At 44.6% G+C, this 126,798-nt stretch overlaps 3 protein-coding genes across 5 annotated transcripts; 1 reads left to right on the top strand and 2 right to left on the bottom strand.

The window, feature by feature from the left end:
• Nucleotides 1-11,931: 11,931 nt before the first annotated feature.
• LOC133777020 (uncharacterized) lies at nt 11,932-23,346 on the bottom strand. The gene is given in 2 exon segments (XM_062216413.1): nt 11,932-18,363; nt 18,853-23,346. A coding segment is annotated over 1 exon segment (2,601 nt). The 5' UTR covers nt 17,847-18,363; nt 18,853-23,346; the 3' UTR covers nt 11,932-15,245.
• Nucleotides 23,347-24,161: 815 nt separating this feature from the next.
• Nucleotides 24,162-105,444, top strand: TOPBP1 (DNA topoisomerase II binding protein 1). The gene is made up of 28 exons (XM_062216399.1): nt 24,162-24,268; nt 24,810-24,900; nt 28,765-28,899; nt 31,012-31,155; nt 31,871-32,052; nt 32,820-33,016; nt 35,057-35,236; nt 35,820-35,989; nt 39,405-39,568; nt 39,713-39,960; nt 49,137-49,525; nt 50,512-50,684; nt 55,174-55,382; nt 57,896-58,182; nt 66,721-66,894; nt 66,980-67,095; nt 73,159-73,282; nt 73,824-73,970; nt 74,086-74,188; nt 75,654-75,846; nt 78,186-78,406; nt 81,177-81,343; nt 81,553-81,664; nt 85,105-85,268; nt 87,838-87,975; nt 89,580-89,669; nt 89,826-89,990; nt 104,730-105,444. Exons 2-28 carry the CDS (start codon nt 24,817-24,819, stop codon nt 104,865-104,867), a joined length of 4,614 nt encoding a protein of 1,537 aa, XP_062072383.1. The 5' UTR covers nt 24,162-24,268; nt 24,810-24,816; the 3' UTR covers nt 104,868-105,444.
• A 4,059-nt stretch (nt 105,445-109,503) lies between these two features.
• CDV3 (CDV3 homolog) lies at nt 109,504-126,188 on the bottom strand. Of its 3 annotated transcripts, XM_062216377.1 has the most exons (6): nt 126,061-126,184; nt 125,926-125,952; nt 125,388-125,464; nt 115,574-115,719; nt 112,739-112,898; nt 109,504-111,737 (listed from the first exon to the last, which is right to left on the bottom strand). In XM_062216377.1, the coding sequence occupies exons 1-6, from the start codon at nt 126,145-126,147 to the stop codon at nt 111,587-111,589; spliced, it is 648 nt and encodes a 215-aa protein (XP_062072361.1). In that variant the 5' UTR covers nt 126,148-126,184; the 3' UTR covers nt 109,504-111,586. The 3 variants fall into 3 exon arrangements, with proteins under 3 accessions (XP_062072361.1, XP_062072352.1, XP_062072372.1); XM_062216368.1 differs by having other exon boundaries at nt 125,926-126,188; XM_062216388.1 differs by having other exon boundaries at nt 109,504-111,321; nt 125,926-126,185.
• Between the last annotated feature and the right edge of the window lie 610 nt (nt 126,189-126,798).

The following is a 126,798-nucleotide window of genomic DNA, read 5'->3' as shown; positions in this document are numbered from 1 at the left end:
ATCCCATGATTGGTGGTTACCCACACAATACGGACGGGATCCCATGATTGGTGGTTACCCACACAATACGGATGGGATCCCATGATTGATGGTTACCCACACAAAGGGACTGGATTCCGTGATTGATGGTTACCCACACAAAGGGACTGGATTCCATGATTGATGGTTACCCACACAAAGGGACTGGATCCCGTGATTGACGGTAAACCACACAATACGGACGGGATCTCATGATTGATGGTTACCCACACAAAAGGACTGGATCCCGTGATTGACGGTTACCCACACAATACGGACGGGATCCCGTGATTGGTGGTTACCCACACAATACGGACGGGATCCCATGATTGGTGGTTACCCACACAATATGGACGGGATCCCATGATTGATGGTTACCCACACAATATGGACGGGATCCCATGATTGATGGTTACCCACACAAAGGGACTGGATCCCGTGATTGACGGTTACCCACACAATACGGACGGGATCCCATGATTGGTGGTTACCCACACAATACGGACGGGATCCCATGATTGGTGGTTACCCACACAATACGGACGGGATCCCATGATTGATGGTTACCCACACAAAGGGACTGGATTCCGTGATTGATGGTTACCCACACAAAGGGACTGGATTCCATGATTGATGGTTACCCACACAATACGGATGGGATCCCGTGATTGACGGTAAACCACACAATATGGACTGGATTCCGTGATTGAGGATAAACCACACAATACGGACGGGATCCCATGATTGATGGTTACCCACACAAAGGGACTGGATTCCGTGATTGATGGTTACCCACACAATAGGGACTGGATTCCGTGATTGACGGTAAACCACACAATACGGACGGGATCCCATGACTGATGGTTACCCACACAAAGGGACTGGATTCCGTGATTGATGGTTACCCACACAAAGGGACTGGATTCCATGATTGATGGTTACCCACACAAAGGGACTGGATTCTGTGATTGACGGTAAACCACACAATACGGACGGGATCCCATGATTGATGGTTACCCACACAAAGGGACTGGATCCCGTGATTGACGGTTACCCACACAATACGGACGGGATCCCATGATTGGTGGTTACCCACACAATACGGACGGGATCCCATGATTGGTGGTTACCCACACAATACGGATGGGATCCCATGATTGATGGTTACCCACACAAAGGGACTGGATTCCGTGATTGATGGTTACCCACACAAAGGGACTGGATTCCATGATTGATGGTTACCCACACAAAGGGACTGGATCCCGTGATTGACGGTAAACCACACAATACGGACGGGATCCCATGATTGATGGTTACCCACACAAAGGGACTGGATCCCGTGATTGACGGTTACCCACACAATACGGACGGGATCCCGTGATTGGTGGTTACCCACACAATACGGACGGGATCCCATGATTGGTGGTTACCCACACAATATGGACGGGATCCCATGATTGATGGTTACCCACACAATAGGGACGGGATCCCATGATTGATGGTTACCCACACAAAGGGACTGGATCCCGTGATTGACGGTTACCCACACAATACGGACGGGATCCCATGATTGGTGGTTACCCACACAATACGGACGGGATCCCATGATTGGTGGTTACCCACACAATACGGACGGGATCCCATGATTGATGGTTACCCACACAAAGGGACTGGATTCCGTGATTGATGGTTACCCACACAAAGGGACTGGATTCCATGATTGATGGTTACCCACACAAAGGGACTGGATTCCGTGATTGACGGTAAACCACACAATACGGACGGGATCCCATGATTGATGGTTACCCACACAAAGGGACTGGATCCCGTGATTGACGGTTACCCACACAATACGGACGGGATCCCATGATTGGTGGTTACCCACACAATACGGACGGGATCCCATGATTGGTGGTTACCCACACAATACGGATGGGATCCCATGATTGATGGTTACCCACACAATACGGACGGGATCCCATGATTGACGGTTACCCACACAAAGGGACTGGATCCCATGATTGATGGTTACCCACACAATAGGGACTGGATCCCATGATTGATGGTTACCCACACAATACAGACGGGATCCCATGATTGATGGTTACCCACACAATACGGACGGGATCCCATGATTGGTGGTTACCCACACAATAGGGACGGGATTCCATGATTGATGGTTACCCACACAATAGGGACGGGATCCTATGATTGATGGTTACCCACACAATAGGGACGGGATCCCATGATTGATGGTTACCCACACAAAGGGACTGGATTCCATGATTGACGGTTACCCACACAATAGGGACGGGATCCCATGATTGATGGTTACCCACACAAAGGGACTGGATCCCATGATTGATGGTTACCCACACAATATGGACGGGATCCCATGATTGATGGTTACCCACACAATATGGACGGGATCCCATGATTGATGGTTACCCACACAATATGGACGGGATCCCATGATTGATGGTTACCCACACAATATGGACGGGATCCCATGATTGATGGTTACCCACACAAAGGGACTGGATTCCATGATTGATGGTTACCCACACAAAGGGACTGGATTCCATGATTGATGGTTACCCACACAATAGGGACTGGATCCCATGATTGACAGTTACCCACACAAAGGGACTGGATTCCATGATTGACAGTTACCCACACAATAGGGACTGGATTCCATGATTGATGGTTACCCACACAAAGGGACTGGATCCCATGATTGGTGGTTACCCACACAATACGGACGGGATCCCATGATTGACGGTTACCCACACAAAGGGACTGGATTCCATGATTGATGGTTACCCACACAATAGGGACTGGATTCCATGATTGACAGTTACCCACACAAAGAGACTGGATTCCATGATTGATGGTTACCCACACAATAGGGACTGGATTCCATGATTGACAGTTACCCACACAATAGGGACTGGATTCCATGATTGACAGTTACCCACACAATGCAACCACACACACAAAAGGAATGATCCAGGCTTTCTCTAACATTTGCCTGTGCTGGAAAAAGGAGAATCACTAAAGCATCAACTGGTTTTTCAGGAAAGAGCAATAATCAGATAAAAAGCATCTGAAGTATGCTCTTAAGCGAGTGAAAATCTGACTTCAGCATTGCTGGCAGATGGCAACATTTTAGGGATCACTGCCCCCACAAAGCTCTCATTCTCAATGCCTTGCAACTCTGCTGGCAGCCACCTTCCTGAGCAGGCGGCTAATCCCTGCTGGTATGGGGATGGTCATCAGGACCGCTCCACAAGCACGAAGCTTGGCACGTGCAGGGGCCCAGCCTCATCACAGAACTTGTCCTAACCTTCTGCTTGTTACCTGCTAAGTTACATGGGCTCGCTGAGAGCTGTCTGACGATTGCTCTTTTAGGAACTGCTGACTGGTCAGGTTTCCAGTTCTAAGCTAAAGGAAGTCACGTTATATCATCGGTATCAATCTAATCAATACTTAATTTGCATACTGATTGATAGGAGTAAAATCTGAATTATCCCAAGCACTGGTTAATTTCAATTAAAAAAATTTTTTTTAAGATTTATTCATTTAGGAGCTGATAATATGGCGTAGCAGGTAAAGCCACCACCTGCAGTGCCGGCATCCCATATGGGCACTGGTTCAAGTCCTGGCTGCTTCACTTCTGATTCAGCTCTCTGCTATGGCCTGGGAAAGCTGTAGAAGATGGCCCAAGTCCCTGGACCCCTGCACCCCATGTGGGAAGACCAGAGGAACTCCTGGCTCCTGGCTTCAGATCAGCACAGCTCCAGATGTTGTGGCCAACTGGGGAGAGAACCAGCAGATGGAAGACCCCAGCCCTCATATGCCTCTCCTTCTCTCTCTGTGTAACTTTGCCTTTCAAACAAATAAATCTTTTTAAAAAATATTTATTCATTTATTTTAAAGGCAGAGTTACAGAGAGAGAGAGAGGGGGGGGCAGAGAGATCTTCCATCCACTGGTTTACTCCTCAAATGGTCGCAATGGCCAGAGCTGGATTGATCTGAAGCGAGGAGCCAGGAGCTTCTTCTAGGTCTCCCACTTGAGTGCAGGGGCCCAAGGACTTGGGCCATCTTCCACTGCTTTCCCAGGCCATTAGCAGGGAGCTAGATGGGAAGTGGAGAACCTGGGACTGGAACCAGCACCTATATGGGATGCTGGTGCAGCAGGCAGCAGCTTTGCCTGCTATGCCACAGCACCCACCCCTCATTTTACATCTCACAATTAAACCAGCTTATTTGCTTTTTAGGTTCTCTCCCTATCATTATATCACAAGATACTAATTATTTATTTTAAAGGTATTTTACTTATTTGAAGGTCAGAGTGACAGAGAGGGAGAGACAGAGATCTTCCATTTGCAAAGATCTTCTACTCCCCAATAGCTGCAATGGCCAGGATTGTGCCAGGCTGGAGCCAGGATCCAGTAATTCAGGGTCTCCCATGTGGGCAGCGGGGATCCAAGTTCTTGGGCCATGATCCATTGCTTTCCCAGGCATATTAGCAGGGAGCTGGGGTCAGAAACAGAGCAGCCTGGACTTGAATACACTCTGATATGGAAGGCTGGCATTGCAGGTGGTGGCTTAACCCACTGCATCACAATGCCGGCCCTGGTCAGGTTATAAAAAAAGTATCAAGTTGGAAAACTTAAAGCTAGGAATTAAAAAAGAAGATGAGTTTTGGTCATCAGCGAGCGTGGGAATTGTACATGTTAATATCAAATGTGGCCGGCGCCACAGCTCACTTGGCTAATCCTCCGCCTACGGCGCTGGCACCCCGGGTTCTAGTCCCGGTCAGGGTGCCAGTTCTGTCCCGGTTGCTCCTCTTCCAGTCCAGCTCTCTGCTGTGGCCCGGGAGGGTAGTGGAGGATGGCCCAAGTGCTTGGGCTCTGCACCCGTGTAGGAGACCAGGAGGAAGCACCTGGCTCCTGGCTTCGGATCGGCACAGCGCCAGCTGTAGCGGCCATTTGGGGAGTGAGCCAACGGAAGGAAGACCTTTCTCTCTGTCTCTCTCTCTAACTCTGCCTGTCAAAAATGAAAAATAAAAAAAAAAATCAAATGTGAATAACTTTTGGATTATCCATTTGCCTCTTTATGTGGATAACCAAATAACTACTACAACTGGCTTTGTGGTGTTGCCAGGCACTCAGACACACACGGCACCCAGACAGCCAACAAACTCACAAATATTTCTCTTTGTGTGTGTTGATTCACTGGAGTCAGAGGCAGTAGCTAGCTCCTGTTTTATAAAGCTTGGTTCCCCCAAAAGCAGAACCTGAGGCAAAAACATCCTTGCAGACAGTTTATTTTGTAATATGGTCTGGGAGCAAGAGAACAGGACACAGAAGGTAAAACAGGGAAGAGGCAGAGCCAATACAAGGTGTGTTACTGATTTGGCCACACCTGTGAGCTCCGGGTATTTGATCTTACAGGACCTTCCGAGGAAACCTGCAATCTGAATCTCAGAAGTGTCCACCCTGGGGTCAAGAGAGGGAAACATTTATCCATCTGTTTCTCCATCCCAATGGTCAGGCATATCGCACTTGGGAGGTTATTCCCCTCAATTTCCAGAGATTGTGTATCTGTAAGTACAGGGCAGAATCCATGCTGTGTGACATCAGAGAAGTCCTGAGGCTAGAAACTAGCGGTACATGGCCACTCATGATCCTATATAAGACAGTCAAATTGCCCCTGCATGAAGCAGATCAAAGTCTCCAGGAACTGGCACTACAGAAGTAGCCTGAGCAAGTGGTAAGCCTGAAAAAATTTTGAAGTAATGCATGAAAGTTGCCCAGTATAAGTAAATAAAGTTGTAGAATTTGAAACAAGGAGTCACTTTCAGGCAGGTTTCAGGAGAGACTCTGGTGGGAAACGCCATGCGTCTGCTCCGGAACCTGCTCCCAGCTTCACGGTGCTACCTGGAGCAGACAGCAGCTGCCTTTGCAGTGACCCTGCCACCGGAAGTGCAGCCGTTCTTGTCAGTACAAACTGTCAGCACCTGAGAGCAAGGCAGACAGCCCACTGTTCTGAGACTGTGGTTTGATGTATGGTGGGATTTTAAAGACAAAGTATCCTGGATTCAACAAATACAAAATCATGCATAGCTTAAAATAACTAGGAGCAAATTAAAAAAAAAAAAAAGAAAAGAATTTAAAAGCTATTGACTAGGGCCAGCGCCGTGGCTCACTTGGTTAATCCTCTGCCTGTGGCGCCAGGTTCTAGTCCCGGTTGCTCCTCTTCCAGTCCAGCTCTCTGCTGTGGCCCGGGAAGGCAGAGGAGGATGGCCCAAGTGCTTGGGTCCCTGTACCCGCATGGGAGACCAGGAAGAAGTACCTGGCTCCTGGCTTCGGATCGGTGTAGCTCTGGCCGGGGCGGCCATTTGTGGGGTGAACCAATGGAAGGAAGACCTTTTTTTTTTCTCTCTCTCTCTCTCTCTCTCAGTCTAACTCTATCTGTACAAAAAACAAACAAAAAAAGCTATTGAGTAGAGGCCAGCGCTGTGGCATACACACCTACAGTGCTGGCATCCCATGTGGGCGCCAGTTCAAGTCCCGGCTGCTCCATTTCTGATCCAGCTGGGAAAGCAGAAGAAGCTGGCCCATGTCCTTGGGCCCCTACACCAGCATGAGAGCTGGAAGAAGCTCCTGGCTTCGGATCGGCTCAGCTCTGGCAGTTGCAGCCATCTGGGGAGTGAACCAGCGGATGAAAGACCTCTCTCTCTCTCTCTCTCTCTCTCTCTCTCCCTCTCCCTCTCCCTCTCTGCCACTGCCTCTCTGTAGCTCTGACTTTCAAATAAATAAATAATTTTTTTAAAGAAAGCTATTGAGTAATCATTATTGTTGATAAAGTACAACTGAGAGTCTCCTGGGCAAACCATTCTAAGTCTTAAAAGCAAAAAGACTTCCTGGGGTTTGGCTTAAAATGACCCATGGATATCATATTTACGTGCATAGCTCACACAAAAGGTGTACACTTAAACAATGTTTTCTATAGCAAAGTGAGAATGTCTCTTAATAAGGAAAAGAAAGAAATCCCCAGGGTCTGGAAGGAATCCCCCAGTTCACTACCAGCATAAACTAAAAGGGTCAACACAGAGGTGTCCACACTCAACACAATATGGCCACTAGACTCACCATCAAGCAGTCAGAAAATGCCCATCGTCGGGCTAGTATGTACAACATCATCATTTATAAGTGTCACTATCTTTAAAACGTTAACCTGAGTTTTTAAAAAAGTTCATTCTTCCCATCAATCATGTTCACCATTAAAGCTGTCATGATAACCTCTTAAAGGCCACCATGGTCTTTGATAACAGAGATCAGGAGGGATCCAACAGTAGGAGCAAAAGGATAAGAGGAGTACGCTCCTGGTGATGTTCAGCTCTATTGGGACCCCTGGGGACCTCCAAGTACTTCCACAGCAAAGGCAGTGACACATCACCAACAGCTGTTGGAAGGGACCTCCAGGGCCAAGTCCTATTTGCAGAGATCCCTGGAGATTTGACTGTGCCCAGAAGCCAAGGACTCCCACATGGGAATAAAGGGGTTTGGGGCTTTCATTGCAGGCTCCGGTGACACAACAGAAAAGCACCCAGGAGACCCAGAGGTTTCTCACAGTGGAAGGGAAGCCTATAAAATTTCCTTCTGGATACTGGAGCAACATTCTCCATCCTCCAGTCTAGCTTCGGCCCCCTCTTGTTTCATATGTCAACTGTAAAGGGTGTCTCAGGTGCCCACCACATCAGATATTTCACCCAACCTCTGAGCTGTATCTGGAATTATCTAATATTTACTCACTCCTTTTTGATAATAGCAGAGAGCCCAGCACATTTGCTAGGTAGAAACCTCCTGGCCCAGATGAAGCCCACAGTTCTTAGAGGACCAGGGAAGACCTGATGCCTCCTTCTAACACACAGACATAAATCTCAAAGTTTGGAGTGTCCAGGGAAAAGCTGTTTGGGATGTAACTGCTCAGCCTGTCCAGGTTCATCTTAAAAGACCCGCCCTTTTCCCATCAGAGGCAGCATCCATTAAAGCCTCAGACTCGGAAAGGGCTAAGAGCCATAGTAGACAACCTCGAGGTGCAGGAACTTCCAAAGCAGTCGTGCCTGCAGTATTCCAGCTGTAGGGATTCAGAAGCCAAATGGAGGTTGGAGACGACCACAGGACCTCCACCCTGATGAGGCAGTGGTGCCCACACATCCCGTCGTTCCTAAACCCAACACCTTGCTGTCTTCCTTACTGCTAGTCCATCTGACACCTAGACTCTGCCTTGTGCGAAGACAAAACACCTTTTCCAGACGATTTCTCTTTGCACAATCATGCAGGAGGCCTAGGCCAACTTACTCTCCATCTCTCCAACTCTCTATCTAGGCCCTCCTGACTTTGGCTTGCCTGATCTGTGAAGGGTGTGTGCTCACCCCTCTCCTTTGTGTCAAATTCAGGAAGTGTGTGTGTGTGTGTGCACGCACGTGTGTGTGAGAGTGAGAGAGAGTGAGAGAGAGAGAGAGACATTGCGTCTGCTTAGCAGCCCAGCCGCAACACCTGGTCTCAGTTGGCCCTCCCTACTGCAGGACCAGGCGTCTCACTTCCTCTACCTCCTTAGTCACCATTTTGGATTTGGATCTGAAGTGTCACTGTACCTTTAACTAAGGTACTGGTAGCAGCTATTTTCATTGGATCAACTCCTGGACCAGCTGCACAGGCACAGGAGGAAATCAATCAATTGGCTTGTATGTTGGAAAAGACAGCTAAGGCCACTGTTACTGCCTAATTGTATCTCCCATCCAAGTACTGACCAGGCCCAACCCTGCTTAGCTTCCGAGATCAGATGAGATCGGGCACGTTCAGGGTGGTATGGCCGTAGACTGCCTAATTGTATCTCAATTATGAACTGAGCCAAATTTGAGAAAGGATCTTACAAAATCACACTGCCATTGATTACATATTACTAAAAAACCAAATCAGATGTAGGCAACTGCCAGGAACGTGTTTTTTAAAAAATATTTTATTTATTTGAAGGACAGTTACAGAGAGAAGTAGAGATAGAGAGAGGTCTTCCATCTGCTGGTTCACTCCCCAGATGGCCTCAACGGCCAGAGCTGCGCCAATCCGAACCCAGGAGCCAGGAGCTTCTTTCGGGTCTCCCTCGTGGGTGCAGAGACCCAAGGACTTGGGCCATCTTCTACGGCTTTCCCAGGTCAAAGCAGAGAGCTGGATCGGAAGAGGAGCAGCTGGGACTAGAACTGGCGCCCATATGGCCAGGGCTTTAACCCGCTGCAGCAACAGCGCCAGCCCCCAGGAATGTGTTGTTTTAAATTAACTGATAACTCAAACTGGTTCAAAGGAAGATTGATAAATTGCATGAGGAAGTGAATAAAATGTGTATGTCAACAGGAAATGTCTTTGGTAAAACTTCTTTAAAAACTAGAAGTGGGGGCCGGCACCACGGCGCACTAGGTTAATCCTTTGCCTGCAGCGCAGGCATGCCATATGGGCACCAGTTCTAGTCTTGGTTGCTCCTCTTCCAGTCCAGCTCTCTGCTGTGGCCTGGGGAAGCAGTAGAAGATAGCTCAAGTCCTTGGGCCCCTGCACCCACATGGGAGACCAGGATGAAACTCCTGGCTCCTGGCTTCGGATCGGCGCAGTTTCGGCCGCTGCGGCCATTTGGAGACTGAACCAACGGAAGACCTCTCTGTCTCTCTCTCACTGTCTGTAACTCTACCTGTCAAATAAATAAATAAAAAATCTTAATTAAAAAAAAAAAAAAAACAAAAAACTGGAAGTGGCACGGGGCCAGCGCAGAGGCACACTAAGTTAATCCTCTGCCTGCGGCGCTGGCATCCTATGTGGGAGCCAGCTCTAGTCCAGTTGCTCCTCTTCCAGTCCAGCTCTCTGCTATGGCCTGGGAGAGCACTGGGGGATGGCCCAAGTGCTTGGACCCCTGCACACATGTGGGAGACTTGGGAGGAGGTACCTGGCTCCTGGCTTCAGATCGGTGCAGCTCTGGCCGTTGAGGCCATTTGGGGAGTGAACCAACAGAATGAAGACCTTTCTCTATGTCTGTCTCTCTGTCTGTGAGTCTACCTGTCAAATAACTAAATAAAAATCTAAAAAAAAAAAAAAACTGGAAGTGACTCTGGGCTATTGTTCTTCCTAGGACCAGTATGTGCCATCTTTCTCATACTCTTTAGGGCCATGCATTCCAAACTGTCTTATGCTCTGTGTTGTCCAGGAGTAAACTAGAAGCCGTCAAACTCCAGGCAGACTCCAGATGCCACCACTGAGGAAATCCTCCTTCCTCCAGGGCCCCTTAGAGCGACCCTCAGAAGAATGCCCTGCTGCCAGCCATCAACAATGCCCCCTTTCAGTATGAAGCAGCCACAACAGTTGTTGCCCCATATCCCTAACAGCAGTTAGCATCCATTCTTCTTGGGGTGTGTGTGAGGAGTCAGATGGGCTAATAGGCAGTTGGTCAGGTCACCGTTGGAATGAGAAAAGGGGAAGTCTCTTTAAGAGTGGCCTTTAGACAGGGTTGCCCCCACCCTGTTAAGCATTATTCGGTTCCTCCTCTGAATGGTGCTTAAAAGGCCTCACCGTGACAAGTTTTCCAGGCAGCTCCTCCCTTGGAGCACCCCCAACACTACTGCTGCAGGAGGTTTCTTTAAAAATGCTAAGTCACGAGGTGAAAGCTTTAGGTTAAGAGGCAGGACCAGCTAGAAGAGAAATGTCTACACGTGAGCCAGAAGAGAGTGACCTACAGAAAGTGCCCACCAGACTGAAAGGGAAGATCAGGTCCTGTCTGGAGGTGGGGAGAAGACTGAGAAGAATGGAGAGGAGGAGGAAGGGTTTGTTTCATCCCAGGAGGGCTTAGCACTCTTGTCTTTCTGACCCTTTGCTCAGACGGTGGGAATGGACGTTGAAAGGACAGAAACACAGGATAGGCAGAAAAAGGCAGTAAGATGGTGACTCAGAAATGCTTGGAGGACAATGAGGGGACAAAGAATTGTAGCTAAGACCAGCAAGCCTTCACGGCGCTGCCATGGAAATGTACTAACTCCAGAGCAGAGTCTGGGCCCTGGGTGGACATCTTGGGCTCAGCTGAGAGCTGAAGACCTGCAGGGCTTAACAACCTAGGAAGAGCAGAGGCTGCAGGAGGCCTGGCCGTGATCTGTGCTGCTGCTGAGGCAGCAGGGGATCCAGGAAGAGCGAAAGTCCTCTCCCCCAGAGCTAGTCAGCTTGTCATTGCCAAAACACCAAGACGAATCATTTTTAAACCACTGTGTTGGAGGTTCAAGTCCAAGATCACTCGTTTGGCACCTGATGAGGGTGCTGGAAGGCAATGGGGCAGGGCGTGTGAAGAAAGGTTCAGACAGGGATGCAGGAAGCTGAGGGCGCCTGGCCAAGCTCAGGCTCCACCCCTGGAACACGTCCACTGCTGACAGCGAGAGAATCAGAGGGTCACACAGCAGTAATAACACGCTGGCTCACATGTCACTTCTGTCCACAGCCTACAGGCCTAAATCTTACACAGGCCTATCCCAATCGGAGCTGGAGGACAAGAGTATCTCTCAGAGCTAGGAAAAGAGGTGAACAGGGCAGAGTGAGCACAAGAAGTCTCTACCACACATGGCAGAGACTTACCCTACTGTACACAATGATTATATGGTTTGAAAATTTGAATCTCCCAAATTTAGCATTATCTCTCTGAATCCAAAATCCACCTCACCCACTCAGTCATCTTTTCTTTCCTAAATTTATCGCAGAACTGGTCTGGACTTCTTTGTTCCTAACCCAACCTCCCACTGCTACTGTAAGACTCCTTAAGCAGGCGTCCCACAAACCGGACCCCAGAAACACAGACTCCACTCCAATCGATGCAAAGGCAAGAGGAAAGTTTATTTCATTTGCAAATAGGCCGTCTCAGTAGCACCCTCTAGTGAGGTGCAGAGAGAGAGAACGGCCCCGAACATCAGCTTTACTGGATATTTAAAGCTCAAAACCACAGCATTAGCATATCTAGTCGTGTTAAAGTTCTATTGGATATGTTAATGGTTACTGGGTAAGGGTTTGGGATGGGGGTAGCGCGGGCAGTTTCTTCTTATCAGCTTAAGCAAGCAGGGCGGGGGTGGCAGTAAGACCTTGGTATGTCATAACAGGATATGGGTTGGGGAAATTCTGTTCTCCCCTGTTCTCTAAAGATATCACATATTTTGCAAGCTTAGCCAACTCATACAGAAGCAAGAAAAATGCGGTTAGCCTTGAGTCCTGTTAATCCCAGTTCCTCCATTTTGTCTCAACTTCGTTTTTTCATTCCCTCCTCTTGTTTTTGGCCAATTTTAATCTTAAAATTTTAGGGGACACTCGTAGTTTTATAACCTGTCTCTGTCGAATCTTCTGTCTTTAGGCTCTGGTACTGTTGGGTTAAAATTAGGGCTTGAGTAAAGGACAATCTATCTCGGATGAATTGCAGGAGCCTGTTGAGAATGCAGGGCCCAAAAGTCAGGATTATCAGAAGTATGATTAAGGGGCCTGCAATAGTGGAGAGTAAAGTAGTCAGCCACGGGGACTTGTTGTACCATCCTTCAAACCATCCTTGGGCTGCGTCCCGTTCCCTTCTCCTCTGGTTGAGCCTTTCCTCTAGTTTTCTCATGGTGTCCTTAACTACTCCTTAATGGTCAACGTAAAAGCAGCACTCTTCCCCTAAAGCTGCACACAAGCCCCCTTCCTTCATGAACAACAGGTCTAAGCCTCTCCTATTTTGTAGAGCCACCTCCCAGCGATGCCGAGTCAGGGTAGGGTCTAGGTGGTCTTCTATTTCTCCAGGGGGGTGGTATCTCACCTTAGGGAGCACCCGAACCGCGACACAGAAATCGTTGGTCTGGCTTAGAACATGGGTTGATACACAAGGGGTGAGTCCCTGAGCACATGCCCACCACAACCCGTCAGGCAGTACTAAGTATTGGTTTGGGCCGAGTTTGGTTCCATTTGTTGTGGCACAAAGGTGCCGATGGGAATTAGGTGGGTTTCCTACACAAGCACCAGTGCCGTTTCCTGAGACCTCGGACAAGGTTAAGGTGGGTTTAAGGAGGCACTTTTGAGGAGGGTTATGGGAGCTGGACCAGTTATAGGTGGCATTCGTGGCAAACCCTTCATAATAAGGGGGGCTGGTGGCCATGCATAACCAGCAAGACTTAGTTAAATTGGGGTTGGTACTGTTTAGAGCGTGGAACGCCCCTGACACTAGGTCAAATATTTTATTAAAATTAGGCCACCCCGGTCTTTCCATATCGGCTCTATCGGCTCATTTTCTTGAGGTGCCCCGGTAGGGGAAGCCATAACTGGTAACTTGGCTACTGGTCTAAAAACTGGCTGTAGTCTCTGGTTTGGACCTACGCTGACTGGGCTTGCCGGTTTGGCTTGAAGTTTTATGGTGAACCAGAGTCCGAAATCATACCCACTAACAGTACCTCAATCCCCAGGTCCTGCCCTTTAGCCATTCAGTGACCGTGTCCTGAGCACGACCCTTGGTCATAAAGGTGATATTAAGGGGGTTGCATTTACCTTTTTCCTTACACTCTCCACTGTTACTGGGCGTACAGGACTCCCGTTTGTTTAGGGTGTAGTTGCGGTGTACTGTAATCCAATCCCAACTGGAAGAGGGCTTCCAATACGCAGCCCCCGTGGTTTCACATCCCCAGGCTTTACAGTACAGGGATTCCGGCCCACCACACTGGACCCTAAGCCGCGGGGTCCTACCATCCTTAGGGCACACATAGAACTCCGTTTGCCGTAGGTTGCATCGCCTGTGAGCATCTCGGCACCCCCTCGGGAACCCCCAATTCTGTGGCAACGGTCCGGGGTCCAACCCTCTATTTTGATTTCCTGATCCCCCTTTCCCTTCTCATACTCTCAAAATCGGGGATGTCCCAGGTGTCTAACCCAACAGCTAGTTGGCATACATCAGGGTGCAGGGAAGGCCACCAGGAGCCAAGCGGGGCTAAGGTGCTCGTGCTCCATGCCTCCACCCCTGTGGCTGATAGTACCCGCCATGTCAGGTTCTGAGGCATGTGTGGGTTGTGAGCCAAATTACAAGGTAACAGGGTCACGCACAGTAAGGCTAGACAGATTTTAAGAGTCTTATCTTGAGGGGGTTTTGAGTGCGTTGCAGTCTCCATTGCGCCGCCGGCTCGTCGGCAGGGCTGTCGGTCCCTTGACTCTGTTCGGTTACCGCCTTCTTGACATGCGACACGTGAATCCAAGTGGCGATCCCGTCCACCTTTATCGCCGTTGGTGTGGTCAGCAGTACCGTGTAAGGTCCTTTCCAGCGCGGCTCAAGAGTCCTGGTCTGGTGCCTGCGGACGTAGACGGCGTCCCCAATCTGGAACGAGTGTGGGAGCACGGGGCACTTGGACCGATATGCGGCAGCCAGCTGCTTCCCTATGTGCTTGTGAACCAGCTGCAAGGCACGGAAGCGAGTCTGCAAGGTAGGGGATGTTGCAAAAGAGTCAATACTGGGTCCTAACAAATCTGCCGCAGGTGGGGGGCCTCCATACAATATTTCATAAGGTGTTAGTCCATATACAGAAGGTGTGTTACGGGCCCTAAACAAAGCCATTGGCAGCAATTCGACCCAGTCTCTAGTGCCAGTCTCCACTATTAATTTAGTCAAGGTCTCTTTAATTGTCCTGTTCATACGTTCTACCTGGCCTGAGCTCTGGGGTCTGTACGCACAATGCAATTTCCAATCAATCCCCAGCACCTTGGCCACCAACTGACTTACCCGGGAGACGAAGGCGGGCCCGTTGTCCGACCCCAATACCTTAGGTAGGCCGAACCGGGGGAAGATTTCTTCTAATAGCTTCTTAACCACGACTTGTGCCGTCTCTTTCTTCACTGGGAATGCTTCAGGCCAACCGGAAAAGGTGTCTATGAACACTAGAAGGTACTTGATTCCATATTTGCTTGGGCGGACCTCGGTGAAGTCTATTTTCCAATTGACTCCAGGCCTAGCTCCCCGTATCCGCACTCCTTCAGGTATTTTAGAACATCTGGGATTTACCTTGGCGCATGGGATGCAGGCCTCTATAGTTTGTTTTACCACTGTATCCAGTCCCAATAAAAAATGAGAAGTCTCCTCCCTGTCCAGCAAGGCTTTTAGTTTCTTATATCCCAAATGTGTCCATCTATGTAGATCCTGCACTAGCCTCCTAGTTTCTCTTCTGGGTAACACAGTCTTGTCCTGTATTTTCCAACTCTAATTTTTTCGTCATATGTTCCCCCTAGCTTTTGTATGGCAGCCACATCCTGTTCTGTATAAGTCCATCCCTGTTCCTGGCTAGGGGAATCCTGAGCGTCGATGGTCAACACGCTACTACTTAGGGCACTGGTCCTGGCCACCTCATCCGCCATCCGGTTACCCTGTGCCACTGGGTCCTCTCCTTTCTGGTGGCCTGGGCAATGCATGATGCTCACCTTCTTTGGCAGGAAGAGGGCCTGTAGGAGGTCTAGGATCTCCTGCTTATTTTTGATTTCTCTGCCTCCTGAAGTCAGCAATCCCCTTCTTTTATATATTTCACCATGCACATGTGCAGTGGCAAAGGCGTACCGACTGTCCGTATAAATGTTCACCCTCTTCCCTTTTGTCTGTTTTAGGGCCTGAGTTAGCGCTACCAACTCAGCTTTCTGTGCTGAAGTGCCTGGTGGCAAGGCTGAAGCCCAGACAACGGCCTTCCCGTCGACTACCGCCGCCCCCGCTCTCCTCTCACCTTGATGGAGGAAGCTGCTGCCGTCCGTATACCAAGTGTGTTCCGCATCCGGCAGGGGCTGGTCTGTTAAGTCCTCGCGGGTCCCATGGACCTCGGCCAACACCCTAAAGCTTGCCAAGTCATGATGTAGGGCCTCATCAAATAGTGTGGGCGAATTCTTAAATCCTTGAGGAAGTCTTGTCCAAGTCAATTGTCCTGAAAATCCAGTCTCCGGGTCCTTCCACTCGAAGGCAAACAAGGGTTGGCTCTGGGGGCTCAACCTCAGACAAAAGAAAGCATCTTTCAAATCTAACACCGTATACCAAGTGCACGATGGGGGCAAGGTACTTAGCAAGTTGTACGGATTTGGCACTGTCGGGTGAATATCTTCAACCCGACGATTCACCTCGCGTAAGTCCTGCACGGGTCGGAAGTCATTGGTGCCTGGTTTCCGTACCGGCAGTAAGGGTGTGTTCCAGGGGGATTGGCAAGGCTTTAATATTCCCAAGTCCAACAGTCTCTTAATGTGGGGCCGAATCCCATCTTTTGCTTCCTTGGTCATAGGGTACTGCCGTACAGATATTGGTTCAGCCGTGGGCTTTACATTTACTATTATGGGTGGCTGCTGAGTTGCTAATCCTATTCCTCCAGTCTCTGCCCAGGAACCCGGAAATTTTTCTAGCCACTCAGGTGCTAGCGGGGCCTCTATTCCCTTTCTGTTGTATAGACGATGTTCATCTTCCAATTGAAGAGTCAATACTTGTAGAGGACGTCCCCTAGGGTCTGCTACTGAGGCCCCCTCCTTCTGGAAGTGGATCTGGGCTCCCACTTTGGATAGTAGGTCTCTTCCTAGTAAGGGGTATGGACAATCTGGTACTAGGAGAAACGAGTGGGTGACCCGGCCGGTGGCTAGGTCTACCTGGCGTTCTGTGGTCCATCAGTACATCTTTCCTCCAGTCGCTCCCTGGACAAATGAGGTTTTTGAGCTAAGGGGGCCAATATTTTTGTTTAAGACAGAGTGCTGAGCTCCGGTGTCCACCAGGAACGTGACCGGCCTGCCTCCCACTCTAAGGGTTACCCGGGGCTCAGGGGGAGGCTCCTGGCCCTGACCCCCCTAGTCATCGTCCTCTTACAGGTGAAGGACTGGAATGTCTGTCTCCTTCTTTCTTCTGGTGGCATTTTTGTTTGGACAGTCCCTGGCCCAGTGTCCTTTCTCCTTGCAGTACACACACTGGTCTCGTCCAATCCGTGGTCTGTTATTGTCTCCCGGGTATTTCCCTGTCTGACCTCTACCATAACCTGACCTATCTTGTCTATTTGATTTGCTTACTGCGGTGACCAAGATTTTAGCTAATTCCTTACTTTTCTTTTTATCTCTCTGATCCTGTTCCTTACGCATTCTTTCCTCTTTTTCCTCCTTAGTTTCTCTCTTATTAAAAATCCTCTCTGCTTCTTTCAGGAGGTCCTGTAATGTATAGCCCTGTAGGCCCTCCAGCCTTTGCAGCCACGTTCGGATGTCTGGGGCCGATTGGCCGATGAAAGACATTATTACATCCGACTGTCGGTCAGGGGCCTGGGGGTCAAACGGGGTGTACATCCGGTATCCCTCCATTAACCTCTCCAGAAACCCCGCCGGGGTTTCTTCATTACCCTGGGTTATGGCACGTACCTTAGCCAAATTGGTGGGGCGTCTCCCTGCCCCTCTGAGACCTGTCAGGAGAATCTGGCGATAGAGACGAAGTCGTTCCCTACCGGCTGCCGTACTGAAATCCCAATCTGGTCTGGTCAACGGGAATGCTGCGTCAATCTCGTTTGGCAGTTGGGTGGGTTGACCGTTGTCCCCCGGAACATTTTTCCGAGCCTCCGTGAGAACTCGTTGTCTCTCCTCTGTGGTCAGGAGAGCCTGCAGAAGCTGCTGGCAGTCATCCCAAGTTGGTTGGTGAGTTAAAAGAATAGATTCAATTAATCCTGTCAAAGCCTGTGGGCCTTGGGAAAAAGGCGGGTTATGGGTTTTCCAATTGTACAAGTCTGAGGCTGAGAACGGCCAGTATTGCATCTGATCCCCCACTGAGCGAAGTGGAAAGCCTGAGCCTCCCACTGGCCATCCTCACTCCCCCCCCCCCCCCATGCAAACGCAGCCTGGCACTCATGGGTGTCGAACGAACCGGGGGATCTTCCTCTCCCTCTCTCTGCGTGGAATCTGGGGAGGGTGCCAGGGGTTCTCTCGGGAGGGGTGCGTAAGGCGGTGGGGTGTCAAGAAGCAAAAGATCCTCCTGTCCACCCGAAAGGACAGGGGTTTTCTTAGGTTTAAAAGAATCTAACTCCTCCAAGGGGTAAAGATTCGAGGTGGGGCTGGCTAAGGGAGGTTTCTCCTGGTCCGCCGGCGTTGGCAACAGGGGTATTGAGGACGGAGGCTGGGCGGGTTTGGGACTCGACTCTGTCCGAATTCTGCCAGTGAAAAGGAAAGGTTTCACCCATTTTGGGGGGTTCTGCGCCAGGTCCTCCCACACGAAGATATAGGGCACCTGGTCCGGGTGCCCCTCTTTTCCTTCTTTGCAGACCTGGCTCTTCACCTGCGAGATAACAGAAGAGTCAAAAGTTCCATCCCGTGGCCACCCGACATTGAAGGCTGGCCAGTCGGAGGTACAGAAGACTGTCCAATTTTTCTTCCGCACCTCCACAGACAAATTCTGGGCCCACTCTCGGACCTCCTTCCAGTGATCTAATGTGAGACTCAAAGGTGTGGTTAGTCCCTGTCCCATATTAAGGATAAAAGGCAGGTAAATTGTGACACAAAAGACAATCACAAGACACTGCGCGCAACAACAAAACGAGACAAAAATGAAACCAAAATTTCCGATGGGGTCGGCTGCCTGGGTAGCCTTTCCCGGGGAAGGAGGGAGACAGTCCTTCCCTACTTCCCAGTGCACCACTGGAGCGTCCTCCAGGGCTGAGCCAGGGGTCTCGGACACGTCTGTCCCTTCCTACTACTGGCTCTCTACTCTTTCGGCGCCCGTACAATCATTAGAACACAAAAAATATATAGAACAGAAAAGACTTACCTCCGATTGGGAGATGGAGGGTGGATCTAGGGTTTCAAATCCTGGACGAGCCCCCAAGAAATGTAAGACTCCTTAAGCAGGCGTCCCACAAACCGGACCCCAGAAACACAGACTCCACTCCAATCGATGCAAAGGCAAGAGGAAAGTTTATTTCATTTGCAAATGGGCCGTCTCAGTAGCACCCTCTAGTGAGGTGCAGAGAGAGAGAACGGCCCCGAACATCAGCTTTACTGGATATTTAAAGCTCAAAACCACAGCATTAGCATATCTAGTCGTGTTAAAGTTCTATTGGATATGTTAATGGTTACTGGGTAAGGGTTTGGGATGGGGGTAGCGCGGGCAGTTTCTTCTTATCAGCTTAAGCAAGCAGGGCGGGGGTGGCAGTAAGACCTTGGTATGTCATAACAGGATATGGGTTGGGGAAATTCCGTTCTCCCCTGTTCTCTAAAGATATCACATATTTTGCAAGCTTAGCCAACTCATACAGAAGCAAGAAAAATGCGGTTAGCCTTGAGTCCTGTTAATCCCAGTTCCTCCATTTTGTCTCAACTTCGTCTTTTCACTACCTTCTGTACAAACCCTTTCCAGAGTGCTTCCATGAGGTTACTCACACTGTGGAAAATGAATTTCTCTACCCTTGCTTTCCTCGACTGCCTGGCCTGGACCCCTGATGCTCTCATGGCCACCACCCCCACCCTTTGGAGGCCTGTGCTTCTGCAGCCTCTGTGTAACCCATCATGGTTCAAACAAGATTATCTCCCCAAACTCATGCAGATGTTTAAACCCTTAAGTCTTATGCTAAGAGCTAATGGATTAATGCTAATGATTGTTGGGTTAAGGGTGGAGGCTTGATTTAACTGGGGTACCCGGCAGGTGGGCCCAGTGGGAGGTGCTTCAGTCACCAGGCAGGCACCAGCACTTGGAAGGTAGCTCTCTGGAAGCAAAGTGACTTTGTTTCCCATCTCTCTGCTTCCTGGCTCACCAGCTCTTTCTCCCTCAGCACACATTCTTCCATCCACCATCCCTGTCAGACGCCAGACCAATGGTGAGATAGGCAGGCAGATAGGATAAAACTGATTAGATTTGTGAGCTGGAAGACCATGCCTTCACCATGCCCTATGTGTGATCTCATGCCCCTACCTGACCCCACCTGCCAATCAGGCCACGTAACCACTCCCCTTTGGAAGTGGATAAAAGGCCTGGAACTTGTGGGCCTGTCCCCTTTTTGCCATTATTGCTGTTTGTTGCCCTTGCTGCCCGTGCCTTCAGGACATGTGGCTTTCAGGCCACCTGCTCTCTGCCTTTGCTTCGCTACCCGGGATAAGCTGCTTGTGGCTGCTCAAACTCTCTGCCTGGTATGTATCCCAACTTAATTTCTAGACTTTTCTTTCTCCCTTAGAGAGAGCCCTCATTCTATGTATTTCTCACACCTTAAAACTTACCATGCTGCCTGGTCTATTTGAGCCAGTATTCAGAATTCTTCTCTGAATACGTGGCAGGAGCCCACACAGCTTATTAATTTCAGAAATATTAATAAACAAAAGTTTCAATGGGACTATGAACCCCCAAACTATAAGCCAAAGTAAACCTTCTTTCCTACATGGCTCTTCTCAGGTATTCTAGCTAATGAAAAGCTGGCTCATAAACAGCAAGCCCCAACACTTGTAGGAACCTGCAAATTCAATGTTCAGAGGTTCCAATGCTCAAAGGCTGATGAAAATGAAACCAATCAGCTTCATCCTTCCGCTGACGCAGGACAAAGCCCCTGACAACTTCCTGACCTCTGTTTCACAAACCACAACCCATACATCAGCAGATCCTACCGACTCCAGCCTCAGCATCACATGCAGAACCCAACCACTGCTCATGACCTCCACCAGTACTAGCTCTGCCCAGCCAACACTGTCTCCCGCCTAGCTTCTAACAGCTTCCACTCTTGCTTTCCTGTCACTGCTCATGACCTCCACCAGCACTAGCTCTGCCCAGCCAACACCGTCTCCCGCCTAGCTTCTAACAGCTTCCATCTTTGCTTTCCTGTGTGGTCTGCTCTCACTCCGAAGCCAGAACGGTCCTTCAAGAACGTAAGTCAAATTGTGTGTTTCCTCTGCTTAGAATCCCCAAATGGCTTTGAATTTCACTCACAATAAAAGCCCAAAGTCCTTAAGACATATAATAATTTTAAAAAAGAAAAAAGGCCACCCAGGATTGGTCCATTATTACTTTTCTCATCCCTCACCCCCTGCTCGCTCTGCTCCAGGTGTACTGGCTTCATGACTGCTCCTGAAAGATACCAAGCGCCTTCCTGCCTTGGAAGTTTGGGCTTCTCTCTGCCTGAAACACTCCCTCCCCACTTTCCCATATGTAGTGGCTCATTCCCACCCCCTTCACCCTATCAGTTCCTCACATGGATAGTGTATTGTGGGAAGAACAAATGCCATGCCCTGGCATTCCAGGCTCCTCTTCCCTGTTCTGTTTTCCAAAGTACTTTTTGTTCCCAACATTAACTAAAAAAATTCACTCATTTATTGCCCAAACTTCCCCATTCAGTATGTAAATTCCATTAGAACAGAGATTTATTTATTTTTGCTCTATTTGGCATATCACTGAATTTTCAGTACCCAGTTTCCGGGATACTTTAGTCACACCAGTGACCAGAACAGGATACCTCTGTTTAGGAAGGAACACAGGGGCCACCGGACCACAGCCAGTTCACAGTAAAGCACCACCTGAGCAGGAGGCGGGAGACACAGGAAGAGGGTTTTTTTTTTTTAAAGATTTATTTTATTTATTTGAAGGCAGTTACAGAGAGGTAGAGACAGAGAGAGAGGACTTCCATCTGCTGGTGCACACCCCAGCTGGCCACAATGGCTGGAGCTGCACCGATCCGTAGCCAGGAGCCAGGAGTTTCTTCCAGGTCTCCCACGTGGGTGCAGGGGCCCAAGGACTTGGGCCATCTTCTACTGCTTTCCCAGGCCACAGCAGAGAGCTGGATCAGAAGAGGAGCAGCCAGGACTAGAACCGGTGCCCATATGGGATGCTGGCGCTTCAGGCCAGGGCTTTAACCTGCTGCACCACAGCGCCGGCCCCAGGAAGAGATTGCTTGGGTTCCCAAGACACGCAGAAAACCATCCTAGGTGTAGAGTAATGGCAGCCAGAATGGAGGGTTTTGGGTCGCTCTCGACTCTATCTTACGTAAGCTCTGGTCCCTAAGCTCTGATTTTTAACTCCACTAACTCTGTGGGTGCTTTAGGACAAATTAACCACAATGAGTCTTGTTTTTTAAATCTGTAAAAGAAAGGTGATGTCCATTTCTTTTTACAGGAGATACCATGAAAATTAAGTGAGATATGGAAACAAGGAGCTAGTAAATATAAATTGTGACTGTATAAGAAAACAAACTTGACTTGGGCCTATTAGCAACTGACAGTCATACATATTCATTGTAATGCGGTTAGTCACACAAATGGCAAAAGTGACAGGCTGGTTATAGTTTTAAGTCTTACTGTCTTGAAAGAGGGGATTAACAATTTTTTGGTACTTACAAGTGGTAGTTATCTTATACACATTACTCCATTTTATCTTAATAGAAAGTTACATGAGGAAAATACAACAATAATCATTTTAAAGTCATATGGCCACATGCCTTCGTGGTGTAGTGGGTAAGGCTGCCACCGGCGTCACTGGAATCCCATGTGAGCACCAGTTCCTGTCCCGGCTGCTCCACTTCCGATCCAGCTACCTGCTGACAAACTAGGAAGGCAGCAGAGGATGCCCAAGTGCTTGGGCCTTGCCACCCATGTAGGAGACCCAGATGAAACTACTGGCTCCAGGCTTCAGCCTGGTCCAGTTCTAGCCACTGTGGCCATTTGAGGAGTGAACCAGTGAATGGAAGATCTCTTTCTCCCTTCAAATAAATAAATAAACCTTAAAAAATATAAAAGTCATAAATGATGTTTACAAAGTCTAAATAACTTGCATGGTCATGTAGTTAAAAATTACAAAGCCATCTCCAAAACCCAAAGCAATTCTCTTTTTTAAAAAGATTTACTTATTTGAAAAGCAGAGTTAGAGGCAGAGAGAGGTCTTCCATCTGCTGGTTCACTCCCCAAATGGTCGCAGCTATACCAATCTGAAGCCAGGAGCCAGGGGCTTCCTCCAGGTCCCCCACGCGGGTGCAGGGGCCCAAGCACTTGGGCCATCCTCCACTGCCTTCCCAAGTCATAGCAGAGAGCTGGACTGGAAGTGGAGCGGCCCGGACTAGAATCAGCACCCAAATGAGATGCCAGCACTGCGGATGGCAGCTTTACCTACTATGCCACAGCGCCAGCCCTTCTCTCAGACTTTCAAAATCAGCCTTGGGGCTGGTGCTGCGGCGCAGGCATCCATATGGGCACCGGTTCACATCCCAGTAGTTCCTCTTCCGATCCAGCTCTCGGCCACTGCCCCGCCGGCAGGGGATCTCGGCCACTGCCCCGCCGGTCGGGGGTCCCGGCCACCGGGGGTCTCTCGGCCACTGCCCCGCCGGCAGGGGATCTCGGCCACTGCCCCACCGGTCGGGGGTCCCGGCCACCGGGGGTCTCTCGGCCACTGCCCCGCCGGCCGGGGGTCCCGGCCACAGCCCAGACGGCCGGGGGTCCCGGCCACAGCCCAGACGGCCGGGGGTCCCGGCCACAGCCCAGACGGCCGGGGGTCCCGGCCACAGCCCAGACGGTCGGGGGTCCCGGCCACAGCCCCGCCGGCCGGGGGTCTCGGCCACTGCCCCGCCGGCCGGGGGTCCCGGCCACAGCACCGCCGGCCGGGGACCAGCGCTACCTCAAGACGCCGTGCGAACCGGCAGACGCGGGAGCCGGCCCAGAGCCCCGCGCGTCCGCCGCGGCCTCACTCCGCCACTGACCTGCCGTGGGGCCCGGACTCGCCACTCGGCCCCTCCTAGCTTCTGCCCTGACCTGTGCAGCGCAGGTGCCAGTGTCTGCTTCGTGACAACGCGCGGCCTCGCCCCTCAACTTCTGCCGACGAAGTCTTCTCCGGCTGTACCGCTCGACGCGCAGGCTCCCCGCCACCTGGCGCTCCGGGTGGGCGGCCCCAGACCCCCACCGCCCGCCCCGAGGCCCCGCACCAGCGCGCCAGCGCACGCCTCCTCCCGGGGACCGCCCGCCACGCTCCCGACGCCCCGCCCCCAGCCGCGGCCGCGACGACGTCACTTCCTCCGGAAGCGGGCGTGCGTTCGCGCGCTTGGCGCGAAAGTCGGTTCCCAGTCGCGGCGACTTCCGGGTTCTCCTGCGTTGGCTGCGGACTGGCGGCGCCGCCGTGGGGGGCGGTGGGCGGCGTTCGCCGGGCTGGCGCCCGACCCCTGCCACAGCCCCGCGGGCCGCGCGCCCCCCCACTCTCTGCCCCAAGACTCCCAGGCTCCATCTGGGTGAGTGAGGGGCGGACTGAGCGCCCTGGTCCCTGGCGATCCCGAACGGGGGTCGCGAAAGCTGCCGCGGCCCTCGGCGCCCACACTGCCCGCGCTGGTAACCGGCCCTCGGGCCGGCGGCCGGGCCCTTGACGCCGGAGAGGCCGCGTCCTCGGGGTTCGAGAGCCAGGCCTGCCCTGGCGCCTGGGATCTGGCGCGGCCTTGCTGGCGGACTTCGTGATTTGTTTCAAGTCCGTTTGCCGAGGGCCCGCAGCCGCAGCTCGGCTCTGTTTGTCCTTGTAAACCGAGCGCGGCTGAGGGCCTGAAGCGGACGGTGCTCGGAGCCCGGTACCGAGAGCCTGTCCGCTCAGAGGCGTTGATGCGCTGGCGATCTGTGAGGCCTGGAGGTGTCGTCTCTGATTCCGTCCTGTTCCGGGGTTTCACACAAACGTCCGGACGAGGCCAGAATGCGACCTCACGCGTTCTTGTCAGCGCAGAAAACTACAAGCGTTTAGCCTCATACGTAATGTGACTTTGTTCTTGCTCGTTGTTCCTTTGACAGTTCAAAAATGTCCAGAAATGACAAAGAACCGTTTTTTGTGAAGTTTTTAAAGTCTTCAGACAATTCTGAATGTTTTTCTAAAGCTCTTGAGGTAAGAATAGTTGAAAACGTCTTGTTTGCTGTGAATTCATTTTGATTTGGTGGGATTTATGTCTTAGAAATAGATAATTTTATTTTTAGTGTAATTTGTATGCCCTCCCTTAGTGTCGCTGTCTCCTTGTCACATGTTTTTAAATTGTGTATCGTGTATTTTGGGAGGCTTGAAATCTGTTACAACATTTTTCTTAAATATGACTCACTTGTAGTTCTTAGAAATTAAGTTGTTTTGTCTGCTAAACAGTGGTCGTTTGTATGTTGAAAACATTCGAGCCACAATGTACTGGCCACACTTCAATATTTTGGGGTTAGTAGGTAAAAATTGTTTCGTTAGGTGCTGTATGATATGGGATGGTAGGAGTGATATGGAACCTTGTCACAGAACCGGCAGCATAAGCCTGGCCTGGGAGTTTGCTAGAAGTGCAGAATTTGGGGCTTCAACTCAGACTTAGCCAGTAGAATTTGCATTCTTAACAAGATCCCCACTGCACGTTAAAGTTTGAGAAGTAATTGTAGCAGCTTTTTCCTTAAGTTTCATTCATTTAGCAAGTATTTGTTCAGTGTCCTTGATCCAGTGCTTGGATTTTAGATAAATCCGTAATCAGAGCAAACAATTATTTCTTCTATCTTAGAGCCTGCATTCTAGCATGAGGAAATAAATATTATGTAGTGTATATATATATATATTTTTTTTTTTTTTAAAAAAGATGTTTTTTTGAAAGTCTGTTTTACACAGAAAGAGGAGAGGTAGAGGAAGAAGTCTTCCATTCTTTGGTTCACTCCCCAAATGTCCACAACAGCTAGAGATGGGCCATTCCGGAGCCAGGAGCTGGGAGCTTCTTCCAGGTCTCCCATGCTGGTGCAGGGACCCAAGGACTTGGGCCATCTTCTACTGCTTTCCCAGTCTGTAGCAGAGCTGGATTGGAAGTGGAGCAGCCAGGATGCACTCAAATCGGATGCTGGTGCTATAGGTGGCGGCTTTACCCACTATGCCACAGTGCCGGCCCCCTAGTATATGTTTAAAAGTGTTAAGTGCTGGGGGGGGGGGGGGGGGAGCAAAACTGGTTAAGAGATTCCAGAAGATGTTTGTTGGTGGAGAAAGAAAAGGGAAGATTATTATTTTGAATAGGGTCTCATAAGGGCAATCTTTATGGAAAGAAGGTAGTTGAGTAAACTTGAAGGAGGTAGGAGGGTTGGCCATGTGAGTATCTGAGGAAGAAAGTTTCAGGCAGAAATAACAAACTGGGAGTTTTAATTGGAAGACTAACATGATCTCATTTATCGTTTGGAAGGGTCATTCTAACATGAGGACTTCAGAATTTGTTCAGAAAATATTTGAGTGATTACTAGGTGTCAGGAAATGGTGCTAAACAAGATGAAGCTTTCATTGTTATGGGTAGAGAAAGTATATATGTGAGGGTCTTTAAAACATTCATGGGAAACTCACATTATGAAAAAACTAAGCATATAAAAATGTTTTTGCAACAAAGTACACTTTTATATTTTATTTTTTATTACCATTTTTAAACAGAATATGCCTGGGCCCTTGCATTTTTTAAAAAATTTATTTTCATTCTATCTGAAAGGCAGAGAGAGCTCTTCCATCTGCTGGTTCACTCCCCAAATACCTGCAACTGCCTGAGCTGGACCAGTTAAAAACCAGGAGCCCAGAAGCCAAACTAGGTCTCCAGCATGGGTGGCAGCAACACAAGTATTTGAGCCATCATTTGGCGCCTCTGAGTACACATTGCAGGAAGGTGAATGGGAAACAGAGTAGCTGAGACTTGAACCAGACACTGATCCGGAATGTGGCTGTCCCAGGTGGTACTTAACCACTGCACCACATGTCTGCCTCTGTGGTTATGTTTTAATTGCATTTTTCCACAAACTTTTTTAAGTCCACTTATATATGCATTATATGTGTGTGTGTGAGCGTGTGAGATCGATGTTGCTTTTCTTCTTGACATGGTGTAAGTGGATAGAGGAAGGATATTTTAGAAAGCATGATCTATCTGGCCTCAGAATCAGCCCTTAAGGCATTCGGATCTGGCTAAAAAGTCCATGAGAGTATTTTACGCATGGAAAGCCAAGTCACTCTGGGAAAAAAAAAAAAAAGAAGACCTAAATGAAAGAAGATCTCTGCGAGTGAGATCCCAGTGGAAAGAATGGGGCCATCAAAGAAGGAGGTACCCTTCTCTGAAGGGAGGAGAGAACTTCCACTTTGACTATGACCCTGTAGGAATAAGATCGAAGTCGGCGAACTCTAAAGGCTTCCATAGCCTTGGCAACTCATGACTAGAGCCTAGGGAGATTACTGATGCCATAAACAAGAGTGTCAAATTGTTAAATCAGCAACAGGAGTCACTGTGTACTTACGTCTCATGTGGAATCTGTCCTTAATGTGTTGTCCAATGTGAAGTAATGCTATAACTAGTACTGAAACAGTATTTTTACACTTTGTGTTTCTGTGTGGGTGCAAACTGATGAAATCTTTACTTAATATATATATACTAAATCGATCTTCTGTATATAAAGATAATTGAAAATGAAAAAAATCTTGATTTAAATTGGAAATTGCATAGAAAATTAATCACTTTTTTAAAAATCTCATGTAGGATCTCTGTCCTTAATATGCTGTACATTGTGATTTAATGCTATAACTAGTACTCCAATAGTATTTTTCACTTTGTGTTGCTATGTGAGGGCAAACTGTTGAAATCTTTACTTAATATATACTAAACTAAAAAAAAAAAAAAAAAAAAAAGCGTGATCTGAGGAAGTGTTGTGTAAGTAAATCTGAAGTGGGGGTGAAGACCTGGGAGAACAGTATTCCCTACTATGGGAACAAGAAGAGCAAGCCTTCTAAGTGAAGTCATGCTTAGCTTGTTCCAGGCTTAGCAAGAAAGAAGTTACTGTAGTGAAGCAAGCAACGAAGAGGTAGGAGGAAAGGACAAGGAGCCAGATTTTATGGTCTTATAGGCGGTAGTGAGAAATGTGGATTTTATTTGGAATATAACAGGAAGCCATTAAAGAACTCTGAGCGTACTTACATGACCATGGTATTTTTAAAAAATTAATAGTTGCTGTGTACAGACTCATAGAATGGCAGATGCCCTAAACAGCACTCTGGCCTCAGAATCAGCTCTTAAGGCATTCGGATCTGGCTAAAAAGCCCATGAGAGTTTCTGAGGCACGGAAAGCCAAGACACTGTGGCAAAAATGACGTAAATCAAAGATCTCTGTGAGTGAGATCCTAGTGGAAAGAACGGGCCATCAAAGAAGGAGGAGAGAACTTCCACTTTGAGTATGGCCTTGTCTAAATAAAATCAGAGTTGGTAAACTCAAGAGGCTTCCATAACCTTGGCAGCTCATGACAAGAGCCTCGGGTGATTACTGATGTCATAAATAAGAGTGTCAATTGTTAAACTAACAACGGGAGTCACTGTGCACCTGCTCCCCATGTAGGATTTCTGTCCTTAATGTGTTGTACTGTGTGAATTAACGGTAAAACTACTACTCAAACAGTATGTAAAACTGCAACTCAAACAGTACTCTATACTTTGTGTGTCTGTGTGGGTGCAGTCTGTTGAAATCTTTACTTAGTATATACTAAGTTGATCTTCTGTATATAAAGATAATTGAAAATGAAAAGAAAAATAGTTGCTGTGTAGAGAATAGATTTAGGGCAAGGAAAGAGGGAGACCCCTTGAGAGGCTTCTGTATAGATCTAAGTGAGAGAGGATGGTAGCTTTCAATAGAGAAAAGGCTGGATTTGGGGTGAATGTTGAAGAGAGTTAAGAAGACTTAAATACAAAGAAATAATTTTAGGTATGTTCTTACTTTGTTTTTTTTCTTTCAGTCAATGAAAGAATTTCAATCAGAAGAGTATCTTCAGGTTATTACAGAGGAAGAGGCGTTGAAGATAAAAGAGAATGACAGATCACTTTATATCTGTGACCCTTTCAGTGGTGTTGTCTTTGATCACCTTAAAAAGGTTTGTTAACTTACAGGTGTTCTTAGTCTGTTTTTTGGTATACTTTTGCTTCAGGGGATATAAATTTACTGATCATTAAGTATTATGCAAATTATAAATACATTGGGATTCTTTTGGTTTAGGGAGAACAGAATAAAATTTTTTAAAGATAATATATTACAGTAGGATTTTATTGTATGTAGTTTCTGTATTTTAGGAGGTTATCTCTACTTTGTGTAAGTGAACCTGTAGTAATGAAGTATTTTAGTGATGGAGTTGACCGTACTTACATTCAGTTTGATTGCAGGATATTTCAGAGAGAAATAATAAGGGGAAGACCTCAACATAGTGCTTGGTAACTTAAGTCTTTCCTGTTGTACATGGAGCTTTAGTGTCTGTGTCTTTGATAGGGTCTGAGAAATTGTATCCTAGAAGGAAACATTTTGGAGATCAGTATTGTTGATATACCAGTAAGCCATCTTATTATTTCTTTTTGTTGATTCCAGAGTCTACTGACTCATTTTTTCTTTTTTTTTTTTTTTTTTCTCTTTTTTTGGACAGGCAGAGTTAGACAGTGAGAGAGAGAGAGAGACAGAAAGGTCTTCCTTCCATTGGTTCACCCCCCAAATGGCCGCTACGGCAACACGTCGATCCAAAGCCAGAAGCCAGGTGCTTCTCCTGGTTTCCCATGCGGGTGCAGGGCCCAAGCACTTGGGCCATCCTCCACTGCACTCCTGGGCCACAGCAGAGAGCTGGCCTGGAAGAGGGGCAACCAGGATAGAATCCGGCGCCCCAACTGGGACTAGAACCCCGAGTCCCAGCGCCGCAGGCAGAGGATTAGCCTAGTGAGCCGTGGCGCCAGCCTCATTTTTTCTTGATATCTGGAAAAGAGAGAAGCATTGAAATAAAAGTAAACAGGCTTTAATTTCATGCAGGTTACAAAGAAGTGATTCTTGGTGTAAGAAGAAGAAAACATAGAAGTAAAGGTAGATGCAGTATCTGTAAAGTCTGCATCTTCCTTGCCAAGGTTATTGGTGATCTTGACTTCTCCTGGAAATACAAATGCTTGCCAGAATTTATAGCATCTAAAAAGTCATTGTCTTCTAGCTGATCAAAAAAATAGTGATAATCTTTATCACTATCTTTATTTAAATAAAATAATATCAATATTTAAATAAGTCATGCAGTGGTAACTGGCAGCTGTAGGCTTTTTAGTCTGACTTAAGTATGTTGATGTTGAGCATCACCTTTTGTAACTATCAATGAAAGTAAGAAGTCATATTTTTGAGTTCAACCTGCAATATCTTAGAAGTCCCTATAGGTCTTTCTTGGAAAAACATTGAGGTGCAGTATTTAAAACTCAGACGTGGAAATTGCCTCTGATTTTTGGTGATGTGATGGATGTTTTGGGGGGTGGTTACTTTTGTAGGGTCTTTTTTTTTTTTTTTAAGATTTATTTATTTATTTGGAAAGTTACAGAGAGAAAGGGAGAAACCAAGAGAGAGAGCATCCATCTGCTCGTTCACTCCCCAGATAGCCACAACAGCCAGCTCTGGGCTAAGCTGAAGCCAGGAGCTTCATCCAGGTCTCCCATGTTTGTGGCAGAGGCCGAAACACTTGGGCCATCTTCCACTGCTTTTTCCAGGACATTAGCAGGGTGCTGGATCACAAGTGGAGCAGCTGGTACACCAACCAGTGCCCAGATGGGATGCCAGTGTCACAGGCAGTAGTGTTCCCCACTACACCACAACTCTGGCTCCAACGTTAGGGTCTTCTGCTTTCAAACTGTTTTCATTGGTGGGGTGCTCTGTACATGAGAGTATTTCCTGATTGATGTAGCGTAAGATACTTCATAAAGATTACATTGATTTCGGAGATGAAAGTTTTGATGACAGTTTTGAGGAGTTCTAGGAGCTTATTTGATAGTGTAAATTGTTTCGTTTGCTTTTGGGTGTGCATGTGTAATGTACAGTGTGCCTGAGAAATTATAATAATTGTTACTTAGAATAATTGTTTCATTTTTCTGCAGTACTCATCAACTCAGTAAAGAATTGGTAAACAGTACAAAGTGTAATTTTGTAAGACTGCTGGTCTTTTCCTTGCTAGTTTTCCAAAATGCTTTCTTTTTTGTAGCTTGGCTGCAGAATTGTTGGTCCTCAAGTGGTCATATTTTGTATGCAACATCAGCGATGTGTCCCAAGGGCTGAACATCCAGTTTATAATATGGTTATGTCTGATGTAACTATATCTTGTACAAGCCTGGAAAAAGATAAAAGGGTAGGTGTTAGGAATATCATGATCTGTTTATTACCATACTTAATTTTTCAGTGTAGAAGATACTTTGATTAAGATACTTAATTTTCATATTTTTAAGAGTTCAACATACAACAGTACAGTATACCTTTTTTCTTAATAAATTGTATATAGAATTCATATTATTAAGAATTTTTATGTTTCACTTCAAAACTGTTTTCCCTCCACAGTTAATAAATCACATTTTCCCGCATTAGATGGATTGCCCTAAAAAATTCTTAGAGCTGTATAAATATATTGATACATAATTTGTATTTTAAAAATATCTATATTCTTAAACTATAAAAAATTGAGCACCCATAATCTGAAATCTGAAATACCCCAAAATCCCCAATTTTATTTTAGTTACAAGACACCACAAGTAGAAAATTCCACACTTCACCTCATTTAACAAGTCACAGTTAAAACACAGGTGCACTAAAATTATTGTTTAAAATTACCTTCAGGCTGTGTGTATGAGGTGTATATGAAACACCCATCCCCAAGATGTCTCATTTTATATATGCAAATATTTCAAAATCTGAAACCAGAAGCACTTCTATACTCATTCTGTATATGTATAGTGTATATGAATATAATCCTTATTATAGAAACAACATAGTTTAATAAACTCAAATAGTTGAGTAAATACAAGAAAGTAATTTATATTTATCTTACTATTTTCTTTTTGGGGCTGCAGGATGAAGTTCATAAATATGCACAAATGATGGGCGGACGAGTATTCAGAGACCTTAATATATCAGTAACTCATCTTATTGCAGGAGAAGTTGGCAGCAAGAAATATTTAGTTGCTGCAAACCTAAAGAAACCTATTTTGCTTCCCTCTTGGATAGAAACACTTTGGGAGAAGTCACAAGAGAAGTAAGAGATCTTTTCTAGATTTGAAAAATGGTACATACTCTGGGTTTTCATAGGGGAAGCTTTGTTATATCCCCTTTGGATTAGTTATTCAGAGAGAAAATTGGGGCTTATTGAATGAAAACAGAAGAGCAGAATCTATAAGCTCTTATTATCAAGGTGTAAATTGACAGGTTGAATGGAGTATAGGTTTAGCATTAGGTACAAGGTAAGAAATCTTTTGATAATAAAGTTAGTTTTCACTACTAAATGCTCCTAAAATAATTGAGAAAATCCGTTTGGCAGTTCTGTAGCTCTTTTGTTGCATTATCTTTAAACACCATTCCTGGATGTTAAGATGGAGAATAAATAACCATTTTGGCAGTGCATACCCCTTAAGAAGGGTATATGTAAAACTGAATATGAACATATGTAAGCTATCAGCTGAGATGTGATCATTTAATAAATGTTAATTGAGCACATTTTGTGCACCTGGCCCATGTGTTTGATACAAATGTTGAAAAATATACTGCTTTGACCAACAAAGGCGTAATGTTAATGAAATACATATTTTTTCCCTTGAAACAGTTTTTATTTGAGGTTGATTCTGAAACAATATATTAGAGACATGGTATTGAGCTGAGTGTCAATTCTTTTTTGTAAATGATCCTAAAAAATGAGGAAAAGCATTAGTGGTATTGCTGTTGATTGTCATTACTCTGTAAATTTAAAATTATCTGGCATACTTCATATGATCATTTGTATTCCTTTCTACCATTTGTTTTTCCCAGTAAAATAGCTAGATATACTGATGTAAACATGGAAGAATTCAAGTGTCCTATTTTTCTTGGTTGCATAATCTGTGTGACTGGCTTGTGTGGCTTAGACAGGAAGACAGTTCAACAACTGACTGTTAAGCATGGAGGCCAGTACATGGGACAATTGAAAATGAATGAATGTACACACCTCATTGTTCAAGAACCAAAAGGTAAAACTGTGTTTCACAAATGGACAGATGGCAAGCTTTTCTCTAGTATGTAACATTTAAAAATCTTTATTGCTTCTGACATATTCTTAACCTAGTTTAATGTTTTTTTCCCCTAAAATCTTGAAAAGATAGTTTGGGTACAATTTGAGAAAAGATTATATAACCATCTTAGTGTTTATCCAGGTCATTGAATAAATACTAATAAAACTCAAAGTTTTAAACCTCGTATGATATTTTGTTCAAAAGAAAGAAGAACCACTTCTACAGTTGTCAGGTACTTAAAAGAAGTTTGGGTGAATGACAAGGAAACTGAGCGGTCAAGCCAAATGACACTTCTTTCTAATGACTAAAAAACTGACTTTACTTTTAATTGAGTGAGTCAACTTGACTGAATGAACTAGAAGTTTTTTTGTTTTTTACTGTGCATGTTTATGGGCTACAATGTGAGAATTTGGTACATGTGCAATATATAATCCAATCAAGGTAGCTAACATTTCCATCTTAGACATTGATTCTTTGTGTTGGGAGCCTTCAAAATTATCTTAGACATTGATTCTTTGTGTTGGGAGCCTTCAAAATTATTGCAGTCACCCCACCGCTATAGACTAGAACTACTCTTGCTTCTGTCTGCGTTGTGATGCCTGTCTGTTCTCCCTCACTCCCTGCCCTTCAGAGCCTCCACTGACCTCTGTTCTACTCTCTTGTTAGAAAATCAGTGTCTTTAGCATCTACGTGTACATGTCTTTCTGTCCTGGCTTATTTTACTTAGCATAATGTCTTCCAGTTCCATCTGTGTTGCTACAATTGACTAGAAGTTTAAGTTGAAGATACACTTGCAGAACATGGGGCAATAAAAGAAAAAAATTACTCCAAATATGAATTCTTTAAACTTTTCGCATTCTATAATCTTTGTATCTTTTTAGCAGAATATTTTTTACCAGTACTCATTTTTTAAGTTTTATTTATTTTTTGGAATTTAGAGTTACATAGTGAGGGCAAGACAGAGAGAGAGAGAAGTCTTCCATCAGCTGGTTTACACCCCAGATGGCTACAACTGCCAGCACTGGGCCAGGCAGGATCCAGGAACTTCATCCAGGTCTCTCACATGGATGGCAGGAGCCCAAGCAATTGGACCACCTTCCATTGCTTTTCCCTGGCAATTGGAGTTGGATTGGAAGTGGGGCAGCTGGGACGTGAACCAGCCCATATGGGATGTCTATGTCACAGGCTGTGGCTTTTACCCACTGTGCCACAATGCCAGCCTTTTACCAGTACTCTTAAAAGTACATACAGGGTGCAGTGCTGTGGCATAGTAGGTTGACTCCGCCTGCGGTGCTGTCATCCCAGATAGGTGCCGATTTGAGTCCCAGCTGCTCCATTTCTGATGCGGCTCCCTGTGAATTGGAAAGCAGTAGAAGATGGCCCAAGTGCTTGGGCCCCCCCCCCCTTTTTTTTTTTTTTGACAGGCAGAGTGGACAGTGAGAGAGAGAGAGACAGAGAGAAAGGTCTTCCTTTGCAGTTGGTTCACCCTCCAATGGCTGCCGCGGTTGGCGCGCTGTGACCGGCGCACCGCACTGATCCGATGGCAGGAGCCAGGTGCTTCTCCTAGTCTCCCATGGGGTGCAGGGCCCAAGCACTTGGGCCATCCTCCACTGCACTCCCTGGCCACAGCAGAGAGCTGGCCTGGAAGAGGGGCAACCGGGACAGGATCCGGTGCCCCGACCAGGACTAGAACCCGGTGTGCCGGTGCCGCAAGGCGGAGGATTAGCCTAGTGAGCTGCGGCGCCGGCAAATAAATATATAAAAATGTTTAAAAAAAAAAGATAAACTCATACAGCTGTGTATTTAACACATAGAAAGTACAATTAGATTAGATAATAACCTAAAATGTTACTTTTTATTACACTATGTAGTATGCTTTTTAAAAGTAAGGGTGGTTGATGTTGTTTCAGGTAGGTTTATTAAGTAACCTATAATTTGGATCTTTATGTAATACAGATTTTAATGGTTTGCATTTCTCTGTCTTAATGAACATGATAGGTCAAAAATACGAATGTGCTAAGAGATGGAATGTACACTGTGTGTCCACACAATGGTTTTTTGACAGTATTGAGAAAGGGTTTTGTCAGGATGAATCTATGTACAAGATGGAACCTAAACCAGAAGCAAAAACTGTACCTGATACTTCAACTCCTACTGGCCAGACCAGCACAATGGATAGTAAGTCTCATTGAGGTTAAAAATTAATTCTATATGATTGTATAAAACATTAGTTCAGAATTGTTTCTGGCATTTATTTTTAGAATGAATGATTGCATTCTTTCATCCCATGAAGTACTGTAAGAGATAATCGAATTAAGAACACTAATGGATAGAGACTTAAAGATTACTTTTTTAAAACTTTACTGGCATGCTCATATTGATGCATTGTCTTTATTAATTCACAGCAGCTGTTATAGATCATTGGTGTTTGTATAGAAATTAAAATAATTTCTATTTTGGAGTTGCTGTATTACCAAAATATTATAAAGTTTTTTTTCACATGTAAGTGTCTTGGACTGTGATAGCAACTTCAGGTTTTTTATGGGAATAAGCCACTATTAAGAAAATGTCTTTTATATATTTGCCTTTACCACCATGAGCCTATTTTCAGTTTTCTTTTCATACTTGGCCACCAGGATTTCAGTAAAAACCTGAATTTCATTTTGGAAATTATTTATAGCCTTTTGCAGGAAAAGTTAATCCATAAGAAAATGTGTGATTCCAATTATTTTATCTCCAAAAACTTTTTCTTTACATGTAGATCGCACTCTTTCAGATGTCAGCCATATTTCCAACATAAACTCAAGTTGCATAAATGAATCAATATATAATTCAATTTTCAATAGCAAGTTGGAGCCTACCCTTGAAAATCTAGAAAGTCTGGACATCAGTGCATTTCACGCACCAGAAGACTTATTAGATGGTTGTCGGGTATGTCTTTATTGTATAATTAATGCAGTAAGTGGTAACATTTGGTAGTGCTTCCCAGCCTGACTCTGAAGACCTCCTCAGGGGCACTTGTTCCTTTTGTATGTAAACCTTTCACACAAGCCTAGAAGCTGTGCTCAGTAAATGTGGCTGTGCCTTGGGTTGAGAGCCATTCAGCCTGGGATGTGCCATTCTGCCTGTTGGCCTTCAAAGTTCATCACAGTTTTCAGCCCTTCTCTGAATCTTGCAATTATATTCATCTTGCTATCTACTTTTTTCTAAAAGATGTGTTTATTTATTTGAAGTCAGAGTTAGAGCTGCTGTGATCCCCAGATGGCCCCAACAGCCAGGGTTGGGCAAGACCAAAGCCAGGTGCCCGTAGCTTCTTCTGGGTCTCCCATGTGGGAAGCAGGGGCCCAAGCACTTGGACTATCTTCCACTGCCTTTCCCAGGCCATTAGAAGAGAGCTGAACCAGAAGTGGAGCATCCGGGACGTGAACCAGTGCCCATATGGCATGCCAGTAATTGCAAGCAGAGGCTTTACCCATTAGGCCTCAATACCAGCCCCTCTACTCTGAGAGTATTTAGTTTCTAATGAGTTTTCAGTTATGATTTATTGTTTACAGTGTATTAGACATTGTGCTAATTATTTCAGAAAGTTCATGGAAAATGGAATTAAAGGGTAAGTTAATTTGGTGCAAAATGTGAAATCTATGCCTTTGAAGGGGCTTTAAAAATTGATGAAAAATTTATATTATATGAAAAAACTAATGTATTGATTGCAGTGTTTGCACCAAAATAAACTTTTTTTTTAATTGTTTTCTGTAAACTTTTTGAAAACTTCATATAATGTTAATTTATGTGATCTTACTTAATTCCTGTGAACAGTTCTAAAATGGATATTATGACACCAGGAGTTAGAGAATTAAAATTCTTGTTCAGAGTCACATAGACATTAAGTGGAGGAGTCACACAGACAGACATTAAGAGGCTGTAATCCACCCCAAATCTGTCTTCCTAACTATTAGAGCTACTACTTTGGTTAGTATCTCTTGGGTTATTTAATTTTTATAACAAGTTCTTATTATTTTTTCTTTGAGAGAGAGAAGCAGAGAGCTTCCATCTGTTGGTTCTCTCCCCAAATGCCTGCAGTGGCCAGGGTTGGGCGGGGCTCAGGTTCAGAGCCAGGAACCCAGTCTAGATCTCCCATGGGAGTGGCAAGGACTCAACTCCTTGAGCCATCATGTGCTGGTTCCCAGAGGCTGCGTTCGCCAGAAGCTGGAATCAGCAGTCAGGACTTGAACCCAGGCATTCCAGTAGAAACTGCAGGCATCAAAGAAGTGTCTTACTATTAGGCCAAATGCCCACCCAGTGGGTTACTTAACTTTTTAGTGTAATAACTGTCTTAAAAAAGTTCTTGATGGAAACTTGGAATGTTGTGCTTTTTCAGAGCTCTTAGACCTGGATACTAAATATATTTGTATTTGTACAATAATTAAGGTTTGCATTAACAAAAATGTAACCCTATTTTGTTATGGAAAATTGGATGATGTTAACCTTACCCTTTTGTACTTCCAAAACTTGCCAACTTATTGTTGGACTAGAATGTATTTCGTGTAACCTTTTATCCTAGACTGCAAATTCTAGATAATGGCTTGTAATTATTTTTACATGTAAAAATTGTGAAGAGGCTGGCATTGTGGCATAGAAGGTAAAGCTACTACCTGCAATGCTGGTATCCTATATGGGCACTGATGCGCAAGTCCCCCTGCAGCCAGCTTCCCGCTAATGGCTGGGAGTAAGCAGCAAAAGATGGCCCAAGTGTGTGGGCCTGTGCCACCCACATGGGAGACTTGGATGAGACTTTTGGCTCCTGGCTTCGGCCTGGCTCAGCCCTGGCTATTGCAGCCTTCTGAGGAATGAACCCGGTGGATGGAAGATCTCTTCTTCTCTGTAACTTTCAAATTAAACAAATTAATCTTTTGTTTAAAATGATTCCTAATTTTTGAAAAGCATATTCTAGTAGTGGAAGTGATTTGTTTTGGGATATGAAGATAGTTAAGAACAGATATGTTATTCTCCAATTTTTATTTTATTTTTTTATTTTATTTTTTATTTTTTGACAGGCAGAGTGGACAGTGAGAGAGAGAGACAGAAAGAAAGGTCTTCCTTTTTGCCGTTGGTTCACCCTCCAATGGCCGCCGCAGTAGGTGCGCTACGACCGGCGCACCGCGCTGATCCAATGGCAGGAGCCAGGTGCTTATCCTGGTCTCCCATGGGGTGCAGGGCCCAAGGACTTGGGCCATCCTCCACTGCACTCCCTGGCCACAGCAGAGAGCTGGCCTGGAAGAGGGGCAACTGGGACAGGATCAGTGCCCCGACCGGGACTAGAATCCGGTGTGCCGGTGCCGCAAGGTGGAGGATTAGCCTATTGAGCCGCGGCGCCAGCCATATTCTCCAATTTTTAAAATATACTTTATGTGCTGGCGCTGTGGCATAGCAGGTAAAGCTGCTGCCTGTAGTGCCAGCATCCAATATAGGCACTGGTTTTGAGTCCTGGATACTCTACTTCTGATCCAGCTCTGCCATGGCCTGGGAAAGCAGTAGAAGATGGCCCAAGTCCTTGGGCCTCTTCATCCATATGGGAGACCTGGAAGGCCTGGCTCTGGCTTTGGATCGGCCCAGCTCCGGCCACTGCAGCCATTTGGGGAGGGACCCAGCAGGTGGAAAAACCTCTCTCTGTGTGTGACTCTGCCTTTCAAATAAATCTTTAAAGTACATATATTATATATAGAGATGAAAATAGAAATGAAATAGAAAATAGATGAAAATATTTCTTGATTAAATTGGTTTAAATGTATACATTCTAATGGTTAAAAGTAAAATAAATTATTTTGTGCATATATACTCAAAGTGTTAATATTCAGCTCTTTGACTTGTTTTTTGTTTTTTTAAAAAGCTTTATGGGTAAGAACATTGATTTTGAGAGCGTAAGGAAATGCCCTTGGTCATGTGGCATTCATTGATCACTGAAAACCAGGTTTTTTGAATTCAGACAATTAAACAGTTTATCTCTACAATTACTGTGAGATTTACAAGTGATAAGACCTTCACAATTTAGGAAGCTACCTGCGTTTTTTAAATTGCTATGCACAAATGTCCTAAAAATGTTGAATTCTGGCTTTTATTTCATTTAAACTTCAAAATACTTAAGAGAGAATCTGTTTGCAAAGATTATAGGATTGTAAAGAAAACCTGAAGTTTCAGAATACATTCACTTGTTAATATATCAGAGTGTCTAGTTGTCTTATTTGTGAGCAGTGGATATAGATATGTATATATGTTTTTATGAGTTTGTTTCTACTGAGAAAAATGAAGCATCTTAAACACACGGAAGTAAACATTTGTGTTCTTTCAGATTTATCTCTGCGGTTTCAGTGGCAGAAAGCTGGATAAACTGAGAAGGCTTATTAACAGTGGAGGAGGAGTTCGTTTTAACCAGCTTAACGAAGATGTAACTCATGTAATCGTGGGAGATTATGATGATGAACTGAAGCACTTTTGGAATAAATCAGCCCACAGGTGTTATCAGTTTTTAATTAAAAAGTTTCTGTGTAATGATTTCTTGGAAAATTGCATGTCCTTGCACCTGTGGTGGCTGTATGACAGTGGGATGACGGGCTTTAGAACTCAAACTGATGGGCAATCATGTGCTGTTTTTTGTAGGCCTCATGTTGTGAGAGCAAACTGGTTACTAGAGTGTTTTAATAAAGGTTACATGCTTCCTGAAGAGCCATATATCCATGCTAACTACCAGCCAGTGGAAATCCCAATTTCAGATCAACTTGAAAGCAAAATAACTCTTTTAAAAAAGAATGGCAGCTTCTCTAAGAAAGACTTGGCCACTAATGAAAACCACAAGCAAGCTGATGAGGATCTGCTCTCTCAGTATGTGAATAATCATGCCACAGCAGGTGAGAGGTGATTGGTTAGTGTCTGCAGTAAGACAGATTTTGGTACATGTATGATTTATGCTGTTTTCTGGGTCTTAAGTTTAATCTTTTCTGATCTTGAAGTTTTATGTTTGTGACTTTATTTCTCTGAGTAGGAACAGCCATTGGGCTCTGAATTCTTTAGCCTTCTTTCCTCTTTTCAATTAATCAGTTCCACTTTGACCTTTTACATATACAGGCCTTGGCTGGTTTGTGTGTGAATTTATATTGCCACTTAAACATTGTGACATGTGCCTGTTGTAGGGTTATTGTGGTTTTTAATGCATTCACTGTTGCACTTTACTGGTACCTCAGTATGTAGTCTTGTGTGGTAAGATAAGTTACCAATCAAGAATTATGAAATCTTTTTCTAAATGTATTTTTGTTACAAAAAATAGAACATTTCTATTATGCCAAAAGCCTCCCATGAATCCCTGATTTTGTATTTATCTATAAATGATACATACTTTTTAAATTTCTTGTGTATTTTAGCCTACATAAATGATAACATAGTAGCACTTTTCTGCTACTCTCTGCACCCAGCTTGAAAGATATTCATCTAATTCGATTAACTGGTTATGAATATATCATACTGACATGTGAAGAGAACAAAATTTTATCCTTTTTCTTGCCATTGGACATTTCTGTCATGGCCCTTTTTTGCCATTACAAACAGTATTGCTGTCACTGTTCTTGTGTCTGTCTTCTTGTGTATATGAACAAGAATTCTCCTAGTGTATAAACCCAAGAATGTCATAGTTGGTTCATAGGGATCTATCTTCTTCAGCTTCCTTAAATAAGGCTAATTACTTCCTGAAGTGTTTGGCCTGGTTTACACTTAAGCAACAATGACTGAATGTTCCTTTTGTTCCACATCTTTCAATCATAAGGTATTGTAAGGCTTAAATTTTTGCCTACCTAGACGGGAAGGAAAGTAGGTTCTCCTTGTGGTCTTTTTTTTTTTCCAACTTTTATTTATATGCAGGGAGCACATTTCATGTATTTCATATATACAGTTTTGTGGTTTTTTTTTTTAAGATTTATGTATTTATTTGAAAGTCAGTTACAGAGAAAAGGAGAGGCAGAGAGAGAGAGGGGTCGAGAGAGAGAGGTCTTCCGTCTGCTGGTTCACTCCCCAATTGGCTGCAATGGCCGGAGCTGCGCCAATCCGAAGCCAGGAGCCAGGAGCTTCTTCCAGGTCTTCCACATGGGTGCAGGGGCCCAAGAACTTGGGCCATCTTCCACTGTTCTCCCAGGCCATAGCAGAGAGCTTGATTGGAAGTGGAGCAGCCAGGTCTCGAACTGGCACCCATATGGGATGCTGGCGCTTCAGGCCTGGGCGTTAACTCGCTGTGCCATAGTGCCAGCCCCTCATATATCCAGTTTTAAGAGCATAATATTGGCCAGCGCCGTGGCTCACTTGGCTAATCCTCTGCCTGCAGCGCCGGCACCCTGGGTTCTAGTCCCGGTTGGAGTGCCGAATACTAGTTCCGGTTACTCCTCTTCCAGTCCAGCTCTCTCCTGTGGCCCAGGAAGGCAGTGGAGGATGGCCCAAGTGCTTGGGTCCCTGCGCCTGCATGGGAGACCAGGAGGAAGCACCTGGCTCCTGGCTTCGGATTGGCGCAGTGCTGGCCATAGCGGCCATTAGGGGAGTGAACAAATATAGGATACCATATAGTTTTTTTTTTTGTTTTTTTGTTTTTTGTTTTTTTTTTTGACAGGCAGAGTGGATAGTGAGAGAGAGAGACAGAGAGAAAGGTCTTCCTTTGCCGTTGGTTCACCCTCCAATGGCCACTGCGGCCAGCGCATCACGCTGATCCGAAGCCAGGAGCCAGGTGCTTCTCCTGGTCTCCCATGGGGTGCAGGGCCCAAGGACTTGGGCCATCCTCCACTGCCTTCCCGGGCCATAGCAGAGAGCTGGCCTGGAAGAGGGGCAACCGGGATAGAATCCGGTGCCCCGACCGGGACTAGAACCCGGTGTGCCGGCACCGCAAGGTGGAGGATTAGCCTGTTAAGCCACGGCACCGGCCAATAGTTTTATCTTTTTAAGTATCTTTGAGGACAGTGTAATGATTATATTCATCCTGAACATTCTGTATTAGATTTATTTCTAATTTCTTGTGTGCTATTTTCTATTTCATTTTTCTTATTGATACTGCTGTTTAAAAATACATTTTCAACTGCTGATAGAGATGAGTAAGATGGAAATTTTGAATATGATTCTCAAATTTAACTTTCCTGTAGATTGCTTTGGATAATACAGAACTTTCATAGCTCATTCTAAGATTTTTATAGTTTTAGCTCTTATGTTTAGTTCTTTGATCTGGGTGTTGTTTATTAAGTACTTTTTTTCTTTTAAAGATTTTTTTTTTTTTAAGAATTATTTATTTGAGAGGCAGAGTTAGAGAAAGACAGAGAGAGAGATCTTCCATCTACTGGTTCACTCCCCAGATAGCCACCGTGGCCAGGGCTGGACCAAGCTAAAGCCAGGAGCTAGGAGCTTCTTCCCACATGGGTGGCTGGGGCCCAAACATTTAGGCTGTCATTCACTGCTTTTCCTGGGCCTTTAGAGGGGAGCTGGATTGGAAGTGGGGCAGCCGAGACATGAACCGGTACCAGTATGAGATGCCAGCATCACAGGTGGCAGCTTTACCTGCTATACTGCCATGGCACTGGTCCCTTTCCTGCACTTAGTGGTAAATTATATTAATGGGTTTGTCGCCAGCACCGCGGCTCAATAGGCTAATCCTCCACCTTGCGGTGCCGGCACACCAGGTTCTAGTCCCGGTCAGGGTGCCAGATTCTGTCCTGGTTACCCTTCTTCCAGGCCAGCTCTCTGCTGTGGCCTGGGAGTGCAGTGGAGGATGGCCCAAGCCTTGGGCCCTGCACCCCATGGGAGACCAGGAGAAGCACCTGACTCCTGGCTTCGGATCAGCGCGATGCGCCGGCCGCAGTGGCCATTGGAGGGTGAAGCAATGGCAAAAAGGAAGACCTTTCTCTCTGTCTCTCTCTCTCTCTCTCACTATCCACTCTGCCTGTCAAAAAAAAAAAAAAAAAAGAGGTTTGTCAAATAGATTTGTCAAATCAACTTTTAATTATTCTAGATATATTACTCTTTTGTAAATTAGTGCATTTGATTTGTTTATTCTGTATCTGAAATTTTCTTTAACCAGTCTTAGAATAGTCTGGGGGCTGGTGCTGTGGGGCAGCTGGTTAAGCTGCCAGGTACAACATTGGCATCCCACATGGGGATGGTCTAAATCCTGTCTTCTCCACTTCTTTTTTTTTTTATTTTTTGTTTTTTATATTTGAGAGAGAAAGGTCTTCCTTCCATTGGCTCACCCCTTACATGGCCGCCACGACCGGCGCACTGCGCCGATCCAAAGCCAGGAGCCAGGTGCCAGGTGCCCTCCCCTGGTCTCCCATGCAGGTGCAGGGGCCCAGGCACCTGGGCCATCTTCCACTGCTCTCCTGGGCCACAGCAGAGAACTGGACTGGAAGAGGAGCAACTGGAACTAGAACCTGGCACCTATATGAGATGCCAGTGCCGCAGGCAGAGGATTAACCAAGTGAGCCTTGGCGCCGACCCAGCTTCTCCACTTCTGATCCAGCTCCCTGCTAATGTGCCTGGGAAACAACAGAAGATGGCCCAAGTGCATGGGACCCTGCACTCATGTAAAAGACCTGGAAGAAGCTCCTGGCTTTGGCTTAGCCCAGCCCTTCTTCAAGTTTGTGTAATATTGGAATTCTTTTGGTAGTTGAATGTAAACTGAAACTATCTGTTAAACTAATTGATCCTCTTACTCCGTAGTGGGAAGATTTTGCAGTACTGATCAATTTAAAGGATCTGTGACTACTTAATTTCCTTTTTTAAAAAAAGAAAAAGATTTATTTATTTGAAAGCTGGAGTTACAGGGGCAGAGGCAGAGAGAGAGGTCTTCCATCCGCTGGTTCATTCCCCAGATGTCTAGAATGGCCAGAGCTGGGCCAATCTGAAGCCAGGAACCTGGAGTTTTTTCTGGGTCTCCCACATGGGTTCAGGGGCCCAAGGACTTGGGCCATCTTCTGCTGCCTTCCCAGACATTTTAGCAAGTAGCTGGATCAAAAGTGGAGCAGCCGAGACTCTAACCATTGCCCATACGGGATGTTGGCACTTCACCTGCTATGCCATAGTGCCGGCCCCTGCTTAACTTTCTGTATCTTTTGGAATAAGCTTTGGTTAGCTATGTGTTGTAAGAAGTTTGAAAACCAATTTTCTTATTTCTTTTAGCAAACCAGCCTTTGATTATTTTGCTTTTAGTTCATTATCCTTTTCCTTTTTTCCATTATCTTAAGTTGTATGACTTGCTTGTTGATTTGTGGTCTTTTTATCTCTAAGTATTTGTAGCTATAGATTTCCTTGCTAGTACTAAGTTAATTAATTGCATTTCATAGGATCTTATATATGTGGATTATTTTTTTTAAAAGATCTATTTGTATATTTGAAAGTGTTAGAGAGAGAGAGAGAAAGTGCGAGTATGTTTCCACCCACTGGTTCATTCTCCAGTGGCCACAATGGCAAGTGCTGGGCCAGGCCAAAGCCAGGAGCCTAGTACTCCATTCAGTCTCATACATGGGTTCAGGGGCCCACCTGCTGTTGCTTTCCCAGGCCATTATCAGAGAGCTGTATTAGAGCTGAAGTAGCCAGGACTGCCACTAATATGCGATGCTGGCCTCGCAGGCAACAGCTTAACCCACTGTGCCACAATGCCAGCACCATAGTAGATTTTTTATTTATTTATTTATTTATTTAAGATTTATTTTGTTTAGAGTGGGAGAGGAAGAAATCTTCCATCTGCTGGTTTACTCCTCCAAGTGGCTTCCAGGGTTAACTTTTGCTTTCAAGGGTAAGACAATAAGTATTTTAGAATTTGCCAGCACACCCTGTGTCTGTCACATGCAGTAGTCCCCCTTTATCTGTTGGGAATGTGTTCTGAGACTCCCAGTGGATGCCTGAAACTGTGGACAGTACCAGACCATATGTACACTACATGCCTGTGATAAAGCTTAATGTACAAATTAGACACATTAAGTAATTAACAAGAATAAGTAGTAATAGGAGAATTCTAATAGTACCCTGTAATAGAAGTTGTGTAAGGTCTCTCCCTTAGAATATCTTACTGTACTGTACTCCCCCTTTTTCCTCTTGTAATGATGTGAGATTGCCCATGACTACTTGACAGATGAAGTTGGTGAATGAGTAAGCACTCATCATGCACTCTGGCTATAATTTTTACAGTTTGAGGTGCAGCAGCAAAAATAGCATGCATTTCCCCAGGTCAGCAGGAAGCAGCTATAGAAGATAGAGCATCGCCCCTTCTCCCCTCCTGGACTTTTGGGCCAATGTAATCCCACACAACACCTGCTTTATAAAAAACAAAAGAGGGGAATATTAGTAAAATGGTGCCGTCTTATCTGGTGCCATCTATGCCCCAGATGCCATCTTAGGCCCTGCCCCATTGTCATGTTGCAAAGTAGGCTTTGATCCTAAACCTCATGGTCCAACCACTGGTGTCAGCCCCACCTCCACCCTAATGGGATTCTCTACTCCTTCCTTACCCCCCCCCCCCAGCCAAAGGGATATTAGGACCCATTCCCAGACATGTGTTCTTTTTCCTTCTTCTCCCCTTCCTTCCAGTCTGTCAGGTTTCCCCCACCAATAAACGCTTTCCCTTAACAACAACAAAAGCATGCATTTCTTTTTCTTTCATTCCTTTTTTTTTTTTTTTAAGATTTTTATTTCTTTATTTGATAGGTAGAGTTACAGACAGTGAGAGACACACAGAGAGAAAGGTCTTCCTTCTGTTGGTTCACTCCCCAAGTGGCTGCTACGGCCGAGCTGCGCCAATCCGAAGCCAGGAGCCAGGTGCTTCTTCCTGGTCTCCATGCGGGTGCAGGGTCCAAGAACCTGGGCCATCCTCCACTGCCCTCCCAGGCCACAGCAGAGAGCTGGACTGGAAGAGGAGCGACCGGGACTAGAACCGATGCTCATATAGGATGCCAGTGCCGCAGGCGGAGGATTAACCTAGTGCGCCACCGCGCCGGCCCCTCATTCCATTTTCATAGAGGATTAATTCTGCATAATCTTAGCAACCTCAGTTTACCATTTTTTTCTTTTCCTGTTAGATTGAGAACTTTTTCACTTAAGGAAAAACATTGTACAGCTTTTCTTTAGCATGTCCAAATTGCCAGTACAACCACCGTTGTCAGGTAAGGTGAGGGTTGCTTGCGCACAGCAGTCGCTGTTCTGGTTGCTGAGTCTGGGGCTGAGCATGCTTGGCCAGGGGCGCTTAGTGTCCTGGCAGCACCTGACTTCATCGCTGCACAGCAGTGTGCATTTACGATTCATGAATTCTCCACGTCTGGACTTTTTCCCGTTAGTAGTTTTAGACTGCTGTTGACCACCGGTAACTGACACTGTAGAGGGCAAAACTGAGTAAGTTTTGTTTTATTTTGAGAGCCATTTAAAAAATTCAAGAACCATGAATCCCCAGGCAGTACAAAAATAGGTATTGGCCCAGTTTGATCCTTAGACAAAATCATTTTCCAACCCAGCTGCAAAATATTTCCAGTGTAGCACTACTGAAGTTTTCAAAACAGCAGATTTTTGCTACTTGTACTTTTTAGCCTTGACTCGACAGTGTTTATTGTATATTAGGGGCTGTACATTTTAACTAATAATATAATACACAGGCAGAAGGACACAGAGAGATCTCCCACCACTGGTTAACTTCTCAAATGCCTGCAACAGCCAGGCCTGGGCCAGGCCATAGCCAGAAGTCAGGAACTTCATATGGGTCTTAGGATTCAACTACTTGAACCATTACCTGCCACCTCCCAGAGTGTTCATTATGGTGTGGGACTGAAAGCCAGCACTGTAATGTGGAATGCTGATATCCCAAGTGGCATCTTTTTTTAAAAAAAGATTTATTTATTTATTTGAAAGTTAGAGTTACACAGAGAGATAAAGAGAGACAGAGAGGAGTCTTGCATCCACTGATTCACTCCCCAGTTGGCCGCAACAGCTGGAACTGTGCTGATCTGAAGCCAGGAGCTTCTTCTAGGTCTCCCACACAGATGCAGGGGCCCAAGGACTTGGGCCATCTTCTACTGCTTTTCCAGGCCATAGCAGAAAGCTGGATCAGAAGAGGAACAGCCGGGACTCGAACTGGTGCCTATATGGGATGCCAGCACTGCAGGTGGCAGCTTTACCCGCTACACCACAGCACCAGCCCCCCCAAGTGGCATCTTAAAAACCAAATGTTTACTACATTATACAGCTGTATTTTTCTTCTACTCATCTATTAGCCAACTCTATCCTAAAACGAAATAGTTGAGACTCTTTGCTTGGGTCCTTAATCAGTTGTTCTCTTAGAGAATCTATAAGGAAGCTAAGTGCTCTGATTTCTCTTTTTTTGTTGTTACTTATATTTTTTTATATTTATTTAATTTATTTTAAGGGCAGAGTTATAGAGAGGGAGAGAGAGAGAGGGAAAGAGAGGTCTTCCATCCATTGATTTACTCCCTAAATGGCTGCAACAGCCAGGGCTGGGCCAGGCCGAAGCCAGGAGCCAGGAGCTTCTTCTGGGTCTTTCATGTGGGTACAGGGGCCCACAGACGTGGGTCATCTTCTGTTGCTTTCTCGAGCACGTAAGGGAGGTGGATCAGAAGTGGAACAGTTGGCACTCCAGTTGGCACCCACATGGGATGCCGGCACTGCAGGCGGCAGCTTAACCTGCTACACCTTAGCGCCAGCCCCAGTAGCTGCAATTTCAACATGAAATATTTTAGGAATTTTTGAAGTAGAAGTAACTATAATTGTATTGTTTTCATATATAACCACTTCCATGTTAAGGGCTTGACAGTTATAGTACTTAGGCCTGTTAATTTTTTCCCCTTAATATTTTCTCAATTTTGTTTTGAATTATCTAAAACAATTTGGAACTAAGGCTTGTTGGGACATCATAATTTTCAACTAACTCAGGTTATTAGGGAATAACATGATAGGTGTTGTCCTTCCTGCTGGAAGGTGGTAATGGAGTCAGCCCTAGACTTATGATTTGACCTAAGAGTTTTTTACTTTATGATGGTGTGGAAGCAGTATGCATTTAATAGAAACAGTATTTTGAAATTTGATCTGGTCCTGGGCAAGCAACGTGCAGTGTGATATTCTCCCTGCTGGGCGGCAGCAGTGAGCCACATGGTCACATTGCTAAGCATCCAGTGCTGTGCAGTGTACTGTGCTGCTGAGCTAGGACGTTCAGTAGTCAGGTATCTTAAATGTGCTTGTGACTTGAAACGTTTTCAACTTATGATAGTGTCAGCCCTTAAGAGAAACTGAGGCACAAATCAATTAAAAACAAAAGAGGTTATCTGGGCTTATTTAGATCTGTGGCCCAGGAAAACACAAAACTGAGGCAGTCCTGTGTTTGTGCTCCAAGGCCTTAAAGATGTCAAACAAGTTTTAAAGGCAAAGACTGCCAGTGGAGAGCAGGATAATACCAGTTGGTGCCAGCAGTTTGATTGGTAGAGGCAGGATAACATACTATCTTGTAATTAAAGGGTTGGATGACTATGGGTTGTACAGTTCTCCATAAGGGAGAGGAGAAAGGAACGAGAATAAAGAAATCCCTGGGAAAGTGAAGGCCAAGGGGAGAGCCAACCCTGATGGCTGTCCATGGGAAGGAAACGTCGTCCCACTTTATGCAACCTGTACTCGGCATGTTACCACAGGATGTGGAGAGTTTGGGGCCTGGTGGGGCCACAGGTTTTATGCTGTGAGTGTGCACAGGGTTAGAAACTCTGATGTCTGTGTGGCTGCTGTCAGGTCTTGTATCCTTCTGGACTAATGTTTTGGGGGCACCTTAGTCTGTTGTCTCTTGAGTTACTGGTTTTAGCAGTGAATTTACCAGGATGTAACCTCATCTAAACTGAGGAGTAGCTGTACTGATATTTCTTGATAGCCCTGTAGATGGGATGGATTTCATCCCTTCTTTGTATACATTTCCATCTTAGTTTTGTAGCGTGGCCCAGATTCTCAGATTGCTACATTAGTGTTCTTGTGAGGAAATAAGTTTGAAGATAGATTATGTTAGAAAACATTTCTTGTTTTCTTCCAGTTGAGGATGAGAAGGCCGAAGCTGGGAAGTCTGAAATTGAGCCCTGTAATGATTCTACCCGTGTCGAGCCCTGTAATGATTCTACTACCCGTGTCGAGCCCTGTAATGATTCTACGCACATTTCTCTACAAGAAGAAAACCAGTCTTCTGCCAGTCATTGCTGCCCTGACGTTTCTGCAGTTGCTGAAGAAGGCTTGTTTAGCCGAAAGAGCTTCCTTGTTTTGGGTTTTAGCAGAGAAAATGAATCCAACATTGCAAAGATCATAAGAGATAATGCTGGAAAAATCATAACTCTTCCAAGCAGAACTGTTGCTGATTATGCGGTGGTTCCTCTGCTGGGGTGTGAAGTAGAAGCAACTGTTGGAGAAGTTGTTACAAATACGTGGCTGGTAAGAAAATACTACAGCATTGAAGCTTACCTAAATGCCAAGAGTTGATATTTATTATGCAGTTCAAGTAGGTAAATTGGCATTTGGATTTGAACACTGTCTAGGTTTTGCTTCTAGCAAGGGAAATTCTCAAAAAAGTTTAAGCTACTTGGGCCTAATCCTGTTAGAGTAGCAGTTACTATTTCCCAGGGGACACAGTAACATTTCTTCTTAGGAGGTCACGCAGACCTTACCCCGTTTGTCTCCTGTTTTCTCAGAGCTAGAGTGTGAGAGTTTTATAGTATCCCTCCTTGTTAGCTCATCACTAGTAATTTCACCGTTAATTTTTCTTTTTTAATTATCTTTTTTTTTTTTTTTTTTGACAGGCAGAGTGGACAGTGAGAGAGAGAGAGAAAGGTCTTCCTTTTTGCTGTTGGTTCATCCTCCAATGGCCGCCGCGACTGGCGCGCTGTGGCCGGCGGACCGCGCTAATCCAAAGGCAGGAGCCAGGTGCTTCTCCTGGTCTCCCATGCGGGTGCAGGGCCCAAGGACCTGGGCCATCCTCCACTGCACTCCCGGGCCACAGCAGAGAGCTGGCCTGGAAGAGGGATAACCGGGACAGAATCCGGCACCCCGACCGGGACTAGAACCCGGTGTGCCGGCGCCACAAGGGGGAGGATTAGCCTATTGAGCCACGGCGCTGGCCTCTTTTTTAATTTTCTAAGAAGAGAAAAAACTTCCAAACTAATGACATTGGAACAAATGAAATTTAAAGCAGCTTTTAGTAACTCTAAGATAAATCTTACTGATTTTTAATATCCTAATGCAATGAATTGATACATTTATATTTATTTAAATATTACAATTTGAAATATATTGATAATGAAAATACACAAAGTTATATTAAGACTTACTTTCATGGAAACTGATTCAGCTGTTGTAACTGAAGTACTGTTAATCACTGGTTGTTTATTTCAAGGTGGCTTTTTCATGTTTGTTTTTAAAAGGTGGTCTGTATAGACTGTCAGACCTTAGTTGAGCCAAAGTCAAATCCTCTCTTCACACCAGTCCCGGTAATGCCAGGAGCGACTCCTTTAGTGGATTGTGTTCTTTCCTTTAGCCAGTGTGTTGGAGCTGAAAAAGATTCTCTGACATTTTTAGCAAATCTCCTTGGAGCAAGGTAGGTAGTATTTTTAGTGCACCTGTTTTCTTGGTGTGCCTTTTTATTTGTTTTGACTTACTGGAGAACATTCGAATTAGAATTTGGCTTGGTCTCTTTAATATAGTAATGGGTGGTATGTGGTATGTCTTGTAATGGCACAAGGTGACAGATGGGGAGGGTGCTGCTAGATGGAGGCCTTGCAGATGCCTACAGGCATTGATGCCTAATTGCCTTAGCTACCAGAAGAGGGAAATTTAATGGTATTACATGGGCCATTTTTGAATAGTGCTTTTCTAAGCATCAGTACCTTTCTGTATACCATATGTATGATTTATTTTTATTTTTATTTCTTTTCAGTATAAATTCATTGCTTCTCTGGGTTTTGGCCAAAAATGCAAATGTTAAATGGGAATAATAAATACTTCGGGAGAAAGAAAATTAATTTAAAAGTTAAAATCTCTGTTAGTCCAACACCTAATTGAATGTTAATGGTGGCTGCTGAAAAAAATAAAATTATATCAGTAAATGTAAATGAGTCAAACTCTTACATTAAAAAGCCAGTACATTTTGATTAGATCATAAAGCAAGAGCTGACTGCTTTTAAGCAAAAGATGAATCTAATACAAAGTGAATGTTAGGGCATTTGTTGGGGGAAGGGGGGGATGGACAAAGTGAATGTAAACAGAAAGAGGTTGCAGTTTCACTCTCAGAAGCTTGAACTCAAATTGAAAGGCATTAAACAAAAACAGCAGCGCTGTAAATAAGAGTGCTGTTCACACTGAAGGTACGTATCAAATGTATTCTCATTCACAAAACAAAATCTACGAGAGATGGAAGGAGAAATTAATGCAAAACTATTACCAGGACATTTAAGTTCCATCTCCTACTTCATAACAGGTCAGATAGACAGAAAACAAGGAAGACAGGCCAGCATTGCGGCACAGCGAGTTAAATCACTGTTTGAGGGGCCAGCGTGCCGTATTGGAGTGCTGATTTGAGTCCCAGCTGCTCCACTTCTGATCTGGGTTCCTGCTCGTGTATCTGGGAAGGTCATAGGAGATGACACTAGTACTTGGACCCCTCCACCATGTGGGAGATCAGGATGGAATTCCTGGCTCTTGGCTTTGGACTTGCTCAGCCCTGGGAGTGAATCAGTGGATAATAGATCTCTCTGTCTCTTTACTCTATTGTTCAGCCTTACAGACCAACAAGAAAAAATATAGACTCGAATAGCATTAACTAGATATTCACCCTGAAACACTGAACATAACATACCTCTTTTTTTTTTTTTTTAAGATTTACTTACTTATTTGAAAGGCAGAGTTACAGACAGGCAGAGAGAGAGAGAGAGAGAGGTCTTCCATCTGCTGGTTCACTCCGCAGATGGCTACAACGGCCAGAGCTGTGCCGATCCGAAGCCAGAAACCAGGAGCTTCCTCAGGGTCTCCCACGCAGTTGCAGGGGCCATCTTCCACTGCTTTCCCATTCTATAGCAGAGAGCTGGATCAGAAGTGGAGCAGCCAGGTCTTGAACTGGTGCCCATATGCGATGCCGGCAAGTGTAAAGAATATAGACCACATTCTCTTATCACAGTGCAGAAGAAATAGAAATGAATAGAAAATTAAATGACCCTTTCAGAAATTTTCAGAATATTTTTGCTGACTCCTGGTTCAATGAAGAAATTAAAACTGTTTATAAACTTAGAAATTTAGTTACCAACCCAATAGTAAATAGTCCCAGTGCCTGGCTTGTAACCTTAAAATACTATTTCCCACCAAAAGAAACTAAAGCTTGAAGACAGATAGTTGATGCCAGCTCTAGAGGAGAAAATATACCCGTGAGTCTGAAACATTTTGTCAACCCAGACAGCAAGGACATTATCAAAGACTCCTTGGAAGTGTTGTGTCAAAAGTACCTGTACTGGCCAAAGAGGAAAATTTGAGTGTCACGAAGATAGTAACTGCTTTACAGATTGAATTCATCCATTCTATTTTCTCTCTTTCTCTCTCTTCTTTGTTTTTTAAAGATTCATTTTATATATTTGACAGAGTTCCAGAGAAGGAGGGAGGGAAAGAGAGAGAATCTTCCATCCACTGGTTCACTCCCCAAATGACCACAACAGCCAGGTCTGGGCCAGGCTGAACTCAAGAGCCAGGATCCCCATCTAGGTCTCTCACATGGGTGGTAGTGGCCCAGGTACTTGGGCCATTCTGCTGCTCTCCCAGGCACGTTAGCAGAGAGCTGGACCATAAGTGGAGCAGCTGGGACTGAAACCAGTGCTCATACAGGATGCCAGCATTGCAGGCAGTGCCTTAACGAGTTGCACTACAGTGCTGGCCCCTACTTTTCAGTTTCTTACGTTCTATCCCATTGATCCATTTGTTACTAATTTTGATGTAAAATAAAAGGACACTAAAAAGTTCATGGAAAGTGGAGGTAAAGAATAAGTTTATTTGGTGCAGTCTTTTTTTTTAAATCATGCATATGAGGGTTCTTCTAAAAGTTCATGGAAAATGTGTGTTATGGAAAAACAAAATCTCTTAGCTTTGTTGCATGGATTTCAGTTTTTTGTGTGTTGTAAAATAGACAAATACTGATTAATTTTCCCATGAATTTTTGGAAGTACCCTTATATGGTTCCAACTTTATTTAATACTATGGCAAACACATCAACAGTATTTAAGTTATGACTTTGTAATTGTACCAAACTAAAGTTTGAGGATCTTTGGAAGATCCCAGGGAGCCAACCCTTTATTTTGAAAGCTGGGAAAGAGAAGGATCAAGTATCTGTCCCACCTTTGCTTATACAGTCTGCATTAGGAAAACATGACAGTGGGTAAGGCAGAGTCCCCTTTACACGTGTATTCCAGCAAGTAAGGAAGGAAGGAGAGGATTGCGACCTCTAAAGGATGGAAGAATCTAGGCAGTGAATGTCAAGAACTTCTATAGCAATGTACTGTACTAAAAGTTGGTGAATGTGGGCTCACGTGTTCAACATTGCGATGGTAGTAGTGGAGAACTAGCCAGTGGGCAGGTAGCACAAATGAGTTGAGCATGGATATGCTGACAAAGAAACGATTCATGTCTGGCCGGCGCCACGGCTTAACAGGCTAATCCTCCGCCTTGCGGTGCCGGCACACCGGGTTCTAGTCCCGGTTGGGGTGCTGGATTCTATCCCGGTTGCCCCTCTTCCAGGCCAGCTCTCTGCTATGGCCCAGGAAGGCAGTGGAGGATGGCCCAAGCCCTTGGGCCCTGCACCTGCATGGGAGACCAGGAGAAGCACCTGGCTCCTGGCTTCGGATCAGCACGATGTGCTGGCCGCAGCAGCCATTAGAGGGTGAACCAACGGCAAAAAGGAAGACCCTTCCCTCTCTATCCACTCTGCCTGTCAAAAAAAAAAAAAAAAGAAAGAAAAGAAAAGAAATTATTCATGTCCTGGATGGGATGGTAGGAGATTTCATTGCACCACTCAAAATTTTGCAAATTGTTTATTTCTGAAATTTCCATTTAATATTTTCAGACTGTGGTTGTTCACAGGTAACTGAAACCACAGAGAGCTGCGGGCAAAGGAGGACTGCTATACCAACACAACCATTTCAGGGAGGCCAATAAGCAAACTAATGCTAAAACTCAGATGAAAAGATTGGCAAACAGGAAAGCCGTGAAGATTCCCAAATAGAACAGTTGGGGCTAGCCCTAAAAATTATTTAAATGTTTTGTAAAATCCCACTAAATAAAGTAGGGTTATAAGAGCAAGAATTTCAATGTATGAATAACAAATCTAGCAATAGATATAAATTCAACCAGTAACGTTGTTCATGACAAAACTAACACTTCAGATTATTGAGGAAGAGATCTTATTCTGTAAAGCTGGAGTCCTATTTCATATCCAAATAAACACCAAGTGGATGAATGGGGTAAATGTAGAAAATGGATCTTAACAAATTGAAAACTAGAACATGAAACCTAGAAGCTACAAAAGACTGAATTCTGTGTATCTCTCAAGCCATGGACCTTGGCTTTTTGCCCACATTCCATGTTTAATATGTAGTGATCTTGAGTAAGTCACTTAATTTCTATTTATTTTTCCCATGTCTGTAAAATATTTATGGTTCACAAATATTGAAAGGATCAGATAATATATGTGAAAAAGCTTTGAAAAGTTGTAGTATCGATACCACTTTGCTCCTTTTGGAAGGAAAGAACAGGTGAGTGGGTAATAACTAATTAAGGAGGCAATTTTTCTGTCATTTGAAAGCCCAATTTCATTTGCTTATTTTTGTAAAATGTTTAATTGTTATAACAGTACTTAAGAGTAAGCACTATAAAATAATTAATTTAGGATAGGATAAAGCAATTTTTAATCAGTGTATATTTTCTTATGCTTATATGAACTCTAACCACGCTGTTGTATTAGAAACTTTTTTCTTTTTGCTGACTTACTGTGTATTTGACCTGTTGTGTATTTGACTTGTTGTATCTTGCTTTTCTTTAAATACACATTTTAGTGTTCAAGAGTTCTTTGTTCGCAAAGCCAATGCAAAGAAAGGCATGTTTGCAAGTACACATCTTGTATTAAAAGAGCCAGGTGGTTCTAAATATGAAGCTGCAAAGAAGTGGAACATACCCGCAGTCTCCATAGCTTGGCTGTTGGAATCCGCTAGAACAGGAGAGAAAGCAGATGAAAACTGTTTTCTTATTGAAACTTCACTGAAAGGTTAATACTTTCATTTCAATTCACTCCCTTATATATATTTTAACAACTTGATGTTTTCTGAGATATGAATGTGCCAAAGTTTATTTGTTGATTTTTCCTCTTCACGTTGGATTCGGTGAGCCACTGCTGGGTGTTTGCTATTTGGTGACAAAATGAATGTGTGCTCATGGCAGAAATGCTTAATCTGTATTGTGATGCTACCTGTAGGCACACCCTGAAAACTAGAGGGTGTCAGACAGTGTAAGAGCATTGTAGTGAACTTGGTTCCCATTAACTGTTGATTCCACACACCAATGTGATGCTTCTTTTCATCTTGGGACTTTTGCCCTTTTCCTCTAGACCACCTCATGCCTGCCTGCTCTTCCTTTACTTTTTAATCTCCCTACTGAAATATAAGCTTCAGCCGGTGCCACGGCTCAGTAGGCTAATCTTCCACCTGCAGCGCCTGCACCCTGGGTTCTAGTCCCGGTCGGGGTGCCAGATTCTGCCCCGGTTGCTCCTCTTCCAGGCCAGCTCTCTGCTATGGCCCGGGAGTGGAGGATGACCCAAGTGCTTGGGCCCTGCACCTGCATGGGAGACCAGGAAAAGCACCTGCCTCCTGGCTTCAGATCAGTGCAGTGCGATGGTCGCAGCGGCCATTGGAGGGTGAACCAACGGAAAAGGAAGACCTTTCTCTCTGTATCTCTCTTTCACTGTCCACTCTGCCTGTCAAAAAAAAAAAAAAAAAAGCTTCAAGGCAGGAAACATGCATGTATTTTAAAAGCTGTTATTTCCAGTGTCTGGCGGTGTGCTTGGCATGGAATAACCATCCAAGTGTTTTGTTCAATGTTGAAAAACTAGAAGGGGAGGGGAAGACACAGTAGTCCAGAGATGATGGCATTCTGGGCAAACTTCAGAGCTTCAGAGCCATTACTTACCCAGACAGATGGAAAATTTATGATAGAGGCAAAGGTGATGTTTAGGTCATATTAAAGTGTCATTAAGGACTTTGTAAGAACTTGACTATGGTTAATTATGAGTACATGTTATTGGGATTTTCTTTTTATTCTGGCATTGACTAACAGGATGTTTTTGCTGTATTTTTTGTCAAATAGCTTGTTTAAAACCATTTTAAGATATAACAAGATGAAAACAAAATCATTTCATTAATCAGTTCAGTTAATATGCTTATCTCATTCCACATATATTTTTTTAAAGATTTATTTTATTCAAAAGACGGAGTTACAGAGAAAGAGGGAGAGACAGATACTGAGAAATCTTTCATCTGCTGGTTCACTCCCCAAATGGCCGCAATAGCCAGAGCTGGGCCGATCAAGAGCCTGGAGCCAGGAGCTTCTTCTGGCCCAAGCACTTGAGCCATCCTCTGCTGCTTTCCCAGGCCATTAACAGGGAGCTGGATTGGAAGTGGAGCATCCGGGACTTGAACTAGCACCTATATGGGATGCCACTACCAAAGGGGGAGGCTTAATCTGCTCCACAGTGCCAGCCCCTCAACATATATTTTGTCTTATTTTTTTTTTAAGAAAGCTTTTATTTAATGAATATAAATTTCATAGGCACAGCTTTAGGAATATAGTGTTTCTTCCCCTCCCACTCCCATCCCACCTCCTACTCCCTCTCCCATCCCATTCTTCATTAAGATTGATTTTTAATTAATTTTATATACAGACGACCAGCTTTATACTAAGAAAGATTTCAACAATATGCACACACGCAAACACACATTTTCAATGAACTTTTAGAAGAACCCTCGTATGCATGATTTAAAAACAAAATGTGCACCAAATAAACTTACTCTTTTTTTTTTTTTTTTTGACAGGCAGAGTGAATAGTGAGAGAGAGACAGAGAGAAAGGTCTTCCTTTTTGCCATTGCTTCACCCTCCAATGGCCGCTGCGGCTGGCGCGTTGTGCTGATTTGAAGCCAGGAGCCAGGTGCTTCTCCTGGTCTCCCATGTGGGTGCAGGGCCCAAGCACTTGGGCCATCCTCCACTGCCTTCCTGGGCCATAGCAGAGAGCTGGCCTGGAAGAGGGGCAACCGGGATAGAATCTGGCACCCCAACCGGGACTAGAACCTGGTGTGCCGGCACCGCAAGGGGGAGGATTAGCCTGTTAAGCCACGGCACCGGCCAAATAAACTTACTCTTTACTTCCATTTTCCGTGAACTTTTTAGTGTCCTGGATTTGATTTTTAGCTCCAGCTCTTGACTCCAGCTTCTGCTAACAGACACTAGGAAGCAGCAGTGAGGGCTCAAGTGACTGTGCTCGTGCCATTCACCTGGGGGACCTGGATCCAGCCATTGCAGGCATCTGGGGAGTGAAATGAATGGGAGCTCTCAGTCTGTCTGTCTTTGTCTCCCTGTGCCTCTCAAATATAAATAAATCAATAAGTAAAAACATTCAGATACAAACTGGTCTATCCCCAGAATACATGCCTTGCATCTAATGAAAATGGAAGTAATAAAAAGTGGATATCCACAGCTCATATGTGCTCCTTTTCATTTTAAATCTCTAGAACAAAGTTCAGAAACGGAAATAACAAATGGAGTGAATGTAAATCCTGATACTGCAGTGCATGCTGATGCACACCCGGAAGCCCACAGAAAAAAAGCTGTAACACCTCTGGACATGAACCGCTTTCAGAGCAAAGCCTTCCACGCTGTGCTCTCCCAACACGCCGAGCAGGGTGCCGCCTCTCCAGCTGTAGGACAGCCGCTTCAGAAGGAACCATCTTTACACTTGGATACACCATCAAAGTTTCTGTGCAAAGACAAACTCTTTAAGCCTTCCTTTGATGTGAAGGTAAGGTTTGTAGAAAATGGTCCCAAAGTTAACAATTTTAGTTTATAAAGTTAAAGCACCAAATTCTGCCTCACCTCCAAAGTTTGTAGTCATAAAATTTCCAGAGTTGTTGGCAAGTAGATTCATATTGAATCTCAATAGTCATATTTCTGAGCCCAACCAACCTTAAATATATATGGTGTGAAATCAGATATCTGGATCCAAGTCCTAGGTGTGTCATGTCCTATATTTCATTAGGCATATCATTTAACATATATAAGCATTAATTTCTTCTTTCGTACAAATAAGGTAATTACACTTGCTCTGTAAAGTTCTGGCTTATTTTAATAATTGAATGACATAGCATGATATAATTTTATAAACTATAAAATAATACATGTTGCTACTTATGTATTTTACAAGTGCACCCAGGGCATTTGAAAAATGCCCTGGAAAAAAATTCTGAAAATGTCTGTATTATAGTCACCTTACTTTTCATTTGTTTGTGTTAAAGACATGAGTTAAGTGTGTTTCATTATTTGATCTCCTGAATGCTAGGTATAGTATTGCTGCATTTCTGGAAATTCTTTGCAAATCATGGCCTGCCTTTTCAGTAGTTCCCTTTTATTCCCAAAGAGGACTTTCTTCATCATTCCTTTAGTTTTTGCCCTCTCAGAAACTTAACCATTGTCTGATTGGCTTATCCATGAACTTTTGTACAGTAATTATACCCACTCATCTATTGGTGCTTTTTGCTCAGAGGGTATTAAGAAGCAGCGTTTTAATTTTTTACTAGTATCTTTTGGGGTAAACTTAAAAATTTATAGATAATTCATCTTCTGAACATATTGATACCCACAACAGTTTTTGTGTCTTTAATTCCAGTGTCCCACGTGAAAAAATTTCTTGAGTATTAGAGCAAACTCAAAATTCTAAGCTTTCACATAAAATCTCTTTTGAAGTAGCAATTTATGCTGTTATTCACACACTGTTCTTTAGGCCTTGAACAATAGGAAAATCACTTTCTTCAAAACTGTAAGGTTTGGGATCAGGCCTTATTTAGCTGTCTTTGTTTTCTTTCTTCGTAGTACTTTTTTTTTTTTTTTTAAGATTTATTTATTTAGGGGCTGGCGCTGTGGCGTAGCGGGTGAAGCCTTTGCCTGCAGTGCCAGCGTCCCATATGGGTGCTGAATCGAGTCCCAGCTACTCCACTTCCAATCCATCTCTCTGCTATGGCCTGCAAAAGCAGTAAAAGATGGCCCAAGTCCTTGGGTCCTTGCAAATGCATAGGAGACCCAAAAGAAACTCCTGGCTCCTGGCTTCAGATCGGTATAGCTCTGTCCATTGCAGCCATCCAGGGAGTGAACCAGCAGATGGAAAATTCTCTCTCTCTCTCTCTCTGTGCCTCTCTTCTTTCTGTAACTCTGCCTTTCAAATAAATAGATAAATCTTTTAAAAATTTAAAAAAAAAAAAGATTTATTTATTTGTTTGAAAGGCAGAGTTAGAGAGAGGTCTTCTGTCCCCTGGTTCACTTCCCAAATGGCTGCAACAGCCAGAGCTGGGCCAATCAGGAACCAGAAGCTTCTTCTGGGCTTCTGGGTCTCCCACTTGAGTGCAGGGGCCCAAGGGCTTGGGCCACCCTCTACTGCTTTCCCAGGCCATAGCAGAGAGCTGGATCAAAATGGAGCAGCTGGGACTTGAACCAGTGCTCAAATGAGATGCTGACACTGCAGGTGGCAGCTTTACCCACCACGCCACAGTGCCGTCCTCTGGTATAGTACATTTGCAAGTTTCTTATAATCAGTGGTTCTTCAAACTTATATAAAAGAGTGTATTGATTCTTGACTGAAAACAAGAACTCCTAGAATAATCAGAACTTGACTATTTATTTTGGGGCCTTTCAAACTTAGCTTTAATTGACATACATCAGAAAAGTACATTAAATGTACTGCTGAACGAACTACCAATGTTATGGGACCGGTACTGTGGCTCAGCTAGTTAAACCATGGCCTGCAGTGCCAGCATCCTTTATGGGTGCTGACTTGAGTTCTGGCTGCTCTACTTCTGATCCAGCTACCTGCTAATGTGCCTGGGAAAGCAGCGGAGGATGGCCGAAGTGCTTGGGCCTCTGCACCCACGTGGGAGACACAAAAGAAGCTCTTGGCTCCTGGCTTCAGCTTGGCCAAACCCATTGTTCAGGCCATTTGGGGAGTAAAGCATTGGATGAAAGGTGTCTCTCTCTCTCTGTCTCTTCTCCCTGTAACTCTGCCTTTCAAATAAATGAGTAAGTCTTTAAAAAAAAAAAAAAAATCAGTGTTCACAGTTGGGAACCCTGATACATACTCAGAGACTGTTGCCAATCCACAGAGCCTCCTTTCATCTGTCGATTCACTCCCCAAATGGCCTCAACAGCCAGGGCTGGCCCAGGCTGAAGCCAGGAGCCAAGAGCTTCTTCTGGGTCTCCCACATGGATGCAGGGACATAGGCACTTGGGCCATCATCTGCTGCACTTCCAAGCCATTAGCAGAGAGCTGGATCAGAAGTGGAGGAGCTGGGAATCGAACCCGTGCCCATGTGGGATGCTGCCATCACAAGCAGTAGCTTTCCCCAGAAAGTCAAAACACTGTCCTCTAGAAGATACTGTATTTTGAGAGTATAGTTTTTTTTTTTTTTTTTTTTTTTTGACAGGCAGAGTGGACAGTGAGAGAGAGACAGAGAGAAAGGTCTTCCTTTTGCCGTTGGTTCACCCTCCAATGGCCGCCGTGGTAGGCACGCTGCGGCCGGCGCACCGCGCTGATCCGAAGCCAGGAGCCAGCTGCTTCTCCTGGTCTCCCATGGGGTGCAGGGCCCAAGCACTTGGGCCATCCTCCACTGCACTCCCGGGCCACAGCAGAGAGCTGGCCTGGAAGAGGGGCAACCGGGACAGGATCGGTGCCCCGACCGGGACTAGAACCTGGTGTGCCGGCACCGCAAGGCAGAGGATTAGCCTAGTGAGCCGCGGCGCCGGCCGAGAGTATGGTTTTAAGATTTGTTTATTTATTTAAAAGGCTGTATGTGTGTGTGTGTGTGTGTGAGAGAGAGAGAGAGAGAATCAATCATCTATCCATTGCTTCATTTCCAAATGGCCACAGCATCTGGAATTTGGTGAGACTGAAACCAGGAACCTGGTACTCCATCCAGGTCTCCTTCATGGGTAGCAGGGGCCCAAGTACTTCTTAGGCACTTTAATAGAGAGCTAGAAAGGAAGCAGAGCAGCCAGGATTTGAACCTGCACTCTTATATGGATGCTGGAATTGTTGGAGGCAGCTTAACCTGTACCACACTGCCAGTCCCAAGATCTAACTTTCTGATTACATTTTGTAGGTCTTTTTGTTGTTGTTGTTGTTCATTTGCCTTATCTCATACTAAGTGGTATTCTCAAGTTTTTGTTTTGGTATTCTCTGCTTCTCTTAGAATCTTACGTGGTTTTTGTTTTAAATAAGTAATTGCTGTGCTAATTGGTGCATGAATATTCATAACTTGGTTGGAATATGATTTTTAACCATATAAAATGTCCTCATTTCATTTAATGCTTTTTGGCTTGATGTCCTCTTGGTATTAGGATTTCAATCCCTGTTTTCTTGTTGTTTTATTTTGCCTGATAAATCTGTGCTTTCCTTCAGTTGTGTCCTTTTTGGGTTGCTACTGTTTTAAATGTGTCTCTTCTAGAACAGCATAGAATTGGGTTTGACTTTGCGTGCCAATTTGAGAATCTTCTCCTGTGAATTGGGTAAATTAGGCTCCATCACATTTACAGTTGGTCTCAGTTCAGTCATGTGGGACGTGGGATGAAGTAACTTGCAGTTATGCTGTGTATGTTAATACTATGTGTCCTGTTTGTAATTTTTCCTTCTAGTAAGGGTTTTTTGTATTTTTTGTTGTTGTTCTCCTGGCTACTTTTGTATTTTTCCTTTTATCTCCATTCTTAACTTTTTATTATTTTCAGTTTTAAGTTATGCTTTTGACTTCCACTTATAAACTTTGGGTTTTTTTTTTCAGATTTATTTATTTATTTGAAAGTCAGAGTTAAACACAGAGAGAGAGAGGTCTTCCATCCGTGGGTTCACTCCCCAGTTAGCTGCAACGGCCGGAGCTGTGCTGATCTGAAGCCAGGAGCCAGGAGCTGCTTCTGGGTCTCCCATGCGGGTGCAGGGGTGAAGGGCTTGGGCCATCTTCTACTGCTTTCCCAGGCCGTAGCAGAGAGCTGGATGGAAAGAGGAGCAGCCAGGTCTTGAACCGGCACCCATGGGGTGCTGGCGCTTCAGGCCAGGGCGTTATCCCGCTGTGCCACAGCGCCAGCCCCTCCCACTTATAAATTTATCTTTAAATTCCATTTTCTGTGAATTTTTTGGAGTGTCCTTGTCATTCTCTCTAGTCTCTCTCTTGTAGCTTTAATCGCATTTGTCTTTGTCAGTTAAAGAAATTCTTAGATATTCTTGAGCCTAGGTCATTTGGTCTTAGCTCTACAATGCAGTATATGAGATGCTCACTGTCTTTTGTGAAGTTCACCTGTCCTCTTTGATAGGATGAGTTTCATCGACTAATAGATTCTTCAGGAAGGCCACGAGTATTCAGATTTCCTTGGTTCTGAATATCCACAGCTTTAACTGTGGCCTTGATTCTTCAGTAGATTGAATGTCTTTTGGGTTTGTAATTTTTCCTGAGTATCCTAGGAATGTGCCTCTGCAGTCCCCTTGCTGTGTGTGTGTTTTTTAAGTATCTGATGCCAATCTAATTATCTTATTTCTGTGAGTTACTTCATCTTTTTCCCTCAGGGCCATACGAATTTTCTTTTATCTTTAAAATCTAATGGTTTTACAAGAATATGTGTACATGTTAATAATTCTAAGTCAGTTTTCCCCAGTGCATGGTGGGTTTTTTAAATATTTAGGATTTCGTTCCCTCTGCAGATTTTTGGTTTGAGAAATGAGAATTAAACTACCGGTCAGCTATATTAAGTAGAACAGGTTGGGATTGGCACCTAAAAATCAAAAGTTCATATTTTAGACACATTAAACTTGTGGTGGTTATTGGATATCCAAGACTGTTGTAAAATAGGAATTGAATTTAAAGCCTGAAGTTTGGGGAGTGGTCTGGGCTAGAGAGAGAACTTTCGGGGGTCTCAGTTTGTAGGTAACATTTAAATTTTTTAAAGATGTATTTATTTACTTGAAAGTCAGAGTTACACAGAGAGAGAAGGAGAGGCATATAGAGCAATTTAACACATTCTTTAAAATAGATTAAGAATTATGAAAATTTATACTGTAGATGTTATTAAAATTGCAAGCAGAAATAGTATTTTAAAAACCTGGGGCCGGCACTGTGGCATAGTGGATAAAGCCACTGCCTACAGTGCCTGCATCCCATATGGGCGCCAGTTCAAGTCCTGGCTGCTCCACTTCTGACCCAGCTCTCTACTATGGCCTGGGAAAGCAGTAGAAGATGGCCCAAGTCCTTGGGTCCCTGCACCCGCATGGACACCCGGAAGAAGCTCCTGGCTCCTGACTTCGGATCAGTGCAGCTCCAGCCATTGTGGCCAATTGGGGAATGAACCAGTGGATGGAAGACCTCTCTCTCTCTCTCTCTCTCTCTCCCTCCCTCCCTGTCCTTCTCTTCTGTGTAACTCTGACTTTCAAATAAATAAATAAATCTTAAAAACAAAAAAAATCATAAGCCTTTAAAAAAAAATCTGGAAAGAACAATTAAGGGTAGGCTTTGACCCTACCATTATTAAAATCTGTAAAGTTGCAGTAATTAGAACAATGTGCTTTTTAAATTTATTAATAATATATATTTTTAAAGATTTATTTATTTATTTGAAAGGCAGACATACAGAGAGAGAGAGAGTACTCTTCCATGTGCGGGTTCACTCCCCAAGTGGCCACAATGGCCAGGGCTTGGCCAGACCAAAGCCAAGAGCCTGGAACTTCATCCAGGTCCCCGACATGGGTGCAGGGGCCCAGGAACTTGGTCCATCTTCTGCTGTTTTCCCAGTCCATTAGCAGGGAGTTGGATGTAAAGTGGAGCAGCTGGAACTTGAACTGGTACCATTTGGGATGCCATCACTGACAGTGGCTTTACCAGGTATACCACAATGCTAACCACAAAGCAGTGTGTCACTTCTGTATGAAAAGCCAGATCATTGTACACAGTTACACTCTATTGATAGAGGAATTTATTATATGATAAAGGCAGCATTCAAGTCAAAAAATTAGGTGGTTATTTGAGAATATTGGGATTAGACTCTCGTTTGGCATCCAAGTAAAGCTCAGGTGAGCTGATATTTAAATTCCACAATGAGTTTGTTAGGTTTTAAACAATTTCAGTGTGGGGAAGGCCTTTCTAACTACAATATATACCACAAAAGAAGTAACAGTCATATGAATTTGATGGCATTAAAAATTCCTCATGGCTGGGTCCAGCATTGTGGTATAGTAAGTTAAGCCTCCACTTGTGGTGCTGGCATCCCATGTTGGTGTCGGTTTGAGCCCCGGCTGCTCCACTTCCAATCCAGCTCCCTACTAATGGACTGAGAAAAGCAGTGGAAGATGGCCCAAGTGCTTGGGCCTCTGCATCTGCGTGGGAGACCTGGAATGAGCTCCTGGCTCTTGCCTTTGGATCAGCCCAGCTCTAGCCGTTGCAGCCATTTGGGGAGTGAACCACCCGATGGAAGACCTTTCTCTGTCTCTCCCTCTAACTCTCTATCTCAAGTAAGACAAAAAAGTCTTTAAAAAACTTCTTCCTGGCAAAAATTTAAGACATTTTACAAATAACAGATTTGAAACAAATATGTGGATTTTATGTCACAGTGGACATGCACACATAGAAACTTATGTAAATACATATAAAAATTATTTAAGCAAGTGGAAAAATGTACAAAAGATAGGAACAGATAGTTTTCATAAAAGTTAAGTACATTATTACATACACATAGCGATATTTAACCTCATTCAATATCAGAGTAGAAAATGAAGGCATACACGTGAAGCCTTCTGGCCTGTCAGATTGGGTTGTTTGCTGTGCTCTCAGGCATATTTGGAAACACTCATGGTCGGCTCATGAGCATATCGCTTTTGACACCTGCATTTTGCGTAGGTTTCCATGTCAAAGTGCCTGAGTTTGAGTCTCAGTTGCGGTTTCCTTTTTGTTTTGTTTAATTAATTATTATTATTATTATTATTATATTTGGAAAGGCAGTTTTGCAGAGAGAGAGGTCTTCCATCCACTGGTTCACTCCCCAAATGACCACAATAGCCAGAGCTGGGCCAGGCCAAAGCCTGAAGCCTGGAACTCCATCTGGGTCTCCCACGGCATGCAGAGTTCCAAGCGCTCGGGCCATCTTGAACTGCTTTCCCAGGCACGTTAGTAGGAGCCAGATCCGTTTTCAATTCCAGTTTACATACTGTGGGAGACAGCAGATAATGACTCAAGTACTTGAGTCCCTGCCACCCAAGTAACAGACCATGTTGTAGGCATTGCGGAAATGTACCAGTGGATGGAAGGTTTCTGTCTGCCTTTCAGATACATTTCTTAGGAAAATTTAAAAAAGATATCTTTTTACTCTTACACGTGCAAAGCGGTTTGTGTATAAGATTATTTGTTCCATCATTATACTGGCAAAATATTGTAATCCAAATATTCATCGGTTGGACACAAATTACTGAGCAGATGGAGAAGAGAATAAACAAGCCACTTGGACAACAGTAGCTTCCTCTTGGGAGAGAACTGTGGGTAGCTCGAGGACAGGAATATACTGTCAGCCCTTGTATCCATGGATTCCACATCTGTGGATTAAATCAGCCATGGATAAGAAATTTACATCTGTTCTGAACATGTACAGACTTTCTCTCATAATTCCCTAAATAGTATTTTATAATAATTACTATTTACCTTACATTTACGTTGTATTTGATATTATGAGTAAACTAGAGATGATTTAAAGTATGCAGAAGGATGTGTATGAGTTAGATAAAAGTACTACACCATTTTATTTGAAATGACTTAAGCATCTGCAGATTTTGGTACTGATGTGAGATAGGGAGTGTCCTGGAACCTATCCCCTGTGAGTGCTGATGGGCAACCATATTTTGTGATTTTCTCACAATTCTCAGCTCATTCTAACTTTTTAATCTTCCTTATAATTCATACTTTGCTTATATCCATCTTTGTTTCCTTCTACGTGTGTGTGTGTTCTGGTGGGTATCCTTTGTTTTAGCTGTAATTTGGAGATTGAGGTAAATGGTACGCAGTGCTGAAGTGCAAGTTTGTTAGGGTCTTTGAACCAATTTACTGGACAGTGTAGAATTGTTTTCCTAATAGAATATACATATAGATAAGAGTTCATGTTTTTATTGTTTCTAGGAGAACTTGAGGAGGTAAAAACTGTGAATCATTAATCTGGGGTGTCATCTCTTTTCTTTCTTTACCTGTCCCTTTCTTTTTCTCTCTCACTACCCTATTTAATTCTCTTGTCTTCTCTCCTCTTCTTCTCACTCTCCCCTTACCTCCCACATTTACAGGACGCACTTGCAGTTTTGGAAACTCCAGAAGGGTCCAGCCAAGACAGCAAGAAACTGAGTACCCCTCTCTCAGAAGTCATTGTCAAAAACTTGAAGCTTGCTTTGGCAAATAGCTCTCGAAATGCTGTCGCTCTTTCTGCCAGCCCTCAGCTGAAGGATGCCCAATCAAAGAAGGTAGAATTAATTCTCTGGTTGAAAGGAATTCTTAGATAAAAAAACATTTCAAACAATGGTGACTGATGGATTCTTTTTTTTCCAGGGACAGGAAGATGCTCCAAAGCCACTTCACAAGGTAGTGGTGTGTGTTAGTAAAAAACTCAGCAAGAAGCAGAGTGAACTAAATGGGATTGCAGCCTCTCTAGGAGCAGATTGCAGGTAGTTTCACATCTTTCTGTTTGGTGGGAATTGGACTAAATTAATACAGAAACCTGAAAACTGTTGTGAGCATCTATAAGAAAGCACTTATTTTGCCTTGTAGTAGTATGTCATATTACTATAAAATATCTGGATGATTTTTATTTACCCAGTTTTTTTGAAAATACCCTCCCATATATCAGTTCACTCTTACATGTGTATTTTTTTAGGTTATATTTAACAAATACTTGAGAGCCGATTTTGTATCACTCTATTGTAGAAGCTTAGGATCAATGAATATTCAGTACAGTTTAGAAGAAGCCTTGTTGTCAAGGTTAGAATAATACAAGAATACTAAGGGCCGGCGCCGTGGCTCAACAGGCTAATCCTCCGCCTTGTGGCGCCGGCACACCGGGTTCTAGTCCCAGTTGGGGCACCGGATTCTATCCCAGTTGCCCCTCTTCCAGGCCAGCTCTCTGCTATGGCCCGGGAAGGCAGTGGAAGATGGCCCAAGTCCTTGGGCCCTGCACCCGCATGGGAGACCAGGAGAAGCACCTGGCTCCTGGCTTCGGATCAGCGCGATGTGCCGGCCTCAGCAGCCATAGGAGGGTGAACCAACGGCGAAAAGGGAGACCTTTCTCTCTGTCTCTCTCTCTCACTATCCACTCTGCCTGTCAAAAAAAAAAAAAGAATACTAAGTTTGTTTCAACATAAAAATGTTCTAAAATCATGCATATCAGGTCTCTTTAAAAGAGCTAATAAAAACACTATGTGTGAATTTCAAAATTTTTTGTTCCAAAATAAACTTTTAGTTCAGTTTTCCCAGAGCTGTTTGAAGTTCTTTAATGAGGTTGGGTATGAGCGTAAGCATGCTTTTACCTGAGTGCTTTTCAGACTGAGCCTCTCTGTAAGTATGCTAGCAAGCTCTTGAATTTACTGGCCTTTTTTTTTAGTTTCTTTGTATCATTTTTAGTGTTTTGGAAGCATAGTTGGTAAGATCTGCCTGTGCTTGGGGCTCTGCTAGAGGCAGGCCCTGAGTCCTGAGTGCTCTGCGTTCTGCCACTGTCTGCAGGGCCAGCACTGGGGAGCATAGCTGGTTACCTGTGCTCAGCCATTCACAGGCAGCACAATGTTGGCTTTACAAAAGATGGACATTTTAAGGAATGTGCTATGTTTCACCTTCCCCTTTCAAAGTCCTATTTCAGTTTGTTTCCTGCTTGGTAAAGAAATTAGGCCAGGAGAATATAAACATGTATCTGTAATAGTTATAAGCATCTTAGTGTTGAACGCATCTACTGTGAGTCAGTGAAGCTTTCTTATTATACCTGTCTGTTATTTGAGTTCCCTATTATATAATGTTACCTACTACTTAGATAACTGCCTGTTATATTTATATTACCTGTTAACCAGTTGCTAAGTATTATGTCATTTCATATACATGGGATACTTTATGTATTTGTCAAAATATAATACTTCCTTGGATATTGTTTAGATGTTGACTTGATGAAAATCTTAAAATATATAACAGGGCCAGCATTGTGGTGTAGCAGTAGTGCCACTGCTTACAACACCAGCATTTCGTATGCACACTGGTTCGTGTTCTGGTTGTTCCACTTCCAATCCAGCTCCCTGGTAATGGTCTAAGAAAATCAGTGGAACGTGGCCCAATTGTTTGGGCTCCTGCCACCCACATGGGAGACCTGGATGAAGTTCCTGGCTTCCATCTGCCCGGCACTAGCAGTTATGGCCATCTGGGTAGTGAACCAGCAGACAGAAAATCTTTGTCTCTCTGTCTCTCACTTTGTCTATAACTCTTTCAAATAAACAAATAAATAAGTCTTCTTTTAAAAATGAAGGACGTAGGCCGGCGCCGCGGCTCAATAGGCTAATCCTCTGCCTTGCGGCGCCGGCACACCGGGTTCTAGTCCCGGTCGGGGCACCGATCCTATCCCGGTTGCCCCTCTTCCAGGCCAGCTCTCTGCTGTGGCCAGGGAGTGCAGTGGAGGATGGCCCAAGTTCTTGGGCCCTGCACCCCATGGGAGACCAGGATTAGCACCTGGCTCCTGCCATCGGACCGGCGCGGTGCGCCGGCCGCAGCGCGCCTACCGCGGCGGCCATTGGAGGGTGAACCAACGGCAAAGGAAGACCTTTCTCTCTATCTCTCTCACTGTCCACTCTGCCTGTCAAAAATTAAAAAAAAAAAAAAAAAAAGAAAAATGAAGGACGTGTTTTATATAAATTAAATTGTTAATTCAGTATTAATAATAGTTTGAGAGGGCAGATGTTGGGGCACAGATTAACTGCCACCACATACCAAAGTATCTGGTTTGAGTCTCTGCTCCTTATTCCATGCTTCCAGTCCAGTCTGCCGCTAATAGGGCTGGGAAGCAGTGGATGATGGGAAGTACTTGAGTTCTTACAACCTTCATGGAAGACTCAGATGGAGCTCCAGGCTTTGGCTTGACCTACCCCTGGCTGTTGCAGGCATTTGGGAAGTAAACCAAAAAAGGAAGATGTCTCTGCCACTCTGTTTTTCAAATAAATCAATAAATCTTAAAAAAAAAAAAGAATTTGAAGTAGGCATTTGGCATTAGTATTTAAGCTGCTACTTGTGGTCCCCATAACCATTTTGGACTGCCTGGTTTGTATGTATGTACATACAGACTTTCTACCTTCCATAAAAATTAACTTGACTCTTAGACCTAAATGTAAAATGCAGAACTATAAAACTCATTCAAGATAAGGTAGAAGAAAATCTTGGGTTTAGTGATGACTAAGACACAAAACCAACAATATGGGACAGGCATTCGGCACAGTGGTTAAAATGTCACTTGTGATGTGTGCAGCCATATCCAAGTGCCTGGGCTTGAGTCCTGACACGGCTCCCAATTCCAGCTTCCTGCTGACGCGCACCCTAGGAACCAGCAGATGATGGCTGTAATGCAGTTTCTGCCGCCCACGTGGGAGACCCAATTAAGTTACTGGCTGCTGACTTTGGCATGGCCTAGCCTTGGCTGTTGTAGGCATTTAGGGGAGTGAATAGCATATGGGAGATATCCCTCTCCTCTCCCTTCTCCTCCCCTCTTCTCTTATCTCTCCTTCATCTCCCCTCCTCTCTCCCTCTTTCAAATAAACTTATTAATTAGGAAAATGGAATTCATTGCTGAAATTTCTAAGTAGAATTATACTATTGTATTAATTTGAAGTTAGCATTACACATCCTGCTGCAATGGAGTTTTCAAACTTGGTGATAGATAAAAAGGAGGAACCTTGGGGCATCACTGTGGTGCAGTAGGTTAAGCTGTTGTCCTCAGTGCCAGCATCCCATATGGGCACCGGTTTGAGTCCCAACTGTTCCAACTCCTGCTAATGTTCCTGGGAAAACAATAGAGGATGGCCCAAGTGTTTGGGTCCCTGCACCCATGTGGGAGACCCAGAAGAAGCTCCTGGCTCCTGGCTTCGGATTGGCCCAGCTCCAGCCATTGTGGCCATTTGGGGAGTGAACCAGTGCATGGAAGACTCTGTCTCTCTAACTCTCTCTCCCCCTCTCTCTGTCTCTCCATCTCTCCCTCTCTCCCTCTCTCCCTCCTGCTCCCTCCCCCTCCCTCCCTTGCCCCTCTCCCTCCCTCTCTTTCTCCCTCTCCCTCTCTATCTCCCTGTAATTACCTTTTAAATAAATCTTTTTTTTTTTTTTTTTTTTTTTTGGTGACAGGCAGAGTGGATAGTGAGAGAGAGACAGAGAGAAAGGTCTTCCTTTTTGCCATTGGTTCACCCTCCAATGGCTGCTGTGGCCGGTGCATCGTGCTGATCCGAAGCCAGGAGCCAGGTGCTTCTCCTGGTCTCCCATGCGGGTGCAGGGCCCAAGCACTTGGGCCATCCTCCACTGCCTTCCTGGGCCATAGCAGAGAGCTGGCCTGGAAGAGGGGCAACCAGGATAGAATCCGGTGCCCCAACCGGGACTAGAACCTGGTGTGCTGGCACCGCAAGGCGGAGGATTAGCCTGTTAAGCCACGGCGCCGGCCTAAATAAATCTTTTTAAAAAGGCAGGGGGAGGAACCTTTTAATTTGTACAGGGTTACAGTATTTATGCATTCATAGGGTAATCAGTTCTCAAGGGAAGATGTCCAAATGTAACAGTTAAACATCTAGGCCAGATCTCAACACATCAGATGAATCTTCTCCCATTTTATAGAAGATATTTGTGTAACAGTTTCTCTACTAAAATTCATAAAAATAAGCTATCTACCTCTATGATTTTAAAAAGTAAAGATCACTATAACACTCTGATATGTGGGAGAAATAGGAAGTGCATAATAGAAGAATATATGTTCAGTATGGAAATGCTTGAGGCTGACAGTAGTAGAAGTCAGTGTAGTATAATATGTTTGCATACCTAAGAATATCCCGTAGATGCAGCAGCCACAAGCTGTTGGTGCCATGGGTAGCATTTCTGCTTGGTAATGTGACTTTACCAACAATTGTTCATGACTTTGACAAGTTCCCAATTAAGCAAAGTGGGATCCTCCAACAGTTTACATAGTAGTATAATTTTGGAATGTTACTGTATATTGAAACTGCAAAAAAATATGTTTTTCTGTAAGACAGGTTCTAGATCCATCATAAACCTTTTTTTGACTGTGTAAATTTGTTGGCACATTAGAAAAAAAGCAGTACAGAATATGAGATGATTGTTTATATGACTGCTCCCTAGAATTGTTAACATCCTACACCTTACTCACTCTGTGCTAGTAGCACCCTCCAACAAATTAACATATTATTGTGTCAGCAAAATCACTCCCACCAGTTTCCAGAATAGCACCTAAAGTAGCACTTTTTTGAAAGCACCGATTTAGACTAAGGGTTGGAGAACTGCTCATCTTTTTGTAAGTAAAGTTTTATTGGAACATAGTTGGGGTGGGGCAGGGCGGGGGCTGGGGGATAGGAGGGGTAGTCTTCAAAAAGCTCATGGCAAATATGTATTAGAAAAACTGCATGGATTTCTTACATGAAAATAAACTTGTCTTTTAATACCATTTCCAACTAACTTTTTGAAGTACCCTTGTAATAGCACCTATCAATTATATCATAGCTGCTTTAACAGAGTTGAATAATCACAAAGGAGATTGGCCCACAAAGCCTCAAATGTTTGCCATATGACCTTAAAAGAAAAAAATTGTCAGGCATTGTGAGCAAATCGTCCACACTTGCTGACAGTCTGCTCTTGAAGCTCTGAGGAGTCAGACTCAGGTGCTGTGTTAGTGCTGTAGAGTTGAATGGTGAACCAGGTTGATTCAGGGGAAGCATACTATCTTTCTGAATAATCTTGATTTTAAATGTGTGTGATAGGAAATACACAAGACTTTATAATGTAATTTAAACAGCTCAGAGCTGTTGTATTTGTGTAGTGGAAAGCATTAAGTATATAGAAGTTTCTATTTTGGTGCTTAAGTTTAGACATACAATTTTTACTTTTGTTTTTATTTAATGTTTGAGGGGTGGCATGTTCTGCATTTTTTAGATTATTTTTCCACGTTAGGAGCTTATTGAGTGGGAAGGATCAGAAGAGTATCGATCTTTAGAGGGTGGATTTTGGAGCCAAACCTGGCTCTACCACTTACTGAATATCCTTGAACAGGTTACTTAACCATGTAACTCAGTTTTCTTACCACATGGATATAATACTGTTATGTTAGGTTGTTGTGAAGACTGAGAATGACGGGTAAATTGCATCATCTGTATAGTGGAACGTGGAACACATGTGCAGCGAACAATGACTGCCAACTACTGGAGATAGGCAACATTTTACCAACTCAAAAATACCTTTGTTATTACTGTAAAGTGATAACTCATCCTAAAAGAAAATGGGAACAATTCAGAACTGTCTGGTGAAGAAAGTAAAGAACTTACTTCTGAACATCTGCACTTATATACTGAGTGATAAGGCATAAAATTATCTTAAAACGGTGTTTTAATGCTCTTGCTTACTCTGGTTTTGAAAGTTATGGAAGTCAGTATATTCTGCTCATAGGGAATAATCATCTTAATATGGCTATTTCTCTTAGTTTTCATATTTGGTTGTTTCAGGTGGAGTTTTGATGAAACAGTGACTCATTTCATCTATCAAGGACGGCCAAATGACAATAATCGAGAGTACAAATCTGCCAAAGAAAGAGGGATACACATTGTTTCAGAGCACTGGCTTTTAGAGGCAAGCAGTGCTTTTTTTCCCTCTCCTATCTGTTGGTAGGAAATGTATACAAATATTATTTGAGAGTATAAGCCAATTTCAGCATATGCTAACAAGTTTGGTAATATTGGTTAACTGACATCAAAACTTTGATCTTTACTCCTTAAATACTGTACAAATCTTTAATGGGTACTCTGATTTCCTGATTACTTTCATTAATTGAAAGTGATACGAGTGAAAATTTTACATTGACTTTAGGGGAATCAATTTAAAACAGTTTGGAAATTTTTTTGGGGGGGAGAGGGGGCTGCTTCCTGTTATAACCTGTAACCTTGGCAAAGGTATAGAGGTAGAGTGAGATTCTTTAGTGAGTACAACGTTTAGAAAGTAAAGTCAGTTTGTCATTGTATGATGGGTTTTTTCAGTGTAAACTAGTTTTTAAAACTTTAATTTTATGAACTTTTGCCATCTTACAGCAAAATATATTGATGTCCTTATTCTAGGTCATGTTATTGTCACTAAGGTTTTTCAGTCCTGTTTTAAGCATACCACTATATTGCAGTGTGCCCGAGAGCAAAAGCATCTTCCAGAATCTCTGTATCCACACACGTATAATCCCAAAATGAGCCTGGATATCAGTGCAGTGCAAGATGGCCGACCCTGTAATAGCCGCCCACTCTCAGCTGTCTCTGCCGCAAAGGATGACGAGGTAGGTGATACAGACGATGTGTTCGTCCTTCCTAAGAAAATATATCACCACATGTTGTTGTGAGCCCTTATACAATGGCTGGGTTTGAGAAATTGTGATTTTTCTCCTTTAATAGGCCAATCATTTGCCTTTAGAAGAAAATGATGTAGATAATATGGCCACTAACAACAAAGAATCAGCACCATCAAATGAAAGTGGGAGGAATGACTCTAAAGGAGGTAAATTTTTTTTGAAGATGTATTTATTTATTTGAAAGAGTTACAGAGATGGAGGGAGTGACAGAGAGAGTGATTTCCATCTGCTGATTCAATCCCCAGATGGCCGCAGCAGCCAGGGCCGGGCCAGGCTGAAGCCAGGAACCAGGAGCTTCATCCAAGGCTCCCACACTGGTGGCAGGGGCCCAAGCACTTGAATCATCTTGTGCTGCTCTTCCCAGGCCATTAGCAGGGAGCTGGATTGGAAGTGGAGCAGCCAGGACACGAACCGGTGCCCTATGGGATGCTGGTGTACAGGTGGCAGGCCTCACCACTGTGCCACAGTGCCAGCCCCCAGTATATTGTTTTGAAATCACAAAAAAATTTCTTTTGTAGTATGTCTTTCATACGGAATGCTTCCTTTACATCCGTTGCAAAATAAAATTTTCTTTGTTGCTAAGTACTAGCAAAGCATATAATTGAGAACTCACTCAACATTTCATCTTAATCATTAAGAAATAATTTGCAAAACTGGGTTATTTAAGTATGAAACTTGTGAACTGGGTATTTTACAGTTAGTGTGGTGTGGCTTTATTATATAGGTAAGTAGTAAAGTTGATATTTTAAAAAATTTGTTTTGTTGTAGTATTGTTTTTCCAGTAGTTTTCAAAGCCTTATATGTATAATATATTTTAATAGTCGTATGGTTTTACAAGTACCTTATTTCCCAATGTTAATTCGTTTCTTATGTATCCTCCTAGAGCTGCTTTATGCGTATATAATCATAGATATATGTTTTCTCCTCCCCTTCTTAAAAAAACATAGACATATGGATGAGCATTAGGTGCAGCAGCTAAAGTCCCGTCTTGGGCCACTTGCATCCCATTTTGGAGTGCCTGGTTTGAGTTCCAGCTGCTTTACCTCCAGTACAGCTTCCTGCTCTTGCACCTGAAGGAGCAAGTGATAGCTCAAGTACTTGGGTCTGTTTTTCCTTACTCATGTTACCCAACCAGAGCTTTCTCTTTGACTTACCCAGTTAGTTAGTACCATTCTGTTCATTCCAGATATACTGTTTAGTACCTATTTTAGTGTCTAACAAAAATTCAAAAGATAGATATTTTGAAACTAAGTATATTTTCAAAAACCATTGGAGAATAAGGCACGTACAGAAATGACTGTAATGGAGAGAGGATAAGAGTAGGCAAAGCACTCTACAAAAGGAATAAGTAATCTCTTATAGGTCTTAGCATGTTCTCTCTTTGAAGAGTTTCCTCATTATCCTAGGTACTTGCGTGGTCCTCATGGTAGGGCCGCTTCTGTATCTCCAGTGTTCATAGCCGTGCTTATTTCTCTAGTCAGTAATGAGTATTCAGTGAATGTCAGCTCAGTAAATTGTGTCCAACCTTATCTAAACAAAATAGTTAATGTGAGTAAGATAGGGTGAAAAAGAGAATTTTTTCTTGGCTGGTGTATTTGCGTTTATTTCCAGCTCTGACACAGACCTTGGAGATGAGACAAAACTTCCAAAGGCAACTGCAGGAGATAATGTCTGCAACATCGCTAGTGAAGCCCCAGGGGCAGAGGTCTTCCCTTTCAAGAAGTGGCTGCAATAGTGCCTCTTCAACCCCGGACAGCATTCGCTCTGCTCGAAGTGGACGAAGTCGAGTCCTGGAGGCACTGAGGTGTGTACCTGTTGCTGAGAGCAGAGACACAAGATAACTTGAGATGAGACAAAGGTAGCTCCTTATTGAGGTTCCATAGGTGAAGCTGAATTTTGACTTTATTATTAAGACCAGTGAAAGGGTTATGCTACTGGGTCTTATTTAGCCCAAACACTTCATATTCTATTCTGGTATTATTTATTGGTTTGGCCCTTTGCTAACTAGGTTTTCCTTATTCCCTTCTTTCCTGGCTTTTCTTCCTACTCTCCCTTGCTTTAGGCAGTTCTAGAATTCTTACTTAGAAGCAAGTAGCAAACAGAGGTTTTTTCCATACCAGCACCTGCTTCAGAATGAGGTGTGATTAACACTTTGTAAGGTCCAGTGCGGGGCCAGTACTCAGCAGGTTAAGCTGCAGCCTGCAACACCAGCATCCCATGTGGGTGTGGGTGCAAGTTGTGGCGGCTCCACTTCTGATCCAGCTCACTGCTAATATGCCTGGGAAGGCTGCAGCAAATGACCCTGGTGCTTTTTAATCATGTACATTAAACATTTCTTATTGAAACTTCGTGTACATTTTGTATTCTCTTCCTATATTGCTGTGTGTAGTGTGATCTGACGAGTTCAGTAGTTCTTTATGTGATGTGACTCGGGTTTAGTAGCATAATTTCATCTTTTCCTCACAGAATAAAAATCCCTAGTTGGTATGATGACTGTTAGAAGATTCTGAATTCCAGCTAATTGAACTCTGCAGTTATCTTACATGAACTATGTATTTCCTGAGGTCAAGTCTTTATCAGTGCTATTTTAGTAGCTTTGGTTTAGTACTATACTCAGTGATAAGTGAAGTAGCTTTTTGTTTATTATAAAGAACTTACATCCTATGCCAAGTCAGAATAAATATTCTCGGAGTACATGGCTATATTCCTTGTTTTTGAGGCAATGGAATTCTTGAGGTACCATCAACTTTGATAAATTATTTTTACAAGAATATACATATGGGGGCCAGCACTGTGGCATAGCAGGTTAAAGCCCTGGCCTGAAGCGCCTGCATCCTGGATCAGTGCCGGTTCTAGTCCCGGCTGCTCCTCTTCTGATCCAGCTCTCTGCTGTGTCCTGGGAAAGCAGTAGAATATGGCCCAAGTCCTTGGGCCCCTGCACCCACGTGGGAGACCCGGAAGCTCCTGGCTCCTGGCTTCGGATCAGCACAGCTCCGGCCATTGCAGCCAACTGGGGAGTGAGCCGGCAGATGGAAGACCTCTCTCTCTGTTTCTACCTCTCTCTGTCACTCTGTCTTTCAAATAAATAAAATAAATCTTAAAAAAATATATACATATGAAGGTACTTCAGAAAGTTCATGGAAAAAGGAATTAAAAGTAAAGTTTATTTTGGTGCAAAAAATTTTGAAATCCATCCATATATATATATACATATATATATAAATAGTTGGCATTCTATTACTTTGTCAAATGAAATCATTACAATTACATAACAGAATGCATTTCACTATAGTTCAGTATATGGTTGGTCTATCGTAAATGCTGAAGTTTGTTTACCAAAGGCCAAAGAACCTTTCCATAAGATAGCCTTTATAGTAAGCTTTCCATGTAATTCTAGTTACTGTAATTGCAAGTGATAAAAATATACTAACCACCAGAGCAAAGTAACCACAGTTTCCTAAATGTTACTGTGTTTCCCTAACCATTCAGAGAAATTGCCCCCTCCACCTTTTTTTTTTTTTTTTTAAGATTGATTTTTGTGGATTTGAAAGGAAGAGTTACAGAGAGAGCGAGAAAGACAGCTATTCCATCCATTAGTTCACTCCCCCAAATGGCTGCAACAGCCAGGGCTGGACAAGGCTGAAGGCCAGAGCCTGGAACTCCATCCAGGTCTCCCACATGGGTGCCAGGGGCCCAAGTAGTTGGGCCATCTTCCACTTCTTTCCCAGACACATTAGTAGACAGCTGGATCAGAAGTGGAACAGCCAGGACTCAAACTGGCACTCAGATGGGATGCACCATTGCAGGTGGTGGCTTAACCTACTGTGCCATCATGCCAGCCCCAAGAAATCACAGTTGTTTCAGAGTTGTTGTTGTTGTTGTTTTTTTTTTTTAATTTAACTGTTAAACTTCCCACTTTGACATTTTAAATACATAGACATTTTAGGCAAAATATGTATTTCACATTCTAACTAAAACAGTTACATTTAAAGGAGAAACATTTTAAATATTTTGAAGTTCTACAGTGGCTCAGTGATGGACATTAGACGGCAAATCACTTTTTCAATCTGTTTATGGATTTTACGCACTTGGGTTTTGTTATGGCTGTTTGCCAGTGTTTAAAATTGTTATTTTACTCCTTAGGCAATCTCGTCAAACTGTACCTGATATGAACACTGAACCCTCCCAGAATGAACAGATCATTTGGGATGACCCTACAGCAAGAGAGGAGCGAGCAAGGCTTGCCAGCAATTTGCAATGGCCTTGCTGTCCCACCCAGCACTCTGAGCTTCAGGTTGATGTTAAAACATTGGAGGATTGTCCTTTCCAGGAGCCTTTCCGTGTTTCAGAAATTGCTGAACAGGGTAACAAGAAAGAAACTTATTTACCTGTTTGTGTACGGTATATTTTGACCTCCTAAAAATAAACAGATAAGTCGTGATTCTTTGAATTATACCTGCAAATGAGAAACTTACTAGTTATTTCTGACTTTGGCTTAAAGAGTCAGAAAAATGATTTTTGACTGAGGTACTTAATCAGTAAATTGAAAAATGTAGTTAATCTTTGAGTTTGAAAATTTAGCTGTAGACATTTTTTCCTGACATGGTTTTTAACTTGTCCTTTCATTTTAGTCCTTAACTATGTGTGTGCAGTTAATGCTTGGGTTTTCCTCCTGTCTGTTTTTTTTAAGATTTTATTTATTTATCTGAAAGAGTTACACAGAGAGAGAGAGAGAGGCGGGAGGGGGGGTGTCTTCCATCCGCTGGTCCACTCCCCAAATGGCCACAACGGCCAGAGCTGCGCCAATCCAAAGCCAGGAGCTTTATCTGGGTCTCCCACGTGGGTGCAGGGGTCCAAGGACTTGGGCCATCCTCCACTGCTTTCCCAGGCATAGCAGAGAGCTGGATCGGAAGTGGAGCAGCCAGGACTCGAATTGGTGCCCATACGGGATGCCGGCACTGCAGCGGCTTCACCTGCTGCACAGCTCCAGCCCCTCCTCCTGTCTCTTAACTTTCATTTAAGTCTTCTGAATTTTATCCAACACTTACCTACATTTATTCTTTGTGTTGTGTAAGTTCCTTTTTGAATTCCTCAAATTTTTTTCTTTTCTTTCTTTTTTTTACAGATTTATGTGTTTGTTTTGAAAGTGTTTGGGGCGGGAAACAGATCTGTTTTCCCTGTTTCACTCCCAAGATGGCTGCATCCAATTGGGCTGGGCCAGGCTGAAGCCAGGAACTTCATCTGGGTCTCCCATGTGGATACAGGGGCCCAAGTACTTAGGCTGTCTTCTGCTGGTTTCCCAAGTGTGTTAGCCAGGAGCTGGATCGAAAGTAGAGCAATCAGGACACAAACCAGCGCTCCGATGGAATGCCGGTTATTGAAGGTGGCGGCCATGCCACAACACCAGCCCCTGGTGTTTTCTTTCATAAACTTTGCCTTAAAAACAGAATGATGGGGCCCGTGCTGTGGCATATTGGGTAAAGCTGCCACCTGAAGTGCTGGAATCCCGTATGGGCGCTGGTTCAAGGCTTGCCTGCTCCACTTCTGATTTAGCTCTCTGCTATGGCTTGGGAAAGCAATATAAGATGGCCCAAGTCCTTGGGCCCCTGCACCCATGTGGGAGACCTGAAAGAAGCTCCTGGCTCTTGGCTTTGGATTAGCCCAGCTCTGGCCATTGCTGCCATGTTTTTGTTTTTTTTTTTTTATTTTTATTTTTTTTATTTTTGACAGGCAGAGTGGACAGTAGAGGGAGACAGAGAGAAAGGTCTTCCTTTTGCCATTGGTTCACCCTCCAATGGCCGCCGCGGTAGCGCACTGCGGCCGGCGCACCGCGCTGTTCCGATGGCAGGAGCCAGGTGCTTCTCCTGGTCTCCCATGGGGTGCAGGGCCCAAGAACTTGGGCCATCCTCCACTGCACTCCCTGGCCACAGCAGAGAGCTGGCCTGGAAGAGGGGCAACTGGGACAGGATCGGTGCCCCGACCGGGAGTAGAACCTGGTGTGCCGGCGCTGCAAGGCGGAGGATTAGCCTACTGAGCCGCGGCGCCGGCCCATTGCTGCCATTTTGGAAGTGAACCAGCGGATGGAAGACCTCTCCGTCTTCCTCTCCCCGTCCCCGTCCCCGTCCCCTCCCTCACCCTCTCCCTCTCTTTCTCTCCCTCTCTCTGTCTCTCTCTCTCTCTCACTCTCTGCCTCTCTGTAACTCTGCCTTTCACATCATAATTAAATATTTTTTAAAAAATACAATGGATAGGGGCCTGTGTTGTACTGTAGCTGGTTAGACTGTCACCTGCAACATCAGTGTTCCATATGGGCACTGACACTGAGTCCTGGCTGCTCCACTTCTGATCTGGCTCCCTGCTAACACGCCTGGGAAAGCAGCAGAAGGTGGCCCATGGACTAGGGCTCTTATATCCAAATGGGAGACCATGAATAAGCTCCTGTCTCCTGGCTTTGGCTGTTGTAGCCTTTTGGGGTTTCAGCCAGCAAATGGAAGATCTCTGTCTCCTACTTTCTGTAAATGCCTTTGAAATAAATAAAGAAGAAGAAGAAATAAATATTTTTTATTTAAAGAAAATCTTTTTCCCCTTTTTCATCTTTTTCACATTGCATGATTCCATACAACAGATACAGGATTTATCTCTGCTTCCAATTTCTCTCCAAGTGTGGAAATGCTTTCATTTTACCAATTTGAGTTACAATTTACTGATGAAAAATAATTTTTTAAAAAATCCACATTTAATATTTTATTTTATTTTTTTGACAGGCAGAGTGGACAGTGAGAGAGAGAGAAAGGTCTTCCTTTGCCGTTGGTTCACCCTCCAGTGGCTGCCACGGCTGGCACACTGCAGCCGGCGCACCGCGCTGATCCGAAGGCAGGAGCCAAATCCTGGTCTCCCATGGGGTGCAGAGCCCAAGCACTTGGGCCATCCTCCACTGCACTCCCGGGCCACAGCAGAGAGCTGGCCTGGAAGAGGGGCAACCGGGACAGAATCCGGCACCCCGACCGGGACTAGAACCTGGTGTGCCAGCGCCGCAAGATGGAGGATTAGCCTATTGAGCCGTGGCGCTGGCCTTAGACTTTATTCTTAGTTGTATGTGAATAATAACATGCTTCAACCTTTTATTGCCCTCAGCTGTCTGTGATCCTGGAGACACATGTGTGACTGAAGCTCCAAAGCAACCCACCTCTGAAGAACCAGAAACCCAAATAAGAGACAGCCACCTGATCCCTACACCTCAAGCCCCCAGCATCGCCTTCCCTCTGGCCAACCCACCTGTGGCTCCACCCCCTAAAGAAAAGGTTTGTTGATCTTGCTCTGGCTTTTGGATATTTTTGTACTGAATTAGAAATATGTTGATTTCACTATCAGGGGTTCATCAAATGTTGAAAACTGTGTTTGCATTATGTTATTATTTCTATTTATGATAACTCAGAAGACAGCAAAATTGCACTGTAAAATAACTGGATTAATATAAATGTTTTTCTAAAATAAAATTCTTTCATTCCAGATTATAATGAGAGAAGAGGCTCATGAAGAAATTAAAAAACAGTACATATTTCAGATGTCATCGCTGAATCCTCAAGAACGTATTGATTATTGTCATCTGATTGAAAAATTAGGTACCAGTATTTTACTTCAATCAAACACGTCAGACATTTAGCCTGGCAGTTAAGATTCCAGTTGAGACACGATGCCCCATGTTGGAGTGCTCAGTTCTAGCTCGTAACCCCAGCCTCCTGTTAGTGCAGGCCCTGGGAGAGAGCAGATGATGGCTCAGGCAGTTAGGTCCCTGACACCCAGGTAGAGACCTGGACTGAGTTCCTGGCTCCCTGCTTCAGCCACAGCTTTTAGTAGCCGTTTTGGAAGTGAGGCACCAGGTAGGGGTGCTCGTTTAAGCTTTTAAAAAATGTCTACAGGAAAAAAATATAAACATTATTATAAAAGAAAAGGTCTCATACTCATAGCAACCTTGTTTGGAAGTGAAATGCAGTCAGTATTGATAATATTTTTAAGATATAGATTGAGAAAAAGAAAATATGTAATTTGTCCAAGGCTATATACAACAAGTCAGCCTTAGAGATTTGAATCTAAATCTAAAGTCAGCCCTGAGAGTCAGAGTAAATATTTAAATGGAAACCAGCAGTTAAGTTTAACAATCTTCTGTACTACTTTGAGTATTTGTTCATTAATGAAATTGTGTGAAATTATAGGCCTATGATATAAAATAAAACCACATTTTAATGAACTTAAAAAGTATGGTTCATATAGACAGGAGCAGCTTCTCGTGTTGCACCATTCTTGTTCCATCTGGCCTCCCTCTGACATCTTTCTGGAGCTGTGTAGTAGAACAGTAACCTGGTGCCCCAGCATTGCTGTCCCATAGAAAAAAAAAGTATGGTTCATATAGACAGGAGCAGCTTCTCGTGTTGCACCATTCTTGTTCCATCTGGCCTCCCTCTGACATCTTTCTGGAGCTGTGTAGTAGAACAGTAACCTGGTGCCCCAGCATTGCTGTCCCATAGAAAAAAAAAGTATGGTTCATATAGACAGGAGCAGCTTCTCGTGTTGCACCATTCTTGTTCCATCTGGCCTCCCTCTGACATCTTTCTGGAGCTGTGTAGTAGAACAGTAACCTGGTGCCCCAGCATTGCTGTCCCATAGAAAAAAAAAGTATGGTTCATATAGACAGGAGCAGCTTCTCGTGTTGCACCATTCTTGTTCCATCTGGCCTCCCTCTGACATCTTTCTGGAGCTGTGTAGTAGAACAGTAACCTGGTGCCCCAGCATTGCTGTCCCATAGAAAAAAAAAGTATGGTTCATATAGACAGGAGCAGCTTCTCGTGTTGCACCATTCTTGTTCCATCTGGCCTCCCTCTGACATCTTTCTGGAGCTGTGTAGTAGAACAGTAACCTGGTGCCCCAGCATTGCTGTCCCATAGAAAAAAAAAGTATGGTTCATATAGACAGGAGCAGCTTCTCGTGTTGCACCATTCTTGTTCCATCTGGCCTCCCTCTGACATCTTTCTGGAGCTGTGTAGTAGAACAGTAACCTGGTGCCCCAGCATTGCTGTCCCATAGAAACAGACTGTCATCTGCGTGTGTCATTTTAAATTTCCTAATAGCAACATTTTAAAATGTAAAAAGAGGACTTGTCTTGGTACAATGGTTAAGATGCAGCTTGGAAAACCTGTGTCCCATATTGGAGTACTTGGATTAAGTCTCAGTCCTACTGCTGGTCCAGTTTTCTGCTAAGGCCATCCTGGGAGGCAACATATGATTGCTCATAGCCCTGGGTCCCGGCCACCCACATGGGAGAACCAGATTGGGTTCTTGGCTTTTGATTTCAGCCTGGACCAGCCTGGACAGTTTGCAGGCATTTGGGAAATGAACCAGCAGATGGAAAATCTCTATCTCTTCCTGAATTCCAAGTAAATTGAAAATAAATAATATTAAAAGTAAAAAGAAATGGATGCAGGGCTGGCGCTGTGGCTTATTAGGTAAAGCTGCCGCCTGCAGTGCTGGCATTATATGGGCGCCAGTTCGAGTCCCGACTGCTCCGCTTCTGATCCAGCTCTCTGCTATGGCCTGGGAAAAGATGGGCCAAGTCCTTGGGCCCCTGCACACAAGTGAGAGACCCAGAGGAAGCTCCTGGTTCCTGGCTCCTGGCTTCGAATCAGCTCAGCTCTGGCCATTTTGGTCATTTGGAGAGAGAACCAGCAGATGGAAGACCTCTCTCTGTCTCTACCTTTCTCTCTAATTCTGTCTTTCAAATAAATAAGATAAATCTTTAAAAAAAGACATAAAAAGAAATGGATAAAATAAGCTGCCAGTTTTACTATCATGTAAATATAGTATCAGAATTTTCAATCATTTTCTTGTAGTAAGTGTTGGAAATCTGGTATGCATTTTACACTTACACTGGCTCCTGTAGGTTTTTCCATCTCTGTAGACTCTGGACAAGTACAGTAGCAGCAGCTAGCACAGAGCTGACCTAGAAGAGGACAGGAATAGAGACAGATGAATACAGATTATACTGGAACTGAGAGCCTATGACTGTAGAGGGTTCCTGATATTAGAATGTAGAGTGACATGATAACAGATATTGAGGATAGCCCTTTGCTTATCTGTAAATCATGAATAGAATTCAAGTTTTTTTTTTAAATCTTAGAAAGACCTTGGTACAACTCTGATAACCAGCAGTCAGGTTAACCTCTAAGCTGTACATTCATAGCCGTACTTTCTGTAAGCTTATATTTATTTATGCTGCCTTTTGCATCCTTATCAAGCTTCATACATACACTTCTGAGAGAGGTTGAGATTTGTTTATTTCTAAGAGTAAAAGAGGGAGCTCAATCTTCCATCTGCTGGTTCACTTCCCAAATGGCCACAAAAGCCAGATTTGAGCCATCTCAAAGCCAGGAGTCAGGAACTCCATCCAGGTCTCCCACGTGGGTGCAGGGACCCAAGGATTTGGGCCATCTTCCTCTGCCTTCCCAGCTGCATTAGCAGGAAGTGGGATCGGAAGCAGTCAGAACTTGAATGTGCAGTCCTGTATGAGATACTGGCTTGACCTGCTGCACCACACCACCAGCCCCACTTTTTGTATCATAATTATATAAGTAGAGACAGGCAGACTTGAACAAGGATTTAGTGTTGAGACAGCAAAGAATTTTACTTAATTTTATTAGAGATGGTAGTATCATGTGGCTATTTAAGAAAATTTCCATTTATTTTAGATATATGTAGGGGTTAAGTAACACAGTGCCTGGAATTTGCCTTAAAATAGTTAATTCAAAAAAGGGGACATAGATTGAAGTAAAGATGGCAAATTGTTATAAATTTTAACATCTGAGTGGCCATTGTTTGAGACTTCACTTTACTGTTTGATCTACTTTTATATTTAAAATGTTGATCATTGTCAGTCAAGATTTTTTGGTTTAGATCGTTTGGTGCATTCTGTTTACAGATAATTTCTGTGTATAGTTGAGATTACAAAAAAGAAGTTAAGAAATGATTTTTATAAATATAAATAAAGTACAGCCAAATTTTCTCTGTTCAGGTGGATTAGTGATAGAGAAACAGTGCTTTGACCCCAAATGCACACACATTGTGGTGGGACACCCACTGAGAAATGAAAAGTACTTAGCCTCAGTGGCAGCTGGGAAGTGGGTGCTTCATCGCTCCTACCTGGAAGCTTGCAGAACGGCTGGGCGCTTTGTGCAGGTATGTGTCACATTCAGTGAAGGGGTATTTTCTTTAAAAATAAATGTCTTCAGTTATTCTCATACATGCACTGACCACTCATTTCATTCAAATATCCAAATATGAACAATTAGATTAGAGTAGTTTTATAAAATTTCCAGTAACAATTGAAGCAAAAAAAGATCATATAGCCAAGTTCAGTTGTATTCACTTTTTTTAAATATGTATTTTGCATCTTTTTTTAAGATTTATTTATTTATTTGAAAGGTAGAGTTACAGAAAGAGGTAAAAATAGAGAAATCTTAGATCTGCTGGCTCACTCTCCAAATGGCCAGGGCTGGGCCAGGCCAAAGCCAGGAGCCAGGAGTCTCCCACATGGGTGCAGAGGCTCAAGCACTTGGGCCGTCTTTTGCTGCTTTCCCAGGCTGCATTAGCAGGGAGCTGGATTGGAAGTGGACCAGCTAGGAATTGAACCTGTACCTGTATGGATGCCGGCGCTGTAGCCTTACCCACCGTGCCACACTACCAACTCCTTACATGTCATTTTTTTTTTTTTTAGAATTGAAATAACATTATCTTAACATTAGAGATTATCTTCTTTTAAGCTTTTATGCTAACTATTGGCCCTTTAAATATTAAGCTTATTAATTGAAATCTTTTGTTTGCTAACTATAACAGTATCTATCATGTGATTTCTTTCCTTTTTTTTTAAAGGTTTATTTATGTATTTATTAAGGAATACAAATTTCATAAGTACAACTTTAGGAATACAGAGGTTCTTCCCACCATACCCGCCCTCCCACCCCACCTTCTCCTCCATTCCCAGTCCCATTCTCCATTAAGATTCATTTTCAATTTACTTTGTACACAGAAGGCCAACTCTGTGCTAAGTAGAGATTTCAACAATTTGCGCACGTGCGCGCGCACACACACACACAATTGTTTGAGAACTAGTTTTACATTTAACCCTCATAATACAACTCATTGAGGACAGAGGTCCTTCATGGAGAGTTAGTGCACAGTGACTCCTGTTGTTAATTTAACAATTAATACTCTTAGGTGTGAGGTCAGTGAGCACCTGAGGCTCTTGACATGAGCTGCCTAAGCTGTGGAAGCCTTTTGGATACACAGACTCCATCAGTATTTAGACGAGGCCATAAGCAAAGTGGAAGTTCTCTCCTCCCTTTAAAGAAAAGTACATCCTTCTTTGATGGCCACTTCTTTCCGCTGGGGTCTCACTCACAGAGGTCCTTCATGTAGAACGTTTTTTGCCAGTGTCTTGGCTTTCCATGCCTGAAGTGCTCTCATGGGCTTTTCAGACAAACCAGAATGCCTTAAGGGCTGATTCTGAGGCCAGAGTGTTGTTTAGGGCTTTTGTCATTCTGTAAGTGTGCTGTGTGGACTGCTTCCCATGTTGGAACATTCTCTCTTTTTTAATTCTATTACTATTACCAGACACTTAATCTTATTTATATGGTCACTTTAACACTTAATTCTGTTACATGTGTTCATTTTAACACTTAATGTGATCACTTAAAATGGCATTTTTACCACCCAGCACACAAGCCTCCCACAGTCACAAGCACCCAGTTCTCCCCACCAAAGTCAGGAGTCTCTACTTGGCTGGTTGCTAGGCATGGACATGAGCTGGCACAGCTGTTACATATGTCCAAAATGGTGCCCCCTCTATCACATTATTAAAGAACTCTGTTGTAAGGTGACTGGGGAGAAACATGGCCCTCCTTTTTTTTTCTCCTCCAGTTTGGCAGGTACACTGTTCCCCATGGGGCTCCAAGCCAGGCTCCCTCTTGGCTCCTCCTGCAGCTTGATCGCCAGTGGCTTGGGCTGCTGCAGTCTGCTCTCCCCTCATCTCCGACACTCGTGCACAGGCTCTCAGCTGCTGGGGTCCTGGCTTGTGTGTGTCCACACCCTCCACATAGGCCCACTGTGTCCCTCTAATTTGCTTAGAGTTTCCTCTGCCATTTTCCCCCTAACTCTTCCCTGAGATTGCACTCTCTCCACTTTTTTTGAACTGTCTTCTCCTAGACTAGAGCAGTAAGCTCCTTCCGTACTCTGCCATCTTGGAAGCTAACCTAAAGATTTTTTAAAATTTATTTGAGAGGTAGAGTTGCAGACAGAGAAAGAGACAGAGAGAAAGGTCTTCTATCTCCACCATGTGATTTTTGACATCTTCAATCAAGATTCCTTAGGTATATCTTCTTTGGACAGGCAACCAGAGTGTCCTCTGACGTTGTGGTCTGTGAAGTTAACAGCTGGCCAATGAAGCCCAGTAATCCAAATATTACCAGCTGCCAAGGTGTAGTTACCAAATGTTACCTAGAAATATATGTAATATTCTTCTAATTTCTAATTAAAAGCCAGGTATATGTGATAAATATATGAAACCAAATTAATCCACATTTCCTCTATGCTCATCAAATGATGCTTACCTGATACTGTCTGTATTCATATCAGTTGGATGTGTACTTTAACTCTTGTAGGCTGTTAGCTCCCTAACGACAGAAACGTGTGCAGCACAGTGGCCCAACACACTGTAGGAACGCAAAAGTTTGTTCAATTGATTCTCTAGGAAGAAAACTATGAGTGGGGAAGCAGTTCCATACTTGATGTTCTGACTGGAATCACGGAGCAGCAACGAAGACTAGCACTTGCAGCCATGAGATGGAGAAAGAAAATCCAGCAGAGACAAGAATCAGGCATTGTTGAGGTATTCACATGCACAATCACAGACCATTTAAGTAGCATTCAACACTGTGACTATTCCAGACACAGTTATGTATAGATGGATAGATGGATATAGATATATTTCTTAAAGAGAATGTGCTTGACCAAGGAAGAATAACCCTTGATTGATATGTTTAATTAGGGCAGTCTACATTGAGCTTAATGTTATTTGAGAGGAAGTCACAGAGAAAGAAAAACAGCGAAAGATCTCCCATTTGCTGGTTCACTCCCCAAATGGCCACAATAGTCTTGGCTAGGCCAAGCTGAAGCCAGGAGCCAGGAACCTCATCCAGGTCTCCCACATGGGTGCAGGGGCTCAAGCACTTGGGCCATCCTCTGATGTCTTCCCAGGCCCATTAGCAGGGAGCTGGATGAACAGCTGGGACAGGAACTGGCACCCATATGGGATGCTGGCACTGTAGGCGGACGCTTAACCTGCTGAGTCACAGCATGAGCCCCTGTTGATGGCTTGTGAAAAATAGTTTATGTGTGTAAAGTGTGGCTCTATACTGTGTTTATTTCAAAGTATCTTTATAGCACCTAGCTTTAGGGATTCTTAAGCTAGATCTGCTGACTCACTCATAAAGCACCTCCATTATAATGTCATAAATTTCTTTTTACTATTTTAATAACTTACAGTAAAATGGTTTCCTTGGTAATCGTATTTATGTGTATATATGTAATACATACCTATATTTGAGATTTATTTTTTGAAAGCAAAGTTACAGAGGGTGGTGGTTGGTAGGGGAGGCAGAGAAAGATCTTCCAACCACTGGTTTATTCTCTACAGAAGCCAGGGTTGGGCTAGGCCTAAAGCCAGGAGCCTGGACATCCAGATTTCCCACGGTGGTAGAGGCCCATGTACTTAGGCCATTTTCTGCTACTTTCCAGGCACATTAGCAGGAGCTGGATTGGAAATGGAGCAACAGGAACTCAAACTGGGATTGCTCAGCAGCAAACTGGGGATGCCAGCAGCACAAGCAGGGCTTAACCCCCTGTACAATGCTGGCCCTAATATTTTATTTTGAGCACAAAGAAAAATAAAACATTACCCAAATTGTATGGAAATTTATATCTCAGTAAAGCTGCTTCAGTTTTTCAGAAAGTAATTTAGAAGGGGTCCAGTTTTCACCAGATTGCCAAAGGGCTCTGTTGCTTACAAAAAGGTTATAAACCCTTAAGTCAAATAATCTTACATGATCTTTGATATCTTTACATTTTCAAGAGAAATGTAACAAAAGCTTCATGTAGCCTATCAAGCAGTGCCATATACTATACCTATCATTAGTTATACAGAAAAGACTAGAAAAAGACTCCGCATAAATAAAGCTGCTTTGTTTTACTATTACCTGATCATTAAATTGTTTTCTCTCATTTCTCCTGTATTTGCCAGATACCATAGCTGTGTATTTCAGACTATTTTGACAAGAGTTACATTTACACTGTGGCAAAAATAAAGGTCGTTAAGAATATAACCTTTATGTCTTTATTTAGACATAAAAGTAGGTCTACAAGTAGGATCCTGCATTATCTGTATTTATCATTTATTTTCCAGATGGTTTCAGCACTGATTATTTTTTCTTGCAGGGAGCATTTAGCGGATGGAAGGTTATTTTACGTGTTGACCGTGCCCGAGAAGCAGGGTTCAAACGTCTTCTTCAGTCAGGAGGAGCAAAGGTTTGTGCTGACTCAGTTTACTGAGCGTTTGCATAAATGATCTACAACAGTTCTGTGTTTTCCTTGCTTTAGCAGATGGTAATCCTTAGTCTGTTTTGTACAGCTGAACTGGTTTGTGACTCCTGTAGATTGTAATGCTTTTCGTGTTTTCTTTAGGTGCTACGTGGTCATTCCGTACCTTTATTTAAAGAGGCCACACATCTCTTTTATGACTTTAATTGCAAGCAGAAACCAGATGACACAGGACTTAATATAGCAGACGCTGCTACCCAGAATGTGCGCTGCTTGAAAACAGAATACATTGCTGATTATCTTGTGCAGGTTTGTGACTTCTTCACTACCAGGAATATGCTTACATGTACAGATGTCAGACTACCTGACTTGTTATTAATAGAATATTTGCTCCTGGGGTGGGCATTTGGCCAGCAGGTAAGCTGTGGCTTGGGCTCGTTGTGGCCCATATTCAGAGTATCTGGGTTCCAGTCTTGGCTCCTCTGCTGACTCCACTTTCCCGCTGAAGAAGGGAAAGCAGGTAATGGCTCAAATACTTGGTTCCCTGACACTCACGTGGGAGACCAAGATGGAGTTTCCACTTCCCAAATTTGGCCTGGTCCATTCCAGTCCAATGTAGGCATTTGGAGAGTAAGTCAGCAGATGGGACCTTTATTGTCTGTTTCTGTCTCTCAAAAGAAAAATTAGTCTATTCAGCACCCATTTTATGCTCATGCTATTTTTGATGCAGTGAGTACAAATGTAAACATTTAGCATAGCAGTTAAGTATGGGGAAGGTATAAAAACTTACATATTGTTAAAAGCTTTTCTTTGTTGTTTTTTTTTTAAAGATTTTATTTAATTTGAAAGGTAGAGTGACAGATCTTCCATCTGCTGTTTCACTCCCCAGATGGCCACAATGGGAAGGGCGAGTCCAGGCCAAAGCCAGGAGCCCAGAACTGCTCCAGTTTCCCACATCTGTGCATGGGCCCAAGCGCTGGGACCATCTTGTGCTTGTCAGGCCCATTAACAGGAAGCTGGATCGGAAGTGGAGCAGCCAGGACTTGACACAATGCCCATATGGGATGCCAGTGTAGCAGATGCTGGCTTAAACTGCTGTGCCACATGCTGGCCCCTCTCTAAAAGCTTTAACAGTGCCCTTTCTGGGTGCCCATTTGGCACAGCAGTTAAGCAGCCACTTAGGACACCCGCGTCCCATATCAGGAGTCCCTAGATTTGAGTCCTGTCTCCTTTTCTAATCCAGCTTATTGCTTATGCACACCATGGAAGGAGCATAAGTACCTGGATTGCAGTCCCCGTGTGGGAGACCTGGATTGGGTTCCAGGCTCCTAGCTGCTGCTGCTTTTTTTTTTTTTTTTTTTAAAGGATTTGTTTATTTAAAAGGCAGAGTTGCAGAGAGAGAAAGAGAGATCTTCCATCCACTGGTTCATTCCCCAAATGACCTCAATGGCTAGAGCCGGTCCAGTCCGGAGCCAGGAGCTTCCTCTGGGTCTCCACACAGGTGCAGGGGCCAAGCACTTGGGCCATCTCTGCTTTCCAGGCCATAGCAGAAAGAGCTGGATCGGAAGTGGAGCAGCTGGGTCTCAAACCGGCACCCATATGGGATGCCAGCACTGTAGGTAGTGGCTTTACTCTCTACACCGCAGTGCTGGCTCTTTATGGCCCTAGCTTCTACCCAGCCCAACCCTGGCTGTTGGCATTTGTGGAGTGAATTAGTGGGTAGGAGATCAATCAATTTCTTTGGCAATGTCTCTGTCTTTCAAATAAATAAGTTTAAAAAAAATTCTTTTGAGCGCCTTTAAAATGTTGGAAAGCAGAAATGTATTTCAGTAGTCTGAGAAACATTAACTCAAGAGTCATCCTTTAGTTTTCTTGATCTTTTGCATTGATACACAGTAAAGACCTGTGCTATACTCTTTGTGGTAAAGAAAATATTTGCTATATAGAGGGCTTATTATACTCATGTTCAGACTTGGTCTGTGTTGTATAATTTGAATGGGTAAAGAAAAATCTCCCTGATAGCAAAGTTCCCTGAAAGACCGTCAGAAATCAGCAGTGCATGGCACACAATTATAAATGTTTTCCTAAGAGGCTTTTTAAATAGAATAGTATAGGAATAAGAGGAAGCCAGAATTCAGCCATTGTTTATGTTACTTATTTTAGCGGTTTTTTAGGGTTTCATGGAGTATCTGAAACATAAATGTGAAGAAGGCTTTCTCATAGAGCCGTAGGCATACAGATAAAGAATTAATAAACCAGTCATAAAGCTCCTAACTAGCTTATAAAGCTCAGCTTATTGAAATGTGATTTATTGAATTTATTGAAATGTAAAGGTCCCACATTGGAGAGGGCAGAACAGGCATTTGTTCTCATAGTGAAGTCATGGTTAGATGTCTGTATCCCGTAACAGAATGCCGGGATTTGATATCTGGCTCAAATTCTGACTCCAGCTTCCTGTTAGTGTGCACCCCGGGAGGCACCAGATGCTGGCTCAATTAGTTAGGTCCCTGCCATCCATGTGGGAGACCTAGATTACATTCCAAGCTTCCTGCTTTGGCCTGCCCCTGCCTCAGCCATTGCAGGCATGTGGGGGGTGAACCAATGGACAGGAACTCTATCTGTGTCACTTGCCTCTTGATAAATAAAAATTTTAAACCAAATTTACCTAATGGGGAAAAGATACGAGTTAGGGGATATAAAGAACCCTATGATATCCCAGCCCCTCCAGGAATTCCTTATTATTCTAGGTCAGAACTAATACATATTTTTAAAGATTTACTTATTTATTTGAGAGGCAGAGTGACACAGAGAGACAGAGAGATCTTCCATCTGCTGGTTCACTTGGCAGATGGCCACAATAGCCAGGGCTATAAAAGCATAGTTAATTTGTACATATTAGGGGCCGGCACTGTAGCGCAGTGGGTTAACACCCTGGCCTTAAGCGCCAGTGTCCCATAGGGGCACCGGTTCAAGACCTGGCTGCTCCACTTCCAATCCACCTCTCTGCTATGGCCTGGGAAAGCAGTAGAAGATGACCCAAGTCCTTGGGCCCCTGCATCTGCATGGGAGACCGCGAAGAAGCTCCTGGCTCCTGGCTTCGAATCAGCACAGCTCCAGCCATTGTGGCCATTTGGGAAGTGAACCAGCAGATGGAAGACCCCCCTCTCTCTCTCTCTGTCTCTCTCTCTGTCTCTCTCTCTCTCTCTCTCTCTTCCCCTCTCCCTCCCTCCCTCTCTTCTCTCTTTGTGTAACTCTTTCAAATAAATAAATCTTAAAAAAAAATTTGTACATATTAGTCTTATACCCTGTTGCCTTGCTAAAATTCACTTAATACAATTAATTCTATAGATTTTGCAACATAAACAATCATTTTAAAAATTTTTTAAGATTTTTTAAGATTTATTTTCATTTGAAAGGCAGAATTACAAAGAGAGAGAGTTAAAGATAGAAAAACCTCTCATCCACTGGTTCACTCTCCAATTGACCACAGTGACTACGGCTGGGCCAGGCTGAAGCCAGGAACCAGGAGCTTCTTCCAGGTCCCCCATGTGGGTGGCAGAGGCCTAAAGACTTGGGCCATCTTCTGCTGCTTTCCCAGACACATTAGCAGGGAGCTGAATCAGAAGTGAAGTAACCAGGACTTGAACTGGTGCTGATATGGGATGCTGGCATTGCAGGCGGTGGCTTAACCTGTTATGCCACAGCACTGGTCCCAATTTACAAATTTTTAACAAATACATAGGAGCAGGCATTGTGCTTTAAAAAGTGAAGCCTCTACCTGCTACACCAGCATCCCACATAGGCAAGTCCCAGCTGCTCCACTTCTGACCCAGCTCCCTGCTAACGTGCCTGGGAAAGCAGCGGAAGGTGGCCCAAGTCCTTAGACCCCTGCACCGTTATGGGAGATCTGGAAAAAACTTGGGAAGTGAACCAACAGACAGAAGATCTTATTCTCTCTCTCTCTCTCTTTCTCTTTCTAACTCTTCCCTTCAAATACATAAAATCTTTTTTAAAAATACATAAAGTGACCAGCGCTGCATCTCATTTGGCTAATCCTCCACCTGCAGCGCCGGCACCCTGGGTTCTAGACTTAGTTGGGGCCGGATTCTGTCCCGGTTGCTCCTCTTCCAGTCCAGCTCTCTGCTGTGGCCCAGGAAGGTGGTGGAAGATGGCCCAAGTGCTTGGGCCCTGCACCCACATTGGGAGACCAGGAGGAAGCACCTGGCTCCTGGCTTTGGATTGGCGCAGCGTGCCAGCCATAGCAGCCATTTGGGGGATGAACCAATGGAAGGAAGACCTTTCTCTCTGTCTCTCTCTCTCACTGTGTAACTCTGCCTGTCAAAAAAAATACATAAAGATTACAAATATTTTGGGAGTACCATGTGATGGTTTCCATATGCATATACATTGTATAATCTCCAGTCCAGGTAAACATATTTCCTCAAACATTTATCATTTATAATGAAAGCATTCAAGTTCTGTCTTTTTTTTAAGAAATGTATACATTATCACTGTCCAGTTATTTTAGTCACCCCACTGTGTGTTAAAATACCAGAACTTCTTACTCCTATTTCAGTATATAACTTAAAAACCCATTAAATAACCTTTCCCCATCACTTCTTCTCCCCAGCTCTCTCTAACCACCATTTTACTAAAATGAGCAATCTTATTTTTTAAAATTTATTTTCATTTTCTTTGAAAGGCAAGCACAGAGCTCTTCCTGCTGGGTCATTCCCCAAATGCTAAGAGCCAGGAAGTCCTTCTCAGTCTCCCAACTGGTAGCAGGGACCCAAGTATTTTAGCCATGGTCTGCTGTGTTCCCTCAGTACATATTAGTAGGAAGCTAGATTGGAATCCAAGACAAGACTCAAACCCTGGCATTCTAATACAGGATGGTGGTGTCTGGAGGGGTGTCTTAACCACTTCCCCAGACACCCACCCTGACAAGCACTGGTTTTATCTACAAAGAGAATTTTATATCTTTTTTACCCTTCTTTCTACCTTTTTGTTTATTTTTCTTGTATCATATGACTAGGACCACAGTTATGCTGCTGGGGTCTGGTGTTGTGGCTAGGCAGATTAAGCCACCACAGGCAATGCCAGCATCCCACAACAGAGTGCCAATTCATTCAAGTCCTGGCAACTCTTCTGATCCAGCTTTCTCCTGATGTGACTGGGAAGGCAGCAGAAGGTAGCCCAAACATCTGGGCCCCTGCCACATATCTGGGAGATCTGGATGGAGTGCTTGGCTGTTGTGACCATCTGGGGAGTGAACCTATGGATGGAAGAGATTTTCTTTCTGTCTCTCCCTCCCCACCTTTCAAATTAATATTTTATTTAAAGCATGCTGCTGAATAGGAGTGGTGGGCTTTAGCATCTTTTTATCGTTAATCGAGGTTGACTTGTTAATTTTTTTTCACTTCTGTTGAAGTTCTGTGGTTTTCTCCTTTGTTCTGTGCTTTGGTGAATTGTATTAATTTTCACTATTAAGTTCAACTCTTGGATTTGTGGCTTCAGTCTCAGTCCAATCTTTGTGTCTATATCATTATGTTTGATTAAAATTTTTACATCTATATTTAAGGAGTGATACTAATATTTTCATTTATTTTTAAAGATTTATTTATTGGAAAGAGTTACAGAGAGAGGGAGAGACAGAGTAAGAGTCCTTCCATCCGCTGATTCACTCCCCACATGGCTGCAGTAGCCAGCACTGGTCCAGGCCAAAGCCTGGAGCCAGGAGCTTCCTCCAGGTCTCCCATGAGGGTAATAGGGCCCCAAATACCTAGGCCATCTTCTGCTGCTTTTCTCTGACCATTTAGCAGGGAACTGGATCGAAAGTGGAGCAGCTGTGACACAAATTGGCGCATATTTGGGAAGCCCGCGTGTCGCAGGCAGCAGCTTTACCCACTATGCTACAACACCGGCCCCTGATATTTTCATTTTTGTTGTATATTGAACACATTTTGCTATTATGGGTTTGCTGCCTTAAAGCAAATTAGTAAGTGCTTCCTCCTTTGCTTTCTCTAAAGGATGTTTTTAATAATGAAATTGAGGCCAGTGCTATTCATATTTTGTGCCATCATGTGTCAGTTTTGATAACTTCTATTTTTATTTTTTATTTTATTTTTTATTTTTGACAGGCAGAGTGAACAGTGAGAGAGAGAGACAGAGAGAAAGGTCTTCCTTTACCGTTGGTTCACCCTCCAATGGCTGCTGCAGCCGGCGCACCGCGCTGATCTGAAGGCAGGAGCCAGGTGCTTCTCCTGGTCTCTCATGCGGGTGCAGGGCCCAAGGACCTGGGCCATCCTCCACTGCACTCCCGGGCCATAGCAGAGAGCTGGACTGGAAGAGGGGCAACCAGGACAGAATCTGGCGCCCCGACCGGGACTAGAACCTGGTGTGCTGGCGTCGCAAGGCAGAGGATTAGCCTGTTGAGCCACGGCGCCGGCCTGATAACTTCTATTTTTCAAATAATATATCCATTTTGTTTTAGTTGTCAAATTAGTTAACATAAAGTTCTTTTTATAATATTCCCTTATCTTTTTAATGTATAATAAACCCTTCATTTATTCCTGAAATTGACAGTTCGGGATCTTTCTTTTTCTTGATTTATCAGTCTTGTTGATTTTTTAGAGAACCATCTTCAAGCTTTGTTACTGTTTTTTAATGTATGTATTAGAGAGAGAGAGAGAGCGACTGACTGAGGTAGACAGTGAGTTTCCATCCACCGGTTCACTTCCCAAATGACTACAGTGGCCATGCTAATGAAGCCAGGAGCTGGGAACTCAATCCAGGTTTCCCATATGGGTAGCAAGAACCCAGGGAGCCATCACTGCTGCTTCCCAGGGTCAGCATTGAAGCAGGAATTGGAGTCCAGAGCCAGGAATCAAACCCAAGTGCTCGGATATGGGTTTCTGAACTAGCACCTTGACCAGCAGGCTAAAGGACCCCAGCTCTGCTAATTTTGTAGTTTCTGTCGCCTTTTGTGCTGCTCTTTCTTACTTTCCCTATGACTTGAGCTTATTTTGTGCCAGATTTCTAGCTTCTTGAGGCAGAACTTCATGTCAATGATTTTGGACACTCTTCCTCTTCAATATAAACATTTAAAGCTATAAATTTCTTGTTAAGCACTGCTTTAGCTGTGTACCGTGATTGTCATGTGGTATTGTCATTTTGAAATCATTTCAGAATATTTTCTAGTATTCCTTGTGATTCCTCCTTTTGACCTTTTATGAAGGTTCTTCCAAAAATTTAAGGAAAAAATGGAGTTAACTGTTAAGTTTGGGGTGTTTGGTGTGAAGATTAAGATACTACTTGGAACTCCCACATCCCAAATTGGACTACCTGGGTTTGAGTCCTGGTTTCTCCATTTCTGATCCAGCTTCTTGCTGATGTGCGCCCTGGGAGGCAGCAGGTGATGGTTCAGGAACTAGGATCCTGCCACCCTCATAGGAGACCTGGATAGAGTTCTTGACTCCCAGGTTTGGGCTGGCCCTGCCCTGACTGTAGCAGGCATTCTTGGAGTGAACCAGTAGTTAGGAGATCACTATGGAGACCTCACATATACATAGATGTCAAGGTATTTTTTCATCAAAATTTTAATTCCATTTTCCGTAAACATTATTTATTTGAAAGGCAGAGTTTACAGGGAGAATACAAGAGAGATGTTTACCATCCTGTAATTCACTCCCTAAATAGCCACAGAGGTCAGAGCTGGATTAGAAACTGGGAGCATCATCTACGTCTCCCACATATATGGCAGGGGTCCAATGAATTGGACTGTCTTCTGCTGCTTTCCCAAGCATATTAGCAGGGAGCTGGATCAGAAGTGGAACAGCTGAGACTCAGAAACAGCATCCATATGGTATGCCAAGATCGCAGGCAGTGGCTTTACCTCTAATTTCAAGTCTGCTGTTCAGTTCCCAAGTATGAGGATTATTTTGTATCTTTTCTGATTTCTCATTGAACACCATTATACTCACAAACATATTCTATATTAAAGTTATTGTTTCATGAGCCAGCTGATTCTATCTTGATGACCTGCGTGTGCAAGAAAAGAATTTGTATTATGCAAGTGTGAAGGTCTAGTGTTCTTTATCAAGTAGGTCAATGTGGTTGGTAATGTTGATCAGATCTTCTCGATTTTGTTTGCTTTTTGTCTACTTCTATCAATTAAAGAGGAGTGTTGCAGTCCCCAGCAATAATTATGGAGTTAGTCTTCCCTTTCCTTCTGTCTGCTTTTAAGCCCAAGTGTTTGGGGAGCACTGTTGCTTACTGAGTGCCCATTCATGATTGTTGTCACTTTCATATGGATCCTTTAATTATTATGATGGATTTGTCTTCAAGTTCATTTTATCTGGTGTTAATATTAATTTTAAAATTTTTTATCAATATTAACAGAAAAGATTTCATGTAGTTCAAAAGTAAAATTCTAAGATCATAAAGATACTTCCCTCCTCCTTCCTTTTTTTCTTTTTGTTTTTGCAATAACATATTTTCAGTTTACTTTATAATCACAGGCTTATAAACCACTAAATACAGGGTTCAGAAAATAAAAAGTAGAAAGACCACTCTTCCACATGAATATAGCCAAGGGCAATATATAATAATTGAATCATAAGATGTCAATTTCACTTACACATTTTTTATGCTCTCTATATTAGCTGCCACATCAGAGAAAAAGATATTTCTTTATTTAAAATTTTAGAGTTATGTAAAGGGGACAGATTTCTTGTATTTTGCATAAACAGTTTTAAGAGCATAGTGATACTTCCAACCCAACACTCCCTCCTTCTTTTCTTTTTTCTTTTTGTTTTTGCAATAACATACTTTCAATTTACTTTATAAGCACAAGCTTAACCCTCCACTAAATACAGAATTCAGCAAGTAGTAAATAGAAAAACCACTGTTCCTCAAAATACAGACAAGAGCTCTAAGCAATAATCAAATCTCAAAATGTCAGTTTTGCCCATATCCATTACATTTTTCTTGTACTTTATATGTTAGTTACCAAAGATCAGGGAAAACGTGATATTTGTCTTTTGAGGACTGGCTTATTGCACTAAGCGTACTCACCTCTAGTTGCTTCCATTTTGTTGGAAAAGATAAGGTTATATTCTTTTGTATGGCAGAGTAGTATTCCATCATGTATATATATTTATTTTCTTTATCCATTCATAAGTTGATGGGCATCTGGATTGATTCCATATCTTAGCTATTGTGAATTGAACTGCAATAAACATGAGGTTCAGATAAATCTTTCTTATGCTGATTTCATTTCCTTTTGGTAAATTCTCAAGAGTGGGATGCCTGGGTCATATGGTAGATCTATTTTTAGATTTCTGAGGAATCTCCATATTTTCTCCCATAATGGTTGTACTAGTTTACATTCCCACCAGCAGTGTATTAATGTATACTTTTTATTCACATCCCCGTCAGCATTTTTTATTTTTGAACTGGGGTGAGGTGAAATCTCATTGTAGTTCTCAATTTGCATTCCCTTATGGTTAGTGATCCTGAGCATTTTTTCATGGGTCTGTTGGCTATTTGTATTTCATGCTTTAAAAAATAACCTGTTCATGTGCTTTGCCTGTTTCTTAACTGGATTGTTTTGTTGCTGAGTTACTTGAGCTCTTTATATATCCTGGATAATTAATCTAGTTTGCAAATACTTCCTCTCTGTTCTGTCAGTTGCCTCTTCACTTTGTTGAGTGTTTCTTTCACTGTGCAGAAGCTTGTTAGCTTAATGTCATCCCATCTATATTGCTTGGCCTTCAAACGTCTTAGAAGTCTTTGCTGGGCCAGTATCTTGCAGTGTTTCCCCTATCTTTTCCTCTAGTAGTTTGATGGTATTAGGTCATATATTTAGATCATTGATCCATTCTAAGTTGATTTTTGAATAGGATATAAGGTAAGGATCTAGTTTCATACAACTGCTTTGTAATATGTCTTGAAATCTGGTATTGTGATGTTTCCACATTTATTTTTGCTGTTTAAGATTGCTTTAGCTATTCAGGGTCTCTTGTGAATAATAAATTTTAGGATTATTTTTTCTAGATCTGAGAAGAATGTCCTTGGTATTTTGATTGGGATCATATTGAATCTGTAAATTGCTTTGGGTAGTATGAGCATTTTGATGATATTAATTCTTCCAATCCATAAACATGGAACATTTTTTCTATTTTTTTAGGTATATTCTTTTCTTAATGTTTTTCTGGGTACCTGAGATGTATTATTAGATCATTTATTTGATAACTTTCCATTTTTTTATGTAGACACTAATTGCTATAACCTATACTCTTAATACTGCTTTTGCTGTATCCCATAAGTTTTGATATATTGTGTTTTCATTTTTGTTCATTGGAAGGAGTTTTTTGATTTCTCTTTGGATTTCTTCTATGACCCAGTGTTCATTCAGGAGCATGTTCAGTCTTAATGTGTTTGCAGAGTTTCTCATGTTGTTAATTTCCAGCTTCATGCCATCATGGTCAGTAAAGATACATGGTATAATTTCAGTTTTTTTAATTTGTTAAGACTTCTTTTATGGTCTTAGCATATGGTACATCCTTGAAAATGTCCCATGCACTGATGAAAACAATGTCTATTAAGTGGCTGTAGGATGAAATGTTCTATAAATATCAATTAGATCCATTTGGTCAATGGTATAGATTAGCTTGATTGGGTCTTTGTTTTTTGCCTGGGTGATCTCTCCCTTGATGAAAGTAGGGTGTTAACATCCATATCCCCTCAGGTCCATTAACATTTGTTGTATATAGCTGGTGCCCTAGCATTGGGTGCACATGCATTTACTATGGTCAGATCTTCCTGCTGAATGGGTCCCTTACTCGTTGCATAATACCTTCTTGTTTCTTTTAACAGTTTTTGTCCTTTTTTTTTAAGGTTTATAGTTATACAGTTTAAGTATACAGTTTTTGAGAGAGGGAGAGACACAGAGAGAAGTCTTCCATCGAGCTAGGCCAATCTGAAGCCAGGAGCCAGAGGCTTCTTACGGGTCTCCCATGTGGGTGCAGGGATCCAAGGACTTGGACCATCTTCTACTGCTTTCCCAGACCATAAGCAGAGAGCGGGATCAGAAAAGGAGCAGCCAGGACACAAACTGGCACTCATATGGGATGCTGGTGCCACAAGCGGAGGCTTAACCTACTATACCACAGCACTGGCCCCAGTTTTTTCTTAAAGTCCATTTTGTCTGATATTACTGTGGCTACTCTTGCTTGTTTTTAATTTTCATTTGCATGGAATATCTTTTTCTAACCTTTTACTTTCAGTCTGTATTTCATTGGTGAGGTGTGTTTCTTGTAGGCAGCTTATAGATGAGTCTTGTTTTTTGATCCATTCAGCCAGTCTTTTAATGGGAGAATTTACTCCATTTACATTTAAGGTTATTATTGATAACTAATGACTTGGTCCTGCCATTTTTCCATAAATATCCCTTTTGTTTGTTTTGAATCTCCTTTATAATGTTACTAGGAAGTTTCTGCCTTTACATTATTTCATTATGCTGATTATCTTTTGTTTCTTTTTTTTATTTTAATTTTTTTGACAGGCAGAGTTAGACAGTGAGAGAGAGACAGAGAGAAAGGTCTTCCTTCCACTGGTTCACCCCCCAAATGGCCGCTACAGCCAGTGCGCTGCGCCGATCCGAAGCTAGGAGCCAGGTGCTTCTTCCTAGTCTCCCATGGGGTGCAGGGCCCAAGCACTTGGGCCATCCTCCACTGCACTCCCGGGCCACAGCAGAGAGCTGGACTGGAAGAGGAGCAGCCAGGACAGAATCCAGCGTCCCGACTAGGACTAGAACCCTGGGTGCCGGCGCCGCAGTCGGAGGATTAGCCTAATGAGCCTCAGCGCCGGCCTATCTTTGTTTCTATGTGTGGTACATCCTTAAGTATCATTTGTAATGCTGACTGAGTGGTGACAAATTCTTTTGTTGTTTTTGGAAAAGTTTTTTGGTTTTTTTTTTTTTTTAACCTTCATTTAGAAATGAGAGCTCAGCTGGATACAGTATTCTGTGTTGACAGGTTTTTGGTTTTTGTTGTTGTTAAGAACTTGGACTGTATCTTTCCGTTTTCTCCTAGCATGTAGGGTTTCTGGTGAGACATCTGTTGTCATTCTAATTGGAGATCCTTTGTAGGTACTCTGCGGTTTCTTGCACGCATTTTAGGATCTTTATGTTTTACTTGGCTATAATGTGTCGTGGTGATGATTTTTTCCCAGTTATGTGTTTGAGGTTCTATGTGCTTCTTGTACCTAGATAGGGAAATTTTCTGCTGTTATTTCACTGAGTAAATTTTCTAAGCCATTCTGCTTTTCTATTACTTCAGGAACTCCTAAGACACATATATTTGGTCATTTGATAGTATACCATAGATCCTGGACACTGCTTTCAGGTTTTCTAATTTTTTTTTTGTCTGTAATATTTCATTTAACATTTAATTCTTCATTTCTAATTTTACAGTTTGATTTTTCTTTCATATATTTTCTGCAGAATTTCTCATCCATATCATGTGTGGATTTCTTTAATTCAAGTAATTGCTTCTCTGTGTTTTTGAGTAATCTTACATTCTTTTGAATTTCTTTTCAGGCATTTTGTCGGTCTCCTCATCTGAGCTACCTGATATTGAAATATTAGTTGTGTCCCTTTGCAGGAGTCATATTGTCTTCCTTGTTCATGTTTCTTGTATTTCCATGTTTATTTTTATGCATCTGGCGAATACTGGGTTATCTCCCTTGAAGGCTTTGTTCTTGAAAAGATTCCTCTGAGGCTGAATGGAATGCCTGTAACTTCAGCAGATATCCAGAGGTGTGTGCTGGATGGGGCCAGGGGACTCTAGCCAGAGTCATGGGTATGGCAACAGTCCAGAGTAACACCCAAGAAGGGTATGGTGGATCTCTGCCATCATTAGTAGAGGGAGAAGGGATAATGGTTCTGGTTGCCATGTTTATAAAATGGGTGTTTTTTTTCCCATTCACTATTCTGGATGTTTTCAGGTATCCATTCTAATATGCCTTTCTTATGTTTACTCTTAGCCATAGTATCCCTTTTTTTCTTTTAGTCTGTGCTTTTTATATAAATGAATACATGTGTCTATAAGAACCCTGCTGGGATTTTGCCAGGAATTACATTACACTGAAGATCAGTTTGAATTGCTGTCTTTATTGAGTCTGTCCATCCATGAACTTAATTTAGATCTTAATTTTTCATGAGCATTTTGTAATTTTCGCATATAGATCCTATATATGTTTTTGCTAAGTTTATACCTAAGCACTTCATTTTATTCGGAGTGATCCTGATTATGTCTTCTTGAGAATGTATCATGTCCTTCCTAGATGGTTTTGGCTATTTCTTGGATGTTTTGAATAAGTTGCAGAATGTAGACTGTTATATTCCTGTGAAAAGTATTATTTAGTTTAGCAGTTTATGTGACGTTCTGTGATGCGTGGCAGTTCAGATTTCAGGTCAGTTTCTTTAGCGTTATCTTGAGTCTGATTTAGGGGCCAAGCAAAGATCTGACCAGAGTTCATGTGCTGGCCCTGGGGCTCTCCTTTCTGGGAGTTCCTACCTTGTCGTGCAGTGTAAGTAGTTGTCAAGCCATTAAGACTGCAGGCTTTTTCTACTAGAATTCTACAATAGATGATACACCTGGGGTCTTTTCTCAGCCTCAAAGCCATTTAAAAACAGAAAAGGAGAGGGTGCTATGGCATAGTAGAATGCCAGCATGCCCTATCAGTACCAGTTTAAGTTGTAGCTCCTCGGCTTCCCATTTGGCTTCCTGCTGACGCAGCAGATGACGGCCCTGCTATCCGTACGGGAGACTCAGATGGAGTTCCAGGCTTCTGGCTGTTGCAGACATTTGGGGAGTGAACCAGGAAGTGGAAGATTTATTTTCTTTACCTCTGTCACCACCATAATAATAATAAAAAGGAGGCATTAACACAGTACCATTCTCTTCTGAATGTCAGTTCCCCCTCTAATGTTTGGTTTTTTTATTCCCCCTGTGTCTTATGGTAATTTGCTTTTAGTGCATATTAGTCATAATCAATAGTTATCTGTGGAAGACTGAATCAGCAGTACTTGGTATTTTGTGGTGATTAGTTGTCAGAGTATTCAGTGTGCCATATTGCCAGGAAATTGAGTTTTTATTGCACTTACAATAGGGGCAAATGATCATTTTCTCCTCTCAGAAAATGGATGGGAAGAAGAGAGGGTTTGCGTCAGGCAGAGAAGGGTGTGGATTTTGGCCCTGCCATCTGCTAGCTTTATGGCATTGGCTGTTTCATTTAACCTTTTAAAGGTTTTATCTTTAAAATGGAGATAGGAAACACCTATCACATATCTATACTAAGAATTAAGAATTACACTAGGCCGGCGCCACGGCTCAACAGGCCAATCCTCCGCCTGCGGCGCCAGCACTGGGTTCTAGTCCCAGTTGGGACGCCGGATTCTGTCCCAGTTGCTCCTCTTCCAGTCCAGCTCTCTACTGTGGCCCGGGAGTGCAGTGGAGGATGGCCCAAGTGCTTGGGCCCTGCACCCGCATGGGAGACCAGGAGAAGCACCTGGCTCCTGGCTTTGGATCGGTGCGGTGCGCTGGCTGCAGCACGCCGGCTGTAGCGGCCATTTTGGGGGGTGAACCAATGGAAGAAGACCTTTCTCTCTGTCTCTCACTGTCTAACTCTGCCTGTCAAAAAAAAAAAAAAAAATTACACTAATCATTATCTCTTGAATGATTAGCTGTTAACCATATTGTCACATTTTTATTTCCCACATTCGTAACTTCTTATTTTACAGCTGAAATCGATAAGGTCTTAGCTAGCCCCAGTCTACACTCGTTGTCCCCACAAGGTATGTTCACCAAATGTACAAGTGCTGATTCACACACCTTGAAGGACACAAAATTTTTTTATGAGAACTCAGGAAAGAATATGCATTTTACTTTTTACTTGTTAAAAAGCATAGTTTCAAAAAAGCGGGGGGACTGATTACTTGATCATTAAGGAGTTTGAGATCTGAGAACAACCATGCTCTTACAGGAACCTCCTCCTCCTGTGGAAGATTACTGCCTCCCAGGAGCAGCTTCCTTTCTCCAGAATCCGCAGCCTGCGCCTGACTTACCACAGAAGAGGCGAGCTCCCGCAGAGAACAGTAAGGTCAAGCGGCCCAAAGTGTAGGCGCCGTGTGTGTGTGTGTGGTGTGAGGGCGCATGCCAGCGGCAGATCCCTGGGGAGGACTGTGCTGCAGTGTTCTGCTGACTCCACCTGCCTGCGACCGCTGAACACTAACTCCTCAGTGAGAAGTTACCTGAGATAGAACCACAAAGTACAGCTCCTTCGCTAGCTTTTTGTTAAACCGTAATGTGTGTAAGGGGCTGTTTCTTTTCTTGTGATGCCTCAGGCTGTACCTCAGTTTTAGCAGTGGTGGGTTTTGCTCTGAAATGTCTGCCTTAATTCATAACAACAAAAATTGTCAATTGGGATTTATACATGTTTTCCCTGATTTTATCTGGCCTCTTACTTTTTTAACAGAAGCCTGGGCACTGGGTCTACTGAGCAAGCTGGGATGTGTGTGTGTATAGATGTGTGTATATATGTATATGTCTGTCTGTACAAGCCGCCATGATGTTCACCAAGTTGGGGTGCTGAAACTTGGAAAATGTGACAATAAAGAATAAAAGTAGTGACTCAAACTAGTATTCAGGTGTGTTCAGATATAAATTTTTAAAAACACTGGTCTATTCTGTTAAAGCAATAAAAGATTTGTAAAATACAGCTTAAAAGATGGATTCCTAGTTCATATTCCTAGTTCATGATGTTTATTTAGAATGCTGTTATATTAGGTTAAAAATGTTTTTATTGGGACTGCTAATTGCATTAGCCTTTCTACACTAATCCCAAACACCAAATATTATCTAGATTACCACAGTCATCTCATTGTAAAATGTCTTGTTTAAGGAGCTGAGAAGCAGGACCATCGTGTGCGTGTAAACAGTTCACTTCCTGACGACTGGAGGTGAACTGCAGTTGTGAGGGGAGGAGTCCCTGGCGCGTTACCAGCTGTCCTCACAGTGCAGTAGCAGCTACTGGGAGAGTTGGTCCAGCAGGGTTAGCTTTGAGCTGCTGCATAGTTTAGGACAACAAATTCCAGAGCGGCAGGTAGCATCATTATGTAACCTCTATCCCGCCCCCCCCTCCCCCGGCAAAACCCCCACCTTCACTTGTTTTCAGCCATTTCATGTTAGGCTGAATCATGTCATAGATCTTCCTGGATTTTACCACCTAAAAATTCTTTGAAATAGCAACTGTTCACAGTTTTTGATGAGCACACTGTTAATTGCTAAGGTTCTGTTTCTCTCCCCGATCGAATTACCGAATCTACCACTGTTTTCTGCAAAAATTCTCAACTGTTTTCGGTTTGGGCCTTAGACACAGCGGACATCTCAGCTTCCAGCCCCTGCCCACACCCTGCATGGCCCACTGTAGCCCTGCTCTAACTCCTAGGCTGTAACTAAAATGCCCTTTGGCTGCACCAGCAACCTCCTAAATGCAGATCATTCCGAGCCTAGGTAGCCGTCCCACTGAAGGAGAAGTGTCCCTGATTGCTGTCTTCTCAGAAGTGCTACAGTATCTTAATCCATGCCGCTTAATACTTAGATTCTCACCATTCTCATATGCATCAGTCACACCTCTCCGACATTCATTAACTGAACGAACAGGACTCTTCTTCATGCAAGGTGTACTGGAGTTTAACCTCCGAACGCGTGGTCTCCGAGCGGACAGAGGCAGGAATCCTCAGAGCAGGCTACTCAGTGAGTAGCTACAGTCACTGTACTGATGAAGAGGTAGTTACAGCTGGAATATTTAAAATAGTTTTTCAGGGCCAGCACTGGAGCCTGGCGGATAAAGCCACAGCCTGTGACACCAGCAACCCATACAGGTGCTAGTTCACGTCCCAGATGCTCAACTCCCAATCCAGCTCCTTGCTGATGTGCCTAAGAAAAACAATGCAAGAAGGTCCAAGTGGCTGGCTTTCCGCACCTATGTGGGAGACCCGGGAGAAGCTCCTGGCTCCTGGCTTTGATCAGCCCAGCTGTGACCACTGGGAACAAGTGGGAAGAAGCAACGGATGGAAGATCCCTCTCTGGCTCGCTCTCTCTGTAACTCTTTCAAAATAAGTAAGTTTTTTTAAAATAAATAAAATGGTCTTTATACTGGTAATTACTAAGCTACAAAAATGTGTACCAGAATTCAGCACCTCACCTTACAGGTCTTTCTCCCCCTTACTGGCACTTCAGGATCCTCCCCTCAACAGTATCTGAAAGCACATTTAGAAATACAATAAGCCAGCCGGTGCCAGCACCCCGGGTTCTAGTCCCATTCGGGGCGCTGGATTCTGTCCCAGTTGCTCCTCTTCCAGTCCCGCTCTCTGCTGTGGCCCAGGAGGGCAGTGGAGGATGGCCCAAGTGCTTGGGTCCCTGCACCTGCATGGGAGACCAGGAGGAAGTACCTGGCTCCTGGCTTCGGATCGGCACAGCGCCAGCTGTAGCGGCCATCCAAGGAGTGAACCAACGGAAGGAAGACCATTCTCTGTCTCTCTCTGTCTATAACTCTAACTCTGCCTGGCAAAAAAAAAAAAAAAAATACAATAAGCCTTTCTGGGCTACGGGTGCAACTTACAGGGTTTCCTATACTCAAAACTAGCCCATGACCATTTTCCAGTTCCCAAACTGGAGAGGTAATGTCTCTGATGTTCCCAAGCTTTGCTGCTTATTCTAATTAAGAACCCCTGTGCTGAGGCCACACTCCCATTACCAAAGAATGCCTGGGGCTGAGTCAGGCATCACCACGCTTTTAAAACCTCTTTCATGTGGCAGGAAGAAAGCCACTCCCACAGGTAAAGGCCTCACCTGCAGTGTTAGGGAGTATGTCCCTAGGTAAGGCTCAGTTTCTGATGTTAACATCCAAAATGACCAACAGCCTACTGTAAGAGAAAAGGTCCAAGTTGAGTTCTCTGGAAAATAAGGCAAAAGGGATGGTATAGGAAATTAGCAACAATGTCACAAGCTAAGAAAAGGCACATCCTGGGATGGGAGCTGTGGCTGTGGCATAAAGGGCCCCTGACACCCATGAGGGAGACCAGAGCTCCTGGCTTCGGTCTGGCCCAGCTCCGGCCATTGTGCCCATTTGGGGAGTGAACCAGCTGTTGGAAGATGTTTGTGTCTCTCTAACATGCTGCCTTTCAAATAAAATAAATCTTAAAAAAAAACCCACACCCTGAAAACATCTCTTTTTTAAGATTTTAAACAGAATCATCTATCTGCTGATTCCCTCCATAGATGGCCACATGGCCTGCAATCAGGTCTCCCACGTGGGAGCAGGGGCCCCTTGGGCCATCCTTGCTTTTCCCAGGCCACTAGCAGGGAGCTGGATCTGAAGTGGAGCAGCCAGGACTTGAACCAGGGCCCATATGGGATACCCCCCCCCCCCCCCGAGATCTTCCATCTGGTTCACTCCAAAACTGGCTGCAATGGACAGGCCAAAGGCAGGAACTCCATCTGATCTCCCACGTGGGTGGCAGGGGCCCAAGTGCTTGGAAAATGGATGGAAAGTGGAGCAGCCAGACTCAAAGGAGCACCCCTAGGTGGCAGCTTAACCTGCTGTGCCACAGCGCCAGCCCCTGCAGCCAGAGTTCCAAGTCATTCTTCCTGACACTGGGCGCTCCGCTCGAGCCTCCAAGGCAGACAGTCCAGGGCTCGCAGGCTGCTGGTCGCAGGTGGAGACAAAGGGCCTGGTCCTCACAGAGCTCCCCCGAGGCACCCTCTCTCATCTCGGGGTTCACCTCAGAGGTTCTGGGGTGTTTCAGATGGACAAGTTCTACCCATCTTGTAATTTTACTGTCATTTAGAATTCTAGTTCTTCCTTGGGCGAACACCGCAGCCCAGAGGGTTAGCCTCTGCTTGCAACCCCAGCTCTGACTCCCACTTCGGATCCAGCTCCCTGCCAATGCTCTGGGGAGGGCAGATGACAGCCCAAGTGCTTGGGCGCCTGTCATCCATGTGGGAGACCCAGACGGAGTTCCTGGTTCCTGGCTTCGACCTGGTCCAGCTCTGGCTGTTGTAGGCATGTGGGGAGTGAACAAGCAGATAGGAGCTCTCTGCCTTTCAAATCAAGTAAAATCTAGAATAGAGAATGAGAGGAGAAGCTGGGGATCCAATCTAGCCCTTCCATTGGGTGGCAAGACCCCAACTATTGTAGCCATCGCCACTGCCTCCCAGGTCTGCGATAGCAGGAAGCTGGCCAGGCCCAGGCACTCCCAAGTGGGATGCAGGCATCTTAGCCACCAGGCCCAGTGCCTGCCCTGGGGCGGGGGAGGTAAGTTTCTCTATGTTCTGTTTTGCAAAGGGTATGTCAAGGAAAAAACCTCAAGTACAAAAGTAAAAATTGTCCATCAAGCATTTTAACTCCACTATCAGGAATTGAAATTTACTTTAGAAATTTAGAGACCACAATCCAAACTAAATCCTGAAATTTAAAAATGCTGCTCTACTGAGAAGTGTGTATGCTTCTAAGGGACATACTCCCTGATTTAAAGTAACGAAATTTCGTGTCACAAAGACAAAAGCCCATTTCATTAGTACTTTCCCAAGACAAATGACATCCCGCTCTGCAGTTAAGTCACTCCAACTTGGGCCCTCATGAAGCACATTCTGGAAATGAGACCAGTGCCACCCTGTCCCAAGGAGGCACAAGGTTGGTTTGCCATTCCCCAAGGTATGGGCGAAGGGTGTACAATAAAAACCACATTCCACAATTCATGTATGTACTTTTATTGAATTTGTTAATGTTACAGAGTTCTTGCACTGTGAAACCATGCCTGAGAATCCAAAGAAATGGTACCATGGACAGCCTCATCCACCCAACCATACAGTAATGAAAACCTGATTCATGAGCACTTTGATAAATTTATAATGAGTTGGAATTTAAATCTGCTGCAGGTCTTTACATTTCTAAGACAGTAAATAAAACCTCCACATATGCGTCAGTTCATTCTCAATCACAGAATCCCCCAACAAAATTTTGCTGGAAAAAAATGCATCCATCTCAGGGAAAATACGTGGCTCAAGTCCAAGAGATTATTTGTTAAGCTTTTTGGTTCCCAAATGATGTCCTCAGTTTAGCCAAGAATTCCTTGTTTCCTGTTTCCTTATCCAAGCCCACTGTGGCTGGCTCAGCTATTCACCCACACACGCAGGGAGGCAGGTGTGCCGCAACCTCAGAACACAGCGACTCTATTGCCCAGAGTGGCTGGCCGGTCCTGTCAGAGCTCCTGGAGCCTCCCTAGGAGTCCACTCCTGCACTGACGCTTCAAGACTGCACTCCGGTGAGGAGGCGCTCCCACACCAGCAGTGTCCTTCACCCATTTGCTTCACTCTTGTCAGCAGCAAGTCTGAAACTCCTGCACTCAGCGAAAGGATTTGTTATAGAGAAACCCAGACTGCATCAAATGGTCACACACCACTTTGAAATATTTCTATTGAGCCAGAGATACAAAACCAGGAAGTGGCCAGACTATCTCATGTGGTGGAGAGAACTTCAGTAATCCTGGGTAGCTTCCTCCAGTCCCTGTCAAGGACTAAAAACGACTGGATGTCTTAAGCTATAATTATTAAAAACAGAAGTGCTACATCACCCTCTCAAAATGAACATGGATAATGGAACCTGCTAGGACAATCACTGTATCTGTAGGGTGTCCAATGCCTTAAAAATCTGGGCAGAGGTACGTGAGGATTTCTTACCAGAGATCAGGGACAATTCGTGAAACTTAACACGGGTGGTAGGTGAGGCTTTGCTCCTGTTGCTCTCAATGCCTAAGGACAGCTCAGCGGCTCCTCCTGAGCAGCCACACTCCCTCCCCGCAGTGTGCAGGGCAGGGCAACTCAGACCTGACTGGAGGAGGCTTCAGCAGCACCTGAAGACGGCCTCCAGCATCACTGCCCGCCACACAGGCCCCTGGGTCCCACTCTAGGGACTGCCAAATCATGACACATTTCACAGTTCTAACGCGCACTGCAGGTTATTTACTTAACCAAGCAACAAGCTCTGTCGAAGAACTTACTCCAGGTCAAAGCAAAAAAGGCCTTCATGTGGAACACAAGAAAAGCACTATGCAAATAAAAAAGTTACTAAAAGAAACAAAATTATTCCCACCCTCACCCTCTTTCCCATTTTGTGGACCCAAGTTTGGTTGGTAGTTGTGGTTACCTTAGAATACAACCCCAAGTTTCCATGATGAAGCACTACCTACACAGATGATCTGAACACAGCAGGTCTTTGAGAGAGGCATGTTCCAGGAAGTGTCATGTGGCCACAGCCTACTACAGAGTCTTTCCTAGGGGTGGGGCACAGGCCAGGGTAACTAAGGTCACTTAAATCTTCATCTTTTACAGCAGATCAGAACCCAGACGGCTGACTCTCTGCAGGATTTCTGATAGGAATCCAGCAGGGCTGGTTTCATGTTCACATCAACACCCAATAGCTGTAACCTTCTCATCCAGAAGTTGTGATCCACATGAAGTCCACAATGAGGGCAGCAAATCTGAGGTAGTCAACCCTGACGAAGGCTCAGTATCTGAACATAAAAAGATTGTGAAATGACCACTAGCTGCGGTTTAATCACGGAAGAGCACTCCTGAACTAGCTCACACGTTTATGCAACAGTGAAATCCCCCTCAATCCAGCACACAGAGCAGCGGTGGCACTTGAACTTCCAGAGGGCACCAGGGCCGGGTCCCTCTCTGTACCGGGCGCTGCAGATCCAGATCAGGTGACGGAGGGCTGCTCATGGCGGTCAGCTGTGGTCTGGTCACCTCAGGAGGGTCAGCCACGACCACCCCTTAATTGCACTGTGTGTGGCTGCTTCTCTGAGCTTCCAGCACAGCATACTGGTTGCCTAGCTCAAGCTTAAGGGCCTGGTGCTTTGGAGCCTCATCTCTACCTCTATGTTTGTGTCTCACTACTTCAAAGCTCTTCTCCATTTCTTTATCCCTAAGGGAAAAGAAATGTAATCAGTAATATTTCTTCATTAGGGGTTTTTTGAAAATATTCTCCCTTGCCAAAAAAAAAAAAAAAGAGGAGGAAAGAAAAAAGCACCCTTGAGAAGAATCTTGGGGAGAGACAGTAAGGGGAAATTGGTAAATAAAATCCTATCAAATCGTGTAAGGCTTCAACTGAACAGAGAAGGGAACTGTGTGCTGAGGCTTTAAGGTCCCACCCTCCCCTGAGCAGTTAGCCCAGGCGGAGTTGAGGGCTGTGTAACGTTCCTCAAGACTCAGCTTGACTGTTAGCAAGTAAAGGTAATGCACTTGTATAGGAACGAAGAGTGACAGATTTCTCAGGTCAAGCTCTAGGCATTCCTCGGTGGGAACCATCAGACAGAGGCGAGCGCCTCCCAGGTCCCACACATCCTCTGCAGGACAGAGCAGGGGGCAAGTCCAAGTACAGGTTTAAATTTAAGCCCAAAGGCTGGGATTGGCTTAAAAGCCTCTCAAAACAGCATCCCCACTGCTGTCCTCTTACATCTCATTCCCGCTTTACGTTCTTTGAAAGACTCAAGCCCTACATAAAATGTGTCTGCACTGTATGTGACGGTAACTCCAGGTAGCAGTTCACGTTAAACAGCTGATGGAATAAGACGATTTGAATATCAGATTTATAAACGCCACCTCCTATCTGTTCACATGAACTGGAATACCGTACAATGCTGCTCTTTCATTTCTGGTTTCCAAATCCTAAGGAACGTAGCTGGTAATACACTCGCAGAGCACCTTCCGGAGACGCAGTCATTGCCACAGAACCCAGGGAGAGGACACTCGCCGACTGCAGAGCCCGTCCTCCCAGACGCCCACACAATCCCACCCTGGCTTCCAGCTGACAGCCCAGGCTCTACCCATAAGCAGCTGTCCCCCAAAAGTGAGTTTTCGTTTCCTAATAGCCCAGCCCCTGGTCAAAGGACAGAGGTCAACACACGCAGCCATGACGGCACTTACTTCCGGCTTTCTACGTGCTTGGCAGTGGACTGCAGGGACGGGAACTGTGTGTCACTGTATATCTCCGGTGGCCCTTGTGGCGTCTTCCTGGTTGTGGTTAGCCTGGCTCCGGGCGGCCTATACACACCACTTGTCATCGCTGGTTCTGGAGTTTCTGTAACTAAAAATTTTAACACTGTAGAGAAGCTGAATCAAAGGTCTGGCATCTAAATCTACTATTCCTGCCCAACACTTAACTGAAAACGTGGTATAAGGGGTCTCAGGTCAAACTTGTTGTCTGGATGCTATTTTTCAAGGGAGGTGCTCTAACTCCTCCTCCACATGCAGTCTTAATTATTTTCGTAAAGAAGCTCTGTAAGCCAAGTCACCGCGAGAGAGGAATCTGCTGGACTTGGGAGACGGCCCCGCCAAGGCTGTCTTTCAGAACAGGACCCAAGCGATTCCTCAGTTTACCTATTAGTAAACGTTGGTGACTATTCCTTTACCTGGATGGTTGATTAAATACAATGACACATATAAAGAAATTATTAAATAGATGAAATGCCTGTATAGTACTGTTTCAAAAATTCTAAAGGTGATAGATAAAAAAATAAAGACATACTTAATTATTTCATCTTTTACATCACCAGTGGATTTTACAGTTCTTTCCCCTTTTTACCTTAGAAAATGTAGGTAAAATAGGGGAAAAATTAAGCAACTAAGCAACTCCAAAGTCTTCCACCACGGCTAACATTTGGGTATAGCCTTCCAACTTTTCCTGCCTTGCCCCACCATTTAACAGGGACTCAAACAGTGTTATGTTATGAATCTAATTTCCTCAGAATGCACAAGAGCAAGGACCAGCTCAGACCGGGGGTGAGGGCGGGGGCAGCAATGTACCTGACAAGAAGCAGGCACACACAGGCTGAAGTCCCTGCACCAGTAAAAACAGTCTACTGACAGATCAAACTGAGATGTGCAACAAGACAGAGACCCAGGTCTGCGGCCTGGAGACAAAGAACAGCACTGAGACAGAAAAGTGGCGGTGCAGCAGCCCGGCCGGCGCTGTGAGTGAGACGCCAGGCTGGGGCTCTGGAGAGCCACAAACATCCAGGGGAGGCTGCCACGTGCTGAGAAAGGTCAGAGGCGAGAAGCGGGCACCACACCCAGAGCTGCCCAGCACTGCAGGCCCAGGGGGCCTGTGCTGGCTGGAGGCCACCACAAAATCGTGCCTGAGGGCATGACCAGCTGTCAAACACTGATGATGGGTCCAAAGACCTGAGGAGGAGACCTGGGCAGTTCTTAGGGACCATAGACAGATGCAGTTAAAAAAATTTTTAGGCCGGCGCTGTGGCTTAACAGGCTAAATCCTCCACCTTGCGGCGCCGGCACACCGGGTTCTAGTCCCGGTTGGGATGCCTGATTCTGTCCCGGTTGCCCCTCTTCCAGGCCAGCTCTCTGCTATGGCCCAGGAAGGCAGTGGAGGATGGCCCAAGTGCTTGGGCCCTGCACCTGCATGGGAGACCAGGAGAAGCACCTGGCTCCTGGCTTCGGATCAGCGAGATGCACCGGCCGCAGCAGGCCATTGGAGGGTGAACCAACGGCAAAAAGGAAGACCCTTCTCTCTGTCTCTCTCTCTCACTATCCATTCTGCCTGTCAAAAAATAAAAAAAAAAAAAAATTTTTTTTTAAAATAAAAAATAAAAAAAATTAAAAAAAAGGGCATTAAAAAAATTTTTTTAATGGATAAACACATATGTACAGCCAAAAATTAGAAAGGGTACGAAAATGTTAACATACAGCAATCTGTGATCTCTGTAAGACTGCAGGTGATTTCAGTCTTTAACACTATTCTGAATAAAATAACAGTGGCTTTCAAAACTTTTTTGTTACCAGCCCCCCTAACTGCCCTCTGTTTGATGAAATGCTTAATCCCACAGAAATCATGTGGGTCTGTTTCTGTGCCCTGGCCTCCAAGCCATGTTTAAGATCTAACACTTTTTCATCCCCAAAGGACGAATTTTACCAAGAGCAGTAAAATCAGCCCTGATGAGAATCTATGCTTCAAGATGTGACAAACAGAATGAGACAAGCACAAGTGAAACACAGCTGTCCAGTTATTTTTCACTCAGCTGTCAAAAATAGAGCTAACAGATCAAAGCTCTAAGAACTTCCTCTCCTAAGAATGAGCATTTTTGGAGTTACACCCAATCTTTGGAAATTACTACTAAAAATCTTAAATGAAGCTTATCCTTCTGGCACCGTGGCTCAACAGGCTAATCCTCCGCCTAGCGGCGCCGGCACCGGGTTCTAGTCCCGGTTGGGGCGCCGGATTCTATCCCGGTTGCCCCTCTTCCAGGCCAGCTCTCTGCTATGGCCTGGGAAGGCAGAGGAGGATGGCCCAAGTCCTTGGGTCCCTGCGCCCGCATGGGAGACCAGGAGAAGCACCTGGCTCCAGATCAGCGAGATGTGCCGGCAGCAGTGGCCATTGGAGGGTGAACCAACGGCAAAAAGGAAGACCTTTCTCTCTGTCTCTCTCACTATCCACTCTGCCTGTCAAAGAAAAAAAAAAGAAGTTTATCCTGGAGTCCAATAAGTAACTTCACCATTCCCTCATTAGTAATAAATTAATATTTAGGTGGAAATTCAAACAGATCCTCGTACTGACAACTTCATGTACCTAACTCCTAGCAGCCCACAGGATGCCTCTAGGCTTCCAAATTCCTTTCATGTAAGATCTGAGTCTTTAAGGAGCCACACAATCCCCTGCCAGGAATGGAGAAGCTGCTGAGAGGTTGCCCTCGTGTGAAACTACATAGAAATCAGACATCTTCCTGAAAGCAAGCATCAACTTACCGATTACTGGAGCGGGGGGTGCTTGTGCTGGAGCGGTTTTATTCCAGGGACCTGAAGATTTTTCTATACCACCACCGCCACCTCCACCTTCTTCCCAGTTATCACCTGGATCTTCTCTCTTTTCATTATCATCTTCTTCCTTTTCACTATTGGAAAAGCAAACAAATGAATTCAATTAGAGGCACCAGAATTGTCAGTTCTCTTACCCGTGCGGCCCTGGAGAAGTCACTTAACCTCTTCAAAGCCTAAATCCTCCCTTGTTGAAAAAGAGAGGGAAGAGAAGAACAGACTCCATGTACACACGAAGAGTTCCACTTGACTCACTGTGAAAAAAGGATTTCCGTGCTTTAAGAAAGGCCTGATCATCTCCATTTTTATAAACCATTTCATGCTCTCAAGATTTAGAAACATTCTGATACACAGATGTGCGCATGTGATGATCTGCCTGGCTATTCCAGTCCAGGAAGAGGAGGACGGGAAGGGGGAGTCTGCTGTCTCCTGAAATGCAGAGGAAACAGCACCACCCCCAGGTGCATTCTGGGGCAGATTAAGCTGCTGCTTGTGACGAGGGCCTGCATGCTCCACCTCCAATCCAGACTCCTGCTAATTAATGGGCCTGCGAAGGCAGAAGATGGCCCAAGTGCTTGGGTCCCTGCCACCCACGTGGGAGACCTAGAGTTCCAGGCTTCTAGCTTCAGTCTGACCGACTGCAGCCGCTTCGGCCATTCAGGGGAGTGAACCAGTAGATCAAAGATGTGTCATTCCGCTTTACAAATAAAACAATAAATAAAAAAGCACAATTCCTAACTATTTATAATAAACACTTGTAGTGAGCAACAGAAAGGTTTCTGGAAGTTGAACAGTTTTACATGGTAATCTTGCAGCTTGCTATAAATGCTCTCAAAGTTTGGTTTTCTATTCCAGCTTAAGAAAACATCGGTGCTAATAGCTCATCTCTGACACAGGCAACAGACAGCTGTACTCTCGCACCAGACACATGTCTAAACAAAGGGTACAAAAATTCAAGTCTTTGGCTTGCCAGGTATTACAAATGCAAGATTCTAAAAAGAACAAAACAAACAAACAAAAAACAAATGCAAGGTTCTCTCAGTGGTAACACACCACTCTAGGGCTGTCTGAGGTGTGAGGTGTTTCTTTAATGCCACTTTTTTTTTAAATTCTTAAACTGGAGTTAGAATCTAAAATAATTATTTCTCGGGCTAGATTACTTTTGATCACTTTATATAAATGATCAAGTACATCTATATCTGGCCCTGGGATATTCAGTACCGTAGTTACTAAGTCAAACTCCTTTTTGCAATTCTGACCTTACTGAGTATATCCCTGGCAGAGGCTACTAACCTGCCTCCCGAGTTAATTTTTCTTGACAGTGGTGATTTGTAACAGACCTTTGGGTTCTGTCTGTAACAGCAGCTGTTTCTGAGAGCTCTGTCCTTGGGCCTCCATTCTTTTAGACACTGTCCATTAGGTTTCTGAGCCATGATCAGCGCCAACAACGTACAGATGACCCACCCTGACTCTGGACCTTGGGTATATCCCGGCTTCTGCTGGACGTGTAAGTGTTTGCCTTCTATTTCTGTTCAAACAAGATTCATCCTGCACAGCTCGATGATCTACTTTAAAAAGACACTTGGAAAGCAATTTCAAAGATGGTGGCACCATCATACGGACTGCCTACCATTGGCGATTCCCGAATTGAGGCCAAGGGTGGCAATTAGGAAACTTCCATCTTCAATCTGCATTTATAGCAAGGTCTTATGTAAAGCACTTCCGGAGATGGAAAAACGATGAGGAATTTGGCCAAACGAGCCCTCAGTTTTCTTTCTCATTACCATGTAACTGAATCCTGTGCAGTCATTTAGAACGGAAATAACATTCATGTCATGTAAACCACAACTCACAGAACAGCAGCTACATGAAGCTTCCATGAAGTCTGCTGGCAGGTGGGGTGACATCTGGAGAGCAGCAAAGAGCCACCTGGGACACCCACCACCATTAGAGTACACGGACTCCAATCCAGGCTCCACTTCCATCCTAACCTCCTGCCAATGCACCCTGGGAGGCAGCAGGTGACAGGTCAAGTTTACTTGGGTCCATGCCACCTATGTGGGAGACTGGATTGAATGCCAGTCTCCTGGCTTTGGCCTGGCCCAGTTGTTGCAGATATTTGGGGAGTGAACCAACAGATGGAAGCTCTAACTCTTGAATAAAAATTAAAAAAAAAAAAAAAAAAGTTATGGAGAATGGAAAAGAAAGCACATTTTCCCTGAGTTTTTTGAAGTCCCCTTATATACACCTAATAAAATACATCTAGAAAAATTCTGAAAATGTTTTACAGAAGTAACTAGAATGTATGACTTTAATTTCTTTGTGAAGCAAGGAGTTAGGAGCAGATTCTAAAGCCAGGCTGCTGGTTCAAATCGAGGCTTTGGTACTCATTAGCCAGGACACGGAGGCCAGCACCTAACTTTTCCATGCGTCAGTTTCCTCTTCCATCAACCGAGTTAGTAAACATCTAGCATAGTTATCTGGTGCACACTGTTAAGCACTGGCAACCATTCATTTGAATCATCATTAAATAACACATACATATACCACTGTTACGATGGGGGAAACATAGTTTTTGTTTGGGAAAAACAAACATGAAACCATTTAAGTAGATTTTAAAAACTGGATACCAAACGTTATAATCCTGTTTTATGTAGCTTGTTAAGTCCAAAACATGACCAAATAAGACACAGAAGACAGGATTTACCCAGGAGTCTATCAGAGCTACACAAACACCAGAACAGTCCCCAGGCACTGGTTTGTAAGCCCACCTGGAAAGCTATGCCAGCAGTCCATTACAGTGTGACGGGGCACTTATGTCCTCTCACACACCACACCGTGACAGCCTTCAGATGGCCATTCCAACATGAAAGAGCTGTTAACTCACCAACAGACCAAATCAAAGCTGTTCATGTCTATGCACTGGATTCTAAAAAGTACTTTCCTCAAAACTGTATTAATATTTGGTGACTGATAATCAAAACTCAAATCATTAGTTTGCAATAAACAATCTTCAACAGAAAAACAAAAAACCTTTAACACTTGATTACCCAAGCAAAAAGACTATGGGTAATTCTTAAACCGTTTTTGTATTTTTTCCAAATCCTCTAAAAGTACCTTAAGAAAAAACCCGGGGCTGGCGCTGTGGCGTAGTGGGTAAAGCCACTGCCTGCATATGGGCGCCAGTTTAGCCTGGGAAAGCAGAAGATGGCCCAAGTGCTTGGGCCCCTGCACTCACATGGAAGACCCAGAAGAAGCCCCTAGCTTCTGACTTCGGATCAGTCCAGTTGTGGCCATTTGGGAGGTAAACCAGCTGATGGAAAACCTCTCTCTCTGCCTCTGCCTCTCTGTAACTCTAATAAATCTTTATAGGTGCAGGTTAGAGTCCTGGCTGCTCCACTTCCAGTCCAGCTCTCAGCTATGGCCTGGGAAAGCAGTGGAAGATGGCCCAAGTCCTTGGGCCCCTGTACCCACATGGGAGACCTGGAGAAGCTCCTGGCTTCAAATCCACACAGCTCTGGCCCTTGCGGCCAATTGGGGAGTGAACCATCAGGTGGAGGACCTCTTTCTCTCCACCTCTCCTTCTCTACCTCTCCTTCTCTGTGTAACCCTTTCAAACATATAAATAAATCTTTATAAAAAAAAAAAAAAGGACCGGAACAGGATCCAACTGTGGAGCCTGAAGGTAGGCCTTGGAAAGTGATTAGGTTGGAGTGGTTGCTCACATGCAGGCCCCTGGCTGCACCAGGATGGCTTAGCTTCCTTCCTGTCCGTCCTCCAGACCCGCGTCTGCAGGCGTCCTGTCAGCCACCGTCCCCTCATAGTCCACACTAGTGGGCGTGCTCAGTCTTCGATTATGAACCACCACAACTGTGGATGGAAATAACCTCCTTCCTTCTGAAGTAGCTCCTCTCAGGTATTGCTATATATTAACAAAAAGCTAACTAACACAACTACTGACAACATCTTAACTAAGAGTACTTTCCTTTATTAGACCTTGTACCACCTCCCTGCCTTCAGAGACAAATACAGAAATGAAAAAAACCATCATAAATTTAAAAATTCATGTAGACTCTAAACTTCTAAAAATAAGCATAACTTGTTTAATGAAAAGGATTGAAAATCTACACCAAAAAGCCTAAGGAAATTTAGTATTTTGGGCTCTTGCAATTCTTAAAATATCAGATAAAATTTTGCGACTGTGAAGTCCCTTCATCCAACAGATGAGCGAACTGAAGCCAGAGATGCTAACAGTCTTGCCTAAATGCCACAGTACGAAAGGCAGCCTAGAAACGATTTGCATAGTCCACTCCATTTTCACGGTCACCTTTTCAGGAGGTGTGGCTGCAACAGCCAGGCGAGGTCAGGCGGAAGCCAGTAGCCAGAAACACACCTGGGTCTCCCTGGGGGTGGGAGGAGTGCAGCCACGGCACCCAGGGAACTGAGCCAAAAGCAGAGCGACCAGACTCCAGCCGGCACTTCAGCAGCATGGGCAGCCCAGCAGCAGCTGGACCTGTTGCGCCACAATCCCCTGGCACTCGCTTTTTTTTTTTTTTTTTTTTTTTGACAGGCAGAGTGGATAGCGAGAGAGAGAGACAGAGAGAAAGGTCTTCCTTTGCCGTTGGTTCACCCTCCAATGGCCGCTATGGCCGGCGCTGCATCCATCCGAAGCCAGGAGCCAGGTGCTTCTCCTAGTCTCCCATGTGGGTGCAGGGCCCAAGCACTTGGGCCATCCTCCACTGCACTCCCGGGCCACAGCAGAGAGCTGGCCTGGAAGAGGTGCAACTGGGACAGAATCTGGTGCCCCAACCGGGACTAGAACCCGGGGTGCTGGCGCCGCAAGGCGGAGGATTAGCCTGTTAAGCTACGGCGCCGGCCAAGCACTTTGCTTTTTTAAATTATCAGTTGCACAGTCAGTTCTGCTAAATGCAACATCTATTTTCCTAAAAATTACCATGCTATGCAAAATCACACAATAAAAACCTTAAGGCTATGGTAAAAGTGGAGTTACAGGGACAATATACAAATACTTACACAATGACATAGTTTAAAAAAAAAGTAAAGATAGGAACCTAATTAAAAACATCTGTACAATTTTTTACATGTTAAATAGTTTAAAAAACACATAAGTATGTTTATAAAAAGTCAACTTTCTAAATACCAAAGCCAGAAAACACACATTGCAAACATTTATGAGTCACAACAGCTACCATCTACATTTTTAGACACTATAATGCCACCATCAATTCATCATCACAATTCGACTATCCTGTCTTACACCAGGGCCCAGTGGGTAAGGTGCCAAGTCAGTCCACGACCCAAGTCAGAGTGCCTGGGTTCAAGTCCCCGTTCTGGCTCCTGGGTCCAGTTTCCGATAATGCAGACCCTCAGGGGCAGCAGGTGATGATTCAGAATGGCTGGCTTCCTGCCGCTCCCAGGGCACTTGACTGATCTGACTCCATGTTCCTCGCTCTAGTGAAGCAGTTTAGAGTGGATCAGCAGGAGACTGTGTGCTCCCTCTTCACCTCTCAAATTAAAAAAAAAAAAAAAAAAAAAAAAAAAAACTCAAATTCGAAGTGTACTCTCTTAGACACATTTACCTGTAAAAGGCACTACTGATAGGGCGGAGCTAGGAGGATCAATGATGTAGAAAAGGACACTTACTACACATGTACTCACAGCAACACCGCTCCCACCTGAAGTACCTTTTCCAGGCTACAAAGTAGCAGGGGCGCCTCCCTGGACTCCAGAGCCCATCCTCTGTTTCATCCTGTGCTCCTGGCAGCCCTAGGACATAACTGCACAACAGTGCTCTACTCTGAGACTTGGGCAATTCACATTCTCTGGGAAGGCTGGACAGGACCCCACACCCCTACACAGTGTACTCAGAACACTTAGGAGATACCATCTCCCCATCTCCAGGGACAGAACCGGAGAACTTACACAGCCCAACCCCCAACCCCCTGTTCTCAATCCTATGGAGAAGCAACAAAACAAAATCCAGACATGACAGTGTCTGTGGGAATGCTGGGCCTCTCCACAGGCCTGGCCCTGTGACGGGGACACTGTTAGAACAGAAAGGAGGAGATAAAAATCAGCCTGCCGGCGCCGCGGCTCACTAGGCTAATCCTCCGCCTTGCGGCGCCGGCACACCGGGTTCTAGTCCCGGTCGGGGCGCCGGTTCTGTCCCAGCTGCCCCTCTTCCAGGCCAGCTCTCTGCAGTGGCCAGGGAGTACAGTGGAGGATGGCCCAAGTGCTTGGGCCCTGCACCCCATGGGAGACTAGGAGAAGCACCTGGCTCCTGCCATCGGATCAGCGCGGTGCACCGGCCGCAGCGTGCCTACCACGGCGGCCATTGGAGGGTGAACCAACGGCAAAAGGAAGACCTTTCTCTCTGTCTCTCTCTCACTGTCCACTCTGCCTGCCCAAAAAAAAAAAAAAAAGAATGATGATACCAGTCATTTAAAAAAAAAAAAATCAGCCTAAAGAACTGCGGCTGACCTCGAAGCTCGGCATGTGACTGAGAGTCATCCTCGCAGTGTCCCCCAAGCCCCTCACGGTGTCCACAGCACACTGCACGTCTGGAGCCATCCACTGGTGTTCCTACAGAACATTTTACATCCCTCAAGCCTAGCATCACACCTCACACACAGACGACCATAAATATGTGCTACAAATTAATCTAGCTTGTACTTAAAGTAATTTCTTCTGCAAGTACATACAACTTAACCAGCTCTACCTAATAAGTTGATTTCTCAAGAAGGTTCTCAGAAAACCACTGGGCATGAAGACCTCAATTCTTGATTGAAACATAACAACATTTTCAATCTCACAAATTAAACTTCTAAAAATCCATTTTAAAGATGTGAGAAGCAAATGGCAGGCCCCTTTATCAACACCAATGGTTTCCCTCTCATGAACTTGTCTACAGACATGACCTTAAGTAAGATCTATTGAGATGCAAAATTTCACATATTCATGGTACTTAAATCTTGAATTAGTTGGTAAACATGAGATAGGACCTTAATACAGTATTTGCTGCTACTGAAATATTTTCCCCTAAGGTACACTCATCTTCAAAGACCCAGCACGCTAACCTAGCGTAAGGGTAAGTGTCAAGAACTTGCACAATGTACAGAATCCGCAGTGAACTCTTAGCATATGGAGAAGAGAAAGCACACGTGGCACAGACTGCAAGATACGAATGGTGTTTATTAATCTTAGAACTTTTCCAAGGCTGTAATCTTTCAAAGCAAAAAGTTACAAGAAAACTTAATACTGTTGAGAACCTGAAAATATTTTAACTCCCCTACAAATCTTCCTTTTCGCTTGTGCCACAGAGCAGGCCAGGTTACATCTCTCAGAGGGAAAATACGAATATCAGAGCAGGTGTCTAAGTGGTTTATACCTTCTTCCCCTGCTGGAATACTTGGGTTGGATACCTGGCTCTGGCTTTTGACTCCAGCTTCCTACTAACGCAGACCCTGGGAGGCAGCGGTTTCACGTTATTGGGTTCCTGTCACCCACAGATTGAGCTCCTGGCTCCTGAATTTGGCCAAGTCCAAGCAGGCAGTTGGGGAGGGAACCACTGGGTGAGAGCACCCTCTTAAATCCATTAAAAAAGACAAAGTCACAGACAACTATTCAAGATCTAACAACATTCAAGGCTAAGTTAGAAATTATTTTGTTTGTATGGTTTTGCTGATGCCAAGCTGAACATGTTTATTTTCTACAAAGTACTTTGTATTTTACAAACATCCTGTTCAAAGAAACCCTACACAATCCTGAGTAGCCTCAAGTTTGCTGATGAGAACTAAAATTCTCAAGTGAAATCACTCATCTGAAGCCACATGGAATTAAAGCGGCAGAAGTATAAACCCGGGTTTGTCTTTTCCCCAAAGAACATGTTTCTGCAACACAACTAATTCCATTCCATTTATGTGAGTAACCTACTTCCCACTGCTATGAACCAACATGTCTTTCCCTGGGGAACTCCCACTCTGAAGTTCACCGTCAGGAATATATGATACAAGGTTACAAGGATTCTGAGTATACATCAGGTGACAATTCCAGGCATTAGGGTTAAACTGCAGATGGCTTCTCACCCACAAGCCTTTCCTAGCAGCTGTTCAAGTTCCCTTTATAGAGTGGTTTACGTGGGACCCACAAAAGCCGATTCCTGAAAAAAGGAGTGTTACAGGGGCTGCCGGATGGCCTGGTAAGGGGAACGAGTAGGTGCTAGTAACAGAGAAAGGCACCCTATCAAAACTGGCCACCTTCACGTCACACAGAACTTGAACGCTCACAGCGGCCAAGACTCGCGCTGACAGGCAAGGGCAGAGTGTGTGAGCTATTTAAGAAACCTTTCACCTTCTCAGGAGTAGCCCACGTGGCATCAAGACTAAAATGACCCTGAATGTGGGAAGGGGAAGAAAAGTACTGCTTCCGTTTAAATATTCTCCAGAACTTAACAGAGCGAACTTCTAACTCCGTGGACTGGAAAGCTTTTCCCTTCATGAAGTGCTTCTCGTGTCCAGGAAGTCAGAGCAAACACAGCAGTTACTGCTCTTGTCCTCCCAGTGTGCAAGGAGCCGCAGTCAGGCAGAGAGGAAAGGCAAGCTGAGAGCAGGACGGGCCACACCACAGGCAGCACCTCGAGCCCAGTGATCTCAGAGCTGCACAGCCCCTTCTCGCCCAGCACCAGGAAATCAGGGCTGTCCGCCTCTTCAACGTCTCCAGAAAACCATCTACAACCAGAGGGAAGCAAACTCCGCGCCAGGCACTGGTCCTTACACCGCTACAGAGGGATCTCAGTGCAGACGCCACACTGCCTAACAGTTCCCCACTGTCAACCGGGTCTCACATATTCATGGGAAAACCTCCAGGACATTCATGGCCAAGCTGCCAAAAGTGTTCAAAAAAAATCAAAAACAGCAGCCTTGGTTTTTCAATGAAATTATTTAAAGCCACAAATATTGGCACTAGAGAGGTCAAAGGACAGTTTTTGGTTAAGAAATATATTTCTTCCACCATGCCATAGCGTGACTGTCATTTTTTACAAACTGCAAACCTCAAACTGGAGGCAGCTTACTGAGGGCATGCATTTTCCTTTTCAATCCTGAAACAACGGAACCACATATTCACCTTCATCTGTATACAAACTGAGCAAAATACGGTATTTAACATCAACTGAAAAGCTACTACCAGACTGGACTTGATAAAATGTGTCCTTAATCTCAAATCCTCTAAACCAATCTGATTTTTTTAAAAATTTACTGTTTTCTTAACTAACACACGTAAGCTCTACGATTCCATTTCTGTAAACTCCGGAGAAAACTCAGCTCCAGTGTTGGCATGGCTGCCGTGCCGGGAGGGGCCCTGCTCTGCACCACAGATGTGGGGTTTCTCCACCTGGCGTGGAGCACACCTGCGGGTTTCACTGTGAGAACACGCAGTCTGCACTTCTCGGTAAGAATCCTCTACTCCAATGACAAAAATAGTCATGAGCTTGCTTAGAGCAATTTCACTTGGAACAAAAAGAACCACGTCCAACTCCCAGCACGCAGAGAAGAGGATCTGGAATGCCAAAACCCATCGCAACCATCGCACGTGCCGGGCCTGCCCAGAGGGCAGCGGGCCGGGGCGTGGGGCCTGGAGAGGCGGCAGTGAACCTCCGAGCGGGGCCGCCCAGCGCCCGGCCGGACGGCACGTGCGCCCCCGCCCGCGATCGGCGACGACCCCTCACCTGATCTGCATCGCCTGAACTCGGAGGCCGCTGTAGTCCACCTCCTTCTGCTCGAACTCTTTCCACTCGTCTTCGTCCTGCGAGAGGAAACGCCACTTGCTGAGCTACAGCTCTCCACGGACACAGCCCACGAGCCGCGGGCGCGTCCCGGCCCCGTCCCCGGCAGACCCCGCCGCCCCCACAGCGGCCAGGGCGCTCCCCGGCCCCGTCCCCGGCGGACCCCGCCGCCCCCACGGCGGCCAGGGCTTCCCTCCCGGCCCCGGCCCCGCCGCCCCCACAGCGGGCAGGGCGCTCCCCGGCCCCGCCGCCCCCACGGCGGCCAGGGCTCCCCGGCCCCCTCCCGGCCCCGGCCCCGGCGCCCCCACGGCGGCCAGGGCTTCCCTCCCGGCCCCGGCCCGGCCAACGCCCGCCACGCCGCGCCGACCCAGCCCCGGCCCCGGGAGCGCCGCGCGCCCGCGCCACGAGGCGGCGCCGGCCGGGCAGGCGCGGGCAGGCGCAGGCGGGCGCCCGGCCCCGGCGCGGCCTTCCGGCCCCTCACCTTCGTCACGGCCTTGGCGGCGGCGCCGGCGCCCGCGGCCCCCGCGCCCGCCGCGCCGCCGTCTACAGGCCGGGCCCCCGCGCCCGCCCCGCCGCCCGCCGCGCCGCCGCCCCCGCCGGCGCCGCCCGCCGCGCCCGCCGCGCGGCCGCCGCGCTCCTTCTTCTTCTTCTTGTCCCTCTTGGCGAAGAAGTTGTCCAGGCTGCGCTCCTCCGTCTCGGCCATGGCCGCGGCCTGCTCGGCCCGGATGGGCGCGGCCCGCGGGGCTCCGCGCTGCGGCCCGAGGGCGGCTCTGCGCTCACGCGGCCCTGCGGGGTCGCCGCGGCGCGGGCAGCGGGGCGCGCGGCTGCGTCCGCGGCTCGGGCCGCCCGGGGACCGCGCGCCGCGGCAGCAGCGCAGGAGCCCGCCTTCCCCTCAGCCCGGGGACCGGAACGCGCGGGCTCAGCCGGCGGCGGCGCGTGCAGGCCGGAGCGGAGGGAGAGGGGGCGGGGAGGGAGGGAGCGAGGGAGGGCGGGCTCCCGACGAGAGGCCGCGCGCGCCTGCGTGCCCAGCTCCGCCCGCCGCTGTGGGGAGCCGAGGGGCGGGCGGCGGGCGGCGACGGAGGCGGGGCTTGCGGGAGAGCCAATCAGGCGCCAGGGTGAGGCGCTTAGGCGACAATCCGAGCGGCGGGCGGGGCGCGGCCCTGGCGTGGGGGCGGGGCGGGGCGGGGCGGGTTTATGCAAAATATGTGACGTACATGATGACTACAGCCTCCCCATTGGCCGAGGGTTTTGCCCTGAGGGCCGTCTGATTGGTGACTTGGCTAAAAGGGTTCAGCCCGAGGGGCGGGTGTGTCCCTTCGGGCGCATGCGTATCGTACACGTGTGTCTTCTGGCC

This window comes from Lepus europaeus, chromosome 2, assembly GCF_033115175.1.
Source record: "Lepus europaeus isolate LE1 chromosome 2, mLepTim1.pri, whole genome shotgun sequence".
Taxonomy (NCBI): domain Eukaryota; kingdom Metazoa; phylum Chordata; class Mammalia; order Lagomorpha; family Leporidae; genus Lepus; species Lepus europaeus.
This window is presented reverse-complemented; position numbering and strand designations above follow the sequence as displayed.

What these genes read in the sequence shown, in the direction of transcription:
- TOPBP1 (XM_062216399.1), top strand. Translation starts at nt 24,817, where the DNA reads ATGTCCAGAAATGACAAAGAACCGTTTTTTGTGAAGTTTTTAAAGTCT. An exon ending in GTTTTTCTAAAGCTCTTGAG is followed by an intron (nt 24,901 to 28,764) that starts GTAAGAATAGTT and finishes TTTTTCTTTCAG; the next exon opens with TCAATGAAAGAATTTCAATC. An exon ending in TTCAGAAATTGCTGAACAGG is followed by an intron (nt 78,407 to 81,176) that starts GTAACAAGAAAG and finishes TATTGCCCTCAG; the next exon opens with CTGTCTGTGATCCTGGAGAC.
- CDV3 (XM_062216368.1), bottom strand. Translation starts at nt 126,147, where the DNA reads ATGGCCGAGACGGAGGAGCGCAGCCTGGACAACTTCTTCGCCAAGAGG. An exon ending in GTTCAGGCGATGCAGATCAG is followed by an intron (nt 115,720 to 125,387) that starts GTGAGGGGTCGT and finishes CTTTTCCAATAG; the next exon opens with TGAAAAGGAAGAAGATGATA. An exon ending in AAGCACGTAGAAAGCCGGAA is followed by an intron (nt 111,738 to 112,738) that starts GTAAGTGCCGTC and finishes CTTTTCCCTTAG; the next exon opens with GGATAAAGAAATGGAGAAGA.